General features: G+C 49.4%; 1 protein-coding gene across 2 annotated transcripts; it reads right to left on the reverse strand.

Annotated features, from left to right (window-relative positions):
* Window positions 1-8,476: 8,476 nt before the first annotated feature.
* On the reverse strand, window positions 8,477-104,837 carry RNF216 (ring finger protein 216). Of its 2 annotated transcripts, none has more exons than XM_059716301.1 (16): window positions 104,747-104,837; window positions 83,087-83,217; window positions 80,422-81,288; window positions 79,203-79,279; window positions 76,377-76,479; window positions 75,224-75,388; window positions 73,977-74,091; window positions 73,556-73,695; window positions 71,468-71,518; window positions 70,294-70,431; window positions 68,065-68,213; window positions 67,478-67,556; window positions 33,161-33,258; window positions 30,403-30,625; window positions 17,864-17,933; window positions 8,477-14,079 (listed from the first exon to the last, which is right to left on the reverse strand). In XM_059716301.1, exons 1-16 carry the CDS (start codon window positions 104,784-104,786, stop codon window positions 13,760-13,762), a joined length of 2,766 nt encoding a protein of 921 aa, XP_059572284.1. In that variant the 5' UTR covers window positions 104,787-104,837; the 3' UTR covers window positions 8,477-13,759. The 2 variants fall into 2 exon arrangements, with proteins under 2 accessions (XP_059572284.1, XP_019350264.2); XM_019494719.2 differs by lacking the exon at window positions 104,747-104,837 and adding an exon at window positions 89,070-89,266.
* Window positions 104,838-122,869: the final 18,032 nt, after the last annotated feature.

Here is a 122,869-nt window from a genome sequence, read left to right on the forward strand (position 1 = left end):
CTGCCTCATGCAGCATCAGCCACTGGGTTTTGTCCCTGCTCACTGGAGTCTCACCACCCAGAGAAGTTACCCTCCACCCCCAGCACCGATCCCTGGTGCTGGGGAGGGGAGAGACGTGGAAATGCGCTTTCCTGCAACGGAAGTAGCGGCGCGGCTCTGAGCTGCGGGCGGTAGGAGAGAGCGATTGAAATGCTTTAGGGCTCAGTTCCTTTAGCACAGACCGAAAGCTTTAAGCGGCGAGGAAGAGACCGATGGGCCGATACCGAAATGCTCCGGAAATGAGAGCATCCGAGTCTTGCTTTAGCAATCTGCGCTGCTGCTTGGGGCTGCGGAGGCAGAGCAGAGAAGAAACCCAGAGGCACGTGCCCAGGTACAGACAGTTACCCCTAGCAACTTGGGAGCAGGAAAATCAGGAGCCCAAGTTTCTGCCAAAGCACTGCTTCCCCCCACCCCGGCTCCAACACGCCCACCCCTGCACACGCACGCTCGGGGGAGTAGGCGCCACCTCGCCAGGAGGAGGGAGAGCAATGTAAGGGTTAAACACCCCAAAGATGCTCGAGGATGGGGCCTTGTACACTCCTATCGTGGTCGGTGGGACAGATACGGTAGAAAAACCTTCAGCCAAAAGGAAGGTACAGAACAGGTCCCCTCTGCTCCAGGCAGCAGCTCCTACTGCCGGGGAAACGTGGGCCCAAGGAAGGGGTGCAGGGGACACGGAAAGGAGGAATAGGAGCAGGCAAGTCCCAGCTCCAAACCAGGACAGGCAGCATCCAAGGGAGAGGACCCCCTAGCGCTTTAATGCTCCTCAGCCAGTGAGGCTAAGCCAGGACAGGGACAAGCCACCGTCCCCAAGGCAGATGCGCTGGCATGGCTACCGTTCATCACCATGGAGATGCTCGTGGTTGGAGATGAAGGATGTGCAGAAGCAGGCTGGGCAGGGCACATCCCCGTGGCTCCTGCGACTGCCAGGGAGATTCAAAAAAGCAGGTGGCAGTGGCCGGGGTGGCACAGGCTAGAGAAGGGGCAGGTATCCGCTTTGTAAGAGGGGAGCAGTTGTGCCCCTTCCCGCAGCAGGACTACGTGCATGCAAGACAGCTACCGGCCCGCCGCGCTGAAACCTCCGGCCCCTCCGCCAACTGCTTCAGGACGCCCTGCCCATTGCTTTTACACCACAGCTCCCAGACGAGCCCCGCGCCATCACCTGCAGGGCCCCACAGTCTGCGCCCGCGTCCGAGGCGCGCAAAGCAGCGAGAGGCACCGACCAAACGGCCGGGGACCGTGTTTCCCCTGCCTGAGCCTCCCAAGCCCTGGATCGTTAACAGCTTGGCTGCTTGGGGCACGCAGCGCAGGCTGTTGTCATTACAACCCCCAAAGCATTCAAAGCGAAATCCAGGATTCGGTCTAAGCGAGTTGTGGCCGGGCCAAGCCAAAAGACAAAGCATTATTATGCACGCAAATGAACCTGCAAAGTGGGGTCCGCAGCACCCCACACCCTTAGGCCCAAGGGCAGCTTTCCGGCATGGGAAGTTTAATAAGAAGCCGGGACTTCTTCTCTCAGGGGGTTTTCCATACCCCGCTCTTCAGCACAGGACAAACACAGCAGCTGCGCCCAGGCTGCACTAATGCGTCACCTCCTATACAGCAGCGGGGAAAGGGCTGCACGGAGCCCAAACCTCTTCCATCCTTGGCGTCACTGCTGACACTGCCACGGGGCCCGGTTAGCTCGAGTTGTGATGGTGGTGCAGATCAACCCGAGCCTTTGACGCAGGCCGCTGAATAGGCAAGAGAGGGGCACGACTTTCAAGCATTACCGATTAGGCACCCTAGTAAAATCGACTAAGACCCCCTCTGCCGATAGCCTCTACATGACATGAAAGCATTCAAAGAAAGCTGCCAGCTCCAGCAGCATAAAAGTGATGGAAATAGCATCGGAGGGAAAGCAGCAAATGCCACAAGCATGCTTCGTAGGGGGCAGCCCTATTTCTAGCTCCAGCAGCATACAAGTGATGAAAGTACAGCCTGGAAATAGCATCGGAGAGAAAGCAGCAAATGCATTGAGCTTGCTTTGCATGTGGGCAGCCCTATTTCTATGTCGGCTGTTCCCCTTCAGCCCCTCCAAAGCCGAGGGGAAGAGTCTGCTTCCCATTATTGGGCTCTCGGAGGGACCCCCATGCTGCCCCTTCCTGCCAGCCGTGATCTGCAGCCCTCCCACCCAGTGAGATGCTTGAGGCCCGAGGGGCTTTGCTCCTGGAGATGACCCTGCGGGGCGCGGGGGAGCAGGAGGGGCTCTGCACGGCTCAGCCCTGCTCTGGCACCAGCCTGATTTGTCTTTTTTTGTGAGAGCCGCCAAGCTGAACACGGAGGTGAATGGAGAAAGGCTGCTGACCTCGCTGCCCTGACTTGAATAGCAAATGGGCCTCAAAGGGGCACATGGCTCTTTGATGAGGCCCCTCAGGATGCTCGGGTAGTTTTTTTCCCCGCTTTCTGAACAGTTCCTGGCCATGAATAGCTGTGACCCCGTGAGGAAGAAACCCTGCCCCCCTCTCCCACGAGCCCAGAGAACGGGGCTCCGCGGCACACAATCGGCACGGCTGATTCAGGCGCTCCTCTTCGCCCGGGCACTTCCTTCCTGGCCTCTTGCTTTCTCGCACCCTCTTTCATAAAAGATGACCCCGGCAGCACGTGATGAGATGGAGCAACAGAGAGCGCTCCCGTGGTCGGGAATCCAGCCCGCAGGCCAGGGGCGCTGCGTTGCCCCGCTGCATCGTTCACCCACGCGACCTGCCACCTCCCGCGTTTGTGCCGAGAGGAGCAGATCTGCACAGACGCCTCCCCCAGCAGCCCGCTGAACGGACCCAGGCACCGCACGACACCCTGAATCCCCACCTCGCACCGAAAAAGATGCTGTATTAACCAACCGGCTCCGAACGCAAGCGCCAGCTACGGTCTGTGGATCTCTCTCTCTCCCTCGCTGATGGGAGCATTGCAAAAACCTCGGATAATACCCAGCTTTCACTAAAGCAGGTTCCCTTCACCAGTCTCAACATGGTTTCCAGATAATAAAGTATAATCTGACTTTACTAAAGTATTATCTACATGCCAGGCCAGGCTGGAAACCAGGTCATCTAGGTCTGCGCAGCCCATATCGACTCCCAAAACAGTTATTTTTGGAGGGGCTGAAAGTGTACCTTCTGGGATACTGGCACACAATGGGCAGGAAAGGCAGCAGAAAGGAGAAGCAGGAGAGAGGGAGGGCACAGCATCCCTGGCCTGCGCCTGCAGGAGACAGCCCAGGGGTGGCTGTAACCTGAAGGACGAGGAGCGAGGAGGGCTGGAGGCAGACAGAGGCTGTGAATGCACTTCGGTGCTTGTCCCAATGGCCCCAAGAGCTCACCCGCCCCACTCAGAGGCTCTCCTCGTGCCATCGGCTTTGGTGGCAGCCACACCTGCAGGTGCATTTAGGGGGAGAACAGGATGCCAGAGCTGAAGCCTCAGATTCTCCCCAGCGGGATTTTCCACCAGCTGCTTAGCACCAGCATGGCCATCCCTCCAAACCCCTTTCCAACAGCCCCAGGCACGAACCTGGAGGGGCTGCACGTGGGCACAAGTGCAGTTCACCCTCCATGCCCGGCCCATTTTGTATTCAGCTTCTTTGGTTCAAGGAGCAAGCGAGATACCGTGGCCACAAAGGAGACGTACCAGGCATCGTTGCGGGGTAGGCGAGACTCGGTAACTGAGGCACCAGTCCTTCTCCAGCGTCCGGTCCTTTAACCCACTTCGTTCCCTGTGCGGCTGCTTGGATTCAGCAGAGGGATTTGCCCCCACTATTACTTCCAATGCAAACTGAGGAATGCCATTTAATACAACAAGAAAAAACCCCCACAAAGCTAGTCAACAGGGACTCCGCATTTCAAACACACTCGCGTTCATTGACCTGGATTCCCTGGTTTGAACACCACGCACCAAATGCCCCGCACTGGCTGAGTTGCCGGCACTTCCCTGTCTGCCCCCACAACCTGGCACATGCAACAAAGGAGCAGCTGGCCACATGTGCACAGTTCACCTGCTCCAGGTGCCCTGCCCAAGGAACCAGCCGTGAAGGCGCACCATGCTCAGACCTGGTGACGTTAGGCTCACAGGGGAAGGGAGGCTAGGGGAGCAAGTCACATAATGAGCCATCCCTCACAAGTGCCCAGGCCCTCATAATTGAGGCCATCTCCTAGTTGCAGCCAGCTAGAGCTTCCCTACCTTGTGGCCGTGCCCACGCTGTCCTCCCGCAGCCGAGGGACTCCCAGCTCCAGCCAGGGCAACTGCAAGCCCGCCGCCTGCCCCCTCCCATCAGGCAGACACCTGGCAAAGCACCTGTGCAGGGGACTGCAGCTAGGAGAGAGAAACCCTACAGAGCAGGGTGGAAGCCCAGCTCAGCCACCACTCCTGCCCTTGCTGCACCCCATCTCCCTGCACTGGCTCAGCCCAGTACCCTTCTTGCTGCTACCTGAAATCCCCGATGGGTTTCTGGACAGCTTTTAGCCTACTTCACCCTGGAGGGGACAGGCCTGCTGGGAGCCCAGCCAGAGGGAGGATGCATGAACAGCACGACTCACCCCACGGGTTTGAAAACCAGGCTTCGGACAACTGCCAAGTGCAGCGCTCTGCCCTGGTCCTCGCTCCGTTGATGGACACGCACCTCTCAGGGCAGTGATGACCTTTGGATGGGTTTGGGGAGCAGCACAGAAGGGGAAGACACCAATTCCTGGCAATGAGGCTGGCAGCTCCTGATACCAGAAATGCAGCATGAACTTGGCCTCCCAGGGCAATCTGGCTGGGTTTGAGCTAGCTGAAGATAGGATTTGCTTGGGTCCGAGTTCTGAATGTATCTGCCGGTCACTGAGGCAGCCACTTCTGGGTCTGAACAGCCCCTGGCCCCGCTCTGTGTTTCCCTATTAGGTCTGGCTGCCTCCTTTCACTAATCACCCATCACCCCTTCCACCCTCACTCATGCCGCACACCTGCTGCTTGTTTGATTTGGTGATCAGCTCCCCTTCCTTTGCAAGAGGCTGTGGACAGGGACAAGCTGGGCTGCTGCCCTCTGTCCCAAATGCATCAGAAACCAGGGCTCAATATCGCAGCAAGCAATGAACACCCTCCGGCTTCTGCAAAGCACCTAACACAGGGTACCAGCTACGAACCAACTGCCCAGAGGAGCTTTCCATCTATTAACTCCTCTGTGAAACCCTATAAAATATGAACTTTCATTTCTACCCAGGAAAACTTTTACAATCTCTTTGCCAGCGCCTGATGAAGGGTGTTTGTGCCCGAAAACTTGCAATTAAAGAATTTTTTTTGCAAAAATCTTGCTTGTCTAATAAAAGATAGCATCTCTACTATGAGTCCCAACTGTCTTTTCCTCTAGACCAATATGACCACAACCCGGACACCTGACACAGGGTGCGATCCGGAGTATAACCTTCTCCCACGACGGCAGAGGATCCAGCACGATGGGACCCCAACACTCAGCTGCCCCAAGGCACTAGTGCCAATGAATAAATAACATTTAAACCCTCACAGCCTCATGCTGAATCACTAGCTGGGTAATCACTGGAAGCTTTGACATCTGCTTCCACCTCAGCACTGAGGCTTTTCTCCCAAAGCAGCATCAGAAACATCACTGGAAGGGGGTGAGCTGGGGAGACAACCAGTGGTACCTGTTTTGGTACCACTGGGCTGTTTCCAACGCTCAGGGCCTAACCAAACCTTGCGAGCAAATCTGGGATGAGAGCGTTTCTCCTTGACCTGCTTTTAAGTCATCATTAGCCAGATTTCTCAGCGCTCTGAGCCCCAGCCCAGCTGCCTTCGCTTGACCCCCTAATTCACTTGGGTATAATTAGCCCAGGGAAAGAGGGAGGTAGCTGGGACAGCAGGAGGTGGAGGTGTGAAGAGCAGATTGCTGCGTGGAAGAGGGGGCTGTGCTGGTGTAGTGAAGGGGCTCTTAGCATCCCAGCTCCAGCTCTTAATTGCACAGTGACCGAGGGGATTTAGCCAGCAGGGAGGCCATGATTGCAGCTGCTCTTGGAGAGCCCTGCCTGCTTCCCCGAGTGCGCAGGTTGGGTTTCACAGAGTGTGCTGAAGCAAAGCTACTAGGCCTGTGCCTACTTCCTCCCGAGGGCCCTGTCTTGCTCTTGCCCCCGTCCCAGCTAAGAGGGGCTGGCTTGGATGGGCAGGCACTTGCAGGAGGCCTTTCCCTCCGCTCCAAAGCTGGGGCTCGAGGGTGTTTTCTGTGGCATTTACTCAGCTGTTTGGAGCAGCAGACTCAGTTCTTAAGCCTCCCTTCCCCCAAAGATCAGCTTCCCCAGTGTGCACATCTGCTGCTCTCTCTCATTATCCCCTCTCCCTCCCCTATGGTGTCACGGGGAAGCAGAATAGAGGGAGCCTGCAGCCAGGCCAACTTCCCCCACAGCTCTGCCAAGACCTCTCAAGCCTTCTCTTGTTCCCCAAGTCTCCAACCCCAGCAGCTCTGATGTGCCTCAAGCCTGAGCTAAAGCAGCCCCTGCTCTTCCTCTTGTAGGAGCCCCACCTGCAGCTGCCTATTCCAAGGGGCGGCACGGGCACCCTGACATCCTAGTGCGTTTGCTGTTGTATGGGACCTGCTAGGCACTTGTGTTACAAGGCTCACTAGCAGCTCCGTCCAAGCGTGCAAGGCGCTGTACAAACCCATGGCTGGATGTTGGCTTCCCAGCGCGACAAGTGCTTATTCTGCTTGCTCTACGGGGAGACAGGACCGCTTTTCTTTCTGCATCTGTACGAACCACAGTACAATGGGATTCCAGGATCCTGCTGCAGAGGGGCCTGACTTGTGTCACTAGCTATAACCTCCTTGCAGAGGACTTCGTACAAGGCTGGCTTGCAGCTCTTCACAGAGCCACGGTTGAAATCAGTGGGAGACGCAGCTGCCCAGCATCTCTGGAGGAAAAACAAAAGAAAACCGAATGAAAATTCAAACAACCAAGTTCCTGACTTCAAGGACAATCCCAGAGAGACCCAAGATGACCACTTGCTACTGCTCACAGTTACTTCGTTGCACGAAGCTCCTGGAAAGCTAGGAGGAGAGGGAAGGAGGGATAGGACTGACTGGTGAGGTAGGGAAGCACCAGGATGTCTGCTGCCTGACTGCTGGGGTCTCGAGGCAGAAGCAATGTGCAACAGCCTCCCACTTCCACCAAGTGAGCAGGGATGTGGGGTGGCAGGGAGATGCTGGATGCACCCATTTCTCCACACAAAACACCAGGTTGGTTTCAGGACTGGGTGGAGTCCTTTCTGCATGGAGGAGAGGAAAGTCAGCCCCCTCCAGGAAAAGTAAAGGCTAGCCTCTGCCGCTTAGTGACACCGTTCTTGCTGGGTCAGCAAGAATGGGACTCAGGAACAATCCCTCATCTTGGTGCAGCAGAGCCCATCTCACCAAGCCCAAGCACCGAGGCCAGGTCTGCAGTATGAAAAGTGTTAATTTAACACCTGGAAGTACTTACATGCACAAGAGCCCGTCAGTGAGATGCCGGTGGAGGGGAGGCCGCTGCAGTTTGACCTCCAGGTCAGCGCTGCAAGAGAAATGAGTGGGCAGTGCCTTTGAGCTGGACCTGCTTCATGTGAATGAGGGTTTTAAAGCCTGAGCGGTTCTGTTAGAGGGAAGAGGGAGCTCTGCCCCTTTGTCCCCAGCACAAGCATGGCCCAAGCCAGGAGTGGAGGTGGGAAAAGCAGAGCTCACACTGAGCTTCTGCAGCAAACGTCCAGTGCCCACCAGTGTCAGCGCCCTCCTTTCCTCCCCGATTCCCTGATTTTAGAGTTGCACTAGCTGGTGGCCAGGGTCCTCGTCTACTTCTGTTCTGCACGTGCTTTTTGAAAGGCCTTTGGGACTCTTCTCTGCACAAGCGTCAGGGCTCACACTGAATGAAAGGCGACCAGTACCAAAGGAAGTGAGCCAGGGAGATGTTCCCCTGTGCCCTGCGCCTGTCTCCAGCTGCCTCCCTGCTCATCCTGCCCCAGCCGGTCACCGAGCAAACAATACACGTTTCCCATTTCCCCCTTGCTATTTATATTACGAACGTTCACATAAAGCAGTCAGCAAATACTGTTGACTATGGCTTAGTATTTATACAGGCTACATCTGTACCAGGCACGTGAGCTCTCTCTCTCTCGCTCTCCTTTCAAATCACTACTCCAGATCCCTGTCCTGGGACTGGAAACCATTTTATATTCCACTGCAGCTTTCCTCTTAGGCATTTGGAACAAATTAAGCTTTTCTAGTAGGTTCAAATGTTTTGCTTTGCAACTTTTACAGGTTTTTAACCGCTCAGGCTACAATCTGATAGAACAAATGTAGTCACTCTCCTATCTGCCGTTGCCTATAATTATCCTTCAGTCAAACACGGCACATTTCTCATGGAAGAACAACATTTGTGTAGCAAGGAAAGCAGAGAAGAAGTCAGAGTGCACAAATTTATTTACAAAAAATTCAAATTACAGTATAATACAGGAACTTTTTACACACAGGATATTAGAACCGTTTACTAACAGAAGGTAAAGAAAAATATTTTTGTAATAAACCACCTATTCATTTTTTCAGCTATTGTTATACAAAGTTGCAGAACATGCACAATTTATTTTTACAGGGTTTTGTTTTTTTTTTAATATAATGTTTTGCTAAGTGCAAATACTAGGTTTCTCTCTCCACCTTTAAGGCAAGTAAAATGGGATGCTCCAATCGATCATAAAAAGTACCTGTTACAATATCAACATGGGCACACTGGACACTTCTCCTGTAAAGAGCAGGATTTAAAGAAATGTGGGGAGGAGGACATGAAAGTCGGGAGAACCTAAGACTTTTCTGTTAACTGTGATTAAATGGCGAGTAGTAAGGAACCTAAGTGTCCCCATTAGCCCAAGAGACAGCCAAGCCTATGAACTGCTCACAAATCACTGGTGAGATGGTAGGGAAGGGGCAGCCCCGCATCCCTCTGGCTGCAGGGAAATTCCTAGTCCAGAATTTGTTTTGTGCTCAAAGCATCAGCCTAGCTAGAGCAAGGACTGAAAGGTGAAGGGGGGGAAGCTGGATGAAGAGCTCACCTGGGCTCCTTGCACGGCCTGGCTCACTGCAGCCGCTAATGGGGCTGTGTGTTGCTTTGATAGAGCCAACTTCTCTCCTCTTGGGAAACACAGGCCCTCGCTACAGCGAAGGGGGAAGATGGGTCTCTTTCCCCCCAGCTACACAGGCTTTCCTTACAACTCCAAACACGTTTCCCAGCTGGCAAGAACCACCCGGGCACACACTGTGCAAAGGCATTGGTAGCGCCTCTTGGCCATCAATCGCATCGAGCACTGCAATGTGCCACCGGCCTCAAACAGGGGCCTGTACCTTGAGGGAAGAGTAAGACCCACTGCGCTCATACCCAGAGGGCCCAGAGCTTGCTCATGGGGTGGGACCAGGGCTTGCCTTTAATGTTCATGATCAACAGCAGAATAACTACACACACTGGGACTTGCCTTGGCTACTGCACTTAATGTCTCTCCTCCCATCTCAAGACTCTCTGACCTGACTGAAAGACAAACACAGCTGAATTACTACAAACCTGCAAGACTGGACTGGTCATTAGATTTGTTAATGGGCTAAACCAAGGCATCCAAGTGGTAGCCGATGGCCTACAAAAGAGCTGGACCCAGCTGCACAGGGCTGTGTGCATGCTAACTGACTCTGAACAAGACTGTCTTTACAGGGCCTCTAGTCCCCCTCTGTGGGCGCAAGGCAGAAATAGCCTGGCTGCGGGCAGCTCACTATCCAGCCCCCGAGTAAACTTGCACTATAACCTGGCTCCCAGATGTCAAGAATTTGCCCTGGTCTAAGCTCTATTGTTCCCATATGGCTCCACTGCACAAGCCTCTGTGCATTGTAAAGCTACTTCTCTTCTCCACGCCCCACTAACACCTGTGATAAGACCAGAGGCTGCGCTCGACTCAAGCAACTAGTCCAAACACCCTTGCTATCCACATGAATTCAGACTGCAAGAGGGGAACTGCAAAGGGACAGTTAACTGCATGTAAAAGAAACCTTTCCACTTTAGGCTGAAGAGACTATCTGCACCCAAACTGGAGCTGCAACCAAGTTAAATGTGATAAATGTTAGAGATGCAGCCTCAATGGGCTTCAGGGTGAGTGCACAGCTGGGAGCGGTGGGTCTAGTCATCCTGAGCGACAGCAGTCTAGTGTACCTGCAGGGAGAAGTGCGAGAACATCAAGCCAACGATTCCTAACATCCGATTTTTGAGTGGAGGGTTTGTCGAGCTGTGCAGCTATTCCTGCTCTGCCTCTTCCACTGCTGGAAGAGGGAACATGGCAAACTGTTCTCTGTGTTAACTGCATTTGAAGTAATTGTGCTTGATCAGAAAAAAACTTACAGGAGGCCTTGTGCAACACATGAAGAATAAGGGACACACTTCCTTCCCTCCTACCCCCAAAAAGGCACTGGGTTGGAGAGAATTACCACTGGCTTTTATGGAGAGCGATTGCTTTGTTTAGGAATCACGTGGATGAGATGAGGAGCAGCAGAGTCATTCCAGGGGACCAGACTTATTTCAAGTGAAGGCCACAGCCACTGGGCAGCCAGCTCGGGGATCTACTCCCCACCCTCACATCTTTTCTATTCACTGACCTGCCAATGCCTGTAGAGGAGGCTTGCGAAGGCAGCCAAGAGAATCTCTCCGTGACAAAAAGTAATGGAAAGCCTTCAGAGGTTCAACCGCAGGACTACAAGATGGTTTGGTTCTTTGCTGAGGACAGGAATTCACTGCTGTAAAAGACAACTGCTTCTCACTCATCCACAGGAAAGGCTCCAGGTCAGTTTTACATGTATGGTCAGCACAACCAGGAGCTGAATACCACGCACACATAGCAGCCCTTGCTCAAGAGGCTCCGTGCTGCTTAGGACATCTAGCTAATGGCAATGCAGGTTTGGGGCATCACAGAGCTGGCACTGACTGATTTCCACTGTGCTTGGACCCCTGTTGTTTTGTTCCTACAGTGAGTAGTGCAAACTCAGCTCCCTCCCTCCTTGCTCCAGTCACATGTAAAACTAGACCAGCCTTGTTGTCTCTAGTCTTCCAGCAGATGAGCGAGACGCCTTTCAAAATACATGAGCGTCCTTCCCCAGCTGGGTAGATAGGACGTAGCACAGCGCCACGGGGCATGATGCTTGTAGTGCCCCCAGGCCCTGGAGCAAATATAGGCTGTAATGCTAAGCGTGAGCAGATGAGGCTATGCCAAGAAGCTGAGCTCCAGCCGCAGCACTGGCACTGACAGGAGAGAGGAAAGGGAGCAGGACATACAGTGCCCTCCCTTTTGGAGGTTCTTGAAGCAGCTATGAAATGACAGGACTTACCCTGCGGCCACAGCTTCTTCTGTCTGGTGGGAGCCTCCAGGAGAGGAGGGAACGTGGTCAAGCCCCTTCCATCTGGCTACTAACAAACTGGAAGAATCACCAACTTTACAAGAGCAAATCCAACCACCCCTTTACACCTCCCCAATCCCAACAGTGCAACAACTCAGCTGCCCCTGGCTATTTTGGATGAAAGATGTAGAGTTCAACCTGAATAAAACAGTCAAGCAGTATTCAAGGGGCCACCACGGCCCCTGTGCTCTTGTCTAACATACTAAAAACTTTAGCAGCAATGTTGACGAGCTAACCCCTTGGTAACTAATGCTACAGAGATGAAGGTACTCGGAGGGGCTGGAACATTCACTGAGCGCGGCGTATTTCAGCCTATATAAAGTAAGAGAGCGAGGAGAAACTGCTGGGCGCAGGGTGCATCTTGGAGCCACCTAGCCCGCGGACAGCAGTGAAATCATCCTCCTCTGCCCAGCCAGAAACTGCTCAAAGCCACAGCAGAGGCTGCTACATATCCTTTGGGAGCACCCTACCATCTAATCACCAGTCACCCTAGTTCTTTCTTCTCCTTTCACAGCCCGTGACACAATATAAAGCTTCCTGCAGCTGCCAGCCTCTACAGCCCCGATTCCCTGCTTGTTCAATATTCAGAGATCACAGCTTGCACAGAGAGGGTATGAAGAGGCAGACAGGACTCATGAATCTAGAGACAGAGAATTTCACTTGTAAAGAAATCCTGGGTGTTAACTTAGAGAAGGAATCAATGACAGGACATTAACCTGATCCTGCTCCCCAAAGAAGAGACTGAACAATGGGAACAGAAACCAAGGATTTGGGGAATTACTGCATCACAGTCTAGTTTTACTGAAAAAAACTAGTTTGTTTTTGGACAAATGTCCTCTCCCAGTTCCCATTTTAAGGAGAGTGGGCTCAAGCCAGTCGCTATGGCCAGAGTTTGGGCAGACTTCAGCTTCCAATGTGGCAACAACCATAGCGTGTACCCAGGGAGCACACCCCACACATTCATATCCTCCGCTCGACTTACACACAGGCTACAGCCAACCTGCAATACCTCTCCTGAGTTACAGGCTGCTGCCAGCTCAAGCTAACCAGTCCTAAACTGAGGACATAGCTAAGGGCAAGGGCAGCTGCAGGAGCTAGCTTGATGGATATTGCTTCTTAAAGGAAACCCGTCTGTTCTATGCACCCATTTTGCCAGAAGCAGCAACGTCAGAGATCATGGTTGAAGGAGGTCTTCTAGAGCCACTGAAGCCGAAACATCGGTTTTCATAAGTCAGAAATGCTGCAAGTGGCTAGGCTGCAGCATTAATCCCATAAGCGGCACTAGAAATCAGTGCGGTTTAAAGGACTGACCGTGCAGGAAGCTACGACCGCAACTGAGATCTTCAGAACTGACTGGAGATACCTGAAAGCCCAGCTAGAGTCACTGAGGGGGAGCCTGGGTTTCCCCTTGGATGCATCTCAACCCCCAAGAACCCAAGTGCCCTAAATCATCTTAGGCAGACAAGGTTACACACCCGGGGCCTCCTTCCTTGGTTTTCTGCGCTATGGGCTGAGCAGGAATTTTGCAGCAAGATGGTTGCTGCATCCCAGCATGAGATTTCTGCTTTGTATCCAAATGCCCATCTGCCGGAGGGCAACAGCCACCTACCGCAATAATTGTGACTTCTTCCCTGTGCTGCCTGCCCCCTGCCGCCTGTGCCCCCCCACAGCACCTTCCCCTTGCAGCCGCTGCCCCCTTTCTGGCTGCGGGGGCAGGCAGCTCCTGTGGCTCCAACTCTGGCACCGACCTGAGCTCAGGGCTGAAGCCAGAGCTGCAGCAGCCACCTGCCCTCGCCCCCCTTTGCACTCAAATCCATGCTGAATGGGGGTGGGGTAGGGGAGAGCCTAGTCTTAGATTCGAGTAACACAGTAAGTGTTTAGCAGCACTGTTGTGCCCCTGCGCTCCATACTGAACCTGTCACTGTCCATCTCAAGAGCCAGTGAAAGGCCTTTGTGAAACAAAAAGCAGCCGGATGCCTGTCCTGGAGGCAGACCCTCCGCGAGGCAATACCTGAGCTCTGCAGGCCTGTGTGGCCACTCTGCTCCAGAGGCTGAGCAGGGGGGGCAGCCGTTTTAAGGGAACAGAGCATTTCATTACTAAGTGTTTAATTACAAAGATCTGGATCTTTAGCTACAAAGGAAGGGCGTCTCCAGCTACTCCCCTGGCAGCCAACTGAAAGGCCAGGGGGACGTGGCGTTGGGGAAAAGAGGGTGCAAGGGGGGGCTTCTCCCTGCAGTGACTCCACTACTAGTGCTGTTGGACCTGGGTCAGAACCGATGCCGAGGCTGTGGACCAAAGTGCATAGGCAAGTTGTGCTCTAGCGGGAGGTTGATCTGGGGGAAGTCGTAGTTCACCCGCATGTTGGGCAAGGGGGGCACGTACGGGGCGGGGATGGGCCCTATGTTGAGGGGGATGTTGTTGTACAATGGGCGGACGGGCGGCAGCGGGAAGGGTGGGTGCACAAAGGGGTACGGGGGCATTCGAGGCTGGTGCAGGTTCTGGGGGACTGGTCGCGGGATGGCTTCGACTCGCTGGATTTTCTCTGCGGGGTTTTCCACGGGCGGGCCGATCCGCTTGAAACTGTTTTCTGAAAAGAAGTTAAAGAAAACGGGGCATTGAGGAAGCCTCCTGGGGCAGCTGGACTCGCTCCTTGGCTAAGCTGGCAAGGGTTCGGTTTCAAACTCTGGCAGAGCCTGATGTGCGGGGAAGGGGAGGGGGCTCATCACTCAGCTGGGAGTGGACCCAGTGTGAGCAGAGGCTGTGCCGCCCTCCTCCAGGCTGCTCTACTATCCTGGTGGCTTCCAGAACGCCTACCACCTTAGTCCTGAGGCTTGTGAGCAGAGGTTGCCAGCTTTGGGGTTCAAACATGGCAAACAGGAGAGGCTATCACACTGGCCCAGCACGCCTCTCTCCTCCCTTTCCTTCCCCCAATCCCCCTCAGCATTACCACCTCGGGCTCCTGCTGCACTGGCTTGCTTCCAAGCAGCAACAAGGCAGAAAGAGCATTCACTTGCCCTGCAGTATCTGAGGATCTTAGAGCTGGTCAGCACGGCTACCACTGCAGACGTGCAAGCGAGAGACTGGGCATCTGAGTAGGCTCTGCCTCCTCATTCTCCCACACAAGGGTGGAGGGGGCAGGACAGCTCTGATGCTCCCTTCAGTTCCTGTGCGATTCTTATGTTAGCGGAGCAGGGATGGAGAGCAGGTCCTGGGATCAACCCTGAAATCTTGAAGAGCCACAGCTACCGTAGGGAAAGTCATGTTCTCTCCTCTTTGGGGAGGTGTCAGTGTGGAGCTCCGGACTCATCTTCCATCCTGCTTTCTGGGGTCCTCAGCTAATGTGCACAGCTTGATGTTCAGATGGAAACATATGGTACCCAACTGACCGCTGGTGGAAGTGTCCTGGCGAGCCACTTTAAGGTCTTCCTTGATGAGCTGGATTGATTTACAAATAGTGTCCATGCGTGCCACTGTGGTTTAACATGAGACTATGCCATCCATTCTGTCCTCTGGCACCTGGGCCTCGCCTGGTCTGAAGTCAGATGTGGCTCCTAGCAATCTCCATCTCCTCCGATGGCATGAAGGACAGTTTCTTCTTGTTCTCAAGGAAGCTCAACTGAGAGAACAGAAGGACACAACTGAAGGCAGTGGCATCCTTCTGCTGGGATGCGACTCCAACCTGCCGTCATCTGGGGAATGGCAGTCGTGTAGTCCCTGTCTCCGCAGACTTGTCAAGCCTTTGCTGTAGCTTTGCGTGCCACCTTGGCCAGGTGACATTCCTTAATTACATCTTAGTTAGTCTCACCTGCCCTGTAGGAGCTTCACAAAAAAAGGCACTACCCATCCCTGGTTATGAAGTTGAACTCAGCGACTATGGCCTGGCAACACGTTACCTATAGAAAAGCAGAAAGCTACTACTACCTTCTCAGCCCTGCTGTCCCAGGTCCTGGTCTTTGGAGGTGCCCCTTGCTCAGCTTAGAGATCTCCTGTACCATTGCTTTGACTATGGAGCCCAGGTTAGGCTGAACAACATAGTGCTCAAGCCTTGGGATCTCTTTTCTTTATACATTTCACAGTGGATGTACCGTAGCTGACGTCTGCATGTGCTGTGACACCTGGGTTGGATCAGACAATTCCTCATTGATAGAGGGGGACTTCTGACTGGGCCAGTTGCCGCCAGGATGACAAACAGCTTGGGAGAGTTTCTGAGCTTACTGCTGACTGCTGTCTTCACTGTTTTGGAAATCAGCACACACAAGCCCCATGCTGGTAGCGGGGGCGCTGCCTGGTCAGGAAACGGACCTCTTGTCTTCCTAGGCAGTAATACAGGGCGTGGGTGTTGCCACATCCCAGGATTTGGTTCCTCTTGATGCTTCAGCATAATTATTCTGGTGAAAGACAATGAAAGGGAGATCATCTTTTCCTTGAATGTGGTGGGGACCAGCTCCTTCATACCCAAGCCTGGTCCCTAATGAGGTCTGGCGTTGCTTGTTCCACCAGGAATCCATCTGTTTAGAGTGACCTGGCCCTGATGCTTGTTTGATGCCATTGGCTGTATCTGCTTGTGTGCCAAAGGAGACTGTGCTAATGTTGGCTCCTTCGCTCTCGGGTGAAGTCTTCTCTGCTGGACGGGTAATCAGACAATGCTGTTTGCCTGCTAACAGGATCTTCAAACTCATCTCCTTGGGATCTGATGAGGCCTTTGCAGACTGTTCCAGGAAATGGCATTTGAGCCTCATGTCTTACCTGTCCTTATAGAAAGCAACAGGTGCAATGAGCACCTGCTAGGTGCTCTCTGAGTCTCCTACAGAAACTTGGATTAACCTATAGCAAAAACAGACATCCCGAAGCCCACCAATTTCAAGTTCATCAGGCTCAGATATCCTGCCCCGGGGAGTTCCTACTGGGACAACTGGATCTAAGGCTGCTTGCGGTGATCGCCACAATCAAGAATCAAGGTAAATCCAAAGAAGAGTTCAGAGACATCACGTTTGCAGGAACTCTAGCCAAGAGCTACAAACCAGCAGGCAGGACAGCCACTGGTTTCATCGTGCTGCTCTGGGAGGCAGTAAGGGAGTTTTGGAAGAGCTACAGCCACCCTGCACTTTGTGCCGTCACACAAAAGCAGGAGATAGCACAGCCCAAACACTGCTACTCACACCCACTGGGGTGGGAGCCAGGCTGACACGCACTCCAAGAACACTGCCTCATATAATTACACTTCTAGTCTAATTACAGCTCTGGATGCACGCGATCTTCAGAGCGCTGCTGAAAGACTGAAGCAGCTTGCAAGGAAAAACAAAAGGCACGTCCCACCAGCCCCGCACCATTTTTAGACTTGTAACAGCTGCAGACACCTTCCTGGCTCCCCCAGGCCCTCATCCTAGCTGCTTTGATGGGATGACTAAAAATACTGCAGTTTCCCCTCTCCCTTCAGGATACCTTGTGCAGGAAGGGCTCCCGACTCGGTCACTCCTTTGTGCTAGCATCAGGACCCTCCCATTTCCACAGCACTGGCCAGGCCTCTGAAGCCCCTGGTTCCAATGATGAGGGCTGCAAAGGCAGGCCCTGGTGGAGAGACCCTGGTTTTGCAAATCTCCTTCAAGGTGGCTCCCAATTCATTTCTCATCAGGTTAACTGAGCGTCTTTGCTTCCACCTGCCTTCGTTTTCATGTCCCTCTGAAGATCAGAATCCGTTAGAAACCACGTTATTCAGCAGAAGCCTTAAAATCTTCCTTCTCCTCTTCCCCAGGGAGCTCTCAGAGCCCAGAGGAACCTCTGTTCCCTCTCCAGTGTCATCTGAAGAGAGGCAGGTGGAAGCATCCCCATGGGGACAAACACCAGCTGCAGCAGTAAGGACAAGGAACAGGCATTTCCAACGGGGGTCACGCACCTCCCCACTGGTAGCCATTTCCTCTGCATAGGCACACCCTGGTTAAGATACCCCGTTGCCTTCTCCATACCAAGCAACTTTACCCCTGGCAGCGGGACGTCTGCTAACAAGCCTCCCTGCCAGACTGCCCAGGAAGCCAGGTGGTGCAGCCTTCATCCTTCTGGCTAAGGATTGGAATAATTTCTTTTCCAGCCCTGGCACACTTGATCCTTCCTGAGACCGGAAGCAGGAAGTCTAGGTCCTGCACAGCAGTCACTGGATACTAAGGACACAGTTTGGGAATAGCAGGCTTTTACCATTTGAAACCACGTGTATGAAGCACCACCCTGACTGAGTTGTAGCGAGGGGAGCACTGTACCAAGAGTCTGATGTTTGGAGATGCAACTAGGATCCAGGGCCTTGCCAGCAGCTGGGAACACTTACGTTCTCTCGCTGCCTCCACAGTCCACCCTTGAGTCTCAGCCGCTGCGTGACCTACCTCCGTTTTTTTTCCTTTGCTCCTCTTCAGCCTCCTTCTGAATCTCCTGAATTATCTTCTCGTCATCTTCCTAGTTAGAGGAAAAGAAAAAAAGAAAAAAGACTCAATGACCTGATCACTGTTGCAAACAGAGCATGACTGCAGTTTCTCGGTGTAATGACAGAACGGGGCCAAGTGGTTGGCATTTGCTGCCATCCTAGCTGGTATTAACATCACAACGGGGGCAGCACAGTCCTGAAGCCCAGGCAACTTGTGCAGAACCTCGATTCTTCAGAGCAAGACTAAGGCTTGCAATTGCTTTTCAGCTGGATCCGCGGTTAAAATTTACGAGCTTGACAGAAACCAGAGCGCAGTAACTAAACTCCGTCTATCTGAAGAGTTGTTGGAGTGCTGTTAATCTCCTAAATGGCAGTAGTGTATTAAATATTTACACTACGCTCGCAGCTCTTAAGAGTTTCTGGCCTAACAACTGGCCTTAACACAACTTAAATCCTGGCTCCAGTAGCTAAGCGCTGCACTAATGAGGCCATTTAGATGTTATCAGGGACTCATGAATTCCAACATGTTACTTTAAAGCCTATCTAAAAATTATAGCAAAAGCATTTGATTGCACTGCGCAAAGGAAGAATGAGCATAAGCTCAGATTGAAGACTCCTTGTGCACCCCTCCCACGGGTATGTGCTGGGTTCTTCCTTCACTTCCCCACCCTCATTTGCTGCTCTTCAGCCTTCTCCTGAGCCTTCCCAAAGACACATGAAGCAATTCTGCCTTGGGAATCTTATGTACCTAGGCAGTCATAGGGGACTAATGATGGCATTTATCTCATCTAGTCCACCCGCAAGCTGGATTCGGCCCACAAAGACTGCATCTGGCTTGTGCCAGGAAGGAGGGTGGTGATTGGTGACATGTAGCGCTATTCTGCAGTGGTGGCAGTCAGCGTCTGGCAGCACATGGCAGCGGGGGAATGACAAGGGAAGGGTGGCAGCCGGGTTACAAGCAGCAGCCCACCTTAGGGACTGGCTACATTACTTCAACCACAACTGGTAAATAATACTACTACTAATAAAGGTTGCTGACCCCCGATCTAGACCCTTTCATCCAAGAACTTTACACACAGCTACACAGACTGATGGAAAAAGGCACGTGGAATAAGGAAGGCGTCCTAAAACCCACACGATCTCAGCCAGGTTGACAGTGACCAACTCGGTGCAACCCATTCTGATACCAACAGGAAATCCAGCCATCACGTCAGGTGTCTTTGATCATCAACTATCCCATCAGCAAGTTTTGTCCACTCCCTACCGTGGCGGTGAAAGGGATGTTTCATTATAGAAAAGCCAACTGGGACTGTCACGGCAGTAAGAGGAAGTCATCGAAACAGCCCTAACTGCAACTCGGAAAAGAACATTTGGGATCTCACTTTTACAGCCCAATTTTAGACTTATGTCTTTGGAGGTCTCACCTCTCTACAGCGTCACATTGAATCTAACTTCTGTCGGCTCCCGGGAGCAAACCAGGTGAGCCCTACATCCCTGGCACTCCAGAAGGGCAGGACAAAGCACCAGGGCTCTGGTTGGCAGCCCTGTTCTCAACGACGGCTTCTACATTTTAAGGCAAGGAGTGGAAATTACTACAGGACGCAGAACACCCGCCTTAGTTGCAACACACTAAGGGGTCACCACAATGCAAAGTACAAAAGAAAGTTGCTTTCTCTGCAAATGCTCCATTAGCAGGCAACGGCAACTGGGTATGGGGGAAGGTTAAAGTGGGAGATGCCTTTTATCGCCACTGCTGGCAAGACAGTATTTTCCCTGCATTTTCTATGTGGAAAATACCCTATAGTTTGAAATGTGCTTAGACACTCCTGTGATATATGCCATGCGTGTGCATGCATGTGTATTAAAGGGATTTTACATTTTGCCAGGTTCCTGGTATAGATCTATTAGTCCACCATGTCTAGTGGCAAAGTTAGGTAAGCCTGTTCTTTCGTCTTGGAAGATAAGACTGCCCTGAGAGACTAAAGTTATCTTAAGCTGAAAAACCTATCCAGCCCCACACCTCCCTCTCTCCGACTAAGCTTTTGATGGGTAGTTAAATTTTAAAGACTCCCCTACATGTGCTTTCTTCCAAACGGGCTGCTTCCATGAACCGTTAATTACAGTCTATATATCACCATAAAAGTGCTGAGAAACAACTCCTTTATGGAATAAGCTTACATAAATCATGAACAAACTCATTACTTGCAGTGTCTGAGCTACAGACTCCCCAGCCGGTAGAGTAACCGGACACCGTGCCTATTTAGCAACGCTCCTCAGATACTCTTCAGGACCCTGCTCCCTAAAGTCCTGGGGTTTTTGTTTTATCTTAATCTTTCACTCAAGATTTCAGGATCTTGTGTTTTCACATGGATTAAGAACATGACGGGAGTAGCTGCTGCTCCCACAATATCTCAGTTTAGTGGCAAAGTTGCACATTAAGCTCCGCGTAATAAATATATAAGCAAAAGCTAGTGACTACATCTGGTAACCTGGCATTTCCTCCCCCCACAGTCAAGTATATACCATTTACCTTGGTTATCTTAAATACTGCATCCAATCCTAAAAACACGCAGTTGACACGCAGAGGTGACCAGTCAGGACCTCCCAGGTCTCCCTCCGATCAAAGATTTGAGATAACCCCACTGTCTGCTCACCCTGCAGCTGTGACCTACTATGCATGCAATGCAGGTTTGCGGTCACTCAGCGTGGAAGAGTTGATTGGAAGGAAGGAACCCGATAAATCTGAATGCCATTTGAGTCGGTCAGTGCAATCAAGGCAGGCAGACCCTATGGTTTATAATCACTGCTTATTTCAGGGGTGGGCAAAATGCGGCCCGGGGGCCGGGTGCAGCCTGCCAAGCCATTCTATTCGGCCCGCGGAGCCCCTACAAAATTTAGGAAATTAATATTTATCTGTCCTGGGCTGCCTGTCATGCACCCTCGATGGCTTGCCAAAACTCAGTAAGCGGCCCTCCGCCCAAAATAACTGCCTGCCCCTGGCTTAGTTTTTCAGACAACAGCTGTAGTGGGCACATCAACAGAACAGGCTCCATTTCCTACATGATCCTACCACAGAGATTCAGGTCATTAAAGCCACTGCTGTTTGGGTGACAAACCATCACAGCTGTTGTACAAGTGCCAAGTATACTACTACAGCTGGTACATCAGCATGGGTGTAGCCAGGCCATACTTACTGTACACTAAGTGCAACAATCACGTGCTCTAGGCACTTGGCTGCTTTCTTCAAAGAGGAGAGACCTATGAGCTCCCCTATAATATATCAACTTGCACATACTCAGTGACTTTGCAGTGAGTTGCCAGGACAGGCTAATTGATTTTACACACCTCTCCATAGCCCTATTACCCAGGTTTATCCTCCATGCAAGAGAGGGGCTGGCAGCAGACCCTAGGATTTGGAGCAGGTGCGAGGTGGGCTGGGTTCGGGGCTGTGCGCGCAGATTCCACCTAGTCCGGAGCTGGTCCGCTCTGGCTGGGCTGAGCCCGGGGTGGGCTGGGGTCGGGGCTGTGTGCGTGGGTCCCCACCAGTACCGTGGGGCTGCAGCCAGCAGTGGTGGCAGCCAGAAGGAGCCACTGAAGCTGCCTAGAAAGGCAGTCCAGCTGCGGAGCCACCCCAGCCTCACTGTGCGCCCAGGGAGCGGCAGGACGCATTACAGGCCAGATAGTGCCTGGGCCAGGTGGGACCAAGGGAGCCACTGTGGGGTAGACAAAATCCCTCCGTGGGCCGGATGCAGCTCGTGGGCCGTATTTTGCCCACCGCTGCCCTAGATTTTGGCTGTTATGGCCCTTGAGGAGAAAGCCAAGTCTCAGACACAAGCAGCTGACAGAGATTGCTCTGGAACTACCTATTTCCCCCACCGAGGCGAGTGCAGCTCAGCCGTCCTGGCTGCCAATAACAAGGGGGAGAGGTAGTTTCCTTGGTACGTAGGATCCAGGTCACATAGAGCTTTAAAGACCAAAACATAGCGCGGGTCACAGAGCACGGGCTCAATAAGCAGCTTCATACACACGGCATAACAAAGTCACTGCTGAATTTCCACTGCAGTAAGAGCTGCAAATGTTTCCACCACAAAGTGCACTTTTAGAAATATTTATAATGCGTTCCACATTGCATGTTCTGCACTTAGATCTTTCGGCCTTGGTTTTATAGAGGAATGATGTCTATGCAATGTAAGTGCACACACAAAAACCCCACCACCCGGGTGCCATAAAACACACATTCTCCCACTTAAAATCAAAACCCTGCATTAAACCATTAAAGGCTGGCAAGTGATTAATGCATAATACGGTTTAATTACCTTCAGTATTTACGAACGATAAATTCCAGCTGAAACAGTGAGATGTACATCTAAGAAATCTGATGCAATGTGTGCACAATAAAAGACAGTAAGGCACGTTCAGGGGGAAGAAACGAATGTTGAAATTCTGGCTGTTGCTGCATGTACAGGGACAGGTCTGAATTTGGCTCTGAGCAATCAGTTTTACTCCAGATCTGCGTGCTGGAAATAATTGCCACCTACAAGCAGGGAGGTGCTTGCATTTCCTCGTTGCTTCTCTCAGGAGATGTTTCCTGATGCCTAAATACTTAGAAGACTAGGACTAGAAAAACAGGGACGGCTGTGGGCAAAGCTAACCCCTCCACCGAAAGCATCCAAACTTTGTTCATTTGTTCCGAATCACGGGGGGCCACTCGAGGTTCCCAGTGTCCACGTGGCTCTAAAGCCTGTGGTACCATTACCGTTGGCACTGCAGAGGTTTGTTTCGAGTACTTACTGACCAGAACAACATGCAATTACCAAGACAATAGGGGTTTTGTAGAGTCTGTCTTCCCTTTTCTTGGATGCATCTTATCCATAGACATGCTTCTCTTTGAAGGCCACGTGACATGTCATGCAGCCTTCAATGGGGGAGGAAAAGCAAGCAGCCTGCTCATACTTCTGACCTGCAGCTCCACACAAACAGCAATGAGAAGCTACGTTGACAGACGCTCCGAAGACAGCGCAGCTGGAAGTCGTGCAGGTAGCCAGCAGCCACAATCCACATCACTGTCACCACTGCAGACATATTTGTCTATTCACAATGGGAGGCAATACCCAAGTCTGGCCCACCAAGGGGTGAGGGGTCCCCTTGCGAGTACTTGTCCAGCATCTGTCACAGACCCCAGTAAAGGTCTGCATGTGCTTTCAAGCTTGCTGGTTCTGGACAGCACCCAAATCTCTGAGCCACCAGTCCCATGTTTGGGGTACTGAACCTATCTAGAGCCCATTCTTGAGCTATCAGCTTTTCAGGCAAAAGAAGTTTTTGCTTATGTCTAGCCTGAAGTGATCTTCAATCAGCTTGGGCCCATTATTTCTTGTCCGCCCCTGGGGGGCTGTGGTGAATAGATGGGGTGTGCATTTCCCGCAGACAAAAGCCCAGATGGGGGAAATGCACACCCTACCCCCACCACACACCCCTGCAGACAATACCCTTTCCCTAGCGCCTCACTGCTCAGGGCATGCCTGTACCCCCTTGGCAGTGCTTCTGCGAGCACCACTGAGAAGCACGCCACATCTGCCCACTCCCGCTTGGCAGGTAGCACATCTGGAAATGAGGCAGCAGAACTCCTTTCAGGCATGCCAGAGACAGGACATGCTTCTCATCCTGCCCCTGGGAGCACTCTGGGGCTATGCCCATGTTCTCAGGAGGGTTTGATTATTTTTTCCATGATCCCAAGACGCTTCCCCTCAATTCTTCCTGCCTTCTCTCACCTCCTTGGTTTGGCTAGCGAGCCTCTCTTTTCCACAGTTCATTTCTCCTTCAAGTCCCTGGGTCAATAGATTCATTGCTTGGTTATAGCCAGTATTTCCAAACGTTAAACCAAGGCAATGCAAGTCTTCCCCAAGAGCAAACTCAAAGGGTTAAAATTCTGCACCCATTAAAAACTACTAACAGCTTTAATTGACTAGTAGTCCAGGAGGAGCTGGAGAAAAGTTAGCAAGGAGAAATCTTTGAATGCTGAAACCACATTAACCAACACGCCTTGATGTAAAATAGCAGATGCCATTGATACAGTTTAGTCCTATGGACCACAAAGAATATCTAGGCTAATTCAGTTGGATTTGCTGCCACGTTGCACAGATTTAAGCTGATCACCAAACTGGTGCGAGCAAGAAGTTTCCCTGTCTCCAGCTTGTCCGTGAGGGTAAGAGGTGCTTCTCCCGGCTTGGCTCTCCGCAGCACCAAGCAGAGATGCCCGGCCCATTTCCTGGGATGGAGGGAGCAGGGCTTTGGTACAACTTGGCTCTTCACTCTCTTTTACAGCAAGGCAAATGAAGGGAATTGCCAAATGCCAAGTAAAGCACCAGGAGATCAGGCCCCAGCCTTTTTCATTTACCTCCAGTGACTGCAGATACCACATGACCAAGCAGCACAGGACTGATTCTGCCTTATAAATGTAGGTAAAAGCCAGGGGTCAGGCTCTGAATCTGACATGAACAGGATCTCACCCGTGTTCTTCCAGTCAAATGCAAATATATCATGAGACAGAAGTTGAAACAAAGGAGGAGGCTGGACCACGAGTTGCCCGGTCAACTACTCTGATGAGAGGGTCTCAAAGACCTTGAAGCACTGGGGTACATCTAAAGAGAGAAAGTTTCCCTCTTCCCTGTTTCCCACTGGAGTCCAAGGAACGCAGAAACAGTGGAGCCACTCGCCGAGGAGGGCAATGAAGCTGGCGCGGCGCTCATGGCAGCTTTGTGGAAAACCGCTGGGATCGGTTGCCGGGAGAAGAATCTTTTTATCACGACAAACCGGAGACAAATTTCAACAATGCTTTTTAAAAGGAGAAATTAAAAAGCAAAAATGGCTTTTTTATTCCAAAACGGCCCCTGTCCCCATAGCCCTCAGCACGCACGTGGCCCTGGCCAACAGGCAGGACAGGAAAGTACAGTGCAAGGGATAGAAAGGGAGCTACACATGGTCCAGAGCCGAAACCCCAGCCACAGCTCCCAAAATAGACTCTATCTCGCCCAGAACAAAAACGCAGTCAGCAAAGCTTTCCGAAAGGGCTGTTTTATCCACTGGGTATTTTCTCCCCTCTCTCATTACCAACCCTTGCAGGAAAATGCCTGCCAGCTTCATGCAAAGGAGCGGGGGGAAGGATAGAGCCACTACTTATTTCTGGGTTGAGTTTCATTTTGTTTCAAAACGAGACCGTAAAATGGGCCGATCCACCACTGCCTCCCTTTCTGGGTTTTTTACTGCACTCGCTTTTCCACGTCTGTGTGGCCACAGCCGTTATTAATAAACTTGAAGCGATTTCACAAGAGACTAAAGGTTTTGTTTCAAATCATTCCCAGATCAGCTCTGGAGAGCTTGAGCAGCAGACACGGACTGTTTCAGGCATGTTCCTCCGTGCAGCAGGAAATGGGGAAAAAAGGCAGCCCTGTGCTGGAACGGGAAGAGGGTTTAGGCAGGAAAAGGGGGGAGGGCTGGAGAATATACTGGCGTAGAGAGAGATGCAGAATGAGTCTAACAACAGGCATGCAGTTAGGATGGCTCTGCGTGGACGCTGTGCAATAATGATATTGGAAGGGATACGGCACTTGAGAGCGCGCCGTCTCACCAGAAGAATACACATTCTTACAAAGGTTTTCCTCCATGTTGCTCCCCTTTGGAGGCCGACTAGAGGCAGAGTTCAGGTTGTCTGGGTATCTCAAATGTGCACTTCTTACCTTGCTATGTTGCAAGTTTTTCCACACAACCAGCCTTTTAAATTTCCCTCGTTTAAAGCCCCGATTGTATGATAACGGATGTCCCTGTCACGACTTTTTACCTTCCGCTTCAGTAGCTTAAGGGTAGAGCTCTAAAGGAGTTGGAAAGCTTTTTATTCTGGGAACTTTTGCTGCGTTTCAGAGGTATGCAAGAGTGGACCACAAAACAAGACACCCAACTAGAAGGCTGCCATGTAATGAGTTGAAGACAGTTCATAGTAAGCTAAAATTTGGACATTTTTCACTCTTCCCCAAAATGAGTTAAAACCCACTTGCCAGTTATGCTGGGTTTACAGCTTCTTTGCATCAGAAGAGTAGCACGAGTCACTGAAACATATAAGGGATCTATTAGTTCATAACTGATTCACTGAGCCAGAAATCAGGGATAGGGTATTCTAGAGTCCCAATACTGACTGGAACTGTCAGGTGACTATGAGAGGGCTCAGGCCAGAACTATATAAACCCTGGTCTGAGCTAGCCAGAGGAGCCCAGGCTGCGACAGAGGGTGGACACCTGAGGGGTCCAAGCAAAGCTGCTGCAGCTCTACAAGTGAGAGCGACCGAAAGTGGGACTCAGAGACATGGAGCCCATGGCTGCACACGGATGAAGAATGGAGTTAGCAGCACTGCAACATCTAGTTTGTCCCGTACTGAAGAAGTCATGTTGAAACAAGTCATCCATAGGATCCAAAGAGCTATGGGAGAACTGAAGGAGTTGTAAGATCTCCTGGTTGGAAAAGTTCAAGATGTCTGCTGCCGCTGGGGGGAAGGAGGGGAGTAAGGAGCACCCTGAGTTGTTGCTGCCACCTTGGGTGCAGCACCCGGCTGCCTGCGGTCCATAGTTGAAGCCAGCATTTTGGCTGGAAGGAGGAGGTCACCGGAGAGAAAGCTGGCAACGGCTGTGCTAGCAGCAATGAGGGCCAAAACAGCCAAAGCACCGGCTCCACCAGAAGCAGTGGAGGGGCTGTTGATGGAAAGAAAGCCGGCAGCACCCATAACAGCAGCGAGGGCCGGACTACCGGCAGCAGCACCAGGAGCAGCCAGGACATCTGCAGTTGCAGCAGTGACGGGACCCTTGGCAGCAGGGCCACTGAGCCCAGCTCTCGCAGCGACGGCGTAGCAGCTCCAAGTCCCTCTGGAAGCCCAAGACCGGCTATCTGATGGGTGTTGAACCCACCGGAGACAACGGACTGTAAATAAGTTGACCACAGAGGCTGTGGAGCCCCGGGTGAGCGCCCCGTGAACAGGACCAGGCCAGGAGCCGAGCGGTGGTGAGAATAAGCGTACTGCTCAGTGGACTCATTGCTGGGGTGGGACGTGCATGACAAATAGGCTAGCAAAGACACCCCGTGTGAAGAGAACCCAACACCCCCAGTGAGAACGCCTTGAGATGGATCGATTGCCCTAATTCGCTCATGAGATCCTGCTGGGTTTATTCAGAGTTTTGCAGCAACTGAATTATTTTATTTATGAGTGACCTGTTTGAATGGGGTGGGCAAATTGATGGACAGAATGGATTTACTGCTCCCCCCCGTTTTAGTTGTGTTTTATTTATCTTTTCCCTTCTTTTTATGAAGCTTCATTTTTAATAGTTATTATTAGTAGTACTATTATTTGGTCAATTCTAGGAGTAGGAACAACCTTTTATAACGGTTGGCCCTATCTCATTGCTATGTTTGTATTCTTGTTATTTCTCCTTAAATTTATATTATGGTTCTATGTCTGTTATGTTATTTTTGGGAGCATGGCTTTCAGAGTCCCAATACATCTCCTATTTAAGGACTCCATCCCCACCCCCATCCATTTCTGCCTTGGTTTCCCCACCAGTGCTGCCCTAGTCTGCAATGCAGTGACTTCTCAGTAGTGCCAGGAGAAGCCTCTCAAGCACTGAAACCAAAGCTAACATATGGGCGCTGAATATTTAAAGAGCAGAGACAGCTGAACTAGATCAACCAAAGAGAGCTCTTGGGAATAGTCTCCCAATCCCTCTAACTCATTACAGCCAAGAGAACTGCGACATAGCGGTGAAGGCAGGTTGGCAATTGGCTACGCCACTCCTGATGTCACAGCGCCCCCGCTTCCTAGTACCTGAGTTTGCTTGTAGCCTACATCATCATAACCATTAGATAGATCACTAATAGCTTAATTACATCCTAATCTTTTCAATTACAGCAGATGGACAAGGTTTCAATTAACTTGTAAAGCCGGGGAAGTTGGAAGTGTCTGCATTAGCCTAGATCATTTGGGATAAGGACTAGCAGATGCTGGGTTGTTGAAAAATTAATTAAAAACAAAGTCCTTTAACTCAAGCCTAATGAAATGCATTAACTTGTATTTTTCAGAGAAGTTGTTCTGGATTTGGGGCGAGGGCTGTAGGTTTGGGGAAGGGGATGCGCATTTCTTGTGTAGGCAACAAACACCAAGTGCCCGCTTTACACGAAACCCCGAACGCAGCCTTAAGAGGTGCTGGTCACAGCGCCAGGCACCTGCTATCAACCCAAGGTGACAGCGAGACACAACACATCTCTCTGAAGTGAGGGGGCAGGAAACTCCTGTACTACAGCTGCTGCATCCTGTCCTGTCCATAAGCCAAGCCCAGCCTCCGAGGAACAGGATGCACCAGCATATGCAAGGAACAGGAGCAGCAAGGGTGTAGGAAGCCGTTTGCTTCTCCCTCTGCTCTATCTCTCGCCAGAAGCCACGTACTTGAAAGGGCCCACATCTGCCCTCCTCATGTTTGCAGCAGCCCCAGGCTGAGCACCAGGTAGAAGCTGCTCACGTGTATGGTGCTGCAGGAGGCAGCTGAATGCCCGAGCTTTGCTTCTCAGCATCTGTAGCGCTAAGCTCGGCACAGTCCACCCCACAGATGCAACAACGGGCACTCTTCTCCTACAGCAAGCAGCACAGAGCCCTCCTGTGACTAGAGGACACAGAGGCATTGGACGGCAAAGGGAAAATAAAAAGAGGACTATAAAAGGGATTAAGAGAGACAGTGGCCAAGCTAAGACAGGGAACAAGGGGGGCCGGTCCTCCTAGAGACAGGAGAAGCAGCCCCGGAGGTAGTTCTTGATGCCTCTCGTTTCTGCTCCTCCTCAGAGCACACATGATTTACTCACCCTCATCTCTCATTTCCAATCTGGGGTTACTCCCTTTGTATTGATCTTTGCTTCCCAACCCGCTGGCCAGGCAAGGACAGGCGCTATGTTTGCTGCCCCAACACCTTTCCCCTCTTCTCTTGAAATGTCAGCCATGGCCGCACCAAAAGCAGCTCAACTATATCACGCTGAAAAACCTATTTGGTTTGCGCTCTTCATGACACCCTCTGCACTGTGGGCAGAGAGATTCACCTAGTTTCAACCCCTCGGCTCGCCAACACTTCATCGTGCAAAAGAAAGCAACCCTCAGCTGACAGTGGGAAATTTTGCTTTGCCACCACGTTGGTTAATTAAGCCTCTGAAGAGGGACAGATGACAGGCTGGTCTTTGTGTTGTTTGAAGTACAGTCTGGGCGTTCTGAATAGCCTTGTGTTCTGCCGGGGCCTGAAGAAATGTCGTGGCTGCAGACAATCAGTGGCCTGGTGGGAACAGAGGAAGCTCTGCTGTTCCCGAACGGAGAATCGTGTCCCAGTGGGAAATGGAACAAGTGGAATTAGACCGATTGGATACTCCGTAAATGGGCATCAGAAGTATCCTGGCTGTGGGAAGAGGAAGAGGTGCGGTTATCTCGCTGTCTAGCTTTGTTCTGAGCCAGTGCTGGGGGAATTCAGGAAAAAGAAAACACAAGTGAAAGCCAGCGATTAACTCGCTGGGTTCAGAGCCCTTTGGAGAGTGGGAATGGGTAGACCAGTGCAGCCATCACCTAAAGGCAGCTCTTCCAGAGGACAGAAAGCACAGAGATGTGTGCATTCCTTGGATAAAGGAGGCAATGACGCTCTGCTACCCAAGTGTACGCCTGCTGTTGTTGCTCCTCCTCCAAGGATGAAGACTGGGCAGATTACACTCAAGCAGGGAGAACAGGCTGGCACCTTTCTGTGCAGCATCTTTGTGGCTTCAGGAGGCTCCCACCTCCCTTACTCTGCCCTTCCCATCAATTTCTGACACTGTAAAAGGGACTCAGCATCTAGCCATGCCCTACTTATCACCACTTTCCTCTCTCAGTCAGGCTACACATCAATTCTTTCTGTGCCAACAGCACCATAATGCACATAACGGAGACCCCAGGCATTTGGGTTCCAGGTGTGTTGTAGCATCTATTGCCCATTGCCACTGAGGCATGAGGTGTAAACTATTTCTCCCAACAAAAAAAAAAGGAGACAGGCCCCAAAGTGGAACAAAGCCCAGGAAACCCAACTCCCACCTCCCTACCTCAACTCCCCCTTGCACTCCCCATGATTTCCTGCTCCGTGCCCCTTCCACCATGGTGCAGATCGCAGCTCTTGGCTATCCCAAATAGAGGCCCTGTAGATGCCTGGTATTGTTTTCCAAAGCTCCCCAGGCTCCGTCAGCCTTTCCTTCGATAAGGAAGGTGCTGTAGGTGGCTCCCAGTCCCGTGTGGCTGGCCCTGCTGAAGAGTTGTGTAGCCTTCATGCAGCCCCCGTGTTGCTCTGAACAGAGTGTGTAGAGGGGAGCAGCCAGTGCAGTGCTGCTACAGGGCAGCTACTCTGACATTTTCATGCTTAACAGTGATAGAAACTGGGCTTTCACGGCCCCCCCGAAGGCTTCTCCACTTACCGTGGGGTCCGTCCAGAGAGAGCATTTTGCACAGTCCTGGCAGGGGGCCCCCGGCGAACGTGGGTGCTGGCAGAAGTGGTCATACCCATTGATGGCAGCTCGGCAGAGGTAGCACATTTGAGCGCCGCAGCGGCAGGACATGCGGTTGCAGCCCTCGGATTTGATGAGGCCAGTCCCACACTTGTGGCACTTCCTAATGCGCGCTGCTGTCATCTTCTCTTCTCTGCAGCATGAGGACACAAGAGAAGCAGACACTAGCGTGGGTATGTTTGCACTTGCCAATTCTCAGCACGAGCAGTGCTCTCACTGCCACCATGACAGCACTTTAACCTTCCTTCCCCTGATGTCCCCTCCCCCTCCCCAGTTTCTTCCTACTTTATCCCAAAGCTCAGTGTTGTTCCAAGGAGGTCTCGGCTGAGCTCCATCTGGAGCCAACCCATGATGAGTTGCAAACAAATTAAGTGAAAGAAAGTTAATCACCGGTTGCATTCTACAGACTCAAGTGTGGTTTCCAAGTGAGACCAAATGTAGCACAGCTGAGCTGTGGCTTAGAAAGAATTTCAACCCGAAGTCGGAAGGGCCAAAGGGCACAGAGATTCTTGACTCTGCTGCAAAGAAATATAGTCCGGGAGCTAAAGGTTTAGGAAAAGCAAACTGCTAATTGTCACTTGCTAGCTCCTGTTCTTAGGTCTGGCTGTTGCGGTGGTTACTGAGCTGCTGTGAATGTTTCTCAACTCTCCTAGACCTGACAGGGAACTTTGCTTTTTTATTTGCAGGTAATTAAAGAATAATCAAGCCTTTGCCATGAAGGCCAGGCTTCCTACTCCTCTTACGCCTCTCCCCAAATCCCACACGGGCTCTTCAGATATTACTATTTTATGCCCAAAGGTGTAAACACACAGGCTTTATGAGAGCACAGAAAGCAAACAGGAACCCAGGACATTTCCCGGCAGTGTTTGGTTATAACCATGACAATTGTCTCAAAGGGAAGTGATAATGCCTCCCCCTCGAGATGGTTTGGTGACGCTAGGTATAATTGTAAAGGCAGAACCCGGTGGAAGGGCTCTGCTAGTAATTATATTATCATGGAGTGGGAATCAGAGGGAAGCCTCTTGGTAATTAGTCACCAGGAGGAATGAGACAATTAGTTCCAATTCTGAGGGCCTGATTACAGAGCTCTAAAACAAGTGAAATGTTTAAATTGGAAAGAACAGAACTTAATGGAGTCCAAACTGAAGGAGCAGGCTGACGAACCTTCACAACAGCACAGTGGCGCGTGGCGCTGCGGTCAGAGCAGCAGAATCTGTTCTCTTTGATGGCTCGACTGAATGGAACGACCTGGGCTCTCCGCCTCTAGCAACCTGCTAGTGGATTTGCAGTGTGTGGACACAAGTTTGGGGCTCCAGCTGCTTTTTCCCCAGAGCAGATGTTGCTATGAGGTGCAACACCAGAGCGGTGTGATGGCACCAGCCCACACCAGACCTTGGCTTCTTGCTGCTCCTCCTCTGTCCACCTCACAGGACACAGCGTGTGTGTGTTAATGGGAACTCTGAGCAAGGCAGGAAGCTGGGCCTGGGCTCCAGCTGCGTTTCCCCTTCCCTACACTCAGCTTCAAAAGGAAGCATTTATTGTCTCGTCTCCAGACAGCAACCTCACCTGAACAAGCAGACCCAGAGCAGTGCTCCGTTGAAAAAACCTTGCAAATCAATTCTTTCCTTCATTAGGGCCATGACCATCCTACAGCTTTCCCTGTCCCCCTTTCCTACAGGGAAAGCAGTGGAAATATGCCACTGGATACCCAAAAAGTCAGTGTCTTGCTGAAAAGTTATGCCTTAAGGAATAGAAGGATGACCTGACTTCGACTCCCGCATCCAGAACACCTGCCTATGGAAATTCTGTATCCCGCATGTCTCAAGCCCAGCAGACACAAGATCAGAGGGACAGCATTACCCAGCAGTGGTATACTTCAGAGAAAAGTGACCAGGTTAACAATGGCAGGCTCTCTGAATTGCAGTACGCCAGACCAGCATTTTTATAGCCTACTTCCTAACATTAGACCATGCTGGCATTTCTCCACAGTAAGAGATCAGATTTCAGAACAGATTTTATGAAACACCTAAGGTTTCAACCATCTACATTTCAAATTCAAGTCTGTTCTGGGAAAGCTTTTCTTAACATGTAACCTCTGGTCTGCAAATGCATGTAGAAGCATAAGAAATTACACGCACATCCCTCCTCCACAGAGGGGATGAGGCGAGAAAGATTCGGGCAAGCAATACCTCAGCCATCAAGCTAACGGAGCGTGGTTTACCACCGCAATGTAACGTGTAAGGCGACCGAGCAGACTTCCCCCGCCTCCCTGCTCACCTCTCCGCAGTATAAACACTGAGAGCTGACTACATACAGCCTGAAAAGTTTTTCATTTCCTCTGAACAATCATGCCTGGCTGCTGCAAAATGCAAAATGGGTTAAACGTCTGTTCAGGCACAGATACTCCCAGGCTCTTGAGTTACCAGTTGCTGTTGCTGAAAATCATCCAGGGAAATCCTAATCTCAGAGCCTGGTGACTGCACGTTGTGTGTGTGACCAGAACGCAGCCAGACCTCATACTGGCCAAGGCCCCCATTAGTGGACAAACAAGGAATCTTTCTTTATTCCCCATAGATGATACTTGTTACTGCTTTTGGTAGCACAGGTGGTTTCTTGCCAAACCCTCAATAAGAAGACTCCGTTTTTCCAGACTTGGGAAGTTACTTACATTGATGTTCTGTATTTGATGTCATCCTTCTCAGCCAGCTGCTCACAGGTGAGGTTCATGTGCTCCTTCCAGAGCCCCTGGCACTTCCTGCAGGTTTCCTGAGGGGGACAACATAGGCATTGAAGGAAAGCGAACATGCAGGGTGCCTCATTCAAGGGTAAGGCTAGGACTTGCAAGGGCGGTCCCCAAACTGCACAGATTCCCACTGAAAGCTCAGATCCACACCACGCTGCAGCGATTCCTAGGACCAGTGGAGCGTTGCCAACCATCATCCCCAACCCGTAACCCCAAGGAGAGGGGGGATCAGTGACAACACTGGGGTCCCTGCAAACAGGTAGTGCTAAGTGACAATGACTTGGCCAGTGGGTAGGTTAATGCCAGCATGAGGCGAATGTTCAAGTGAATACAATCACATGAGAAATGAGGGGTTTCCACTGCACGGTTATGCGAGAAAACAATTTTAGGCAGACCCATGGCTCAAGGCTTAAAAGGGGAGCAGACAATAGAGGGTGAGTCTGAGCAAGTTTAGAAAATGAACCGGGGCAAAAGTGACAACTAAGTCTTCAGCGTAACCTCACCCCCCAGCCCTGTACGTTCGCCCGTCGCTCTGGGACTGGTAAGCCAACAGGAGCACAGGAAAGCTGTCAAGACAGGGTCGGTAGGAGGACTTGACTAGAGCTATGCAAATAACTGATATCTTGGTTCACTGGCCAGGAGAAAATTGTTTAGGCTAAACTAAACATTTTCTTCCATTTTTCAGGGTTGGGTTTTTTGGGGTTTTTTTAAGTCTTCTATGATTAATTCAAATTAACACTCATTTTTTCAGAATGAAAAGTCCACATCTTCACTTCAGCTATTAAAAAAAAAAATTCCCAGTCAAAACTACTTCAATGTGAATTTGTGAAATGTTTTAGGACTGCCCAAATCTATCATTTTCACAGAAAGTTTTAGCTGGGAAGTTCCAATCTAGCGCCTCGGCTTGCCACGAACAAAAGATGAGAATACAGCAGAGCAGAAAGAGTCGTCTGCTATTTGGAGCACTTCACTTTAATTTACATTACAGCTTTTCATTTTCAGATACAAAAGACACAGGATCATAGAAAAGCAGGGCTGGAAGGGACCTCAGGAGGTCATCTTGTCCAAATCCCTGCTCAAAGCAGGATCATCTCCAACTAAACCATCCCTGCCAACTGTTTGTCTCGCCTGCTTTTAAAATGCCCAAATTACCAGCTTGCTTGACATCTAGACAGTCAAGTCACTTAAGTCCTGGACATCTCCCATACTGCTCTAAAAACTCCAATGAACCACACATTTTTAATGACTTGGTTTAGTGAGCAAGAAGAACAGATTAACACAATGTTTTAGGTGCTGAGTCTTAGTTTCCATCTGAGGGAGGGCAAAGCGAACGGTTCACTTCTCTCGATCAGCAGGCACAAAGAAAAATAGAAAGACTCATTTCCTGGCTGCCCAACCTGGGAAGTTACTGCCGTTTCGATATACAAGGTGGCGGTTGTATTTTTTAGCGTTACGCTACCACGGTCCAGCGCGACTCAAAATACAGAACCACCAGGCGTTGTGGATACTCCCATTCCCCTCCTCCCAAACAGGGGAAGAGACTTCTGGCTAGACGGACAGAATCTGGTTTTCAGGGCAAAATGTGAACTTGTTTTGAGTTTGCTGTCACTTGACCTACATATTTCTTTTTTCCAGTTTCTCTTCCTGAACTGTTTCAACAACCAGCAACTCGTGGGTAAACGCTGGGAGGACACAGTTGTGGCCATTATGGGTAACAAGGGGGTTGCTGCCAATCTCATCTAAGACACCGTTTCGGACTTCGGTGAGAAAACCTCCTGCTGCCACCTCTCCCCTGCCCCGTTCCTCCTCCTTACCTGAGGAACTCTTCCAAGGCCGACTCAAATTTGCTCTTTGCATCATAACTTGCATGAGTAAGGATCCAACCCAATTTCTCCAGGTACATGGGACTACCTTCACATACCAGTAGTAAAGACTCAAAGCAAAAACCTCAGTCAAAGAGGGTTCGGTCATGCCCTTTCCACCGAAAACTGAATGTTTTCATTGCTCATTGTTAGGTTAGGGACAATACTAGTGGTTTCGTAACCACTAGTTACTGCCCTATTTCATGCCAAATCATTCCATTTGCCCCTCAACATTGCTACATCCTTGTCTCGAGCAGTCTGATACCCAAGAATGTTCTGCTCGACTGGGCAGAAACTCCACTTATTGCCCCAAAAAGCCTTCCCGGGGGAGACCAGCAGTCTGAATTCCCAGAAATACTCGCTCCTTCCCAACTTGGGAGAGAGCGAGCAAAGTTTGCCCCCTCCTGGTATAGGGCGCTAAGAAGCGTCCGTCTCCTCTGCCATTTCCTTTGGGCCGTGGACGAACAGTTGCTTGCACATTTTGGAGATCCTTCCCAATACAGCATTTACTCCGGTCACCTGCCAACCCAGACGCAGGTAGGTAAAACCCAGTTAAAACCAAGCTCTAATGAATTCCCCCGTGGACGTTTTGTGCAGCTTTTGAAAGCCCTCCCCAACTGTTTCCATCACTATGAATCTCACCATTGTCAGTGTAAATGTCCCCACTACAACTTGATGCAACCCTTCTTGCTCTGGAGGATGCACCAGCTCTCCTTTTATATCAGAAGAAAGCAAAGAAAACCATGCCCCTCCTAATCAGACAGTGGCACTTACACATGGGAAATTAAAATTAAAAGCAGGTTAGAAAGACCCATATGTCTGTCTCGCTGCAGAAAAGCAGGAACATTTTTCTGCTCTTCTGTCCAAGCTGCAGGACTGGATCTTTTGCTTTGAACCCAGTTACTTGTGCTGAACTCACTGGGCTGGCTGCTGAGGGTTTATCGTGCTTTCTATTATTATAGGTCTGCTTGTTCTGATAACAACTATTTCCACCGAACGGGGCCTTTTGTTTAGTGTTTGCCAAGGAACTGTGCTCGCTTTACTGTATCCGGGATCTTGTCTGAGCTTGAGCGGCTTGAATTATTTATTTAACATTACAGCAGCAGCCAGACATCCAGCCCGAGAAGAGCCCACGTAGCACCGGTGCTATATAAGCAGAGAGGTAAAAGTGGGATGCCAGGAATAAAATCCAGCCTGATGCCCAAGCTGGGGCTCTGCTCACTAGGCAAGGCCACTTGGGTCATTTGCTGTTCATCCTGGAGTCTCACCTGGGGGAGTTCATCCCATCCGGCTTTCCTGAGACCACAGTAACTTTATCTGACATTAACTCCCCCTGGTTTTTACAACTTCCATTCTCCTAAGGGCTGCAGCTCAGTAGACTTTAGCCGTGTGTCTGCACAAGGCTTTAAGCATCCCAAAGGTCACTGCTTTACCGGACAGGGATGACAAGGGACATTAAGCACCAGTCACTGGGTTACATCTGCCCACACTGGTCAGGTACTGCAGGCCTACCCCGTTCAGTGCTGGGCAGGGAGCAAGAGGAGGATGTGACGGAGATGCCTTTGATCCCAGAAATAATCTCCTCGCCGAGCATCTGCTGGAGGCAGCGGCTCCTGCTTCCTCCAGGCTGACAGGAAGCCACTGTGATTAATGCAAACATGCCCAGGCTCAGGCTGATCCTTTGTTCCCAGGTCAGTGATGTGGAGCCTGAACTTTCCATGCACAGCTCAGAATCGAAGCCGGCAAATCCCTTGCCAGTCATCCTGTATCCCATTGCACTCTTTGGTGCATCCAGATTGCAACCCGGAGGGCTTTAACATTTGTTTAAACGCCTCCTCCACAAGAACAGCAAACTGACCAAATGAGCCTTTCCCCCTCCACCAAAAACACCCCCACAAAAGTTTTGCAAGCCCCAGCTCTACACATCAAGCAGTTAACATTCAAATGCTTTCCCTGCTCAGTCTCCACCCCCTCCGGGCCAGCTGTGAGCTGCTGTTTTTTCCACCCTCCATATCTGATCAGCGCGGACTTTATTATAGATTCAGCCCAGGCGCAAGCCGCGTGGACGGAAATGCAGGGAGACAGAGGCAGAAGCCGCCGCCTGCCTGCCCACGACATTCACCGCGTGCTGGCTCCTTCCCTCCGAATCAGCTCGGCTCTTGTACTGAGCACGCCAACAAGGCAGATGGAACGGAGCAAGAAAGGGCTGGCTCTCCCACCGGCCCCATCATCAGCACCCTCTGGCTCTCGGCAGAGGCTGGAAGGGAAGCCTGCCCCTTGCCTGGGCTCCCCATATGTCGCTTAATTAAGCCCTGTTGCTGCTGCTGGGAACCCCTCCTCCACTGCCACAGAAATGCAAGCTCTGCTCTCTCCCAGCCCAGGGGCTGCCCCAGCACAGAGCTGAGCGGCCTGCGTTACACAAAGCACCGGCTGGGGGTGGGTGAAGCAGACTCCGACTGCAACGTCCTGAATGTTCTTGATGGTGCCGGGCCTCGATCAGCAAATCCCTGAAGCTTCCTGCAGGCTAAAGGCAGCCAAGCCAGGCTGAGTTTTCATTTAACTGCAGCTACCCAATGTAGAGACTACACTGACTCCCCCCTGCCCACCGCCACCACCACCACGATGCCACTCGAGGCCCATCTGTGCACTGCTGCACTGGTTTAATGACAGGACGTCTTCTATACCTGCTTAACCAACCGACAAATCCGAGCTGAATCGACAGACCTCATTTTAAATGGGTACCAAAAAAAAGCATGCATAAAGTCAGACACCACTTTAACAATTCAGCATCAAAAGAGTTACATGGGTGCGACCTCTGCATAGAGCCAAGCCCTTAGACATGAACGTTTGGAGCAGTGTTTAGAGTTTCCCCAACTGGGAGCTAGAAGAGAGGGTGGAAAACCCAAAATTAAATGGCAACCGGGCTGGAAAAGCATCTCAGCAGATCCGCAGGAAGAAGCACTGTCTGGAGACCTGGCATGGAGCATCCAGGCTCCTCAGCACTGAAACGGCCTCTGCCTCGCCTGGACAGCTACACCCGCCCCTTGGTCCAGGAGATTAGCTCTGCTGGCTCCCATACAGGCAACACGTAACAGCGGCGGCAGGTTCCAGCTCTAGACGTGCTGCATACATGCATTGTGGCAAAATGTACACAGCCCCCTGTGTACACAAAGGAGGCAATGTTCAAGAAATTGCCAGCTGGAAGGAGTCCGACTCCAGCTTCTTTTCGTCTTGCCCCTTCAAATTTGCTCTGCATTTTACCTCCGGCAGGCGGCTGGTTTCTCAGGTAATGCTGCCGCCTACCGATGTACAGCTGCAATCGCAGCTGCTTATCATTTAAATAGGACCGGTGCTGTCACCATGTGATAACACACAAGTGCTGTGTTAAGAAGGATAAGTAGAAGGCAGGGTGGATTTGCACCTTAAATGATAAAACAAGTTGTCAGCAGCTGCGAAGCCTAGGAAGATGGACAGTTCTTGCTTTTCAGCACAGTTATGTTCGTGGCTTGTGAGCTCCTGAAGGCGGGTGGGTTGGTTTCCAAGACTATACCGGCCTTGACTAGTCTGTAAACACAAGCTGCTGGGAGCAATTAAAGAGTTAAAACCCACATGAAACAAAAAGGGGGTGAATTCCATAAGGGACGATGGAGCTGGCTGTAACTCTTATTGCAACCAACATAAAACAATGCACCAAAACATGCGATTTTCACTACAAAGTTCTCCCCTCCACCCAGAGTATTCTTCTATCAAATAAAGTCTTGCCATTTTTCCTCTCTCCCCCCTCAGTGAAAGGACAGAACGTGTCTAGGAGGGAGATATTCTCCTCTGCTCAGCCACATTGTCATTTTTCCTTTGGCTCCTCCATCTTTCTGAGCAACCTTGGAAATCAGAACCAGACTTCACTTTGCTCCTCAACTCTTAGAGAAGGTCTGGAAAAATGTTTGACTGGCAAAAGGAAAAACAACATTAAAAAAAAAAAAATGAGTAGCACCCATCCCTGGAAGCCCCGGGTTTTACTGAATTGGAGGCTAAGAGAGGGTCACGAGGGGTCTCTGCCATCTCACCCCCTGCAAAAAGTCCAAGTTGTCTTTTTTATGAAGTTCAATATTTAAATAGTAAGAGGCCCCTGTGGCCCCCTCCTTCCCACACAATGAAGTTAAACCAACCCATCTCCTCAAGAAGTTGTAAGGGGGACATTTAATCCCTTCTTTCCAGAAGTGACTGAAGAACATCCCAAGAGTCCAGCCCAGGGGATATGGGAACCGGACCCAGTGCATGGCCCATTAGCCGTTACAGAAAGATCAAACCTTCCAGCAGTTGTAATTCAAATGCTGTAGTTAATTCCAGCCTCGCATGATCAAGGTTTCTGAGTAGCCCGATGGACTTTTCTGCAGTAAGCTGCACTATTATTATGAATAGATTGTGCAGAAACTCAAACAATGATTTTTTTTCCAGGTGCATGCTTTAGACAGCTTAGCTGATTGTCATTTTAGCTGAAGTGGTCAAGTCTCCGAGACTAAAAATGTCATTAATGCCCAGGTGAGAAAATACTGCCAGTCAACCTCGCAGACAGGCTACTGGGCAGCTTCGGAGGTGGCATTAGTATTGTTAGAGCAGCACATACTGGACTACGAAAAAGGTGTGCCCATGATTAATATGACAGAGGCAGAAGCATCTTTTGTGGACGAGACTGCTGGCTTCACCTTGCCACCTCGAGGTCTTTTAACTTTTGTGGTGTTTTGTGCTTAATACAAGCATTCATCTCTAAGCAGGTCCCTACATTTGGATGAGGAAGACAGAAGGGATGGAAACCCAGGGCTGCTGGCATGGAGACGGCACACGACACGGGCCCAAGAAGCCCTGTATCAGGGTCTGTATCCTCTTACCAAAGCACCATGTCCCTTAGCGCTAGGGTCAGCCCCATGCCTTTGAGCAGCTCATCCCTGGAAAAAAACCCATGCTACATCCAATTTGCTGAGCACGTAGTTCAGTTCACACAGAGCAAGAAATTTCCCCCCACCCCACCCACCTCTGTGAACCCTCCAAAAGCCTCTATCGCATGAACCTGCTTCAACCTGCACCACAGGCAGTCCAGAGGAAATAGTGCTGCTTGGTGAGGGTTTATATAGGCAGGTTAAATATAGCCTGTGATCTCACGCTGAAGCCACCATTTACAATGAGCAAAAGGGCTCCACGTATGCGCTTTGGCAGGGCAGGAAGTGAGAAGGAGTTCAATCATTTGCTACTGGAGTTGCACATGCAGTTGTTAAACCGCAGGTCTTAGATATGCTCAAGCGATACGAAATAATAGCGCCAGTCTTCCCAGCCAAAGTAAATAATTAAATACAAGCAGCAAGTTCAAAGCGCTCACTGGCTGGGCCTCCTGCAGCTGCACCAAATACGGAGGAGTGATTACCTTATTCTACTTAACAGAGAATGCCTCTGAAGGGTATCTGCTTAATGCTGGTACACGGTATCTGCTGACGGCCTTGGTACGGGCCTTTATATTTCCAACAGCCTGAACTGCAAGCCGGCTACTGCAGGCTTAGCCAAGGAGAAGCAGAAATGGAAGAGGGGAAGGAGAGTGAAATCAGGACTGAGGTCACCCTGACCAGGCCCTGAGCCTGCACCGCGTAGGCTTCAAGCATCCCCAGTGTTTCACCTTAGCTGATGGGCTGCTCTCAAAAGCCAGATTTGTCTGGTCCTGATGGGTGGTCCTGTCCAGGCTGCACTGCAACGCAGGATGTTGTGTAACAAATGAAGCATCCTCCCTTCAAAAGCCTGCTCTGGGCTCCTACCATAGACTGTAAATTATAGTTACCAACTTGAACTGCTCTTGCTCCTTTCTGTGGCTCCGCGCCCCCACGCCTTTACAAGAACGCAGGCAACAACGTCCGGTTACTGAAAGCAAAAGGGATGGGGGAAGAGCCTGTTCCTCTGCTTCCGAACACTTTGCAGACTTCCTTTTGCCATTTCCCCAGCGTGAGCGGGTCCTTCCACGCACCACGGAGAGAGCTTTACAAAATAGGATGACTGTAAAAGCCACAAGATTTGCAAGGAGAGGCTGGTTCGTGTAACACCACTTGGGAAAGCTTTTATCCATTTCTGGCAGCGAACTAAATTTCAGGCCCTTTTTAAATCATCCCTGACAACTTGGATGGTGGCTCTCCCAAAGCTGGGAGACTTACGGGTTGAAAAGGGCTCCGAACGGAGAGTCAAAAGCCCATCTTCCCCGCTGAGAGCTCAGACACGGGCCGGCTCCAAACACCAGAATTTTGCTGACGTAGCGACATTTGTCACGGGCGAGAAGAGCTGTGAGCCCTGACAGACACAGCTGTGCTGGCAAAGGCTCCTTGTGTGGACACAAAGCTGTACTCCTGCCAGTACAGTTTTATTTGCTTGGGGACAGGAGGAGGGAGAAGCCAGAACGAGCTCTCCGAGCTGAAGCAGTTTTACTGCTATAGCATCATCTGTACGAGGACTGATGTGCTGTGACGGCCTAGCAACAGGGCTCCCCCAGCAAAGTGCTGACGTGCAGAAATAGCCAAAGCCAGGAGCAGCTGGTGAAACCAAAGACAGGAAATAAGAAGGAAAGCAATATGAAGACTGTCCGCAGCGCTCCCGAAGTCCCCAAGGCCAGAGCCCCACCTCTCTTGCCGACATGCAAGGTGAACTGCACATCTCGCTACGTCTGAGGGCTCATCCTGCCAGGCGTCCTTCAAAGGGAACTTTGAACCAGCTCCGCAAGGCACTGAGCCCCAGCTCGATAGCACAAGAGGCACATCCGATTAATTATTGATGGAGCTACCGCTGCAATATTGATGGCAGTTTTCAAATGGAGAACGGCTCTGTGAACCACGAACTGCAAACTTGCGCATTCATCAGGAGGTGAAGGGCTACTCATTTATGAATGCTACTCATTTATGAATAAGGCCTGGCTATAAAAGGCTTACTGGCAGAGCTAAAACCAAGGCCATGCGCTAAGTGCCCAAGCAGACTTCCCTGGATGCAAGTGGTGCTGCCCTAGAAAGAGTAAATGGAGCCCAAACTGCTGAGGGGAGGAGTGTGATGAAGGGCAGCTCATGCTCTCGGCTCCAACCTGTGGGCATGCACTGGCTGTCCTTCCATGGCACACAGCCCCGGTCTCTTTGCTAGCACGTCGGGGCTCGTGACCAAACAGCATTTCCAAAAATGGAGGGTGTGGAAAGCAGAAACGGCAAGTGCAAATGCAGATCTTTCCACTTTTAGGACCCGGCAGCCCTCCATGCTGATGCTGCAGCTTTGATCGGAGATAAAAGGCTCTTCAGGATGAACTGAAGCAGGCAGGCAGCATGGGGAGCAGCCTCGGGGGGAGATGCAAGGAAAGGAGGACAGGGTGGGAAGCAATCCTGGGGTTCAGGTACAGCCCTGGGGAGGAGATCTCTCTTTGTACCCTGTGCCATCTTTGGCCCTTGTCAGTGCACGCTCATGCCGCTGCTCTGAGTGAAGAAGTCACCGCTGAATGGGTTCTGGTATTTTCCAGCCAGTGATGTCTCGGGTACAAACTCATTTAACCACAAAGTGATGCAGAAAGTCATCCTTATCTCCCAGGCAAGGTACACCACAGAGCTTACAACTGTAGGACTTTCCTCCCAGCTTGAATCTATTATTAAGCTCCCGAGGGCGCGTAATCCTCGGGTACATTTTTAATGCAGAAGAAACCCATGCTCTTGCTTTGGCTTGGGCAAGTTACCAGCTCACTTTGCCACAGGGACACAGGCTAAACCCCTCGAGTGATGATAGCTCTTCAATACCTCCCTACAGCTCCCTCCCCCCTCCTGTGCTTAGGACAGAAAGGAAAATATCTCCCCAAAATGGCAGGGGAGGGAATCAAGGGGCAGCTCAGTTTCCGGCAACACTGGGAGCCAGGGGTATCAGGGTTATGCTCTCAGACATGCGTGCGGAGGAGGACATGACGACACGGCACAGTGCAGCCACTCACACCCAGCCTACAACCTTATCCCAGAGTCAACTGCTTGTGTTAACTCCGCCGTGAAACACACAGCAATGCTGCCAGCGAGCAGGATGGCACCCTGCCCGATATAGCCTCATCTGGCCCCAAATTTGCTGGAAGCAGCTTGAATCAGCTTAAATTCACACCTCTCCTTGTTGCAGAGCAAGTCTGCACGGAGCAGAGCAGATCTGGAACGAAGCATCCTGCTTTAATGTAACACCGACCAAGTCAGCTAAATCAAAGCAGGGCATTTTGCAGCCCTGACAAGTGGGAATTACGCTGTAACGCAGTTCCTTCCACTCCAGCCTGTGTGTGGACTAATCCTAACAGAGAGAAAGGAAAGACTAGGCCTGAATCAGACTTCTTCCCACCTTAGTGCAGCCTCAGCAGGAATATGAAGGGGGCATCATTGAGATATAAGTCAGAAGGGGAGAGAAAGTTGCTTGGCTTTTACTGAATTATGCAATCCAGAGAAAAGCAGTTCCCTTCTGGTTGCAACACACCACTGCTCAAAAGAGACTTCCCCACCTCTTCTTGCTGAGCATGGCATCAAACAACTTGAAATAACACTCATTGCCAGCTCATTTCCATGGCATGATGGGGCAAAGGAGCGCTTCCTGTACTAGTCTTCTTCCATTTGCCTTAAAAAAAACAAAAACAACAAACCAAAAAAACAAAAACCCCAGATCACCTTGTTTCAGGAAAATAATTTGAGAAATAGCAGAACATTTCTGCTCTTACCCAATGCCAATGGTGAAGCAAACCAGAATGCTGGAGGCAGGACCACGTCTTTTTAAAGCCGATTCAGGTCAGAGCGAAGAGCTCTGGCTCAGACAGCACAAGAGATATGAAGATCTTTGCCGTCTCTGCAAACAGGTAGCCAGCACCTTCTAGACGGCCCACCGACACAACGCCAGAGATGAGGCAGAGCTTGGTGACTGCTGGGACACTTACCACTGCCGAACTAGGACTGTGCCCAACTTATTTTGCACTCCTTCTACACAGCAACCATATTCTCGTCCAAGCCCCAGTAGGCCTTGCCTACTCTTCTTGTGTCAACCATATGCCAACCCTGTATCCCCTTTATGTTGAACAACAGTAGACAGACAGACCCTGTCCCCTCTCCCTCCTGCCACACGCACTCCTTAGTCCAATCCAGTTGGGCATTAAATGCATTCTCCCAGCACCCAGGTGCATCTGCATGTCCAGTCAACTTGACCTTTACGAGTCACTAGTGGTCTTTGACTTGAAGACTGGTTTCAATTCCCAGGCTGCAGGGAGCTGCTTTCCCAAAAGAGCCTGTTTAGACACCTGTACCTGATTTCCAGGTACAGGAACAAAGTTCCTGTTCACATTACAATATCCTTGAGGCTTTTACTGCTTGCCCAGCACCTGCTGCGAGAGCCCTGTGCACTATTGGTGCTGATCATGCATTAGTATTTCTTTCCTCAAACACCCGCTGCTGTTTGTGTAAGCTGAGCTTGCTGTGAGAGTGCCAACACAGCACAAAGGTGCTAATGCAGCTCGTGCTGGCGTATCTTTCCTAGCTCAATTAGCTAACACAGGAAGACACGCTCGCATGGCTTTAGCATGTTCTAGAGACCAGAGTGCGTGCCCAGGGACCCCAGGTTTGTACCGTGGTTGCCAGCCCTTGCTGCCATACCTGCCCTGCTACTGCAGCCTAAGCTAGCTAGAACAAGACAGCACGCGCTACAATCGCATCCTTGGATCAGCACCCAGATACGTGCTCCTGGGCAGGCAGATGCATAGTGCAAAATATCTGTTGTTCTTGAGACTTAGGAACACGTCTCCTGGAAAGGCGCATCGCAGTCCATCCACAGAAATGCTCCTTAGGCCTTTCTGAATGTTTCTCAACCCCGCTGGCAAGCATCAGCTGTAATGCTACTATTTAGATGTTGCTCTGGTTCTCCCCCCCACCCATTATGGTCCAGCTTATATACCATTTCCAATTCGAGTAAGGTTCCCAGAGGTCTTTATAAAACACACACAGTGCTCACGGACCAAGATTTAAAGGGAATGGGGAAAACCAGACTGCAGGGCTGCAGGCAGTCAGTCATTAAATCACTGCTAAAGAACAGGCGGTTGCTATAGTACACGATATGCTCCTTTACCCCTTGGGCTAGGAAACTCCTATCGATTATTTATCAGCCACATTGCATTGTCGGGGGGGCTGAAAGGCAGCTCTGCGCCCATTCTGTAGTCACAAGTGAAGGAATAAGAAGCTGGTCAAACGGTCTTTCTTTTATTAGACAAGCCTGAGAGATTTAACTCAAAGGGCAACTGGCTGAAGAAATTTAAGCCCACGGTGCCTGACACTTATTGAGAGAGTTACACGAATTGAAATGGGGCATCGTCCTATTGAACGGCCTGCTTGTTCCAGTGGCACAAGCGCTCAGCTGGTTTGATTGCTCTAGGCCTGAACAGTGTTGCAACTGCTTTGCTGGGAAGGGAAGAAAAGAGAGAGAGAGTGGATGGAGCCAATAAACGGACCTTTTTTTTTGTGTCGAGGTCAGCAGCTGCGGGAGTCAAGGGCAGCTTGTGATCAGTGGAGGACAGTACAGCCGCTGATCGCTCCAAAACCGGTTAATTTTTTTTTTTATGCCATTAAGATTTATAAATCAATTAAATAATTAAACAAACAATAAATAAGTATAAATAACAATAAATAATGAATAATTCATTCATTAAATCATTAAGATTTATAAATAAGTGCTGAATCAGAGCTACAACCAGGAAGCAGGCAACAGGTTTCACGGCGAGAAAACAAAATTGCACTTATCCCTTAAATCCTAACCATTTAAATGGTTCTGCTCAACATGCAATTTGCACTGAATCTGTGAAACGTGATCCAGAGCGCTTGGTAGCAAAGCACAAGAGACAGGGATTTCTGTTAGGAAGATACCCTTTAAAGACTGAAAATCTCAGATATATTAAGATGCTGGGTTTTAAGACAGGCGGAGGTGCCCCCTACTATTACTAACACCATCTGTCACTAATTATCCAGCTGGGCATCCACTGTTCAGAAGCCCCGGAGTAAAAGGCAGCGTTTCTGAAGAGCTGGCATGCCGACTATGCTACCTGCTAGACAAAAGGCGGTATCCCAGAAGAACCGTACTGGCTGAGATCTCAGCCTTTTGTAGACATCCCGGATTTGGGATTATGAGTGCAATGGGCTCAAATGTATTTGCAAAGAGGGGATAGTTACATTCTTGGGCTCGTATGAATTCAGCAGCGTTAGGCTGAGAGCCATCTTTATCTACGCCAATTCTAGTTTTCTTTGCATGCTTTGGAAAACATGGATGGTTAAAGTGGTAACGGCTGCTGTAAAAACAACAGGGCTCAACTAAACGAACCCAGCAATCAACACCTCTGGTCAGATGTTGCAATCCTGTTGTGAACTAGAACTGACTGTGTTGCAAAGAACACCCCCACCCAGCTCGGGCTTTGTGAGAACAAGCCCCTTCCTCCTGCCTAGTTCCACTTATGACCTATGCTTTTATTGTAAGGGGAAACTAGAGCTCCTGGCCATAAAAGGAAAAGAAGCCATCTGCTCCATTTCTACAGCAGCGAGGGCAAGTGGTATGTCGACAACAAGGAACTTCAACTTCCTTAAAACGCAGGAAACGCCACCTACCAGCCGCCTCCCTTGCTCCCGTATTCACTGGGATGTTCTCCAGCTCCGTTCAAGGATGCAAATGAGGGACGGCAAAGATGTCAGACTGCGGGGAACGCAGATATCTTGTCGTGGGCCTGAAGACAGAAGGCAGCACAGCGGTGGCTATACGCTGTCAGCCTCTGGATGAGATACTCACAGCGTCACTGCCCGGAAGAGACTTGAATCTGGGTCTTGTTGGTCTGTAGGCAGCAACTCTGCTGGGGATGTACCAGTTGCCCTTTCTACCCAGCACTGATCGAGTGCTGGTCTGCACATTGGACACGAGTCCAAATAAGCCTGAGCACTCTCCACTTGCCCTTACCTCCTTGCCTAATGGCATCCGACATTTTGGGGGCAATATCTTTTATCCCAACCATGCAGTTGAGTCAATAAAAGACAAGATTTCAAATGCCAGGCATTATTCTTCATGTTTTTTAAATGTTTCTGACTTTATCCCAACCACGCAGCTGGTCCAATAAGATATGACTCCAAAAAACCCTTAACCCTCATATAATTCCTGGCCCATCACGGCCACATCATTAATCACTAATGCTATTGTGAGGCAGGTACACATTTCACCTGCTCTGTATCCCTTCCTTGGTTGCAGCTTGACTACACAGGGAATTATTCAGGATTCCCTGTGCACACACGACTTTATTCAGGAGCAGCTGTTAAAAAGTTGTTAGCAGAAGCTCAAAGACGCACAAATTAAACCAAGTGTCCTTAGATGATTAAAACTGAAAAACAGCTTCAGAGATGAAGAGGAAGCTATTTACTGTTTGCATTTTACCCACTTTGAATTTTATTTTTGTTTACAGCTAACACCACTTGCCGAATGACACATCAGTGCATAGCAGCAATATTTGGGTGGAAAATACCACCTGGGAATTTACTGCAAAATTCCCTAAGTAAAAAAAACCCGGATCTTCAGTTCTGCAAAAGCTTTTTGTTCTGACAAGACTTCAGTTTGGGGCTCCAAATGGAGATGATCTCTGAAAACCACAAAGCATGAGGTTTGGTTTCAGAAATCAAGTCTACCTGGTACAGAAATCTTTTACAGAGTGAAAGACAGTCCCAATCATACCTAGTACTGGATGGAGAACCAAAAATAGGGAAGTTAAACACATCTGCTATCAACTTCTGGTTGTCAGATGGCAGAATATCACCACTGGGAGATTATAACCAATGCAGAAATCTAATGGGATTTCTTAAAAAAAAAGTTTTGTTAGGCCTGTGAAATCATTCAGCCACAGGTCGGCTGCAAATGGCCCTGGAAGCTATTTGGAGTGGATGCATAAAACATTTGTCCCAGCAGAGACCGAACATATTCACAGACTGCTCTTTGCAAAGACTGCTGGCAGTTGCCTTTGCAGGATGGTGTCAGCCCCTTCAGGCAATGCTATAAGAATAACTGGTTCCCTGCCCAACGGTACGGGAGTAAGTCTGCTCCAGATAATGCTTCTCTCTCTCCGAGGAGAGCTACACGTGGGAAGAGAGCTTGCAATCACTCGGCTGGGAATACAAATTTCCCAGCAGAGGTGTGTCTGTCTGCTGCTTCTAGTCCCATCGCATGCAGGGTATATCTTTGCTAGTAAAATAGCTGGGCAAAAACAAATTTGATACGTCAAGTCCTAAAAGTAAGACAGCCTGCTCCAGAGAAAGCCAAAGGTGAACGTGGAAGGTCTGAGTTTGCAAACAAAGGGCTCTCACACCCATGAAAAAGCAGCTGCAGCATCTGCTTCAAACCAAATCCAGCGTTCACTTCCTAAGCAGGAGGAAGCCAGCAGCACTCACTATTACCAGTGCCCCTTCTGCATTACACTGAGGGCTCTGTCCACAGGAAACAGGATCCAATGTTGTCCCCTCCCTGCCCAGGTCTCACAGTCAACTTTGAGATCTAACAGGGCTCGTTAGAGAGATGGCAGTGGAGCACCATCACTCCCCATGCAGCATTCACTGCTGTCTGCTGGTCACAAACTCTGTGCATTTCTCCATCGTCCCATTTCCGGGAGTCTTCCCCAAATTCTGCAGAAGCCCGTTTCTTGGCCAGCACAAGCTATCACTTGGTAACACAGCAATGCAAAGCATTCGCGTGACAGCTCGATGTCCTGGTTTAGATTCTGCAGATGACTGCCCTGAGCAGCTGTGGAGACCATTATGGAAGAGCCATTTATTACAGCTATGACTATTTGACTTCCCCGGAGAGTAGAGAGGATGTGCTATATTAAAAGCCCACAAAAAATCACTTCCTGTCATTGTTGGCCTGTCTGGGACCTCCTATTTGGAAGCGCAATCTGCGGCACAAAAACGGCAAACACATACTAATCCTCATTGTGAATTCTCATTAAAGAGCTGTCAAATAGGAAAAAATAAGCTTCGCCAGCACGTGGTACAAACTCAAGAGTTAAATATAGAGCAGCTGTCCACCGTACACCACCACAGTGGGAGATGCATTGTTCTGAGCGCGTTGTTTTAAGGCTGACCTTCAACAGCCACTAGCTCCGTGTGTCTGACCAGCTGTGTCCATACGAATCAGGTGTTGCGTCCAAAACACACCAGATGTGTCCACCTCTGTAATGCAACAAGCTTCCAATAGGAAGAGTAATAAACCAAGTATTTCTTTCTTTAAGAGGCTTATCGCATGCTATTCCCCAGAGGCAGCAACAGCTGGACCTACTACCTTAAACGTTTTGCCTTCAAAAAATACTGAACGTCATTACTTTGAGATGAGGGTATGAAATAAAGCATCCTGGAAGGGCTTCAACTACATGCAACCAAGAGGCATTATTATTTGGCTTCTAGATCTCTCTAGCCCTTCCTGGCCTTTCACTCTGTGCTGGTGACAAGATGCAAGAGGATGCTTTTCCCGATGCAGTAGCATTTAACTGGGTACGTTTAGTCTTGCTTAGCGAGCAATGCTGGGAGAAGTCACTGAGCTCCTATATACTACTCTATATTGTGCATTTCAGATGAACTGGTGAGGTTTCAACCGGAAGAAGCAAACGATTTAAAACACCGAGCATGTTTAGAGCAAAAGGAGTTTCTGCAGAAGATTCACAGACCAGAGCAGATGACACCAAGCTGGAGCTAGTCCACTGGGTAACTGTGCAGGACTCTCTCCATTTCTAAGCACTCCTACATTACAGTAATAAGTACCTGAGGACCCTCTGTATGACGTTACTACGTTTAAGAACCGGAACATTTGGGGGTGTTGGTACCCATGTACTACAGGACTGGAAGAGCAAGGGGACGCTCAAAAGGAACTGCACTTGACACCGGCAGAGCACCCTGACTCCTAGCCAAAGCCCCCGCTCTCACGCAGACATGCACCGCTGCAGTGACATTTCCTGGTTTATGATCTCTCTCTTCCCATCATATCAGCCACTCCTACCCTGCTTGATATTTAACCCAGAAGCCATGCCAAAATCTTTTCTATTGACTACCATTGTGTGGGGGATCTGGCATTTTACACAGAGATTTTGTTCTCAAGCGTTATCAGCCCAGAGCCTCAATTACTTTACTGCTGTAGCAACCCAGGCCCCCATTGTATTAGGCACCAGACCCACACTAGGAGAAATGAATGGTGCCTCACAAACTTGTCTACCACAGTAGATTTATAGCAGGACAACCCCCAACTACTGTGGGTGCATTTAAACCAGTATAAGAGTATAGCTGTAGAGCCATCATTTATTCCAGTACAGAAAGGCAAATAGCTCTGCTGGTATAAAAGGAACCCACATTCAGATGCAGCTACTTAACTTGAAGAAAGATGCGCTTCTAATCAATATAGCTCTATCAGTACAAGCAGCACCCTCGGGACTGAACGCAAGGCAGCATTTGCGATGACGGTCTGGATAAGATTTACAGAGGAAGTGCAGGGACCAGTGGGCAGAGGAGCGAGCGCTCAGGAATGGGACTCTGGGGCCCTCTTATGGCTGTTTGCTATCTAAGTCTTACTGAGCCGCACAGCCCAAGTCTACCTCCTGCCTACAGTACGGCATCCGTTAGAAGAAAATGAAGGGACACCGGCAAAATCAAACCAGAGGCAGGAGTGGGCTGCTTTGAAACCTCAGCTGGCCAAGCCCATCCTTCAACCATGGCAATTGGGAAGAATCCCAGAAAGAAATGCACCGAGGCAGTGGCTTGCAAGCTTTTTTCATTTGAGAACTCCGAAAAAAATTTGAATGGAGGTACAGACTCCTTTGAATTGTAAGTGTGGGTATTCACATACTTCTGACTGGTCCAAGTCATCTTTCCCAGACATCTTGGACAAAGTCCGCGGACCACAGGTTGAAAACCAATGCTCTAGGGTGATGTCTCCTCTGCACTGGCACAGGGTAGGGGCAGTGGATTAAAGGCCTTCATGAACTATACCGCACCCATATTAGTCAGGAAAAACAACATGGACACAGCTCTCATGGTCAGCCCCCATGCAGGGCCATGCAGAAAGTCAGATTTTGTCCAAACCTCCGTCCTCCCCAGATCTGGGAAGGTTTGGAGTACGGCGCCACATGCTTAGATCTTGAATGGCTCAAACCTCCCACCCAGAGCACCAGTAAAGCCAACTAAACCTGAAGGAAGGGCCCCTTCATTGTGGTGGAGAGGCAGGTGCTTTTGCAGCCAGACACGTGTGACTTCTATAGGGGTGTGGAAGGAAGAGTCCAGGGAGGTGCTTCCAAAGGCAGAAGGACCACATTGTGCCTTTATTTCCCAGACCCAAAGCACTGGTTTTCATGACCCTGTTGCAAAGCTTTGCTGTCTGCTGCCAGCACCTATTCCAATTGCATTTGTTCCCAGCTCTGCAGTGGATTCAGAAGCTAGGAAGAAGGGGTTGAGAAGGCCTGTGCCTTGCTGTCCCCCTTATACAAAAGGAACAAATGACTTAACTCACCTTATGAGCCTGAGCAAGCCACTAACTTGTATGAAGTGTTTAAACAGTGCTTTAAGATCAAAGCACAGACCAACAAAACTGGCCTCAGCCAGGCATGGGTCTTCCTTTCCTTCTCCCAATTCCAACCCCAGAGATGGATATTGCTAATTCACTTCAACATCCACTGCACCACACACTGGACCATCAATTTTGCAGTGCGATTCAGTGACCCAAGTGCTTCACTTGTATCTGCTTGCAAGTGCAAGTGTTTCTTCTCTTCAAAATCTGGACTTACTGCACCTGAATCCTAGTCAGTCCCAGAATAACCCTACTTGCAGCCCACCACACCCAGGAACAGGCTCACTTGCCTTCCACTGTCACATCTTCGCTCCTACCATCCCTAAGAACCATCAGCTCTGTCCTCAGTCAACTCCAGCTCTTCACAAAAGACTCCCACACTTTCAGCTGGAGTCTCTAAATCAAGCTACTCTCCCAGTAATTAAAATATTGGACACCTACAATGCAGGGCTCCTCTCCTGCTTCTGGCCTTCCCAGACACGCAGAAGAGCCTCCTGGATCTTGCATATCTTCCTGCAGACAGGACCTCTCTCTTCCCCCTCGACACCCTTGCTAGTTAACTATTAGCAGCACAGACACTGTGTTCCCAGCTTCTTCCCTGCATCTGTTCTCAACCCTCAGAGGACACAACCCCAGTGAAGTTCTGTCCTGTTCCAGCCTCCCACCTTTGCTTCTGCTGCAAGAGCAGAAACTCTGCTCCACATCCCATGTGGACTCGAAGCAATGCCCCCAGAACCACTCAGCCTAGGGGATTTCTGACTTGGACAAGCAGAGTTTTCTTACCTGGCTTCAGTAGCTCACCTCCCTATTTTACTCACTGGGTTTAATACAGGATTTGGATGGAGAATGATGTGTATCTGCTTCCACTTTTTGTTAATCTCAGTAGAAAGTATCTACTGGCATTACTGCAGTGTAGATCAACAGGTTGTGCATGCAATGGCATGTGATGCTGGGGGAGTTTCTGGAAAAGCACGGTGGTATTTTGTTGTTTTATTAATGTGACTTCCTCAGCACATAGCTATGTTCCACGTAGATTAGTGCAATGAGGCAGTAAAGCATGGAGGCGGGAAATGGGACGCTGCCCCAGCTTGCTGCAGTACCAGCCATTTGTAATACACAGACACACATGGAAAGACATGAGCCAAGTGAGCTAAAGGCCTCAACGAGGATCTTTCCCTATACTACATTTATGTAAGGCATTCAAGGGGAGAGACTACTACTGATTATCAAGGCCACTGCTTCTCACAGCTGCCAGGGTCTTTGGGAGTCACCCAGCCAAGCCTGTTCACATCCAGCCTCACTTACCTTGCATAATCTAGCAGGCCTGTAGCCTGAAGTTAAAAGGCAACAGCGGACACTAGGAAATCCATTTACAGATCAAGGCCCAAAGTGACCACAGACCCTCTAATCCAACATCCTACACAAGAGAAGCCATGGAACTGCATCCCGTAACTCCTACATTAGTTTCCAGTCAAGTTAAAGTCTCTCTTTCTGTGAAGCAGGCAGTCTTGTCTTGAAAGCTTCAATGACAGAACCCACTGCAGCCACAGGCAAGTTGTCCAACTACTCACTGTCACAACCCTGCATCTTTTTCTAATCTGAATTTGTCCAGTGTCAGCTTCAAGGCACTGAAAATTACTGTGGCTTTGTCCTCTACATTAGACAGTTCTTCTCCATGTAGGTATCTGTAGACTGATCAAGCCATATCTTCATTGGCCCCTGAAAAAAAGCTAATTTTTACTTCTCACAGTAAGACAGAATTCCCAGACCTTAAGTAATTCTTGTGGCCCTCTTCTGAATGTCTATTTATCCTCTGTTAAGTGGCAGCATCAAAACTAGGCATGTAGTACCGCCAATGTGGAACACCACCTCCTTCAAACTCCTTGAAGTCCCCTGCACAGATTGTGCCGGCTTTCGTAGACACCCTTGCCCTGGGAATTGACATTCAGTTGGTTCTACACCATGGCTCTCAAAGCCTTGTCAAAGGAACTATCCAGTCCAGAATCCAGTTCCATCTGATTATGATGCCTAGAAGATGACCTTGCACTTGATACAAGCACAACTAATCCATGCAGTTCTGCTGCAGGATACCGGTGAACCAAAACAGCCACGTTTTAAAGCAGCACTGGATATGTTTATACAAGAACAAGGCTTTCTAGCTGTAAGGTGTGGAGTCCATGTCAAAAAGCAGTCAATCCAAGACCACATATTAACTGTGAAAGCCCATCCTGTCAAGCAGCCTTGTCAAGCAGCCATCTATCTAGTCCTGCAAGCAAATGGTTAGAGGAACAAGATACATGCGTTGCAGTGTCAAACACATGCAGAGTTCATTTCCATACTTGATGGCCCTTTTGCAAAGATTTGCAACTGCTGAGGCACTTTTAGAAGATGTTCCCTTATTTCTGTGATAAAGCGTGAGGTCTCTTATCAGCTTCTGATCTAAAAGAATGAAGCTTCACGTTCAAAACAAGGAAGCCTGAGTAGTGTCTGGGCAGGGAGTCTCATTATGTGTAATGATGCAGGCAGGAGGGAGCATTCCTCCTATTCACCTGCTGCTCTGAGTTTGTGTCGACTCTGCAAAGCTCACAGGGGGATGGGGAGCTCTAGCAGCTGTAGCCAATGCACAGCTCCACCTACCTTTAGGAAATCATTTTGCTCCTTGCTGTTTCTAGAGATTTGTTCTTCTCACTGTTCCCAGCTGGGTTTTAAGCCTGCCCCTTGCAGACTAAGACTCTGGTACATACCTGTGCACTTGAGCCATGCCACGGTTATCCCCTTTATATGCTTACCTGAGGGTTGACAACCATCACAATGGAGCTGGGGCAGAGCAGTTTTATCTTAGCAAATCCAAAGAGTCCTAGTACAGACGAGACTGAGCCACACACTGCCTAGTGTTCTGTGCCACCAACATAAGCCTTTGCCTTTCTCATTTTTGTTCTGTGCCTAAAAAATCAACAAACTTGGGCACGAGTAACTGGACCGAGCGGGACATGGGAGCTGCCAGGCCAGAGCAACCTATTGAAAAGCCAACTTAAAATAAAATCCCTTACAAATGGAGTTAACTCTAACTGCATGCTTCAGGCACCCTGAACGACTTGGCTGATTTGGTCCTTTAAGAATCAGCAGCTGTAGTAAGTCTCCCATGCCGACGCAGGTTTGGTTTGGCAGACTGAGATGCCAAATAAAAACTGGTCCATCTGTTACAGCACCATTCAGCCACCCACAAAAATCCCAGCGTCTGAAGTCATGGATTTTTCCGCAGCGCGTGCATACACAATTCAAAAAATCCATGACACACCCGACAGCTGTGACTACACTGTGGCTCCAAAACAAGTAAGGTTTCGGTTCAATACCAGACATCCGAAAACACTGATCCTCACCCAGGGTGCCACAAGATTCTTTGAAGGGTGCCCTGAGGTGCGAGGAGATAAGTGAGGTGCGAAGAGATGAGCAGATGAGAGTGGGCGCAGGTTCATCTCTGCCTAACCCCTAACTCCACTCCATCTGCAAGGAGGCAAGCTCTGTAATATAGAGATTTGGTTTTGAAATCCAGTGCCACCCAATATACAAAATGTATGGAGGGGTTCCTCAAGCCCAGCAAGGGGTGCCCCGAGTCCAACAAGATTGAGAGCCATAGTCCTAAAGCATGGACCTTCTAACTCCCCAAGCAGCTTAGCTGAACATTTGTTTACGACATGAAATGAGTTAGACTTCTACGAAGTTCCTAGTCTAAGTCCCAGATACCTCTTACGATAAGCTAAAGCGCAGCACAAGAGTGAAGGCCACATGACGGAGGATTCTGAGAAAGAGCTTTTCTTAAATCCGCTGATATCAGTTCTGCAGTGAACTCCTACTTAGCCAAAATACTCACTCACCACAAAGCCTCAACTGATCACGCTACAGCTGATAGTACAACTTGTCCCCAGCTCCCAGGAGGCAGGAAGAAAAAGATGACTATGAAGAGCACCTATGACTGTGAAGAGAGGTGGTGGCAATCCCAGCAAATGTGCATGGGGATAGACACATGGCATCTCCCTTTGTGTTTTTCAACCAGAACACTGCTCCACCTTTTACACACTGCTTTTGTGCCAAATTCACCCAGAAGCAGTTTGTCACCATGAAGAGAAACTGGTTTGGATCTTGGCTACCTGAAAGGTCTCCCCTCTTGCGACGCAGCATGCAGAAAGTTTCAGTCTTCTCCCTGGGTGAGAGTACTAATAACAGGGAATATTTAGGTCCTAGTGCAGGAGATAGTTCTACTCGTATAAAGCCAAGTTGTCAAGTTAAGCCAACCATCCCATTACATCAGCCTAACGCTCTCCACGTTCAGTCACCCAGCTCTTATACTGCTCTTTTCATTGGCTCTCAAATCCAGAATGAAATGGCTTATCACCCCCTTTTCACACATGGGGAAACTGAGGCAGGGAGCAGGAAAGTGCAATACCCAAGGCTCCCCAGGAGGCCAAAGGCAGAGCCAACGTAAGAGTCACTTGAGAAGAGCTAATCAGAAAACTGAACCCCAACGCCACTGTGACACTGTGGATGGCATGTGTGCCCTGTGACAGTACTGGTCTGGCTGTTCAAACAGCCAATACAAAAGCAAACTCCAATGAGGGACTGGCCCTCATGACCTAACCAAGAGGCATGTGGTCTCCTGACAGCAACACAGGAGACAGGAAGAGTCTGTGTTGGGGAAAACAAAACAAAGCCACATTAAAAACCACACTTGCTCACGTTAAATTGCCCTGGGGATGAATCACTGAACAAATGAGGCCGTCTTAATCTGGCCGACAATGGCCCTTTACAGGCACTAGCTTTAAAGGAAGCATGTGGGCTGCTAGCGAGGTCAGGAGAGCTGAATGTCTGCTGCCTAGAAAAACTGCTCTTTACTTATCCAAGTTTAAAAACAGACTACGCAGTTGCTAATCAGCGCCAAACATACTTCACCTCCTGCTCTCTACGGTTTTTTGGATGCCAGGCCTGCTCCGCAGCAAAGTCACTGCAGATCCCCAAATCAGTGGTCTCTTAGCCAGAGGACAGCTGGTTCGTGATAAATACGTGAGGCTGCTCTTGCCTACCCTCTCCTGCAAGGACCCACAGCTGGAACCACAGAGTGACACTGGGTGAAACGGGAGGCAGAACCCCATAAGCTGGGAGCTTAGCGAAAGCTCAGCCTCCCTCCATTGTTTTGCCCTCTCTTCCCCTTGAAAAGTTAACGCTAAACACAAAAATATCAATACCTGGTGAGGAGAACAGCCGCCAAAAGGCTAATTACAGATATGCGGGTGGCTGGGGGGTATAAAAGCAGCTCTGTCTGTTCAGTGTTCTGGCACTGATTTATGAGAAGCAGGCCTGCGCTTCCATTAGCTGCAGCTTTCCCAGATGACCCCCTTGGTTCTGAAAGGCAGGCCCCACATTAAACTCCCATCAGCTTTTAGTACTTGCTGACCTCATCCCGAAAACTTGTAGCAATGTTTTACATCAGCCTGGGCCAACGCATTCCATTAATGCTCCTCTTGACTCCTGGAAACATCTGCTCTGTTTGCACTAGAGGCAGCAAAGAGACCACGTTGTCACCTCTGCTCTCCTATCCGTGTCCGAGACAGGAATCATCATGAGCCAAACATGCCAGCCCGTGTCCCTCTGAAGTCTTGGCACTAGGACCCTGAGTTTCAGCATCCATCTGGGTAGGAGAGGTGTTCCTTGCTGCGTAGGAGGGAACAAGAGCAGTGGTAGGAAATGGTTTTCAATGGTCATATAAATGAAGCACTAAGAATAGACTGGGGGTTAGAGGTATAATGACCGAAACCCAAGAATACGAGGCAAGATGCAGACAGAAGTAAGGCCAGGTTTTAAGATGAGCTCAGAACCACAATAGCAGCAGCTAGAGTTTATATTTAATCATGAATGTTTCCTGTAGTCAGCACGAGCTAAACAGGGGATGCTAAATGAGCAACACTGAGCAAGCGCATCTCTAACCTCTCGGCAGCCTCGCTTGGACTGCAGGCCTCCAGCCACCCCCTTGCTCACAATTCTCTCTGCAGGTGAGGACGCTGGGCTGCAGAGCCCTGCCGTCCCCTGGGATCACCTCGCTTCAGATCAGGTGTGTGGTTTTAGGGGCAGTGACAGGGCTTTATGAAAGCTGCTGGTCAATGAGGCTAAGTGCTGGTTTTCTAGAACAAAATTACTTTAGATAAAGCCCATCTTTAAATATATATATAAATCTTGCATGCAGCTTGAAGTACTAGATGGGAACTTGTCTTCCAAATGAAGATCCTTGTGGTCTAAAATACTTCAAGTCTTTGTGCGGGGCTTGTTTATAGGTCACTGTCTTGTGCCTGCCAGTTCTCAGATGGCAACTCCCTCCCCAGGACTGAGGCTGTCGTTTCAATACAGGGTCTGTTAAGCCCTTAGAGCCAAAGCATCCAAAATAATATTCTAGGTGTCCTGTCTAATTAAAAAGTGTCATTTGGTAAAACCATCCCCCCTCCCCACTGACCCTGAGCGCTGGCCAGCCGATGGCCACAGTTTCATCGTGCTACCAAGGACAGGCTGAATGGATGGAGTGTGCCAAGCTCTCACCTGGACACAGATATAGCCCAGCTGCTGATGCTCTCCTACCCTGTGCAGACACTAGCAGCAGCAGGGGCTTCCCCCTCCAATATGGAAGTCCAGAGAGCAGTAGTGGCATCACAAAAGTCAGCACCGCTAGGACACAAAGCACACCACTTCTTTTCCCAGCCAGCCCCAGCGGGTTAATATGCTGTTAGCCATTCTGGCTGTGCATAATGTCTATCTATTCCATTTGTATGCAAATAAGGAGCCCCCAGGGATCCAAACTGCACAAACATGGTACAGAGCAATGGCGTGTATACCTGTATATTTAACGCCCCCCCCGGTATATACACAAAAGGTCGTCAGGCAGTGCTGGTAGTATCACTTCATTACGCCGCTGCTTCCTGACCCAGTTTCTACCCTGCTCCTCACTCCTCTGTTACAAGTAGTAATTAGTAATGCCAGCGTTCTGGCTGGATTGCTACTGCCCTATTAATAATGCAACACCCGTAACAGGGTGGTTGCATGAATGCAGAGGCCTGAAGGTTAAAAGCACTAAGAGAAAGCTTACTGGGTAAGGGACCACTGGCCTACTGAGATCTTTAATGGTATATACTACTCCTTTTAGATAGCAAATGGAGGGCCTGACTCATTCAGGGCTAATTATAAGGTACTATGACAATGTAGGAAGATATACAGTTAATTTTTTGCTTTTAATTAAAAGAAACCTCACTTTCAACCCACGCATCGCTATTGCTGCCTGCAGTCTCTGTATTGTAAATGTTGCATTTCAGAGTTACCAGCCTATGAAATGAAGGTCAGTTGTAGAGGAGAGTGACACCGAGGTCCTGAATCTACTGGTGGGCCCAAGTTCACAGGTTAGGATGCATACTCCAAACCCTCTGACACCTGAAAGGTGTGAAACGTATGGCACCATCTCAGCAATGACTGCAAGTGTCTTATTCCTCCAGGAAACACCCCTGAGTCTCTTGAAAATAAACTCTTAATATTGTTGGCAGTGACTCAACCTACATAGATCCACCTGAGAAGTACAGCACGCAAATGAAAACGGAGGCTTCACACCAGGTATTCGTTCTTCCTTCAGCTGTCTGCCTCCGCATTTACTTCCAAGTGAGACAACTGTGGCCATTACTCACCTTGTGCTGCTAAAACTGGCCTGACTAATGCAGCAGCCACAACTAATCATTTCAACCAAAAAATGGATGGGATGAACGGATGGAAAAAACCGTATCAAATTGCAGTAGCTGAAGATGGTTTGGCAGGCGTTTCTCCTCTTAATCTAAGGTGAAAAGCCAGTGCTGTTCTACAGAGTATTACAGGTACCTCAAGCAGTGCGTGTGCATCATCCTTGCCTATTCCACAAGTCAGTAGGCTCACACACGGCAGATCACTGGTGCCCAATGTTAGGGAGTTGCAGTTTCTTAAATAGTGCCAGACTTCTTGCTGAGGTCATCAGTGAAGAGGCATGACATAAAAATCAGTGCTCTTGCCACTAGGAAAAGCTTGATTTAAGTCTCTACCCACTCCCTTTGCTACACACATCCATAAAAGCAAGGCCTCCAGGACACTTATTTACTGGTACGTAAATGCAACTGAATGCAGCCAAAAGGAAGGGTTTTTTCCACTCCCCTTAAAAAACAAAACTCAGTAAAAAACCCCCAGTCATCTAAATCCTACCTCCTCCCCTTAGAAGAGGGCTAATATTCAACTCCCTTTCAGCCCTAACAGCTCAAAATGAGGATACAAAGCCAGCAGGCTGAGATGAGCTCGCTAAGAGCATTCACAAAGAACGGGGTGGAGGGAAGGAGGTGCACATGTGCGTGCGCACACGTGTGTGCGCGCGGGGGGGGGAGGTCATCAGCCTGCAAGCTAAGCTGAGTCACTGTTTTTTAAGCAGAGAACTTCCTAAGTATCACTTCCTCTAGTAAGGGGAAGCGAGACTAACTGGAGGTTTGCAGATATGAGCATTTCCCCTGTGCTACAGTATATAAAGGGCAAGTTGTTTTTAAAGAAATAAAAAAAGAAAAAGAAAGAGAACGCAGCCAGCCAGCCCGAAGCACACGGTGACCAAATTAGGAAGCAAACTCCCCCGACAGCCTCCCCAGTGGACATTAGATAGAGGCCTCAAACGAGCCCAGGAAGCCCGAGGACTCATTTCATTTGCTAAAACCTGTTTACAAGAGAAGAGAAAGGGGAAGCCTTTATGCAAGGACATGCCTTTCTGATGCACTGTCTAGAGAGGCACAGTGCTCAGAGCTGCTGTGGGGAGCTGCGGCAGAGGCACCCCACCACAGACTGCTCTCACTGCTTTTGAGGGAAGAGAGTAGTTTGCCGTGTTATTCTGAAGTCAAGAAGGCAAGGCAGGGAAGCACCTTAGAGACTAACTGGTTCAGAGAGGCAGGAAGGAGGTTTAGTGGATGAGACTGCTGTGGCCGGACTCTGGGCACAGGAGGCAGCAGAGGGAGTTTCTTGAATCAGAACAGTATTGTAGAAATTCGCTTTGGAACCACAGTCCCAGGACCAAGCCTCTGCAAGCTCCCTCCCCATAGCAGCCACGCACTGGCGCAGCTCGGGGGCTTCATCTGTCACGCTACAGCTGGGTCACCTTTTCCATCTCTGCTCTGTGGTGGATCCTCTGGCCTTTCCCTTCCAGAAGTTACTTCCAGCACTCGATTTCTGATGCAGGAAGGGGCTTTGAGGGCAGTCCCTAACCTCACCACCTGCTCTAAAGGGAAACAAACTGTGAGACTGAGAACCCTCAATTTTAACCCAAGGAAAAAGTGACCAAGCAGTTCTGGTTTGCAGAGGTTCAGAATTGACTCTGTGTTTCTATTAAGTGATCACAGAGTTACTCCCTCTTTTGTTTCTTATCAACTAGAAAAAATGAAGCTAAACACTCCCGGCATTTACCTGCCAGGGAATCTCAGGAAGGGGAGGCTGAATTTACAGCTAATATTGGACAGCAGAGGCTCCCTAGACCTGCCTTTGCTCAACCCTTTTGCCAATCAGGGAATCTGAACCCCCAACCCTGCACCCCTCTGTCTCTATGGTAGCAATATCAGCTTAACTAATCGTCTACTCCATGGGAGCCATGCAGACAGCATTTCAGCAAGTCCATCGTTGTATCTGACCACGTAAACTGTCACCTGTGAAAGCTGATGCCTCTCTAAACAAGGTAATAATTAAGGTGTCACCCTGCCCTGCTTTCTGCCTGATTCAGACTAACACAGCTAACCACCTCTCTTTTCAGGTCATGCCACACCTGTGCAGAGTACTGTTGCAATCAGGAAATCCACCAGTGGATCAAGAACTAGTCCTCGTTGTATTTTGGTCTGAAATACCAACAAGTCATGTAGCATCAGAGCAATTCAAGACACACACATGATACCCCCGGGGCCCCACCTCCCAAGGCCTGAGGACTCAACCTGGCCACAATGTAAATGTAAAGAGTGAATAACTGATCTCTTACTAGCATGCAGCAGTCAAAGGTTTCCAACCCACATAAAGTCATGTCCAGTTTGTTACCTCTACTCAGGAGAGGCCGGAGTGCAGAAGTATAAAGGGAAGAGAGCACCACCCCTTACAGATCCAACAGGATGCATTCTGTGGTCAGCATACAAAAAGAGAAGATCATCTTTTCATTTCATGGATATTGCTATATATGGTAGAAACCGAGCCCAGGGGTAAATTTTGTTGCAAGCTGCATTGGCTTTCGTGGTCTATTTTTACAGGGACTGGTTTGAGAGTTCCTGTTTTAGGAAGTTTTCTGTTGGATACACAAACACATCCCATCTTACTGACCTTTCTCATCAGGCCAGATGGAAGCTATTTTCTTCTCTCACACACACAGACTGGGCATTCCTGTAAGAGCATCTCAGGCATGTCTCTGCAACGGGCCTTGGTTCTGTAAGGTGCCAAGCTTGTCCCAAAAGATACTAAACTCCTTGGCCCTCTGCTCATTTCTGCAGTTAGGCACCCTGGGTGCGAACACTATCCCTACTGTGAGTCTTTAAGCAGATCGTTCCACCATGAATGCTTTGTCCGAGTACTGGGCCATAAAAGCTAATGGGGTATTATCTGTACTTACCTTCACCCCTCCTGCTGGCCTTGACCCCTCCCTCCCCATCCTTTCCAGGAGCAGAGGCTGCAATCACAAAAGCCTCTGCAGCAGCATTGCTGGTGCTGCAGTTGATAGCATCTCCCCAGCTTTGCTTTCTGACTGCAGTGCAGAGAGCACCAAAGCTACAGGCAAGTTTCATTGCCCTTTTATGGTAGAAAAATGAATCGCCTGCCCAGCAGCAGAGTGCCTTCGAGCTGAGCAGAACGCCAGACGGAAACTTGCCATTTGTTGTGGTTTTGGCAGCCCTGGAGTGGAGCGTGTTCCCATCTGTATGGCTCCCTTGGAAGGGGGCAGTGGAAGCACTGGCCTCCAAGAGACAGCCCAGAGCCCTGCAGGAGGAGACATTCAGCCACGCTGCCTCGAGGAACTGCACCGGAAGGAAGATGGTAGGGCAATCAGCCAAGAGCCTCAACACAGCACAAGTGAACATATTTCCCCAGATGGGACATGGATGCATACATGTGCTATGCAACTCATGGCCAAACGCCATCTGTACAGCGAACAGCAAGACTGGCCACTCCACACTTCCGTACCTTCCCTGATCCCAACAAACTCAACAAAGAAGGCAAGAGAAAGACGGTCTGAATTGAAAAAAAAAATTAAGCTGGGAGGACTAGGAGCATAAAAACCACATAAGCGTCGAGTGGGGGGGGGGGGGGCACAATTCTGTGCTGCCACCACCCTCACTGCTGCCGGGCACTGGCTTCAGCCCCATGCTTGCGCCCCACCATTAGCACAGAAATCTGGGGGGGCATGTGCCCCGCTGACACGTTGCCGGTGAGCAGGAGTCAACAGCCCCAAGGAGGACTGGAGAGTTCACCATAAGCAAGAGCTGTCTCCAGTCCTGCTCCCCAAGGGTAGAATAAAAGTGACAATTAAATCCTAAATAAAGTTGCTTGGGGAAAACACGTACAGAGGCCAGGCTCATGAACCACTGAACGGAGACTGACATGGGGCCATGGGACCTTCAAACTGTTTGTGCTGCTGTCAGGAAGCTGAACAAGGCACAGCAGACTCCTCAGCAGCTGGGAAAACATGTTGCAAAACAAGGAGAATTGAGCAATTCTCCATATGCTGCAAAGTCGGATATGCATTCTGGGCAAGGTTTGGTGTCTTTAAATGGAAGGATTCCTACCCAGTTTGCTCTGATCAGAAGACGCATCGAATACAGTTTAAGCCTCCTGCTGCAAAGGCATTTAACTTGGATAGGGCATCAACTGTCCAAGCCATAAAATGCAGGTATAAGATTACTGCAGGGCACTGTCCATTTGTTTAATGTTCCTTGACAAAAAAAAAAAGTGCCCTTGAGCAGTGACATCTCTGCTGGGGGCCCTTGGATGAGGCCAGCGTTTTCCCTTGCAGCAAAAAACACCTGCGACAGGATGTAACCAAGTCATAGGCAGCTTGAGATGCATTCCTGCCTCCTCTTGCAGCAGAAGAGCCGTTTGTTTCACCACTAGGGAGCGGGGCTGCCAGAGGGCTGTTGTAAAGTGTGCCAAGCCCAGTTCAAGGAGTAGACCTCATTAATTGCCTGTAAACCAGTTGATCAGGCCATGCCCAGCCTTTCTAGTAAGAAAGGGCACCCCTGATGAAGTTGCTGCAGCTTACGCGGCATGGTTTGAGTCTATTAGCATAGGCTGGGGGGGACATGGTGTTGGATCCTGCTGGAAATGGCCATTTTCAGACACAGCTTGCTAAGCGGCACTTTGTAGAAGCTTAGACAGGGTTTAAGTGCTGACGGAGAACGAAGGTTAAAAGCAGCTGGGTAGGACTGTTCATAGCAGCCACCTTGAACTCCATCCTGAGAAGTACATTTCAGCAGCAGCTGAAAAACAGACAGAAACACTTAGCCCTTCAAAATAAAAAGGTACCAGCCAAGCTCTGCTGCTTCCAGAGGCATAATGTTTCACAGCCGCTCCACCTGGCACAGGTACTGCCTAAGCACAGCCTCATCAACAGGGAACGCTAGCTGTTGACTGCAAGGGTCTGGCAGCTGTCTGGTCAGAGGCCATTCAGGTCAGCAGGATGCAGCTGTACACAAGCATTTCCTTTGGCCACTATGGCCTCTAGGTAAAAGGCATCCCGCAATGCCGAAGCGAGAAGGCTCCAGCATCAGAAATGGGAGCTGAGCGTGAATCTGGGAAACGCAACAGACTATAAAATATAAGTGCAGGTCCTTGCCCGCCTTTGAAATGACTGCTCGTGTTCAGAGCTCTCCGGCACCGGCCCTTCCCCCTCCTCGCACACCCAGAGGGACAGCGCTGCTTCATGCATGTACGATTACCATGGCAACAACATCTTTCACCTTCCCATTTCAGAGCTGGCTGAAAGCCCTGCAGTGCTTTGTGCTGAGACTGCAAAGAGGGGCAACCATCTCTGCACATCACACGCAGGATCTGGGCTCCTGGCGAGCAAGCCACGTAACTGCAGCAGATTGTGCTGCCTGCACGCACAACACTGCGGGCAAGCTACTCGGGGGGTGCAGGCTGGTGGGAGGGAGGGGAGAAGGTCTCCCTTCTTGGAGGGAAACTCCTTCCCTTTGGAAAAGCACACACACACACTTCTACCACTCAGAGGCATGAAAAGCAAGTGGTTGAAGAATTTCATCAGGTAGTTTCAGTTGGGAAAGATGTTGGTAAGTCACAATCCATGGGAAAGCAACAGGCAGCACTGAAGCTGAGCAAACGCATACTACTGCTACCCAGGGGCATAAAAAGGCCACACATTAGTACAGCAGGATTGAGACAGAGTCACTCAGCAGCAGCGACTCAGTCCACTTGCATCTGGCTTGTCAGAGTGGTGCTGCGAACTCTCAGCCCACATCACAAGCAGGCTCTTCCTAAGCACAAGTGGCTCAGTCCAGAATTGAGTAAGATGTCTTGATGCTTAAGGTGGTTTACTTTCAGCCAGCAAGGAGTACACTGCCTATAACCCACCCTGACATGGCAACCTGAGCTCAGCAGTGAATCCCTCGTGGTCATATGGTTGCTTGGGCTACGTTTTGTCCTTGGCAAATTAAGCTTCAATATATTTCCCCAGCAGACAGTGATGTTAAGATGCAAGGGCTGGCCAGCTAATGAACAGCCAAACTTCACATAACACAGCTGGAGTCACAATGGCAGTGACAGATGGTAGAGGCCCATTTACATGCTCGTCACATGCCCATTCAGTTACTGTAGGCGACTGGCAATGCCTCCCTTGCACTGGCCACTCAGCCCACCGCAGATGATCAGCTACAGAGGGATGGGGCCACTATAGCCCAGCAAGAAATCGAGATGCACCACTAGTCACCCAAGAGCACCTGGGTCTAAGCAGAGTTGCTGCAAGCCAAAAGCTAAATGATTTCAACTTCAAGGAGTGCAGAGTTCTCTGCCACTTCATCCAGACTTGGCCTAGCCACCATGCTGACGTGGAAGGGTTTGGGGAGAGTCAGACACCACTATGGACCCTGGAACTGGGCACAGTGAGGGTAACAGGTGGAGGGTGAACACAATAGGTCCATCACTAGGACTCCCCTCTTCTGTCCCCTGTGAGTCCAACCAAGGAGAGACTTTGTCCAGACCAGTGGTAATAGTCCAGTGGTAGCAGAACCGCCACGGTGACAGTCAAGACTGGCGACAGTCATGTCAAGATTGATGGGGGGTTGCAAATCCTTCTAATTGTTTCTGCACTACAGCGTTCAGCTAATGGAAGCTGAATTCTGTTCTGTGGTACTGATCTGTATGGTGCACTTCAAAGAATTCAAAGACCGTTCGACTTGTACACAAGTCAATGGTGCCATCTAGCGGTACTCAACTTCCCTCAGCCACAAGTCCAGAGAACAGTAATGTAAGACAACGGACTGGACTATATCCCCAAATGCTAACTGCTAACGGCGTGCATCTAGAGATCCTGCACCCAAAAAGCAACGGCTGATTCTTCAATCAGGGTGGTCCTCTGCTCAGTTGCTGGTGATAACGAGATATGTTCTTGACAACATGAGTTATTTTGGGGGGAAAAAGGGGAGGGAAGCTGACCTCCAGTACACGGCAATTCTTTTTTTCCCCCGTAATCAAGTGGCCACGTAATTTAGAATCAAGAACCCAGAGCTTCGGTTAAAGGCAACTACAAGCTCAATTCATTAGAGAGGGGCCATCTAAAGTTAGGGTAAATCTCCACTAGTCATGCAGTTCTCCAAATACTGCACGAGAATCTGTGCTACTGTGGGTTTAGTTGCACGAGGCCTCTGGTGGTATTAGTCCTCAGTTACCAGCATTATCTTGGCCTGAACATACTGGTTCTAGTCACTTAATGACTTCCCCACCCCAACCAAGCCATGCAATCAAATGTTTGTATTTAATACCCGAGTCCACCAGAAAAAAACCCAATTTGTCCATAGAGCAGACACAGCAAAAGCAGCAGCAATTCAAACCTTCCCCACTCTACCCTGCCAATATACCTTGGCTTTAACTACATGGGGCTACCCACATAGCTGAAAGTAAGTGTAGTTCAGTCCCCAAGCCCATTTAATGGTTATATCCTTTACTGAGAAAGGGAAAAATGGATAGTTTAGCGGATCTTCGGAGATTACCAAATTCAAGCACTTCGAATGAACAGGATTCATATAAACCTTCCAAATGTTTGGATTCAGGATAGTGACATGCAACAATGGGAAAAGACACTTCCACCAAGTAATTTGGGTTCTTTAAATTAGGGAAGCAAAAATCAGAGTTACAACTGCTCATTTTATGTCAAGATGCCCAATTAGAAGTTCATTTTAAACATGAACAAGCAAAATACTATGTTTAAGTACCTGAAAGCACACTCCTTTGCTGCTATCTCCAAAGCCAATCACATAAAGGAGGACTTCACTCTGTTCATATGAATAGTGCCCCCAAAAAACAGTGACCTTTATTCTGGGGTTTTATTAGAATATCATTACCTACCTTGGTTTTCCAATAAAAAAATTACATACCTCCCCCAGAAGCATACCATCTGCATGCCTCCAGCTGTTAGGAAGGCCAAAAACCCTCCAGCTATTACCCCAACACTCCAGAGGAGATTAACTGGCTAGCATTGATCCTTTACCTTTCTGCAGCGAGGGTTGGGACAACTGAATCGCTTCACGTCATTGTCCAGCAGAGCAGGGAAGTTACAGAAAGGACACCTACCGCCCAAGAGAAGATAGCATTAACACACTGTACTTAGCAAGCCTTTACTGTGAAGCAGATGTAGCAGGACAACTCCACGTGTCTATTCACAGGGTTGTGATTCAAGGCCAGCCTATAAAAGGATTCACTGATCCTAATACTGTGTTTTTCTGACTTGCCACTGTGCAAGTGCTCCGAAAGCCACAAGCTTAGCGCAGCTTTAGACCATTTCATACAAAGGATTAGTGCACGGCTGACAAGCCAGCAGGGATGCAACTCTTGCCTGCATTTTAATCTGTTTCTGACCAAGGAATCCTCACCTCTGGTAATAAAAGATGTTCAGAAATAAAAACCAGGCCCCCTCCAATTAAAATGCAGGCCTTTGAAAACCAGCCACCTTGCCTGTGGTAAGCTCACTAAGTTTTCAGGCCACTGAACCGAGCCTACTGCAAGGGTACGTGGAGACTGACCATTTTTTTGCCCACATCAGTTCTGACCCATTTGTTATGTGGTCTGGATGCTTACCTGACAAGCTCATCCGCACAGGCAGCAGCAACCTCCTCCTCTGCTTTCCGCTCATAGTATTTACAGAGGATGTTCTCTGGAAGAACCTTCTCTAGCTCGCTGGTTGGGAATGAACATGTGCAGCTCCCTTCCATGCAGCTAAGTTCTGACTGCGTCAGGGACAAAGGGAGAGAAGAGAAGGCTATCAAAGTTCAGAGTATGGCTTTGATTCAACTCAGCTGAGTCAAAAGAAGAGAAAATCTTGCTATGACATCATTTCTGGATGGGACTATGGCAGACATCTGCTTAGAGGCAGTGGATGGGGAGGAAAGATCGCTTAAAACAGAGAACATCTGCCAACGTGGCAAAGTCAGGAGAGGAACAAGCAACATGCAAAATCTTCAGCATGGGTATCCAGAACTGTCACAAGTCCATTGCATAGTGGCAACCCTCAACCACCCAAAAGCAGATAGGATAATTCTGTCATTAACAGTCTTCTGCAAAAACGGAAGTGCTACGAAATAAAAGGGTCTCTTTGGGCAAACAGATTCTGAAACTGGTCTTTCTGCTGTTGCAACCAACTGAAATGTCTAACCAAACCTCATGCTTATCAGGCTGGCATGGTGAAGGCATGTGACGGAGTGATAAGGCCAATATCCTGCCTACCTGTCTCCAGCTTCCCAGCTTGGAAAACCAGGTATCCATTTACAATTAATCAAATGAGGGTGGACTGTGGCACAAGCCCAGAGCAGGGTTTGAACTCAAGGTCCCCAGAGCTGAGACGAGACATTTTGCTACTGCACCTCTACAACCAACTCGCACCCTTTAAAAAGGTGGCCTTCTTTTCAAAATGAAAGATGTTCAGCCATACAGCAAAGCTGCTTAGTATACCACTCCAAACCACATTACTCAAGCTTCATCAACAGACTCTTGTATGCACAAATATCCGTGCACTTGGACATGTAAAACCTAATGTTCTGCTTCCCAACCCAGAGATTTCACCAGGGCCTCTCTCAACACAGGCTTCAAAATTCAAGGCTTCATCTCCAGTCAAAACCCACCCATTGTGGAAGCCACGTCGCAAAGTTAAGTACAGATATGGCATGATGGTCTTTCACTTACCACACCAACTGCTGTAGTAAAAGAATAAGCAAAAGTAAGCCTTTTAGAAAGGCGGTGAAGTCTGCTGGTGTGCCTAGTTAAATCCAAGACAGATTGGCCATTACCCCCACATCTCTCTAGCATCTTTTGGCATCAGCTTAATTCAGACCCTTGTTAATGTATGAGTGACATCTCCTGGGGAGGGCCCTAGATTTATGTCAGCTACTCCTGAAGCAGGAAAGCCTTTACCATTATTAGATTTTTTTCTAAATAAGAACCTGCGGTCTAAAAAAATCTAGACAGGATGTCTGGAGGGGAAAATAAAAATCCATCAACACTCCACTTTTAGGTTGCAAGAGACTGGCCAAGTATGAGATAAGAGCTGGGTCCCTGTGGACAGCAAGGCAGATATTGCTGGGCCTCTGGAGTATTCTCTATGCTTTCTCTGAACAGGATAAGATTTCTCTGAAAGTGGAAAGTTTGCTAGCAAATGTGCTTCAACTGCCCACTCACCCCAGTCTTTTCCTCTTGGCCAAAATTCCAAGCATGTTAGTGATGCATTGAGGGACTGGCAAAAACAGACCTACTAGAGTGCACTGAACTTATGGGTTTTTGCCTTGCATTTAAGAGCTGAATTTGGGAAAGAATAAGAGCAACCAGATCAGAGGGACCAAGGGTAAAAAACCCAAAAAAATCCCCCCCAAAAAGGGTACTTAAATGGTACAAAGTTGGGCTTCTGCATTGGATGCACTGTTGGAACTCTGCTCAGCTGGAGGGGCACATAACCTGGAAAGCCTAAATGCAAACCCCTCTACACTGTTTTCCCATTTGTTTAAAAAAACCCAACCTGTTAAGTTAATGACGTATTTTCCCCTTCTACCTAACAGACAGTAAAACAAGCACTGTTAAAGGGGAAATCCAGAGAGCAATAGGATGGCACTGTACACCAGCTGGCAATTTGCAAGGTGACCAGACTAATTTGAGGGTGCTTTTACTTATAAAAGTTTGCATATTCCATGCCTGTGAACACCTGGCAGCAGATGCAGTTTGCACACTGCTACTTTTCCAAACTCACGCACTGTGTGCAGTTACATGCCCCTGCATGCTCTGCCTTCATATCCTTTTGTTCTCTTGTTGGGACACTCTTACCTTGCCAGAGCCAAAGACGGCCTCCTGAGCGTATTTGATTAGGCACTCCTTACAGAACAAGTGACCGTCTGCGCACTGCGTCAGCTCTTCAAATGCAAACTCCCCATAGCAGCAGCGGCACTCTATCATCTGCCCGTCCTGCAGACCACACACACAAACAGATGATTTCCTTTGATATCCCACCATGGAGCAGCATCATGGTAAGAGCATTTGCCAAAGCAAAGGCCATTGGGAATATAAGAAAGACAGCCATAAAAGCGGGCATGTGTAACTGCCTGAGGATTTCTACCGTGCTATAGTTGCTTGGTTTTTCATCTTTATTAGCTGCCTTGCTTGGAGTATGAAACTTTTGTAGCAAGTTAAAACCGAGGTTCTAACCACATTTGAACTAACAGTTTGACTTCTAAATCAAATACCAAACCCAAAAAACTCTCTGGTGCTTCCATCATTCTTATCAGGCAGATCAATGATTTGAACTAGAGGAATAAAAAGGGTGGTAAGCCCAAAAAGGATGGAGGGAAAGCATCATTCACATTTGGATACTGGATATGAGCTTGGTGGTTTTTAACCACCATTAAGGACCTCTGTCAGCAGTATGACCCTGTGGTACCACAGTTAGAGGCAGGAAAGCCTGCACTGTGCTGATGTGGACAGGACTAAGCCTGTTCTTTTCTTTGTAGAGGCCAAATATCCTCACCAAGGTTTAACAGGAGATTGGTATGAATGGGAGATTGGTATGGAGGGTGATCCATGCCACTTGAACAGACCCTTGACTTTTCTCCCAATTCATATAGGGAGGAAGGGTTGGCTCAGGTTTTAACAAGCCCTTTCTGCAAAGAGCAAAGCTGTTTTAAAATTGCTACGATGCAGATACCAACAGCAACCTTCATGTTTTTTTGGTTTTTCTTTTTTTACTGCTCTGACCAATCATCTGAGCAGCAACTGACTGAGTTACTACAGATCATTATATGCATCAGCAACCAACTGAGTTACTACAGATCATTATATGCATCCATGCTGCTTTGCTGGACTCAGCTGTTGTCATCCTTCTCTAAAAGGCAGCCCATACACACTACGGGGACTGTGCTAGGTCAGCAAAAGCAGCCCCACAGCAACCAAACCGCCAGGCAAGTCTGTCTAGCAATATGGGAAAGCAGGCAATTGGGTTACTGACCTTCTGATACTGCTCCTCATTCATCTGCAGAGCAAGGAGGAAGTCTGCATGCTGCAAGAGACAAAGGGACATTTGCATTTAGAGGAGTGATAATAAACCCCCATTCCAGGCACCAAACGCTGCTAATGTTATCTTAGAATTTACCAGCTGAAGGTTTGATGCCCACAATGGGCTGTTCATGAACTGCTCAACCTGCTCTTTCAGACATATGCCCATCAAGGCATTTAAAACCCGCTGCTCTTCCAACCCACCCCCTCTTATAAGTGTGTAAGAATGACAACCCGAAGTCCACGCAACAGAAGCTCACAAAAAGACATTTTTGCCAACACTATGACTGCAGCAGACACCAAAGTCAAAAGCCTCTCAAGGAGCATCAGCTTTATTTCTAGGCTGCCACCAGCCACTTGCATAAAAGGTAAAGGGTAGTCGCTTTTAAAAAGCCATGCTCTAACAAACCAGTCCTATATTATAAATCTGGTCCTTCCTTATGGGTACAGGAGCATCACAGAATCATAGAAAACTAGGGTAGGAAGAGACCTCAGGTCATCTCGTCTAGCCCTCTTCCCAAAGAAGGACCAACCCCAACCAGATCATCCCAGCCAGGGCTTTGTCCACCCAGGCCTTAAAAACCTCCAAGGATGGAGATTCCACAACCTCCCTAGGGAGCCTGTTCCAGTACTTTATTACCCTCCTAGCAAGAAAGTTTTTCCTAATATCTAAACTAAATATACCCCTGCTACAACTTGAGCCCATTGCTCCTTCTTCTGTCATCTGCCACCACTGAGAACAGTCCAGCTCCATCCTCTTTGCAACCCCCTTGCAGGGAGTTGAAGGTTGTTATTAAATCCCTCCTCGGTCTTCTCTTCTCCAGACTAAATAAGCACAGTTCCCTCAGCCTCTCCTCAGAAGTCATATGCCCAGCCCCGAAACTATTTTTCCCTTGACTGAACTCTCTCCAGTGTATCCACATTCTTTCTGAAGTTGGGGGGAGCCTAAAACTAGACTCATCAATTGTGGGAAGTGGTCTGCTGGCAATGCTCCTACTAATGCAGCCCAGTATGCCATTAGCCTTCGCCACAACAAGGGCATGCAGTTGGCTAGGGAGGCTACAGGTCAGGATGAATGGCAGGGCTCTGTTTTCCACCTGGTCAGACTGGCAAGGACTGCTTTGGGGTATTAGTAATCTACTTCTCAGGTGAAAATGTGTTCAGATGATACGAATACACTCAGTGCCACTGCAGGGGCCCAAGGCATTGGTGGCACCTTCCTCACTCCTGCATGCATGTTGGTTATTGGAGCTTTGTGGTCAGGGTGAGAGGGAGAGACCACAGCAGATATTCTTGTGGTCAACTGGGCACCGCACGGATGCCCACAACTGCAGAGGTCTGGATTCAATGGACTTAGGAGGTCCCTTCCAATGTTCCTATGTTTGGAAGAGCTGGGTTTCCAATTATGGTTTTAGTCCCAGACTGGGCAGACGAGAAGAAGGATGTCTCTGTAAAGACAGCAAGCCTAGCCTTTGGAAGGTGAAGTGAGTGGACAGGAACATCTGATGGACTTACTAATGAGCATATTTATCCAATTAGAAAGCTGTAATCAAACTCCAAAGGCAGCCTTAGTCTAACAGGAGAGAGGAAGCTGCTATGTTGTTTTGAAAGAAGATTGAAGCTTATTGGAAGAGAGAATCCTAAGGGCTCCTCAAAGGAGCAAAATCCCTCCACAAGTCTCTAGCAGGATAAAAGAAATGCAAAATAATGCTTTAAACTAAAAATAATAAATCAATCCAATATGGGTAGCAGCCATAAAAAAGATTTGCAAATGCAGAAATAACAGTTGTGGGTCTATGTATTAGGTGGATCTGAGTAAATTCTTTGCTTGGCTATTCCCAAGGCAACAGACGAAAACTCATTTTTAGGTTATGAATGAAAATTGTGAGGGGAAAGGCAAGAGAAATAACAGTTATTTGAGATGGTGTTTGAGTGTTTGAATTTCTGCAGCAAAGAGGAAGGACTTGTTTCCACGCTCTAAGGCTGAAACATCTCCAAAAACTGAACCCACTGGGACCCAAGCAGTTCATGTCATTCTCACCTCTGCCATCTCTTTAACTTTCTGCTCATAGAACTGCTGCTCTAACAACACTGGCGGGAGAAGCGAGCGCTTGTCATAGGATCGCCAGTGCCGCCTCTTGTTCTCCAAGAAGAACATCCGCTTCTCAATCTTCACGTCGCCTAAAGCAAAATTGGAGTGGAATGAAAGAGGGATGGGGCAGGACAGTGAGAACAAGGCTGCTGGCCTGTTCCCAACCCTTTGTGCGACTGTGCAGACCATCATTCACTATGCAACTTCGGCAGATCAGACACAGTACTGTTCCAAACAGACACAGTTATTTGTGAAGGATACCTCCAAGTGGCAGAAAAGCAGTGTAAGGGCCAGAGCACATCTGAACAGCGGCACTTTCTTTTCTGCTCAGTGTTTAGACCTGTATCATTTACCCTATCTACCCACTTACCTTGCTCAAATTTGAAATCTATATAAGAATATTGGTTCATTTCTTTCCTCCTTTTTCTCTTCGCACTGGTTTCAGGAGACAGTTCCTGCCATTTTTTGATGGCATCTGAAAAGGCCTAAAAAGAAGAAAGGATGTGAATGCATCACTGTAAGCCTTTGCTGCTCTCACGTAGAGGTTAACATTAACATGCACTATATATGCACAGGACAGTCAATGCTGACTTGCATTAGCATTGATTCAAAGAGGGAAACAACACACAACTCTGCTTTTTTGTCTTTTAGGTACCTTGATCTCTTAGAAACCTAAAGTCTGTATGGTCTTTCCATATAACAACTGCTTTTATTGCTCAGGCAATGGCAGTGTTCGGAAAGAAGAGTGAATTCAGGCTGCAACAGAGTCTGAAAAATGTGCTTCCTTGTTTATTTGGAAAAGGTTTAGGACCATTCCCATTCAAACTCAGGGAGTCCTTCTGCTTTCCCTGAATCCAAACGGGAGAAGGACATGTCCCGTGAGCACTGAGTGATGCAAGGGGTGACAATGGTTTTACCACAGTCCTGTGGTACTGAAGAAGGAAACAGAGGAACGACACTGGCAGTTTCAGGAGGAGGGGAAAAAAATGATGACCGTTTACTATGAACCAAGGCTGGGATAGCAGACATTTATCGCCACTGAAGAGGCAGGTGTGCTGGCCACCCTGCTGCAGGAATAGTCTTCGCACAGGAATCTACAATCTACTTTGCCAGTGGAGTTTGCAAGAACCCATCCGTTTTCTCATCTAATCCTTCATCCACTTTTAGCTACATGTGACACGAGTGAAGATTTACCCCACATGTCAAGTGCAAGTTACATAAGCAAACGCCATCGGCTACTTGTTGCATCGAATTTAGAGGGATACCATTAGTGTTTCTGCTACCACATCTGTCCTAAAATCTGGTAAACCTAGGCTATGCTGGCAGCTCCCCCTGATTTGGCAGTGAGGTTAAATTAAAATATTCCTCAGGACACTCCATGACACAAGCAGCAGATTAGTAAATCTTATGACTCTACATGGTAGAAGAAACAAGATAACTTTCTGTAGCATCCGGTTTTGCTGATGCACTGAAATACCTATGTCTGGTTGTGACCGACTGGATATCAAAGGAAAAGGAGGGTTTTTAATGGTGCAGCAAGACAAAAAGACACCAAGGATCACCCTTTCGGCACTATGGGAAGGCAGCCCTGAGGGAGACAGAGGCAAGCTGGAGAACCTTGCGTGTGATTGCATAGTGTCCCTTGAGTTCGTGCAGAGCCCACTTGATGTCCTGGCTGCTCAGCATTTTGAAGTCAGCCATAAGGAGGTCGGCTGCCTGGATAAAGCATCGCTGGTCAAGAGGGGCAAGCTTAGAAAAGTCGAAGTAGTCCACTTTAGGCACCTGAATTGAAAAAAAAAACAAGAGGGGGAATTAGTGCCAGCACCCTTTAAAATGGGAACAAAACAAATCTCTCAACAGCAAAGGAGTGTTCACAAGACCACTCAAAAATAAGCAGAATGTTTCAAGTGTGTACAGGTTATGTCTAGATAGCAGTGACTGCAGCCCACAGAGATATGCACAAGCTTGCTTTAAATTAAATTAGCCAGCTCATACACTGCAAAGAGTTTAAGTGCAGTTGCACAGAGCTCAGCATGGGCTGCAAGACCTATTTGAGAAGCAGGGCAGATAACTCCTTGCTACTGTGGCTTAAACGCACACTATATTACTAGCGTTAAAACTAGCCAGCCTAGGTGCTAGTCTCAGGTATGCCTACACGAGCCACAGTCACTACAGCGTAGACACACCCTGAGCAGAAGTGGGGGATAAAATTCGGTTTTACATGAAGAGTGGAATCAACCAAGGACTGAGAAGCACACTTGAGAACGGGGCAAGAGAACCAACACCCACACCCCCCAGCTCACGTCCAGCCACTTGAGAGGTTCATAAAAAGGACACAGCCAGCAGGGAGACAAGGGAACATCCATCAATCATTTTTGCTTAGAGAGGCAGGCAGTCAACCAGGTGGCTGAACAGCAATGCTCCAATCCACAAGACACTCTGTCAAGATTACACGGCCCCCTCCATCACTAACTCCAGACTGAATGAGCTGGGGCACTTTCCAGGTCGACTGGACTGAAAGAGACGGTGTGATGCAGGCTCACACGAGGTGCAGCTAAATAGAAAAGCTTCAAGGGAACAGGGAGCCCAACTCCGCCATTTCAAGATTAAAGCTTGCAAGTGCTCCCGAGCGTCAGAGATCAGGGCGCTGTTGCACCCAATGTTGTATCAATATGTGCTGAAAGAAAAGCATGTACCCAGAACAGTGTTCAGACTGAATGCATTTGCTGGGACATATATTACGTTAGATATGAAGAGATTCTTTGCTTGCCTTTGTCTCATCTTGGCTGGCGAGCAGGCTGCTATTGGGATTTAAAACCACTCTGCCTTCCTTCTTTGGATAATCTGGATTTTCCAGAAGAAAATTACAAAGCCTGAAAAGAAAAATGTAGTAAAAACTTTAAGTTTTGTGACCCCAGGTCCACACTTTTGGCTTTAAATCCTAGCATTATAACATTAAAAGATGCTATGGACATGTTACAGCTAGCCTCAAACTAAAAAAGGTATTTTAGCAGTAAATTAAAAGGTGATACTTATTCTTATTATAGTCATATTAGGCAAGTCACAGGGATCTCTGCTCTTTCCATATCAGATCAGAGATATCCAGGATTTACTTCACTATATTTAAGCTAAGTTGGGGGGAAAAGAAGTAAAGGTTTAGTATTTATTTCTGCTGCACTTTGTACAGGAAACTAACCACTGTTACATATGCAGCTTTAACTCCCACAACGCTGATCACATGTGCTACAAATAGTCTAACAATCCTGGGGAAAAAAAAATCTTGACTTCCAAATTTCAAGAGAGCACATTGCTATACAACCCATGCACAACTGCCCTGCCAGAGGCCCGAGAGCCCAGGCAGACACACCAGCCAGCATAAATCAAAAAAAGTTGCACCAAGGCAGCTTCTCCCAATGCAGTACTGTCACCCCTAAAAGGATCTGGGATAAAGCTACACCCGTACAGAAGTTCCACCGGGTTAGGTGTCAAACCTAGGGTTACCATATTTCCAGTTTCAAAAAAATAGGACAGCTGTCAGTGGAGGAGATAGTATGATTGTGGGGGACGTGACATGCTCATGCCTTACCCCTGCCCCTCACTCCCAAGCCACAGCCCACCCAGCCCTACTGCTGCCCCTTACTCCTGACCCACAGTACCCCACCCCCCAGACCTTGCTGGTGCCCCTCACTCCTGACCAGTAGCTTCCTATCCCTGCTGATACTCCTCACTTCTGACCTGCATCCCCCTGGCACTGCCTGTGCTCCACGCTCCCAACCCACTGTCCCCTGCCCCCATGGTGCCCCTTACTCTCAAGCCAATACCCCTCCCACAGCCTTGCTGATGCCCCTCACTCCTGCCCCCCCCGACCTGCAGCGTCTCCCAGCTACCCAGCCCCTGTAAGCACAGGCACTGGCCCACGCAGCTCCCTGTTGTCCCCAAAGGGCCCCCCAACCCCCTTCCCACTGGAAGGGCAGGTGCCTCCCACACCTTGCTGCAGCCCCAGCACCAGCCCCCACTCATACCCATCCCCTCCACACACCCTGCCACACATACACACCCCCCACACGTTCCCCAAGCCCTGGCCCTCCAACCCCTCCCCATCAAAGACTTACCTGCATCTAGCTGTGGGGCTGCTCCCACCACCCTGCCTGGCTGCATGCCAGCCACATGCACGCGTGCCTGCAGACACACGAGATGCCCCCTGCTCCCCCAGCCGCAAGCAGCTCCTTGCTAGGACGAGGTGGGAAGTGCCGGGAAAAAACATCAATGCTGAGCAGAGCAAAATTCCGGACATTTATTAATATTTTTTTAAATGCCCAGATGGAGATGGGAGGACCCAAAAAGAGGACATGTCTGGGAAAACCCGGACGTATGGTAACCCTAGACATACCCAGTTTATCCCAGGGTAGTCCCATGCTCAAGGCAAACATGCTGTTCTTTGCTCCCCTGTGGCTGAGAGGCAAAGCAAGGGAAAAGCTGCCTATCGCATGCATTTACTCTAGGATACCTGGAGGTCTGTTCACTCTGAATCCCTGAGTAATTTACATTGAGGGACAAAACCAAAGTTTTTGGTTTTACATAGTGATGTAAGCATGGTGTCTAATCCAGGCCCAGGCTTCAAACTTTAATTAAATCCTCCGCCTCTGTCTCCTGCATGCTCGTTATGCCACTTTTCCGAATGAGATTAGCAAAGAAAGTTTGAGCCTACCCGCAAATCTTCTAAAAGGAGCAGTGGGAGGAAAGCCAGTAAAACATACGAACAGTCTATAAATAAAACGCGATAAAGATGGAAAAGAATGATTTAAGGGGAGGACAGATTAACAGGAGTGATAGGATGCATTTAATAGAAAATTAGCTTTGGGAGTTAGGGAAAAGCTTCTCTTAATGCAAGATATTAGGTTCTGGAGTGGCTCACAAGGGAGATGGAGGCCTCTGTGCTAGAGACGTTGAAAAATAAGGTAAACAGCATTACAGAAAACGATCTTGTAGGGAACAAGCCTGTCCAACTCTATAGGACCTCCTGCAACATTTCAAAAGTGAAAAAGCTATACAGAAAGATCTCCCCCCCTCAATTTGATTTGCCAAAATCCCAGAGTGGGAGAGGGAGGTATTATTTTGAGCCCTACTTGTACCAAAGGAGTTCTTTCCTAATGCAGTGAAAGGATTTTAGATGCTGCAGAATAATCCAACAATCCTTGAGCAATGCTTCACGAAACAGAATTGTCAGCTCGCTGCTTCACTTACCAATGTTTTCCCAAGTCTGTTAATTATGGAAAAACTGACACAGCCAATCCTCCCAGCAGCCCCAAAGGAATAGCTGGGAACAGAGCACTTCCCAAGCTCTCCAGATAGAAGCGGAGGAGCTACAGTCTGATCAGGGACAAAGGCAGATGTCAAGACACTGCTTTTAAAAAAGAATTTGTTAAGAAGAAGGAAGACATCAAAGGAAAGCAGGCTGCCCCTCCTGGCACACTGTGAAGCAGCACTGTTTGGAGGAAGGACTACAAAAATGTGATGTAGCCATTTTGCTTGTTACCTCTTAAGTTACTGGGTCCATTAGCCAGTTCTCTGCTGCCGCAATAAGCTCTGTACTTACACATTTAAGTCGCAGCAGTTCTTGATGAGAATTAATTCCTCAATATACTCCCTCTTCGCATCTGGGAATCTTACTTCCTGCAGCAAGAAAAGCTAAAGGTTATGGAGGTAATTAGAGCAGTTATATAGCAGAACCTAGCAGCGACACCATCCGCAGGAACAGGAACATATTACTAGCATCTCCCTCCTACCAGGATGCTTTCTAGAAGATTTGCACTCAACCTGTTTGGAGAGTGGAAACTTTTGTATTTAGATTCCCCTCGCATACCTGCTCTCCTCACCTTTACCTGAAGGGCTGAAGTAAGGATGCAAGGTAGGCCTTGGTTTGGCAGGCAGGAGGCATGATCAGGGATCACGAAGCTATTGTTCCATTTAAAACGGGAAAGTTAAAACTCTTTTCCTTTCTTGCTAAAAGTCTTCATTTTGGTATCAAAGAAAAAGACACCTGTCCAAAGCACCACCCAGGCACCTCAATGACAAAACCGCACCAGACTGAGAAGGAACATGGCTTAAAGCTTCTGTAAAAGATTTCCCAGCATTCTTCATATAAGCTGATCTTTCCCTTAAGAAATATTTCATAAGACCATGCTGCATGATATTCTGCCTTGTGCATAAATTGCTGGGGGTTTCGGGAGGGGAGCAGGTTGGTGTTTGGGGTTTTTTTTTTTGGGGGGGGGGGGGGGGGGCATTAAAACACAAGACTTGACTGGTCCATATCTCACTACGACTATTCAAGGCAGTAAAAAGGGTGACACTGTTCAACAGTGAATCAGTCATGCAAGAAGAATGGCATTTGGCTAGACTATTACATGGTAAACGCATACAAAAATATTTCCGTATGGATGTGATCGAACGTAACTGAGAAGTGGGAGGTATTAAGAAAAGGTGTCTTTAAAGCATCAAAATGAACCTCTACTAGTCTAACAACCAAGATGAGGGTGATCCTATAGGATTTGAAGGGTTACAGACTAACTAAATCAGAGATGCACAAGCCTTGGGAATTTCAGCGGTGGCTGCCAATGGCGTTCTCTCATTTTCTGAGCTCCCAGCAAGAGATGCTGGTGTTGGGCTTGCCAAGGGGACAAGCCCTGCAAGTGATGTCAATGGGAGAGCGATGTCCAAAGCAAGAGGTGCTACAGAACACTACATGCTTTGGAAAAAGGAAAGGGGACATATGGCTAGGCAGGCCGGGCTATCTCATTAGCAGAAAGGATACTTACCGTCTCTCTGATGAGCAATGCAGTGAGTTCTTTGTCCTGCCCAGCAGCTCCTTGCTCTGGAACATTACCCGAGCCCAGCTCATGCGACCCCTGTGCTGGGAAGGCTGGGCCTGGCTGTTCATTGTCTATTGCTGCTGGGTGGCCTTTTGTTTCTTCTGGCGGGTGAGCGGGTTGAGGAGAAGCAGGACCAGGAATCCCATCCTGCTGTGGTTCAGGTCTGGGAAAGGCTGGCCCAGGGGTCTCCTCCCGGTAGGCCACTGGCAAAGAACCCAGTTCTGCTTCGGCCTGCCCCAGCTGAGGAGCACAACAGTTTACTACAGGATGTGATCCCCTGTCCGCAGCCTTACAACGTGATGGATCCAACCGGGTGCTACCTTGGTTGGACTGTCCGTTCGTTGCTGCTGTTGCTGCAGCGACAGCTGCTCCTCTGAGATTTTGTAAGAGCTCTGTCCCCAAGTCTGCATGCTTTTGGCCCCCCGTTTCCACGCTTTCCTCCTGTTTTGGTTGGAAGTCAGCTTCTTCCAGATTAATAATCTCCCTTTTGCTCCTGAGTCTAGGACTGGTCTTTACTGCTTCAAACACACTTGGACCTGGCTCCAAGTCACCCTCTTGTTTGAGAGGATACCGGCTGAGTTCAGAGGGGCCGGGCAGCTGCGGAGAGTGGTTTCCATTTACATCCTTGCTTGGCCCTGCACCAGTCTCTGCCATGCGATTATGCTGGGCTCCTTGGCATGGAAGAGACAGAACCTCCTCTTGCAAGTCTATGGGCCTCATCAGCTTGGGTCCGCCTTCTCCCAACTTCTTGGCACGTTGCCACAGAGCAGCTGGCCGGATGACATTGGGTCGCAGAAGTTGCTGTTTCGGGGTCTTAAAATAAAAAAAAGATTAAAAAAACCCAGTAGTAGAAAGGACTGCATTTTTCCACACTGAAGAGTCAACTGTTTCATTTTTTGGAAGACAAAGGAAGAACCTGTTCAGTGAGCAACATTACGATAGCTCCCAAGCTCATTATAGGAAGCCTACGTTATTATTATTATTATTTTATTTTGCATTTCACAGCATTCTTTTGAGCCTGCTCAATTGTGCTCTCTCTCTCAATATTAATAGCAACAAAATTCATCATGCCATATGTGACTTCTGGTTCTGAGTGGACTCTTTAGCAAGCTCATCTCCCCGTCCTTCCTCCCTATGAATAAGAGGCCAGAACTAATGAGATTTAGATATGAAACTCAGTTCAGCAATTCACTCGACAGGCAGAAGTAACTAAGACTGAAGGCGCCAGGCCTGGCCATTGATCCTGCTGCTGGTGAACTGAGGTTGCTGCACATGAACTGTTATTACTGTGGCATCCATGACAACTTTCAAACGGGGACACAGAGTAGAGATATATCAGTATACTTCCCTTTCAAAAAAAAAAAAAAAAACCCCAAAAACCAAATGGACCTACAGGAAAATTGAGAAAAGCTTTAAAAATGTGGCCAAAGAAAGCAGCTGTCCAGAGCCCTACAATCATATCCTTTAGCAAAAGGCTTAATTTCCACCAGTTGACGCCAGGGGTGCAATGCAGCGGGCATGGTACCAGGAATATTTCACCAAGCCAGGAGATCGTCTTGGTATCTGGACATCAAACCAGGGCATTCATTCACTGCACAGAAATGACTGCTTGAGGCAACACTGGCATGTGACTGACCTTTCGTGTTACAGGGATCAAACATGATCGCTGCATGGTTATGCCATACAGCTTGCTCAAAGAGGATGGAAACATGGAATCAATTTGCCACAGATTTCTTTAATGTCAGTCATTGGGATAATCCTATTTTCAGAGCCACGCCATGTGCTAGAGGTGGCCAGAAGTTCTGACGGAAGAATTTTCTGTTGGCAAAAGTGCTAGTTTGTCCAAAGTGATGCATTTTGCAGAAATAAAGGAAATTCTGATACAATTTTTGGTAGAAACTTGCTTGCCTTCCTGCCAATCTGCCCATCCAACTCCCTAGCAGCTTATCATGAGATTCCACTCTGACTCTCCTAAAATGGAGATTTTTTTTATTTTATTCCTCTTTGTACGTGGGAATGACAGAACTTTGACCATTTGTTCCAGCTTGGGATAAAAAATGTTGTAAAGAAATTCCCAAATACTTTATAGGTACAAACAACTATTTTGCAGCCAATTCTTTACTGTGTGGCTAAGGGGTTGATGGTTTTAACACTCAAATCATTTCTGGAAGTAGTGGCAAGCTTAGAAGCTATCCAGAGGGGGTGGAGAAGAAAATGGACACATTTACCTTTCCTGCTAAAAACATACAAAGGCAAGGCAGGCGAGCACTGCTAATTTAATATGGACGGGCCGCCCATGGAGATTAGAGGTCCCAGTATATACTGCTCCACTGCCTTGGATTAAAAAAGATCATTACATTCTGGGAGCTGCGGTCTCCATCAGCCACAAGTCTAAGCAGCATGGCTGGCTCTACAGTCCCCGTTTTATCTAACAGAGACCAAGTCCTTCAGATCTCAGCGAGAGACCAAAAGTGACTTTCATTTAACTCCAAGTTCGGGTGTCTCTGTTGCGAACACATGTTCTGGAGAACCTGAGCAGCCATCTGCGCTATGAGCTGTTTAGTAAAAGCAAAAAAAAGATGCATGGCAACACATCTGCATGGAAAATCACCTCCTGAAGGATGACGACATCGTCGTCCTCTTCCTCCTGCCGCTGCCGGGCCCCTGCATCTAGCAACGGAGGAAACTCTTCGTCCGAGGAATCCGAGATCGTGATCAGCCCGTCATGGTGGTTTATGCAGTCTGCAGCAAGGCAGATAAAGTCATCCACTTGTTAAAGATTTGCAGAAGCTCAAGCACTTAGGACTGATCACTGCAGTCCCAAAGTTTACACTGCAATGACAGGAAGGAGGTACCCACAAGACAGTTACACTATAGATCACTGTTACAGCATCTCTATTTACGCTACTCTGCTGATGGGCGGAAAGTAGTACAAATGTGAACACCTCAAAGCGCCTAAAAGGAGAGAAATGTATGTACCAGATACATTTATTCCTTAGTGCTGTGCAGAGATTTGACGATTCCTGTTTGCATCAAAAATCAGTTCAGGGAATGGCGAAGCAGCACCGGCAGCTTTAAGTGTTATGCTGAAAAGGCTGCGGGCAGGGCATCTATTCATGTCTGCAGAGAGCGGTGTAGGAGGCTCCAGCAGCATCAACAACTCAAGGCTGCTCATTTGATTGAAAACAAGCCACAATCTGGAGGAGGGAAAGGACTCCAAATGAACCCAGATCTCTCCTGGAAGGAATGTAGAAATCCTCGAACGACCGAGGGAGCAGATAAAGACACCTTAAATGGCGATCTTGTCTAAGGCGTGGAATTAAAAACTGGGAACAAGCACACATGCCAGGACTGAGAACGAGTGCTGGCCTGAGATTTTAGACTCTCTCTACTGGTTAGACAGCACCTGTCCCAGAGGCAAAATCTTGAGAATCAGCAAATCCAAGTGCACGACTGCCATCTAAGGCCACTGCTCACCAGTCCAGATTTGTTCATTTATCCTCCTTGCAGATGTTAAAAAAATAACATGGCACTTTACTTTAAACTCTGCATGCTCCCATGCCAAGCCCAGCACATGCCCAGAAGAGGCAGCATGGTAGTTGGACCCGACTCACCCAATGTCTGTACAGACTGGGCAATTCAGTGGGGCTTTGGGGCGCTTTTATGCAATAGCTAATTGACTCAGCTTTAAATAAAAGCCCCCAAAAGTCCCACTGAAGTGCCCGATCTATACAGACGCGGTGGAGCCAAGTCGAAGTAATGTGCTGCTTCAGTGGTGGCCTTGGGGTGGTTGGGGCCGTGGGCAAGAGAGTCATTTGGGGTCTCTTAGAGGCTTAATTTTGATGACCTGTGAGCAAGTTGGACATTTTCAATTTAAATTTCACCCTGCCCTATCCACGAAACTGCAATGAAAGTATCTTAATGCAATACAAATATTCAGTGTTGTGGCAAAATTTTAGGGCCCTCTAAAGTGTGGGGCCCCAGGCGGTCACCCGTTTGCCCTCCCCTAAGGCTGCTACTGGCTGCTTCTTCTAGTAAAGCAAATTTTGGGTGTTTTTTGTTGGGTTTTTTTTTAATGGTCTGCAAGCAACCCTTTGGTTTTTAAGTAGCCCTCATTTATAAGGATGCGATTTTCCATTCCCCTTAAAGAGGGATGAATCCTGCTGCATAAAACCCTTAGGACACGGATGCAAAGTCAGCCTTGTTTCCAGGGAGGACCCTGTCTCACCACCTGTCCCGCAGCAACTTGTGGAAGTTGCTCACTCTAGGTTTAAACAGATCTCCTTTGGAGCAGGATTGGCTGTGTTGGGATGCGTCTTCAGTGGATCTATAAACAGCGCCAAGGAAGTTGGCCCACAGGGTCAGGCCCCTGATGTTCCCAGACCTTCAAGGGCCTGACTCAGTGGGACAAAGGTCCGGGTGCTTGCCCCGACTTGGGGCACACTGCTGCACGCTGTGAACCCTGGGTTCTCTTGCTTGCAGACGCGCGCCCCAGAAATCCCCTAGCATGGGGTTCCCTTGGTGCATGTGCTTTGCTGCCATGCCCTGGCTCCAGGGTGACTTGGGGTGCAGCAGCACAATATGGGCTCCTGCAGGGGCATTCCTGGGGAGTGCAGGATCGGACCCCTAAAGCCCTGGGAGTACCTGTCCAGACAGGCAAACAGGCACTGCACATGAAAAGGCAGCACAAACTATTATCAGGTATGGTCACACTCACAAAATGTGGGCATTTGTGGCATGACAAAGGGTAAGACACCTGCTTGCTTGGCTTTCGTGCCATCATAAACATTTGGTCTAGATGCATGAAATTATTTGAGGGAAGCCTTTAAACATTAAACTGGACGGGGGATAAACCTCTAAGAAGAAAAAGGGGCGATTCCATTAGCAAACACCACAAGCGAGCCCCACGAGGAATGGTGGCAGGACTTTTTTTTTTTTTTTTTTAAGATATTGAGTCAAGGTAAACGGTGATTCTCCACAATCAGTGACCAACGCCAATATAGGCATCACCCTCGCACCTTGTCCAATTTTGACGGGCTCTCATCCGTTTCCGCAGCAGGGCTAGACACTCTCAACCCTGCTGTTTCCACCTCCCAAGTCAACCGTGTTTGAAGCTAAAGGCCTCGTTTTTCTAAATGTTATCCTAAAAGAGAAATCCCCATGACAGTGTTTCATGCTAAAGGCTGTGCCAAAGAAATGCAGTTAGGCATAAACCCCCGAAGACAGCGTCACTGCCAGCGCTCTCAGCCAAGTCTTGAGTTACTCCAGAATGTCATTAAACAGGTGGGATTCAACACAAAACAAACCCAACAGATAGGAACCTGCAATTATTTTGATTTGGCATTTGATGCGATTTTTTGATTTGGCATAACAAGACAGAAACGGGATTTTAACAGCAACATCAAGCCTCAAAACAGAGGATGAGAAAAAAAAAAACACTGCCTGGTTCCTCTTTCAAGGGCTCACAGTCTGAGCCAGTCTGATTCTCAAATGGGTGAACTACAGATACCAAGGACTGAAAAGCACATTCTTCGACGGCAAAGAACAGGCCCTGGAGAGGCCACTCAGAAACAGGAAGAACCACCCCCAAAACAACCACATGCAGTAACAAAGGGACGTTACAGCCTGAGCTGATTATTCAATTTCCCCTGATGGGAAAGACAGGAGATTGATGCTGATTCTTGCCTTTTTCTCTCAAGTGAAAGCCACCTTGCTCCAAAGAGACGCACACAATTCAGGAATTAACTTTCACGTTTTGTCAATACATTCAAGGAGATCACCAGGAAAAGATTATAAAGTCAGAAATGCCCCAAATAATCATTACAATCTGCTGGGCTATTCAAATATCCACTTGCACAGACTACTGATGGATTCCCCGCTATACACAAGGGAGTCACCCCCTTCTGCACTCCACTTAGCTTGAAAAAGGATACTGTGATATCCGAAAGCTTGCTAGAAACATCAACCCACCTCCAAGTTGGTCTAATAAAAGATAATCAACTCAAACCAAAAGACTCTGTCTATCGTATAGCCCCAGACCAGTATGGCTAACCACAAAAGAAAACTCCTGGGCTATTCAAAATGTTGCATGCGCCCATTCTTATTACACAGCAGGACAAACCCACACTCCTCCTTCACCACAAGCCCATTCATGCCCACTCTAGCAACGAGAAGACCACATACTGTACATGTGAATATATCAGATATGTCACTATGCGACAAGTCTTGTCCCCTTTCTCCCTGCTCCAAGAATTAGAAACCCATGTGTTTAAATAGGAGCTCTGAGCAGAGTTTGGTCATTCAGGCAGTGATCCTGATGCATAGTGATCCAAGCAATCTATCTTTGCATGCAAAGATAGACTGCCTGCCGTGAACACGGAAAGGACACCTGTGTCATGGATATTAAGCAGTGGCTCTCTCCGTGGGGCAAGAAGGACCATTACAGTGAGTCTGCCCTACCAATCCTCTACCTACAGTTACTTGAAAGGCAGCATTATGTCATTCCATCAGCTTCTGCAAAACTTACTTTCTATAGAGCAGATGGACTGGCAGCCACTGGACCCTGAAGGAGGAAACAGTTAAATGGAGGAAAATACCTCTGAGGAAGCAGTCACCCCTTCAACACCTGCATACAGAATAAATACAGATGCAAAACAAAGCATGACCTTCATAGAAACCACATACAGCCTGGCAGCACCGGAGAGAGCCAGCTCCCAAGGAGGAAGCATCGAGGAGCAAGCAGGACAGAGAGCAAATGCCCAGCTGCCAGGCCTGGGATTACTGACAGGTGCGCAGGGCTGAGCACGGAAAGCTGCGGGCTTGGACCTGCAGAGCAAGGCAGCCAAAAGATGCCTAAAACAAGACTGAAAACAAAAGCTGGGTTTTCTCAATAACCTTCCGAAGGAAACTCCCACTTACTTCAGGAGAACAAAGAGAGAGCACGCAAGCTTGGGGCAGACAAGTTTTACCATCCTGAGAAACAAACGCAGAGATACAGGCAGGTCATCTCTCAAGTGGAGACAAAGCTGACCTCCCGTACAGGAAGCGCCCATGCAGAGGTACTCCGGGGGCTTTAAAACTTGATAACATTCACATTTTAACCAGGGACTATTAACTGATATCATGATGAAAGGCTGGATCTGATGTAGTGCCAATGCCTTTCCTGATTCCCACTTCCCTTGCCCCATGAAGGATGCTGCTCACAAACCCAAGCCACGAGAGTGGGGACTCTGAAAAGGCAGCCGGGCTTCCAGCACAGCATTTCATCAGCACTTGAAGGATTCGTGTCAAAGCTGTGCAAGCAGAGCAGTTCCACCTAGTGGCATGAATAAGAAAAAGGGATGCACGTTTAGTGCCAGGCTGGCAAAAATCTGAGAAGTAGCAGAGATCAAGGCAACCTCACATAGTCAGCGACTGTCTCATGTGAAAGTGTGAAAATAATTAAGCCCCACATTCAGATCCCTCGTTATATGGCTGCTTACATCTAAGCTAGTTGCCACTAGGATACAAATGAGAGGGATTTACGTCACAGATTTACAGATTCATAGATGTTAGGGGTTGGAAGGGACCTCACGAGATCATCGGGTCCAGCCCCCCTGCAAATCAGAACAGGAGAGGACGGGCACGCGGAAGTAAGGCTTGGCAGGCAGTGTTGTCCCCGAACTCCTACCAACAGCAGAGCAGCCTGCCCTGGCACAAAGGCTTTTGCTCCCTCTGAACTAAACCCCAGTGGAGGACAATTCACAGCTAGTGCTGCCATTCTGCAGCGTCCCTTGGAAGTGTAGGGGAAAGGTCAAGAACACCATAAATCCACAGACGTGGAATCGCTCTGAATTTCCACTTAATTTAACCCAAAAGCTATTGAAGCTTCCTTTCTTTCTCCCTAGCCCAGTTTAATTCTGTACATTTGACAGCACCACGCTTGGCTGTTTTCACTGCACTGCCTGTCACCATCCCCTGCTCTCCAAGTAGGGTCTTTTGCACAGCAGAGAAGAAAGTCCATAAAGAATTTATAGCTGCGCTGTTGTAACCACAAGTGGGCAGGCTCTGCCTTTTTCTTTCTCGTCAAGGTCCATGTTCAAAGGAGTTTATAGTCTTCAAAGCTTCCTGCCGCCCCAGCTGCAGATAAGAGCTGAAAAAGCCGTTTCACTGCATTTCACACGCTGATATCACCGGTGCTGCCAAGGACCAGCAGATTCCCTTTGGAAGAAACAGCATATGGATGCAGTAGTTCCCAATTCGGGTCTCAGACCTCAAAACACTTCAACCCCAGCAGCCCAAAGAAATTCCCAGTGCAAGAAAGACATCTTACAACGGCCTTGCCCCATCACTTCCCTTCTCCTTTCCCCTGGCCCGCTGGAATTGGGCTGACTACGTAAGGATGTCACAAAAATTTGTAGGAGGCTGTGGTTATAGCCTATGTTGTTCTCTGGCTCCAGCACACTGCTGCAAAAGCTGGGTTGCTACAATGCACAGGAAGGTAGGAAGTGTTGGAAAAAAAATAAGTTTGACTTTAAAAAAATACATCCGAGACACCGAGTTGTGTTTCAGGCTTCCTCCCTCCTGCTGTACAATACGATTTGAGCATAAGCTACCTGACAGCATAGCTCTCTTCCGCTCACAAAGAAGCATCAGTTCTCCCGTTTCCCCCGCAGGCAGCCAACTTGTTTTCGGCTGTTCGCCTGAAAGCTAGCTGATCTTCTGGCCAGCCTCAAGCTGTTAAAACAAAAAGCTGCTGCTTCAATATTGCATGACTTGTGACTAACCAGCAGCAGGCAGGACTCACAATGCAAAACCACGAAAACTCAGCCCCTGAACGCACAAAACTGAACGGAGGGGAAACAAGCCTGCCCTCCCCTTGTGCGTTTCCAGTAATTATTTCACTGAAGGGTTTGGTACGTGGAATAGCCACCACCTACTTTTGTTGAGAGAAAAGCAGCTGAACAAGTTAAGCTGTAGCCACACAAGCAAAGGCTTAGAAGTCCCACAGGAGGAAGCAAAGTCTCCAACGGCACTAAGATTTAGTGCACAGAAATCGGCAATCAACTGTGCACACAGAACTGCTGGGCTACACCTGAAAAACAAAACCAAAGATTGCCACAAATACCTGCAACACAGCTATTGTAACCTATACACTTGTGCAGAAACCAAGTGACAGCTCAGGCCAGTGGCTCTTGACCTTTTTAGACAGAGGCACCCCTGGATAGACCTGAGGCACCCCTAAGTAAATGCCAGCTCTTTGTTTTCACTCCCTTTTTGACAACAGAAAAGTAATCGAGCAGCTTTTCTGTTGCAAAGAACTCAGAAAGACTACAACTGCGGCTTTCTGTTTGAAATCTCTGGGTTTAATCTTGTGAATCATGTTTGCCAACCTAACAGTGCTAACACTGCGTGGCACCCTGCAGCACCCTAGAAAGGATGTCATGGCTTTCAAGTGTTGTGGCAGCCTGGTTGGGAATCACTGGCTCAGGCAATGGGGCGGGAGAACCACACAGGGCCGAGAACACTGGTCCCATCCCAGCGCACGCTGCCCATCCTCCAAAAGACATGAACGTGTGGACAGTGCCTGATGCTCCAACAGAAGTCAAAGACACTGCTATTAGCCTGAATCCTTCTGCTTCTGGAAAGACACCCCTGAGGCTCAGACAGCAGGTATTTCGCTTTGTGGGGAAATAAGACACGTAACCTTCTGCAGAAGGAAAGCGGTCTTTACAGCAAGGCCTGTGCCTTCCGGCGCAATTGTACAACACCCCATGCATCAGGACAGCATCTCAGTTGGGGACGGCTTGGCTGTAGCCTAGGGAAAGGAACGCACACTCTGCTCTTCCTGCCTTACAGCGCTCATACAACACAGTCGCAGCACACTGTCTGCTAGCGAAAACTTTCCTAAAGAACCTCTGACTGGTAAATCACAGCTCTCAGCCAGTTCCAGACAGTAGTTCTGGATATATTCAGACAAGATTCTTCGGGTAAATCTGATCTCTTTTATTAGAGCAACAAAAACAGTTGGAAAAATGTCTTCATTGCAAGCTTATGTCAAGCTTTGTCAGCCTGATGAAAGGTGTTTGTATCTGAAAGCTTGCAAAGAAGAATTCTGCCAACTATTTTAGTTGGTCTAATAAAAGAGATCGGATTTACCCAAAGAACCTTGTCTGTCTATGTCCTTAGACCACCACACCTACAATCCATACCCCTGGATATATTCAGGCCTCCAAGTTAACATCTGACTTAGTTTAATAAAGCATGTAAGCCTGTGAAAGAATGAGAGCCCTTTATGAAGCCAACCAGAAGGAGGGGCTGGGACTCGAGATTTACAGTAGAGTCAAGAATAAAACCCAAACTCCCTGGATGACTTCAGTGCCTCCGCTCCCAATCATACAAGGGGTTAATGCTTCCCTACCACACAACATTATTGGGAGGATCAGGGCACTAATGGTTTATAAAGTGCTGTGATGCTGTATTATGCTGACGAGCACCGTAGGGAAACAGAGGGAGCTGCACAGCTACCAGAACACTCTCCTTGAAAGGGTCAATTCCTTATTTGCTAACATCTAACCCCTTGCTGCCCGGACATGCATTAATTCAGCACCCGTTCTCATCACTCTGCATAACACTGCATCTCCATCCATGTCCAGGAACAGAGGGTTTTTGACAACAAGTCCCATTAACCTTGCAGTTTTACCTAGCGCTTCCCCCAAACCACAGCTTGCTCTGTGCAAATCCTGTCTCTTTGCTCTTATTTTCTCTTCTCCTTTCATTATACTCAAGTGGGCCCTGCATTTGCCTTCCAATCTCCTAACTGGATCTACCTTAGTAAATCCAGAAAGCAGATCACAGGGCTGTCCCAGGTACCAAGTAGGCAAAGAAGTTGGAAGTTCAGCAAGAGGAACCACCTTGAAATAAGCCATTTTAGGATAAAATTGGCTATGATGGGGGACAGGCCATCACTGAAGTCTCGGCACAGGAATGTGCACATGCAAGAATACCAGATCTCTGCTGCTTGCTTTTGCCCTCCATTTTATCCTGGAGAACTAGCTATCATCTCATGAGCTAAGTTTTGCTTATGCTGCTCTCATGTCTGATTCTTGCATGTTCAGCCTTGTTCTGCTTTCCTCTGTAGTCTGTCTCATGGGAGGTGGCCTGTGGCACGCTCCTGTGAATGTCACATTTGACTTACTGAAGAAAAATAAAAAGTTACTAGTAAAATAACCTGGCTGGAGACTGAAGTGTTTGGTGCCACGTGGTGGCAATGCACCGTCTCACAGCACAGGGGCTCAGGATGCACTTGCTCTGTACATGGACGTAAAGGCCCAAAGCCCAGCTGCCCCTTGGATCATTCCAGCTGCAGCAAGTCAGAAACTCACGGCAGAGGTCTGCACGTCTCAGCCAACGAGATCTCGCCCTGTTCAGGTTCAAACCTACTACACACCTTTCTGTAGCTCCGATCAACTTGTACCAACTGCCCAGGTCTCGCCAGGCTTGGGCCATCTTGTTTGGCTGGAGCTTGCTGCAAAACCAGCTGATCCCCTTTTTGAAGGTCTATGGGTACTGCTAGCTACTTAGTCCCAGCTCTCCCACACAAAGCATGTATGGGGACCCACAGAAACAATGCTCAGGAGGAAAGATCCTTTTCTGTTCCCTCCAGAACAGGCAGATGCACAGTCAGGAGAGAATCAACCACCCTGAGCAGGTGGGAAAACTGCCTTCAGGATCTGGTTTCAGATGGCCCTTTGTTCATCACTCCTCCAATTCCCAACTCTTGATCTCCAGAACACAGAGAAGGCCACTAGCCCTACCACCTCCCAAAAAAGTCACCATTCTTCACACACAAAAGCAACACAAGGTTTTCCCAAAAAATCCTTATTCAGCTGAGGTGCATTAGGAATGGTGTCTACTTACCTTGCCCGTCACAAGAGGCTCAGTTAACAATCCCGCTGACAAAGGAGCTAACCTAGACTGCAGCTCTTTAACACAGAGCTGGCTGCCCCTGCCACATGAAAAAAGCCATCTGGAAGAGCGAGAGCAATCTTCTGAATAAGGTGGTGCCATTATTACAGTTGCTTTAGACCATAATGCATTATACAAAATGTCTATGTTCTCCCTCCCCTCCGCCCCCTCCTGCCACTTTGCACGAGCTAGCCAGACTGGGAACACAAAATGTAGGGTCATTCTACAAAAACGGGGCTCCACGTTAGTACATATAATGTAAATGCAACAAAACAATTATCTTCGCAACACAAACAACAGCCAGCTAGCAAGAATTAAAACAGCAAACACAGAAGTGGTTTGGAATTCAAGAGGTTAACTATACTTTTCATTTTGCAAACCTGACTTAATGAGCTCTCAGGAACAGAAACTTCATAGCTATCATCATGTTCTAGTTTCAAGCTGCATTTGGTTTCTTTACCCTATTAAAATCAACAACTTTAATTAATCACAATTCTCAGAAATTTCTCCCCTTCCCTCCTTTTCCACTATTGTTATAAACAACTAATCCCCACTAGAGAGGCAAGTAGAGCTATGCAAAGTGGCGAGTTTATCCAACAGTACTTTTTATACAACCAATTTGACTGGTTTTCCCTGTACAGTCGGTTTCTTCTCTCTGTGTGGGCTTCTTCCCCTAAAGCAACAGGGGAGAGAATTTTAAGACAGATTTATAATTACTTTCCAAACCACAAATATTGGCAAAAGGACTCAAGAGGCAGGTTTAGTACCAAGACTATTTTTAACTAATTTCAAATCTGTGTTTCAAAAGCTGATTGCACCTTTGAAGTTGCTTCATCTGCTCCAGTTTGCCAAACTCAGATGCTGCAAGTTCCCCGGGCTTTGCGACCGACCTCTGCCGAAGTCGGCCCAATGACCCAGCAATGAGGCTCTATACCAGCCCGTACTTCTGGGCAGAAGATGCCAATTTACAAGGAGCAGCAAGCACAGTGCCAAGGGCATGGAAACATTGCCCAGAGTCACTTGGGTCTCACTGTGGCTCGAGAAGATGTGAAGGAGGGCAGGTGAAGATGGATGGATGGATGGATTTGGTGGCCCAGGTCAAATCAGCCAAACCAGATCCAAATGACATTGATTGAGCAGAACTCAATTGTTCCAAAAACCATATCGATTGAGCAGGCAGAACGAAATCATTCTTAACACCGTGTACGGCGCTACAACTGGTGAGCATCCTCCGTCCCAGGCTCCTGCCCTGGGACTTCAGATGCCTGCCAATGGATTTGGGAGTATCTTACATACAGGCCCAAGCCTGAAGGTCTTGGGATTTGGATGCCCCCCACTTGATCTTAGCCTACAAGAGGCTGAGAAACCACTTTTGAGATCATGGTATAGACTGGTGAGAAGGACAGTGACTGCCATTTGATGCTCAGTGCTATTTGGCTTGAGGGTAAAAGGGAAGATCCAAAGCTTTACAAGCATTAAGCCCCTGTAAAAAAGCACTGCTCTTGCAGAGCAAAACAATCAACCTGTAGAAAATGCTGTTAGCTGTGAAAGCCCACTACACATGCTGGGATAAACAGGAGCACGCTAACGGTTCCTTAACAAGAGGGGGGGGCCAGGTATTTGGGCTCTGTCAGAACTGGAATACAGGAGTAACAGGTATGAAGAACTGACTCAACTAGCTCCAGAAACAGCTCACAACTCATCTTTCAAGAAGTTATTTTAAGAAACTGTTCCGTCTTGGTTTTCTGGCATGAGGGTGGGGACAAAAGGAATGTCATATGAAACCATGCGAGCTCCAACTTGGACATATTCAGTGGCAAAAGCCAACAGCCTTGCTCCTACTCTTCACTCATGGAGATTAGCTCCGAATCCTAGTGACTTCTCTCAAAGCCGAGGCAGTCCTGGTCTGTTCCTGCACCATTCGCTTGAAACTTGCTGGAGTTTAAAGCAGAAGCTTCAGCTGCTCTGCCCGCCAGCAACCACCCTGCCAACGTGTTATTTACAATACATTTTTATTCTTAACAGGTTTCTTTCCGTTCTTGTGCAAGGGGCCCACACAATGAGCGAGACACGGACTGACCTGGCAGAGGAGGGACGCAGAGACAGTACTGTAAGTGCAAGAAGCAAATCAGAGGCGGGGAGGAAAGCCACATTTCCTCTGCAATCTCTGCTTAGATTTCTCAAATCTCAAGCGTTCCCTTCAATGCTACTGTGTAAAACAGGCAGACTGGAACAGGATTTTTAAACAGCTATGCAGCCCCTTGGATGCAAGTCTGCAGAAATGCTGAAGGCTGCTCCATCAGCCTTCACTCTCAAAGGGAACAGGCAGAAGCATGGCAGGGCAGCACCTTAGAGACCAACTCAGTCAGAGAGGTGTGCAGCTTTCGTAGGCAACGACCTAGTGCATTAGATGCGATGAGTATAAATATTCCATATTCATAACACCTGATACAGGTGGCTGTCGCCTGTAAAAGCTTTATGCCTCTCTGAACAAGTCAGTCTCCAAGATGCCACCCTGGCCTGACTTCAAAGGGGATGAGAGAGAGGGAGACGGCGCGTCCAGGCCTGCTGGCTGGACTAACCTAAATGGGTGACAAAGCTGCCAATCAGTGAAAGGAGCAGGTAGTCTTTTTTGCAGCTTATTTTAAACAGGAAAAAAACCTTCTTTTATCTCCAGTTCCGGCTGCTGCTGGCACCTTATGTTGGTCTTCGAGACACTGCACAGTGCCTGTTGGTTTTGGTGTGATGTCTTCCTCAATACAGCTGCTTTGAGCCCGGACTTGTGGAGAGCAATGCAGGGTGTTCATCTGCATCCTTCCAGCAAATGTTTAGTTGAAGGTCTAGCTGGAAGGGCGAACAGGAGAGGCAAGCAGCCAACACCCTGCATTGCTGACCCTTCGCATCCCACCAAAACCAACGGGCACTGTGCAGAGTCTTGAAGACCAGCATAAGATGCCAGCAACAGCAAGAACTGGAGAGGAAAGAAATTTTTCCTGCTTACAATGAGCCGAGAGAACTATTCTTACAGCAGCTGAAATACAAAGCAGCTGGCCAGGGCACTCAGCAAAAGAAGCTGGAGACAGAACAGGCAGCAGCACCAAGGAAGATGTGGTCCAGATGTAGATTCGTCTGTAACCCACTCACCCGGGGTTTGTATCATGAAGGCCAAATAGACGAGGCAGGGGAGAGGACCGCTGCATTGTGCTTCTTAAATATGTTTGGGAGTTCCTACAAAGTTTCACTTTCAGACAGCTGAAGCCAGAGAGCAAATCTCACCCTTTCTTACCAGGAACTGTGTGAAAAGAGAAAAAGCCCGGCCCTGGGCAGCAAAAAAACAAGGCTCTCTTATGCAGCAGCTGGGCTGCTTATTTTCAGGCAAGGCGAGTCTCAGATGTGCGTGCACACACTGCCTTGCTGCCAAGGGCCCCGCTTTGAGGTTTTTAAAGGCTGCTCTTCTGTACAATTCGAGACCCGTCTGCTCCTGCCCTGAGCACCCCCAAGTGACGATGACACCTTCTTCGGCCTTTGTCTTTCAAGACAGGAAGAAGGCACGGAAGTGAAACTCTTCTAAAATCCATTTAGTTCTCATACTTTGTGTAAAACTTGCTAACCACAAGGGGAAGAAGTTAGCTCACGGTTCATTTAAGCCAGAGTGCCAACCTAGCTATCCAAAACACATGCAGAAAAGCATTCTCCTCTTCTACCATGCAAACTAAACCTAGGGTTAGTTCACTGCTAGCTGCCCGGAAGGACATCTACCTGGGGACATTCAGAAACTTCCCTACTGTCTAAAGGAATACTGTATGGAGAAATTTCTCCAAGCCTCCTTTACACTGTCTTTATATAGTATATGCAAATCAGTAGTCCTCAGGCATTAGGCACAAATGGGATCCTGGAAGCAGCCTGAGCCTGGTTAGGGGAAGATCTCAAGTCCTAGTTAGAGAAGAGGGTCTATTAGACAGATCCAGAGATTCAATCCAGGTATTCTGCTATAGTATATGTTTTACTATGCCTTTCCTATCCTGGCTGGTTCACTGTATTCAGTTGGGCTCCTGCTAATACTGTATGTGTAGACCTGAAGCCATTTTAGTCTTGATAAAAAGGTTCCTTCCCTGCCAGGGCGGAAGAGAAAAGAGCCCCATCCAACCAAGCCTCCCTTGAAGGGAACATCCTCACTGCAGAGCACCTCTGGCACTTGGGGTGCCCTACCCCAGCTGTGAACAGCCACAGTGCAAAGCTACCCTTGTGTGGACGCTCACATGTGTGGGGCACCAGGACTTCTGGAAGCACGTCCCACAGTTTGCTGCGCTGCAATACTCAGATGAGCTGTTTCTGAAGGAGCTCTGGAGAAGCCCACCTGTGCTTCACGGCCCAGAGGGTGAATTGTGGGAAAGCCCTGGAGTACTGCAGGCCAACCTTTATGGCAGGTGTGCTACAAATTAGCCCCATGCCCTGCTCAAGTACCACTTCAATCCTCTTCCCCTGCCCAACTGGCTGCTCTGCTTTCCGCTCCCTGCCCTGTGCTCCTTAGCTGATCTGCTGCTTTGCTTTCTGCTCCTCACCATATTGGCTACTGTGCTGCCTGTCCCAGCCCATCTGCCATGTGCCATATGCAGGAGCCAGATTAGGGACAACACCCAGGCAAGGGCTAATGTTAACTCTGCAGGGAAGACATGGCCCGAGTTACAATGTGCATCAGAAGCAGATACTGGTGAGGCCTTCCAGGGCTCTTTATAGTAAACTAGGTCTGTGCTTCGCTGTACTGAAGCCTGCAGAAAATGTCCACATGGTAAGACACAAGGTGAACAGAGGAGATCCTGGAGTCACAAGCTGAAGGGCAGCCACGGGTTGCGGATCCAGACACCAAAGAGCTCCCAGTGCCCTTTGGGCCAATCTTTGCAATGATTTTTGTATCGCTGCTTGTGTTTCTATTTACTGCTGTGCTACAGCCCTTCTGATCCTGCCCTTAATCATCTCCGATCTCAGGAAGTTCAAGTGCTCCAAAGCAGTCAGTGGTTAGCAGGCAGGAAACAGAGACCCAGACTGGGTCCAGCACTGCTAAGTGGCGGTGCCTACTTGAGATTTCATTTAAATTAGCATCGGTTACAAAGTCTTTTGCTTTTCTAGCATATATTTGAAACAAGCAGAATGTCATAACCGTACTTGGTATTGAATCCAGGGTAACTAGCTAATGGCCAGACTTCGAAGTGTTTCATATTTTACAATGTCGTGTCGTGTCCCCCCCTCCCCCCCAATCTCTGCAATATGCACTCTGCGACTAATTAAAACTCCACAAGGACAGAACGAATTCTCTGTTGACCAGCTAAAATGCTTTGAAGGCACGTGTTGTACATCTGCGTTTCAGTTTTGCAGAAAATGACATTTAAAACACCGCTTGGAACCCAGCAGTTTCATCTAAGCAGAAACAATTGCTTTGCAAATGCAAGGGTAAAAAGGGCCATGACAGACACAGCTAAGGAGGTCTGACTGCACCATTTGATAGGGACAAATGATTCCTTTTCTTTTTCTGCCAGCGTGTTTTCTGAACTTCTCTCAGTCTCTTTCAAAAAGCTCAAATACCCTGTGTAGTAAGAGAGGGTTTTCATCTAACACCGTACAGATTCCCTAGCAGGGCTTTGCAATTGTGCTACATCAAATAGGCTATTAACCGTGCAGACTGTAAGGTCAGCAAGTGGAGCCGCAAATTTAAAAAACGCAAACAAAAATTTGATGAGCGCTCTTTCAACATGGCATTAAGATGAAGGCAGCGTTCCAGCCATCACAAGCCTGGCTGTACGACAGGAGAGCTGAACCAAGGGAAACCCAGCTAATACACCACTTAGCTTGACCAAATGCAGCGTATGCTGTCGGTGAGGCTAACGGAGCTAGTGCCAAGGAATCTGAAGGTGTTGCTCGCTGCCTGAGGGGAATCCTACCAGCAACCAAACTATGGCAAACTGTTTAAATACATAGCCTTGGGACTGGGAAAAAGACTGTGGACTTGCATGTAGTATGCACTCACCTGAACGTAACATCAAAATGCTTATTAAATAAGTCGCATTCACATCATCACGTACCTAGGGAGCACCGATTACGAAGCTGCACGTGATACAGGCCATATATTGTGGGGGCATGTAGCCAGCTCCCTACTGCATAAGGAGCACCACGGGCCACCAGCTGAGTCCTGGCTTACGGTATTGCCACTGCATGGTGTTAGTAACCTTTCAACTGACTGACTCCTGTCCGTTTTGGGGGCTGCTGTGGAAGAAAAACAGGAGATGGGGGCTAGCCACTATCACAGCATCACATTCAAGGCTTTTAATACAGCCCTTTGGCAGTGGCTTCCCCAGGACTGTTTCTGGCACAGCAAGGTGGAGGACACTTCATTACAACGCAGACACTCCTAGTTAGCAAGCAGTTGCCGAGAGCACGCCAAGTTACAAAACGGATGGCGGAGCTGGAAGGGGCTATGCACTTAAGCAGTTTATGCGCTATGGGGACATGCAGCTAACTGACATCTGTTGCAATGTAAGCAGCTGGGACTGGCAGCGTGTTACAGGGCCAAGCATTTATCATGTACTTGGTACAAGCGGCAGACCGGGCAAGGTAAATCCTATGCTGATAAAGTCCCAGCAAGGAGGAAACACAAGGGAATAAGTCACCTTGGCCTGCCTTTGCTACCTTGGTGCTGCCGCTACGACCACGTCCCAGAACAGGTTGAAGAGTGCTTTGAAGTGACGGCAGCACGAGGTTGATCATCCTCTAGTCGGCTCCCTTGTGCTGAGGGCAGTTGTGAAGATCAGGGTGTTTCCTTCCGCTGCGCGAGTTTAACCCACCCGATCACCAGGGGACACTTTGAAGTGGCTGCTGTTGCATGGCTAGACACCCATCTTCCACCACAGGCTCGGCATGAGTCTTGATATACCCCCGGAGCACCAAACAGCCTGCACAAAATACTGGGGACTAACCCTCCTCCCCTTCCCACCTCAGATGCCAAGAGACTCACATTCTGTTTCCAGCCTGTGAGAAGCTCTGGCCTCTCTCTCAGTTTCTCCATCTGAGACATGGGGACAATACTGTGCCCCTGCCTATGTCCAATGGACACATTCTTGCTGCCATTCTATTAAAACACTTCCAGATCTTCCAATAGCCGGTGCTAGGGAAATGAGGTCTTACTAGAGGCCATCTTCCTACCAGACTTATTCCAAGATTAAGCAGACTCTATAGCAGCGGGATACACTAACTTGTAGCTCACAGTAACATCAACTCGTCAGATCCTGTTTCACCAAACAGCGGTTAATTCTCCAAAAACACTTGATTTCGGCTACAGCTCTGCTACCTTTGTGAGGTGTAGGATTGTAACGCAGTACCCTCCGCAGACGTTTTAGGTGTCGTGGGTGGCATCCTCCAGAAACACAGTCTTTAGAGCCCAAGCGTTGGTCGCACCAGACCACCTACAGCTTATCGACTTTATTTCACGTCTCATTATAGCGAGGGATGACAACCAGTTTCAAAAGCTGCGGTACGTGACGGACGAGCATCGCAGACAACGAAGACAGAAGCTTCCATTTAAAATTGCCTCTGACCCAGCGATGTAATTAGAGAGCTCTTAAAAGAGAATAACCAAGCTGAGCTGTTGCAGTATCAGCTCCGCCACCCTCCATTAACCACCACTCCTATTCTCACAGCCACCTTCAAGCTTCTCTTTGGCAGAGAACTGACCCAGTGCATAAGCTGTCAAATGCTAAGCAAGAGAGATGCAGACAAAAGGATATAGGGGGTGTTTCTTTTAAATGCTTTTCCCTTCAATCTAACGTCTTCCTGGAACCGGAGATTTGGAACTCCTCTTGTGTGCGGGTCAAGATGTATTAAAATGTCAACAGCATGGAGAACCGCCTAGGAAAGGAAACTGGATAGGTTACAACTTTTACTTACTGAAGGGACAATTAACGTTCAATAGCAACAAGAATACTGAATATTTCATGATCTGGCTGGGTTACAAATTCTGGCTAATCCTACTGAGCTGTTAACACAAGTACACCACCTTCTAAATGTCAGACTGGGACCAGCACTCAGAGATCTCCACACTTGAGATGTTGGAAAATACATCTGAAGGGAAGCCAGAGTTCTGCGAGAGTACTGAAAGACTTCTGATGACTAAAGACAAGTTACTCTCAACTCCAGATCTGTGCCTCCAATCATATCTTCCGCGCTGCAATGTATTAGCCAACAGAGCAGTGTTCTGCACGTCCTGGACACGTTAACTGCATTTCCTTCCTCATCAGTTTTAGCCCAACGCTTAACCTTAGTTTAATGCAGCTCACAATTGAATTTGATTTAAAAAAGCGTCAGAATATAACTGACCCATCTCAAAAGGTGTGCAGCAGCAACACCATTTGTTCAACGAACGTCTAAGGTTTTTAATGGCTGGAAGAAGCAAGCTGAATCATTCCAAACCACCAGAGAACATCACTCCAATTTAAATCATTTAAACTAAAACTGTAAAAATTTCAAAGCCGAGTGCGGGTATAACAAGCTCCTGACTGCGAGAATGAATAGCGCAGCTCTAATGCTCCTGAAAGAACACAGCCTCCGGGGAACGCTCAGACCCATGACCAGGCTGGAGTCAACTTGCAACTATTCCACCGAAAGCTATTGAGAAATGACGGCGCGTGTTTCTAGACGCATACTTCAAGCTTATGAATGGGAGCTTCTTCCAGCCAATTCTGAAAACACCCACTGGGCCTCACTTCAGTTGCTTTGGTGTTTGTGTTGCTCATGCTTATTAATCAGGTACTGGCCACCGAGAGACACTTCCCATCTCCTTTCAGTTGCCTAATTCATCCCTTATCAACAAAGTTATTTTAACACTAACATGCTTCACCTACTTCTTGGCACTCACGCTGTACGTTTTAACTGTCTGCCCGACTGCAACAGAGTGCAAAACATGTTAACAGCCACGAGCAGCAGATTCTGTGCTGGTTAAAAGGTCCACAGCGTAACACCCACTGCATTCTCCAGCCAGACAAAGCAGCAGCTGGCGGTGGAATTTGAGCTCCACAACAATATCCAGCTTGAAAAGCACAGGCCTTGTCTGCACAACAGAGTTTGAACTCGGAAAGCCAGGCCCTGTCTGCATAACAGAGTTTGAACTCCAGCTCTGCTGGCAAAACTCTGAGCACCTCCATGCCCAAAGCACCTCTACAGTGGCAGTGACCTCCCCGCCACCTGAATTAAGCTGCATCTGCCATTGTCTGACGGCCAACGTGTGGCAACGCTTTGGACCTTCAGCAGTAAGGGTCTTCCCAGGGTGCCCTTGGCAGCATTACTGCTAAACAGAGCACTTGATCCACCAGAAGTGCACGGATGGATATGCATCCCAGTGGCTTGACAAGGCCTTAGTATCAACACACCTTGTGCTCCCTCGTGCCCTTCTAAAAACACCAATTTGCACTCTGACCTCTGCAGCTGTCCGAGGAAAGCAAGCTGACGCAGGTGAGGCCACGCACTGCTATGCAGTATGGCCTGAACAAAACCATTCCAGTTCTTCCTCTAGACACAGGTCTGAAATGCCCCAGGTTTGTAGTCCAGCCATGTATACGCCTGACAAACAGGAGTGTTTATTAATGTCTGGTCTCACTATGCAGACACCCAGCACATGAAACCTATCAAGATGTTTATCGTTCAATATGGAAAGTCCCGCTGAACTAACTGGAATTTGGCAGAGCCGCAGGACTAGAGACGGAATTTGTACAGCAAAAATAGTTCCTTCGAAGGCGCCACTGCAAATCAGAACAAGGATCCTGCCCTCCGGCCAGCACTACACCCTCCCAGGTTTGTAAAAAGGTGTTTAAGCAACACCTGCTAAGACGCGAACCAGTAAAGCAGGACTCCCTTCTGTTCCCATTAACCAACCTGAGAATCTAGGGAGCAGGGGGAAGAGCGTGGCTAAAACACCAGCCACGCGACTGAATAGGGACATACCACCTTCCCTGTTCTGCTTTCACCACTGGGGCGCACCTTCTCCAGAGCTACATCTACAGCTTCTACAGCCACAGGGCAAAAGCAAGAGCATTTGAGTGGGAGAGATCTAAGAACATCCTCTTTTGTGACGCCTTTGAAAAATAAAAGACAGACATGATGCAGCTCTAGAAGTTGTTCATTTCTTTTGGCCAGACTTAATGCTAAAGTCTTTGTGCCAACCAGACAGACAGCCATCGCTGCTACTTGGAGCTGTAGCTGAAAGGTCCACAGAAGCACACCTGTCTTTTACTGCTCCCCACCTGTTTGCAAAGGCCCTTGTAAAAGTCACAGACATTAAGTGATATCCCTGCTGCATTGTACACTGCCCATGCTAGAGGATTACCTACAGTCACCCTACTCGTTCTTATGTAAACATCACCCATAGTTTTTGAACTGATGGCTAAGACATAAAACTTCATTAAAAATGTTACGATCTTGCCTACTTCTCACTGACTAAATGAGAAAACTGAAGAGAAAAGGAACTTTTATTTACTTGTATCGCATTTGTCCCATAGCCACTGTCAAACCAATCCGTATCTAGTTGCAACTATGTGGCCTTCAGCCTTGTACTGGATACAACTGGAAAGCAACCAAGTCAGTAAGAAGTATTTTCAAAGGCACCAGTGCTAATTAGGTATCTAATTGCCACTGCGCCTTTGAAACTCGCCCCCACAACGGATAGAGAGAGCTCGCAGCAAGTCGCACACTCTCAGCAGGCCACTTTCCAGAGACGCCCAGGCCGTCTCTCCAGCACTGTGCAAAACACCCCAGGAAGGAGGACAGTGCTGGAAAGCTTGCACCACAGAGCAGCCGCTGCGCTCCCGTGTGCCAGGCCGTGTGTTTTTGACAACTGTTCTCCCTAGTTCTGCCTGGAAATGAGTTGCAAATCTCAACTCCAACAGCTCACAACCTGAGGGTCTCACTAGCTTTACAAACAGAGCCTCGAAACACCATCGCCCGGCACCGGCTTTGTCTGAAACCTCAGCCCTGTCTGCTCCCATCACGTTTCCACAACCCTCGTCGCTCCGGAGACAGCAGCCAGCAAAGTTTTCCCGAAGATCAAACCCAGGTTGCTCTCCCTGTGCTCCGGGGCAGGGAGGCGCTGGTGTGCGGCGTATACTAATGCGCCGCCCTTTGCCATCTCCCTCGGCGCGGAGCCGGTACCTGCACTGACAACCGGTGCAGATTGAGGGTCTCTGAGCACAGGCGTCCGTCTAGTCACAAACTAGCCAGACAAGGAGCGAGTCCCGCTGCGGCGCGGACCCCCAGGATGCCCGGGCAGTGCGGACACCTCTTGCCGAAGAAGGGGATGGAAAAGCCCCACCTGGCGCAGCCTGCTCGCCAGTCACCACTCGGGGGAGCCCCTGGGAACGGCCACTGGCACGTGCGGCCGTGTCAGGCCCTGTCTGTGCGAGGGTCACACCCAGGCGTGCCCCCCCAGGTGTGTCAGACCCTGCCGGTGTGACGGTCACAACCAGGCGTGCCCCCCCAGGTGTGTCATGCCCTGTCTATGCAAGGATCATTCCCAGGCATGCCCCCCCCGGTGTGTCACACCCCGTCTGTGCAAGGACCACTGCCAGATGTGCCCTCCACAGGTGTCACCTGTGTGTGTGCGAGGGTCACCCCAGCTGTGCACCCCCCCCAGGTGTGCCAGACCCTGTCTGTGCAAGGAGCACTGCCAGGCGTGCCCTCCCCAGGTGTCCCAGACCCTGTCTGTGCAAGGACCACTGCCAGGCGTGCCCTCCCCAGGTGTGTCAGACCGTGTCTGTGCAAGGCTCATCCCCAGGCGTGCCCTCCCCAGGTGTGCCAGACCCTGTCTGTGCAAGGACCACTGCCAGGAGTGCCCTCCCCAGGTGTGTCAGACCGTGTCTGTGCAAGGCTCATCCCCAGGCGTGCCCTCCCCAGGTGTGCCAGACCCTGTCTGTGCAAGGAGCACTACCAGGCGTGCCCTCCCCAGGTGTGTCAGACCGTGTCTGTGCAAGGAGCACTGCCAGGCGTGCCCTCCCCAGGTGTGTCACCCCTGTGCGTGCGAGGGTCACCCCAGCTGTCCACCCCCTCCCAGGTGTGTCATATCTTGTCTGTGCAAGGATCACCGCCAGGCGTGCCCCCCCCGTGTGTCAGGCCCTGTGTGTGCGAGGCTCCCCCCCGGCCGGCCTCCCCCTCGGGCCCGGGGGTCCCGGCCTGTCAAGCCAGCCCAGCCAGGGGCGGAGCCGGCCCCCACCCCCCCGCACAGGGAAACTGAAGCCGAGCCGGGCCGGGCCGGGCCGGGCCGGGCCGGGCGGGGCGGGGCGGCGGTACTCACCGGGCCGCCTTGGGGCCGCCCCGCCCGGGCCCCGCTCCATGGAGCCGCCGCGGCCGGGAGCTTCCGGCCTGCGCCTCGCCGCGCCCACGTGACCCGCCGACCAGCGAGACGGGGAGGGCGGGACGGACGGGCCGGCAGCGCAGCCCGTCCCCGCGCGCCGCACCATAGAGACGGCACGGGGCGGTCCGCCAGCGGCGCCTGCCCCCGCCCCGCCCCGCCCCGCCCCCCGCTCGGGCCGCCAGGGCCTCGACCCCGCCCCCCACCCTGAGCAAAGTGTGCGCATGCGTGTGTGCACCCACGTGTGCGTGCATATCTTGCACGTGTGCGCGCGTGGATCTGCGTGCACGGGTGCAAGCATGCGCGCACACGCACGTATGTGCATGCGTGTACGTGGACAAGTGTGCTTGCATGTATGTGGACGTGCGTGTGCACAAATGTGCGCACGTGTACGCAGACAAGTGTGTGCAGTGGGTGAACCATGAGACAGACTCCCACAGGGGGGGAAAGCAGCTGGGAGAGGCCGGGACCTCGGGGCCAGCACTCCCTCCTGCCCGATGGTCCCGCCGTGCCCAGCTGCCCCCTCCAGCCCCGCGCCCCGGGGCAGCTGTCGGGGCTGCCTGGCCAGGCCTGGCCTGACTGGTGCTGCCCCAGGCGAGAGCCTGCAGCTCGTAACAGCAGGACGGAGGAAGCCGCGAGCGCCGGCAGACCCCGCTGTGGCACAGGGGCTACAAAGGAGGCAAGAGCACCCGGACGCCCCCTCGGCCAAGGGCCGACCCGCGTCCCTGCTCTCGCCCGAGATGGAAGAGGGAGGTTGGCCTCATGCCCTGCCAGCCCTTTGCATGCGGGGTGGATGTCACCCCTAGTGAGCAGAGGCCCTGCTCGTGCTTGAATACACATTTCATAGGCATTCGGGCTGGAAGGGACCTGGTAAGATCATCGGGTCCAGCCCCCTGCCCCAGGGGCAGGAAGTCAGCTGGGGTCACAGGATCCTAGCATGACAGACATCCAGATGTTTCTTGAAAGTGTCCAGAGTAGATGCCTGCGCTTCTGGAGGGAGTCTGTTCCAAGCCTTTGAGACTTGGACAGTAAAGAAGTTTTTCTTTATGTCCAGCCTGAAACGGTCTTGGAGGAGTTTGTGACCGTTGGACTTTGTCATCCCTTGGGGTGCTCTAGCAAACAGGCGTTCCCCCAGATCCCGATGCACACCCCTCACGTACCTATAGGCAGCCACCAAGTCATTCCTGAGCCTGCGCTTCTCCAGGCTGAAGAGTCCCATGGCTCACAGCCTCTCCTTGTAAGGCCTGTTCTCCTGCCCTTTGATTGTGCGCGTGGCTCTCCTCTGCACCCTCTCAAGCTTCTCCATGTCCTTCCTGAGCTGTGGAGCCCAGCACTGGATGTAGTACTCCAGCTGCGACCTCGCCAGGGCCAAGTAAAGCAGGAGGACAACTTTCTGGGTCTTGCTTGAGAAGCATCTATGGATGCAAGCCCGAGTTTTGTTTGCTTTGCCGGCCACAGTATTGCATTGGTGGCTCATGTTCATCTTGTGGTCAGTCAAGACCCCCAATTCTCTTTCGGTCGTGGTGCTAACGTGTGCAGCACGGCTGAGCCTGTAAGCGTGATGTGGGTTCCCCCACCCACCCCCTGAGGTGGAGCACCTTGCATTTCTCCATATCGAATGCCATCAGATGATTCCTGGGTTCCTTGCCTCAACCACGCATGAAGACAAGAGTTAGCCTGGAGGCAAGTAGAAGGCCGGGTAGATTTGCACCTGACAGACTAACCAAAGGAAAGCTATATTTCTACTTGTATGGATATAAATATACATATACATGTCTAGATAAGATCTATTTATATCTATCCAAGTAACCTATCCACGTGTAGCTATCCATCCAAATGCACTGTATACTTTTGCTATCCAAGTATACTATATATGTGTGTGTGTGAATACACACACAGAGTTATATCTGTACAAGTAGATCTATATTGATATCGATCCAAGTAGATATATCTATTTATTTTGTTTAACTTGTGAGGTGCAAACCTACCCTGCCTTCCAGCATCCATACAGACAGGGGCTGGCCCAGATGCCTGCCCTGTGAAGACCATGTGTACCTCTGTAGAAGAGCGCTTTAAACAATATTGTGTGCCACAGAGCAGCAGGGTATGAGCGCTCCAGCACCCAGTTGAGGATGGTCACTTCACATGACAAAAAAGAAAAGAACAGAAAAGGTCTTGTTCCTTTTTTTAATTAGTTTTCACAAGGCAAATCCACCAGTGAAACCACGCAGCTCCATCCTGCCTCTGATTAAACACAGAAGTGGTCTTAAGCAATAGAAAGCAGAGAAGCTGCTTTTACTCCACTTTGGACTCCTTCTGGTATGAATATCAGGTGTAAAGCAGCGCAGAATCATATTTCTGGGATCTAAAATAATGACAGAAGGATCAAGGTCCTCGATCAGTGCCAGCTCCAACCACAGCAGACATCTCGTTGGCAGGTTTTCTGCTTGGGATCACTTTGTGTCCCAGACCTTGCATGTGCGGTAAGCAGATAAAAGTCAACACAGCTGCTTAAATCAACACACTCCACAACCCCCTAGTCCAAAGTCAGAAACGGCTTTCTATAAATACAGCCAGCTGCAGCAGCGCTTTTGGAAGGAAACGCATGCAGATCATCAGCATGTCAAAGCAAAAAGCTGAATCACACAGCAAAGAGCTTCTAATCAGGATTTAATACCAGGCACAACCCACCAGCAAGCACCGCTTTAAAAGGGTTCCCCATGTAGACACCAGCTTTGAATGCAATGAAGATGCATCTGGGGAGAAGAAGGGGAAATAGATCTACACAATTCTTGAATATAGGATTATTATTTGGAGGATGTTTTGTATCCCTACACCACCTATGAGCCCCAATCAGAGAACTGTATCCCGTCAGACAAGTCACTTGCATCTGCTTTAGGTACAAGACCAAAGAGTGATGCAGAAACCAAACACATAAGGTTGTGACGCACGTGGTGTAAGGAGCAAGTCCCTGTCTAGACACAATGCAGCAAGCACAGGTAGGATACTTCTGATGGAGCTAAGGGCAGCCGCAAATCTGGTAGGTGGATCACACAGCAATCAGCTGGAAAATGATTAAAATTCCAGTGCAAAAAAACAAGGTTTTGGCAAATGGAAATTAGAAGCCAGTACCTGGGCTGGACTTATTCCAAATACAAGGAGCAGGGAGCAGATAAATAACAAAACTGAATTTTAAACTGCAAAATGATTATAGGAGGAAGCCTAATCTGAATGCAACATTGCCATGGACAGTTGATGCAGCGAAAGACAGGTTGGAGGCTGAGCAGTCAAACCCCCTCTGTGCTAAAACCTCTTCAGATGAGGGGAAGAAAGCGAAGGTTGAGAACTCTTTCCCAGCGCTCCTGCGAAGGTTGGCTGATTTACTGACTTTTAGCCTTAAAGCTCCAGAGCTGAGCGATGGGACCTGCAGGTCCAAGTCCACCCTTCAGTGGTAAGACCCACCCTTGAAAAGACCACCCCTTTCCCTAAGCGCTTGTCTCCACCCCGACTGGCAGCTAGCGCCAAGCTGTGCGGTGAAGTTAGAGGATTTAAAAACATTCATCCCACTTTGCAGCAGGGGCAGGAAATATCGTTGTGTCCGCTGCCATCTACAGAACCAGCTCCTTGGGAACTGAACTTTTCTTCTGCTGGGATCTGCCATCTTAGTAAACAGATTTTTTTCTTAAAAGAGGAACTTCAAGAAGCTGGAAAAACCCTATTCCCCCCCCCGCCTGTAAATCATGTGATGTGGAAATTGTACCTGTACACCATATGGAGGGGTCGGTGCAGCTCCCTGCATCCGGGGATGAGCAACTAATTGTGCCCAAAGCAGTCGTTGTCTCCTGCGGGAGTTTCGCACATTCGTTTCTTCTCACCCAGATTCCATCGGAAATGTCTCTGGTAGAAGCTGAGCTGAACTGGGATCTCTCCTGAAAATCCCTTTGGTCAATTAAGTATTAATGAGCAGCATGAGTGTGTTTATGAATTAGGGAGGGCTAAATGCTGGCTATCACAGCCAGAGGCGCCCTGGAGGGGAACAGATGGAGCATACTGCACAAGGCGTCCCCAGAACAAGTCTGTCCGAGTCCGGGACGGTTCCTGCTGGGGTCCCCAAGGGAGCGTCAGCTGGAAGAGCGGATCTGCCACCTCCCAGCCAGTGCAGAATATGGCACCTGCCCGCTGTGGAGGGGGCAGGGGGGACTGAGGCATGGTTCTCCCTTGCCCCCGCACCCTTTGGGGTAGCCAGTGTGCCGGGGGCAGTGCTGGCGCCATGCAGGGTCTGTCCTCCCCTGCGGGACTGCTCTCGCTCCTGCCCTGGGGGGCAGCCTGTGTCCCCTGCCTGTGCCCCCACTCAGAGGGGCATGCTCTGGCTGTTTGTCTGGCACAGTTAATCAGTGAAATGGAGGAAGCAATGGGTCTCCAGCAATGCACGTTTTGCTCGAGTACTTCAGGCCCCATTCCTGCCTTGAGACCTGCCCCCACCCCAGGCTTCATCCCCGCTCGTGCCCCAGGCTCCATGGGAAGGGTGCGCAGGCACCGTCAGCAGGAGAATCTGCTTCGGGGTGAGCCCTTCCTCCTTGGTTCCCTTCTTTCTTCTGAGTCTTTGGGCCAGGGCCCACCTTCCCTTTATGCCACTGTCTCATAGGATCCGACAAAGCGGGTTGTTGCCTACGAAAGCTCGCGCTTCTCTGAGCTAGTCAGTCTCTAAGGTAACACCCTGTCCTACCTCCTGCCTTCTTTTTATACGTATGTACGACGGCTCGTACGGTGGAGTGCTAGCCCCATTTGGGGCGACCCCGTAGGAAATAATCCATGAGACTCAGGCCTTCTCCCCATCCCTCCTGCTGGCCTTGTTCCTTTTGTGGCTGCTGGGAAATCTGCTACTGCTTGGTTTTGTCGCCAGCACAAGGATCACCCCCTTCCTCTTTTGCGCTTCTCCACACTTCTCTAATCCTATTTCCCCTTCTCGGTTCTTTCACCCAGAAATCCCCTCCCGTGCTCCCCACTCCTGCCCCCGGCACACAGCGCCCCAGCTGCGGTTCTCAGCGAGGGGAGACGATGCTCCACCGATCAGGTTGCCGAGCCCTCCCCTCTGCCAGGAGCATGGGTTGAACGCTCCCTACAGAGGCCGACTGACCACTACTGCCCTACCCTTCTGGCAAATCTACTGCAGCAGGTTCTTCAAGTGCCCACCCCCAGGCCATCTTCGGTCCCCCCCCATCCATGCACTGACACTGGACAGGTCCCGCTGCCCGTCAGAGCTGCTACATCCAACGGCCTGATTCTTCCTGCAAGATATTCTCCTTCGTCCAACGGGTGAGATTCTTACCAGTGCTGATGTCCCTTGGTGTCCTCTCTCATTTTCCTCCTCCCAAATTCTGGTTAGTAATTATAGCCGCCGTCCACATGCACAGCACGAACCCTAGTGATCACATCCTTCCACGGACTCCCCTCCCCGCTACATCAGGCAAGAAGCTGAGCTAGTTTCCAGATGTTCTGCTCGAAGTTAGTGAAGATCGGGGTCATGCCCAATGAACGAACACCCGGACACCTTAGAGCTGGGCACGAACGTGGAGGTACCTGGCTCCCAGGGTGGAACGTCCAAGCCCAGAGATACGGGCCCAGCTCCTCTTCACTGCCCGGGGAGAGCCAGGTGCTTCAGAAGGGCAATCTGAAATGTCTCTGCACTGAGCAGAAAGATACCCAAGAGGTATCAATGGCATAGGAGAGTGAGCGAGGAACTCACGCTCCATCCACTCAAGATCCCAAGCTTGGAGTCCTTGTCTGAACAGTGTGAGTACTCTTTGGAGGAACTGAACAGGGCTCACTCTCTAGCACCTAGCTGGAAGTGGCAGCTGCCTCTTATATAATAGTGCAGTGCTTCTCAGCTTTCTTAGACTCTCAGCACCTCTGGATGAACGTGTGGCACCTTCAGAAAATGCCAGCTCTTCGTTTTCACTCTTTTTTTGACTACAGAAAAATAGCAGAGCAAGTTTTTCTTTTGCAAAGAACTCAGAAAGACCGCAACGGTGGGTTTTATTGGAAATCTCTGGGTTTATCTTGTGAACCGTGTTTGTAAACCCCACAGTGTTAACCTTGTGTGGCACCCTGCATCACCTCTGAAAGGATCTCAAGGCACCTCAGATTGCCGTGGCGCCCTGGTTGAGGATCACTGTAAGAGTGGATGGAGCAGGTGCCTACGACATGGCAAACCTGGGGTCTAGGCCTGTCTCCAGCCCCCCCAGAGAGCCCCAAGCAACCCGGGCCCTGCTCCTGAGTTTCCTATTTCTGGCTTTTATCCAATGACTGTAGTTTAAAATGCATAAACCTTCCAGGGGGTAGGGACCAGAACCCAGGACTTCCCCCTCCTCCTTGAGGGCTGGCTCTCCTGGCCCTGGCATCTTGCATGCTTTGCTGCATGGGGTCCCAGCTTCCACAGGGATGGGGGAGAGCATCTCTGCCCAGCCTGCTCTCTAGCATGGGGTCAGGGCCCTCCTTTGTGCGGGTGTGAATCGCTTCAGACTAAAGACCTAGAGCCCAGGTGGGGAGACGCTATGGGACCAAGAATGGATACTTCTCCCCCTCATTCTTTAATGGAAGTGGCTCCAGCTACTGTATCTGGGACTGAACCCAGGGCTGTCAGTGTGTGCCTACGTACTGTCTAAGCATCTGGCCCCTCAGGACTCTCAGCACACTGCTTTGCCTAGTTTCCAGATCCAAATGGATCTTGGGTTGCAGCTGGGCAAGAGGCACCGGCTAGGAGCGCTCTAGCAGGCCTGGGAGGCAGAACTGCAGGTGCCAAGGACTGCTGTGACTCGGCAGGACTCTAGAGCAATTAAATTGTCTCAGGAAACCTCTAAAATGAAACAAACAGCAGTCACAAATCACCCTTTGCTGATCTGGATGGAACATCAGCCAGACCGGCTGCGATGAACCAGATCAATGACAGCATCTAGCCCGGACCGAGTAATCCAGGTGGGATCTCAGACTCAGCTCGGCGGCCCCTGCATGCGTTTCTAGGCTTCTCCGCTCAGACTTTCTAAAGGCACGACCCAGATTTCACTGCAGGAGAAGGTGCTCCCGGGCTCAGGTACTGTGGTAATGAGCCTAGAGAGACACACAGCAGACTTTGTTCCTATTCCCCTTTATCAGCATCCCCAGTTCTCTCTCTCTCTCTCTCTGATTTATTAAACCTTTGAACAGGGCTGGAGACAGACTACTAAACTATTTAGTATATTGTGAACTGCAGTATGACACACCCACCCATCCCATATTATACAGGAATGGCAACCAGCTAAGTGCAGCTCTAAGGCTGAGCTTTTCCTCTATGGGCGCATTTACATGTGCGCTTTAAAGCACATTAACCTATTTTAATGCGCATTAAAGCATCTCATATACCAGCATCCCCGCACTTCAGAAAGATGGCAGGAACACTTTAGCTAAAGCTCATCAAATGGCGTTTAGTTCAAGTGCCCCCGCCGCCATTTTTAAGCATGGGGATACTGGTACACAAGATGCAGCAAGCCTTTAATTAGAAGGGCTCTAATTAAAACACCACCCCTCCACCCCCTGAGCACATGTAAAAGTGCCCCATGCTCGTTAGTTAATGCACATTAAGATAGGCTAATGCATATTTTTCTAGTACGTCACAATGGAGGTACTAGATTTAATGCGCATTAACTAAAGCGCGTTAATGCATGTGTAGACATGCCCACAGTACTGCTCTTTACTGACTAGTTTACATTCCAGCCTCTGTTTCCTGTTGTTATTTTTCATTGCAACTCATGCTAATGAAAGACCACCTTCTCGAGGGAAGGCACGGGAGTCAGGAGGTAAAGGTTCCTGACTGCCGAAAAATTCCCTGTGCATTTCTGGCTTTTGCCCCTCTGTTCCTCATCTGTACAACAAGGAGAATAGAGCGGCTCTAGTTTGCATGGGTGGCGTGCAGTTTAATTAACATTTGTAAGGTGCTTGAAGCTGGCGAGTATTACGGAGGTGCAAAGTGTTACTACAAGTATTTAGATGCTATAGCAACAAGGTATTATAAATGCATGAATTAGCAGGCAGGATAGCAGAGCTGATCAGGAAATGTTTTAAAAATATTCTTTGGTCAGAAAGTGTCAGTGTGTTGAAACCAAACCTGCAGGAAAGGAGGAGTTTGGCATGGGGACAAATTTAATTTCCAATTTAAAACCTGTGAAAACATGCCCCCTTTTGGAAAGAAATTCAGTTTTCTAGGTTGAAATAACTTTTCGTTTCAAAATCCACGTGCATGGATAGTTTTAAAGGACTGTGATGAAAGCAAAACATTTCAAGATTATCAAAACAAAATGTTTGGAATAACTTGACTTAATTTCTTTTCTTTTTTGGGGGGGAGGGGAGGAATTTTTTGGTTTATGAACAATTTTTGCGATTGCAAATTTTTACTCCAGTTCAGAACTGGAAACTTTTCTAATATCTCAAAAATTCTCCGTGGACAGGAAAACAGCTTCCTGCCCCACTCCCCCCCCCCCCCACACATCTCAGACTGATTTATTCATGAAAATGGATCTGTTTTAAAATGCATGGTGTCTCCATATTTAGACAACATGAAGTGATCTCATAGGACCGAATGACATTCAGAGGTGCTCAATGAAATGAGTCTCTCAAGGAGCTGCGGGAAGCAATGCAGTAAGCTATTTCAAATGATGAGCATGCAGCAGAGAACAGCCCAGAGGGCTTAAAGGCGGCATCCCTAACAGCCTGCTCCGACATCTGCTGCCAGTCAGTAGATGTATCAGCTGTTCAAATGTATCAGCTGTTCTTAGACGCATCTAGACTTTTGCAAATCAGCATTAAATGCTTCCATTTATTCCCCGATTCCCTCATTAGAGAGCTCGGTAAACAGGACTGTAGTTGGGTTTATATCCGTGGGCAGTAAGTTACCCCATATTTGGAGGCTGGTTTGACAAACATCCGCTGTCTGATGTCTCCTGTTAAAAATGCAGTAATTGCAATTGAAAAAGCAAGAGCTGTGAAGGGCTCTCAATATGCAGAAAACAGCCGAAGGCAATCCAACCCCAATTTAAGGCTGTTGAGGTGGCTAGTGCTCATGCCATAAACCTAGTCCCCGGTAGATACCGGCCTGCCTTACAGACTCCCTGCGCTCCATGGGATAATTCCCGTGGATCCGTGTAAGGACCGAGTTCAGATGAGAGCTGGTGGTTGCTGGCAAGGCCACGCGAGCGAGCATGGCACTAGCAAAGCAGAGGGAAGGCAGGACTGTGGGGGCGAGCAGGGCTACTGCAGGCCTAGCGAACACCGTGCCTGCCTGCGCTATGCCCAGCGCCGTACCTAGATACCTGGCGGCCCGGAGCAAACTTTCAGTATCAAGCCTCCCTTTGCCCGAGATAATGATTTTTTTGTTGCAAAAGTTTTTATCACATCTGTGGTATCGATGTCTTTAAATAGTTTGTTCTCCATTGATAACATTGCTAGTCCCATAATATGTGCAATATTAAAACTTTTTTTTTTGCAATTGTAATTTTTTTCCCCATTTTCTGGCCCCCTTTCTGCCCGGGTCCTGGGCAGCCGCCTGGTTTGCCCATGCCCATGTCCGGGTCTGACTACGCCTGGCTAGAGCAGGGGAGGTGAGGCCCAGCTGTGACCATCACTCTTTGCTGCTGTCAATGCTGAATATACCAGCAGGCTCCAGAGCATCCGTAATTATTACCAGCTGTATCAGATTGAAGCTGACAGCTCTGACTTCTTTGGACTCCGCTGCCCTTCCTCAGGCCACGCCGGTGCAAAAGAGCAGCGTCTACAACCGAGCTGTGCTGCATCCAGCAGGTGGGGCTCTGGGATCGAGAAAGTCGCTTTGCGCTCTCCCGCCTGGGAGTCGGGCGATCTCACCTGTCCTTCCACAGGCACGTCCATCAGTGGAAATGCAGGAGCAAGGGAGAGGCATCCCCTCTGCACTGATCCACAGGGCCGGGAGGATCGGCCTTCTCGGACACTTTCCAGCTCACCCGGTTCTGCGGAGAGAAGGTGGCTCGGTGCATCGCTGTAATGACGGGCACCGGAGCACGAGCCGCTGGCTGTCGCAGTGATGATGTGAGCTGGGATGTTGTTGAGCACAGGGGCCTGTGTACAGGTGTGTGCACTGTATTATTTATACTGGGCAACTCATCTGAGAAGCTGAAAGCAGTCAACCTGCATTAATAACGCCAATCCTGCTGAAGACCTACCGAGTTCACAAATGTGAGGACTTCGTGGGAGACCAGGTCAAAGGCCTTTTTGAAGTCCAGGTATCTGACATTCACCTCATTTCCCCTATCAAGGTGGCAATTTACCCGCTGGTAGAAGGAAATGAGTTTGGTCTGACATGACCTGCCGGTAACAAAGCCATGTTAGCTAGCCTTCAGATGACTGCCTTCTGCTAGCCCGTCTATAATGGATTCTTTGATCATTTTCTCCAGGATTTTACCAGGAATTGAGGTCAGATTGATTGGCCTGTAATTTCCTGGGTCCAAAAGGCTGAGCCCCCTGCTGTGCCACCACTTGCAAGGCATTGCTGTACTCAGATTCGAGCCAAGGTTGCTGTGGCCTCAGCACAGAATACTAACCACTGTACAATCACAGCAAGCTATTGGGGACACTAAAAGGAATATCAGAAGGGAATTGGTGAGGTTTTATTCACCAAGGTGCCCCTGGGGGTTACAAGAAACAATGGCCACAAGCTAGCAGAGAGCAGATTTAGATTGGACATTAGGAAGAACTTCACAGTTCGAGTGGCCAAGGTCTGGAACGGGCCCCCAAGGGAGGTGGTGCTCTCCCCTACCCTGGGGGTCTTCAAGAGGAGGTTAGACGAGTATCTAGCTGGGGTCATCTAGACCCAGCACTCTTTCCTGCCTATGCAGGGGGTCAGACTCGATGATCTGTTGAGGTCCCTTCTGACCCTAACATCTATGAATCAGAAGTGGGATTTGAACCCATGTCTCCACATGGAGACCAGAACACCCAGGAGAGGGGAAGACAAAGCCTTGAGTCTGGTGCCATAGACCACTCTGCAGGCTGTAACTTGCCTTGGGGCCACTGGCCACATCAGCAGCCTGGTTTTAACTCCAGGACAGCACTGGTTTTAATGGTGTTGTTCCTTGGAGTAATGCACCCAGGTGAGATGTCTGCAAGGGGTCTGGAGGGTGGTTTTGATGGACGGACTTAAGCTGGCCATGTCATTTTGATGGTGATGGCAGATTTATGTTGCAAATGCAGCGTCTCAAAGGAAGCAGACATTCATCGGCTCCAGGCAAACGGAAACCTCAGCTTGACGGTGCTGCTGGAAAATAACACTTCCCTCCTGGGTGTGTCGGATCCAGAGCTCAGCCAGGAGCTGAGCTATCAGCATCAATTTGAAGAGGGCCATTGTGATGTACTGGGCTTAGAGTTAGGCCAGGCTCTGGGAAATCATTTTAACAGCCTCAGTGCTGCCTAATGTCAGACTCTTAGAGAGATTTTTTTTCTGCTGTCTGCCATGGTACAAGCAGGGCACAGCAGAGAAGCCAAGTTGAGATAACAGGGCTGATGAGAAATGGATGTACCCTTGGTACGTTCCCCAAAACACGGAGCAGCTCTGATCAGAGCTTAGTGGATAGACTGAAATGGGCAACGGCATCCTGGCCAAATTCCTGTCTGGGCAGTTACATCCTGGCTATCCAAAAGGCCCTCTCCAGTCCGATTCAAATAGGCTCTTCTTTTATTTTCCAAGCGGTCGTGTAGCGCTGCTGGGTGCTATCAAGCAGCTGCTCCCTTCCACCAGGGTTAGCTGCATTTTGCTGGCAAGCAAAGGGACTTTTCGACTGCCTGGCAAAGTGCTCTGGGATGCTTCTGGTGGGAAGGCACAGCATAAAATGCACGTTACTAACTTTGTTAAAACTCTCTCCGGTGTAAACCGTGTACCTCCTCGATTGGGTGGGAATTCTGCGAGTCACGAGGGACCAGAACTGACCCCCGCTCTTCCGCAGTCTGAAGACTTGCCTGGGTTGCTTTGTATGTGGCATTTTTTTTTATCTATTTTCACCAAATAAAGGGAAAACTCATAGTAAAGAGGCAGAGATAACTCATGAATACATGGAAAGAGAGCACAAGGATGAGAAGAGTGAGAGCTGAACAACAGCCACCCAGATCACAGCCACCCAGCCCCAAGAGCCTACTTGTCCCAACGATAAAACTGACACATCATGCCCCAAAATCTGCCTGTGGCTCTGACTAGCAACACACGGCGCTCCCTGGAAGCAGCATCGCGTACCACCCAGACACGTTTATCCCAGCCGTCTCGCAATTACCCCACTGCGCTGAGACCTGCGAGGGTCTGTCCTACCGAGCCCGTCGGGGTTTTGTCCCTCTGTCCTTGCGGGCTGTGGCTTGCTGCACGGCAGGGTGCAGGTCCTCCCTCCCCCTTCAGCCAGCCTGCAGCAGGGCCTGGTTCAGCGGGGAATATTTCAGCTGGTCTATACAGATGGACAGCATTTAGTCTCCAGCATCTCCAAGGCCTGGTCTGGAAGGGTCTGCATCGTGGTGTTCAATCGATATTGGCCCACAGCAGAACCCACACGACAGATATCTATGGGGAGCCTGCGAAAGACAAAAATGTGCATCTTGCCCTCTCTTTTGCCTGCTGGTGCATCCCCACAGCAGGCCAGGAGCTCAATAGCAGCTTCCGGGCTTGTTGCAAAGCGCAGCTCGTTGAGAATCGTCCCACTCAATAGCAGAGAAAAGCAAAGTGCTGGTGGTGGGTGAGGGAGAAACAAAACCTCCCAGCAGTCCCTCTTGCTCATGCCACGCTCCTCTTCCCGTCCAGGGGAGAGAACAGAAACGGCGAAGACAGGAGCTTTTCACCAGAGCACCACTCTGACCCGACGGCGACTGGCGGAGCAGCAATGGTTCATCATAAAACCCTGCAGCCCCCACGCTTGAAAGAGCCCGTCTCATGAGCAGAGCCTGGCCTTGCTGCCTTTTAAACAAACAACCCCAAACACCGTCTTTTTTTCTATATCAGCTGCGTGGAGTGGAGAGGCTAATCCACCCAAGCGCTTTAATCCATCAGTAGTATTTAATCTTCCAGAAAGAAAACCTCAGTCTGAGTCCATCAAACAGCAGGGGTGGCACTTTCAGGCAAGAGGCCAAACCACCAGCGTCTGCTTTGCAAAAGGCCTTGGCTCTTTTAAAGGTGTTAAATTGTGGTTTTGCTGTGAGAAGCGACTCAAAATGGCCTTACAGGATTCCCTGCCTGTTGTTCTTCACTGACTTGAGATGAAAGGTACTTCACTTACATGCAGAAAGGTGTCATTTCTTCCCTGCTGGCTGGGCTGCTACTTCTACCTGGGATACGGGGCTCCAGTTGGATCACAGGAGTCGCCATCATAGCGTTGGAAGGGACTTCAAGGAGCCATGCCCAGCTGCATGCAGCAACAACCAACAGTGAAGGCCTCTTCTGCAGTGCTCAGGTCCATCTATCCAGCCATCACTGCGGGACACGCTCCCCAACCTGCTTTTTGCTCCATGAGCCCTGTCAACAGATTTCATAACCAGCGATTCAAACACCTGAGCTGCGAAGCCTGGAGAGAGTCAAGAGAAGAAGAGAAAAAAAAAAGGGTCCTTGTCAGAAACCAATTCATCTACAAGGAGTTAAAATGCATGCATGAGTTCTGCTGTGTTACCCTGACATCAGCAGCAGGGGAACAGCTTAACAGCCGAGGAGTCGCAGTTTAACATGATTAATTTGCAGTTATGAAGAGTCTCCCACCAGGCCCAGGGCAGAGGTGAGCGTACATAGTGAATTTGAGACTGAATCATGTACACTTAAGTATAGGCTCCCAAAGGCGAGGGACCAAAGGTGTCCAGATAAGGGGAGAGGTGGGTTGGCTTCTTCTGGGCAATTTTCTAGCAGTTAAAGAGCAACTGTTTTTGCATCAGCTTCATCCTATTTCTTGTCCTTCAAGACAGCTTTGCTATGGTAGGAGATTCCCTGTTTGTAAAGGAGGATAATGAAAACCCGCTTACCCACCTCCCTGGGATGTTGGGTGTTTTTACATTGTTAAAAAACACCTTGAACTCTTCCTATAAGAAGTTGCCCTACCTGAAGCCAGAGAGGGGCTCAGACGGTGCAATCGGAGCCTGAATCAGATCCCAACACCCCCCAGGGTCAAGAAATTCAGACATAAGGACCCAATACAGACTCACCTCTGCTACCAGTGGGATCACTCCCCAATCTGCCTCTGCATCATGGTGCCGACAGTGTATCACTGTGTGGCATTTCAGAGGCTCTTTATTGCTATGATAGGGTAAACTGGGCTCTTTAATGCTGGTCGGCAGCCAGTCTAGGAGCGGAGCCCCAGTAGATGGACAAATAGATGATCTCCTTTGCTCTGGCAGCTCCTGCAAGCCAAGCTGGCTCCAAATGTACCAGCACCCGCCCTTCCTTTGGATTAAACCAGCAAGGCTGAGAGGGAGACACTGGTATGTGGGCAGCTCAGTGTCTCCATATACACTGTCCAGGCTTTGGGGCCCTAGAGAGGTCACTCCAGCTTTGCTTTATCTTTCAAGCAAGGATTATGTTCAGTGAGCTGATGTCTCACTCCGCATAATTCAATTGCTTCATGAAGCAGACAGATGCCTGCTACTACTATCACCATGGTACATAAATGCTGTATGGCATTAAGCATCAGAGAATACGCAAAAGGGATTTAATAGCATCATCTCCTCCTCTCCCACTGGATTGTCTCTTTGATTTTACTTCATCCTGCTCCTCTTCCCTAAATAGGGAGGAGTCTTTGTTGTTGGGATCACCATGGGGTTGCCTACTGGGAAACTGGCTCAAGCCTAGGCTGGTGCAAGTGGCAGGGTTTTGGGGTGACCGTGGCCTGGTGTGAGGTGTGAATGGGGGTACTTGGCATGAGACTCCCAGCAGGGGGCCAGGGTGGGGACCGTGGAGACCAGTGTACCAGCAAACATGCACCTTCTGCTGTAATTCATTAGGAATGACATTACTGGAGATAGATTGGTATTTGGCTTCCCCTGCTGGAATCTGCAGGGAATTACATGTGGGACTTAAGTCATTTGAAAGCCCCTGGTGTGCAAACACAACTGCAGCGCACCAAAATAACCTGGGTTAAAAAATTTTAGGCGCATTAAATTAACAAGGATCAAACGCCGTGGCATGTACGAATGCCCTTTGGGTTTTACAGAAGTACTACCATTTTCCTGCAGAGTTAGTAAACCAGCCTGTGACTAGTCAGAGAGATTTCTTGTCTATAATGCAGAACTCTATAGGCTGCTTCATAAACCCTATAGCAAGGAGCCCAAGATTCAGTCCTCTGCTAAGACCTATAAGTTTTCACAGGAATCTCTCATAAAGCCCTGTGACATTTTGGACCACTCCATTGGTTTCATCCTATTTAATTCCATAAGGATTTCTCTTGGTGTTTCTTCTTTTACCTGTTTCCCCACACACATACCTGGCCCATTCTCACAGGAACCTAGCCGCACTTTGCACCAGCAGCAGTACAATTAAAGCCCAGGGGGGCCAGGCCGTAACAAGATCCCGGATGGGGGGCTCCTCTCTGTTCAGGGCCTTCGAGATCTGGTCATGTGAAGATTTAGTTCATGTTACAGTAAAGGGGAAAGATCCCAGAAGCTCAGCAGGGGTTCATCAGCTTTTTGGATGAGAGGAAGGTGGGATAGAAGGAGCAGAGAGCCAAAGGGTCTCACAAGGGGCTCTGAATATCACCCTTCCCCAGCTGTTCTCATGAGCAGACCCCTGCCCCTCCATTACACCCAGTACTGCAGAGTAGACTTCATTGAAAAAAAAACCCCCAAACACAGAGCGAGCCAGAAATTCCCATCCCGAGGTTCATCTCGGAAGACTGCGACATGAGAAAGCTCTGAAGCGGTGTGGAGCAGGCCGAGTTTGCCCTGATCTTGCCTCTCTGTGTCAGGCCCCGCTGTGAATTCAAGATGGATATTGATGCTGCAGGTCAGCAGCATCACACTCACTCAAAAGGAAATCCTTGAGCATATTAGAAAAAGCCACAAGCCAGCCTCTGGGGCTGTTGTTGCTGCCGGAATCCCAGCCAGACAAGCCCCAGGGAACCGGATCGAAGCTTTTAAGCACCGCAAATGCTGACAGGCAAGCGCAGCCCACGCAGCAGGGCTCCTGCAGCCGGCTACGTGGAGCTCATCCTCGCGGCTGCACATGCTGTGGTGCAAAGCCAGGGCAGTAACCCACCAGCTTGCCAGGACAGAACCCATGGGGAGGGCAAGGCATTTGAATGTCACTGGGAGGTGCACTTGCCCATGGCAACCCTGTCTCCCCACCTCCTAACCCTAGACCTTGCTGGAGTTGCCTCAACGGAAAACTCAAGTGCCTGGTCTTCCCTGTGCTGTCACCTGGGGATGTGATCACTCAGTTACCCTGAAGTAACAAACACCCTCTTTTAGCAGTAAAGGCATTAAAGTTCTCACTGCAAATTCATCCTTGAAAGAATGAATTCCCTATAGAACGGGCCTTATGGTTCAGCCCCTCCTATTACAGTCTTATGTATAAATTATATTGCAACGAGTTATTTTTTCCCTGCTTTCCCTTTGGAAGTGGCTTTGTCTCCAAGGGTCTGTCACATCCAATTTGTTCCCTTCAGAGCACGTGGCACAGCACAGGGGGAAGCAGGTGCTGAGCAGGGCCTAGTTGCCACGGTGTGGAGGCGATGAAGGCGATGACCTGGGATGAATGAGACCCTGGTCCCATTCTCTGCCCTGCAACAGCCTGCTGGGGGGGGGTATCAGATGAGTCACTTATGACCAAATCCTGAAGGTATTTGGGCACCTTGGTACCCAATGATTTCAGTGGGACTTTAGGCACCTACACAGAATGACAGAACCAGGGGAAATGAGGGCGGGAGGGACCTCAGGAGGTCACATCTAGCCCAAACCCCTGCTCAAAGCAGGACCAGCCCCAAATAAATCATCCCAGACAAGGCTTTGTCCAGCCAGGCCTTAAAAACATCCAAGGATGCAGATCCTACCACCTCTCTGAGTAACCTGCTCCAATGCTTCACCACTCTCCTAGTGAGAAAGTTTTTCCTAATATCTAATCTAAACTTCCCTTGCTGCAACTGGAGCCCATTGCTCCTTGTTCTGTCATCTGTCCCCACTGAGAACAGTCCAGCTCCAACCTCTTTGGAAACTCCCTTCAAAGCAGTTGAAGGTGGCTATTAAATCCCCTCACAGCCTTTTCTTCTCCAGACTAAATAAGCCTTTCCTTCCATAAGAGCTTCCTTGGGTATCTAAGGACTTTCTGGGATCTGGCCAAGGAACAGAGTGGCAGAGTGCTTGGTCCTCGGTTCATTGCCTTGGGCAGTGCAATGACAGAGCATGGGACAGGGCTTCTACGATCTGAATATTACATGGTCAAGGAGTGCACTCGTGCACTGGGGAGATGTTTCAGCTGGCCATACCCCCCCATCTGAGTGCCCCCCTGCAGCTAAGAGCAGTGAAGACCCTTCTGAGGGGAAGGAAACAAGCATCTGAGCCCTGGGGCTCTGCTGCACTCCCCTTTGCAGAGCTCTGGAAACCACAGCTAAGCCGGAGGCAGCGTTCTGTGTAACGAGCACTGCCTCAAATCAGAGCACTGCTCTGTAACAGGCTTCAGGCAAGAGCGACCTACCTAGGAGACCGAGCCAGGCATTTGCTGTGACAAAGGCTGCATTAGTCTCTGCCTGAGTCTGGCAGGACAAAGGCAGATGCTGAACTGATGGGCTACTTCGAGGTGGCAAGTGCTGGCCATTAGCATCTAGTCCCTGGGCATGAGCTTATGCTGCAGCAGTGTGCAGGGGAAGTGGTGCATCCGGTCACAATGAGACTGGTGCTGAAGCCTCTTGAAACAGTATGGCTCTGGATGCCCAGCTGTGTTGGCTGGAGATAGGAAGCATGCCCACAGCCACCCCGGCCCCCAGCACCTCTCTTCCCTTCCAAAACCATTAGCGTCACCCAGCACCTGCAGTCCTCAACACTTCTGCTGCCCTTGCTACCACT

Source organism: Alligator mississippiensis, chromosome 13 (assembly GCF_030867095.1).
Source record: "Alligator mississippiensis isolate rAllMis1 chromosome 13, rAllMis1, whole genome shotgun sequence".
Classification (NCBI taxonomy): Eukaryota; Metazoa; Chordata; order Crocodylia; family Alligatoridae; genus Alligator; species Alligator mississippiensis.

Bases quoted from the DNA above. Each gene is read 5' to 3' on its own strand.
- RNF216 (XM_059716301.1), bottom strand. From the start codon at position 104,786: ATGGAGCGGGGCCCGGGCGGGGCGGCCCCAAGGCGGCCCG. The intron at 33,259-67,477 runs GTAAAGGATCAA...TGTCCCCCTCAG, and splicing joins CCAACCCTCGCTGCAGAAAG to GAAACCTGCAGGAAGTGCCA. The intron at 17,934-30,402 runs GTAAGTGGAGAA...TCCTCTAACTAG, and splicing joins CTCTCTGGACGGACCCCACG to GAAGATGACGAGAAGATAAT.